This window comes from Camellia sinensis, chromosome 3 (assembly GCF_055761805.1).
Source record: "Camellia sinensis isolate YWXY chromosome 3, ASM5576180v1, whole genome shotgun sequence".
Lineage (NCBI taxonomy): Eukaryota > Viridiplantae > Streptophyta > Magnoliopsida > Ericales > Theaceae > Camellia > Camellia sinensis.
Genome location: NC_138963.1, coordinates 31,215,022 through 31,359,200, shown reverse-complemented (window position 1 = coordinate 31,359,200; position 144,179 = coordinate 31,215,022). Strand labels below are relative to the sequence as shown.

The 144,179-nt window shown below is 38.2% G+C and overlaps 6 protein-coding genes and 1 pseudogene across 12 annotated transcripts; 4 read left to right on the top strand and 3 right to left on the bottom strand.

The window, feature by feature from the left end:
- Positions 1 to 36,411: 36,411 nt before the first annotated feature.
- Positions 36,412 to 50,086, top strand: LOC114295446 (phosphatidylinositol 4-phosphate 5-kinase 9). 3 transcript variants are annotated; one of them, XM_082919449.1, is made up of 10 exons: positions 36,449 to 36,641; positions 37,755 to 37,936; positions 38,944 to 40,325; positions 42,950 to 43,117; positions 43,324 to 43,489; positions 46,269 to 46,379; positions 46,618 to 46,805; positions 47,595 to 47,752; positions 47,971 to 48,139; positions 49,446 to 50,086. In XM_082919449.1, exons 3-10 carry the CDS (start codon positions 39,085 to 39,087, stop codon positions 49,720 to 49,722), a joined length of 2,478 nt encoding a protein of 825 aa, XP_082775575.1. In that variant the 5' UTR covers positions 36,449 to 36,641; positions 37,755 to 37,936; positions 38,944 to 39,084; the 3' UTR covers positions 49,723 to 50,086. The 3 variants fall into 3 exon arrangements, with proteins under 3 accessions (XP_082775574.1, XP_082775575.1, XP_082775576.1); XM_082919448.1 differs by lacking the exon at positions 37,755 to 37,936 and having other exon boundaries at positions 36,412 to 36,641; XM_082919450.1 differs by lacking the exon at positions 37,755 to 37,936 and having other exon boundaries at positions 38,877 to 40,325.
- Positions 50,087 to 53,608: 3,522 nt separating this feature from the next.
- Positions 53,609 to 59,118, top strand: LOC114295448 (ras-related protein RABC2a-like; annotated as a pseudogene). The gene is made up of 6 exons (XR_014363715.1): positions 53,609 to 53,866; positions 55,108 to 55,176; positions 56,006 to 56,071; positions 56,283 to 56,404; positions 57,715 to 57,843; positions 58,601 to 59,118. The product of XR_014363715.1 is annotated as a ras-related protein RABC2a-like (transcript).
- Positions 59,119 to 59,230: 112 nt separating this feature from the next.
- On the top strand, positions 59,231 to 62,337 carry LOC114295445 (phosphatidylinositol 4-phosphate 5-kinase 9). Of its 2 annotated transcripts, none has more exons than XM_082919452.1 (4): positions 59,231 to 59,417; positions 61,058 to 61,211; positions 61,428 to 61,596; positions 61,842 to 62,337. In XM_082919452.1, exons 2-4 carry the CDS (start codon positions 61,157 to 61,159, stop codon positions 62,116 to 62,118), a joined length of 501 nt encoding a protein of 166 aa, XP_082775578.1. In that variant the 5' UTR covers positions 59,231 to 59,417; positions 61,058 to 61,156; the 3' UTR covers positions 62,119 to 62,337. The 2 variants fall into 2 exon arrangements, with proteins under 2 accessions (XP_082775578.1, XP_082775577.1); XM_082919451.1 differs by having other exon boundaries at positions 61,054 to 61,211.
- Positions 62,338 to 72,480: 10,143 nt separating this feature from the next.
- On the bottom strand, positions 72,481 to 73,840 carry LOC145821407 (uncharacterized). The gene is made up of 3 exons (XM_082917916.1): positions 73,708 to 73,840; positions 73,316 to 73,467; positions 72,481 to 73,155 (listed from the first exon to the last, which is right to left on the bottom strand). Exons 1-3 carry the CDS (start codon positions 73,838 to 73,840, stop codon positions 72,481 to 72,483), a joined length of 960 nt encoding a protein of 319 aa, XP_082774042.1.
- A 3,553-nt stretch (positions 73,841 to 77,393) lies between these two features.
- Positions 77,394 to 83,895, top strand: LOC114295439 (ras-related protein RABC2a). Of its 3 annotated transcripts, XM_082919444.1 has the most exons (6): positions 77,394 to 77,726; positions 78,824 to 78,892; positions 80,815 to 80,880; positions 81,092 to 81,213; positions 82,529 to 82,657; positions 83,416 to 83,895. In XM_082919444.1, the coding sequence occupies exons 1-6, from the start codon at positions 77,588 to 77,590 to the stop codon at positions 83,599 to 83,601; spliced, it is 711 nt and encodes a 236-aa protein (XP_082775570.1). In that variant the 5' UTR covers positions 77,394 to 77,587; the 3' UTR covers positions 83,602 to 83,895. The 3 variants fall into 3 exon arrangements, with proteins under 3 accessions (XP_082775570.1, XP_082775572.1, XP_082775571.1); XM_082919446.1 differs by lacking the exon at positions 82,529 to 82,657; XM_082919445.1 differs by lacking the exon at positions 78,824 to 78,892 and having other exon boundaries at positions 77,422 to 77,726.
- Positions 83,896 to 84,470: 575 nt separating this feature from the next.
- LOC114295440 (ras-related protein RABE1c) lies at positions 84,471 to 94,300 on the bottom strand. Its single transcript, XM_082919447.1, has 8 exons — positions 92,176 to 94,300; positions 90,310 to 90,382; positions 90,120 to 90,220; positions 89,245 to 89,310; positions 89,020 to 89,117; positions 88,870 to 88,932; positions 88,496 to 88,588; positions 84,471 to 84,817 (listed from the first exon to the last, which is right to left on the bottom strand). Exons 1-8 carry the CDS (start codon positions 92,246 to 92,248, stop codon positions 84,734 to 84,736), a joined length of 651 nt encoding a protein of 216 aa, XP_082775573.1. The 5' UTR covers positions 92,249 to 94,300; the 3' UTR covers positions 84,471 to 84,733.
- A 1,406-nt stretch (positions 94,301 to 95,706) lies between these two features.
- On the bottom strand, positions 95,707 to 101,753 carry LOC114295443 (Ankyrin repeat family protein). Its single transcript, XM_028239673.2, has 6 exons — positions 101,322 to 101,753; positions 97,216 to 97,307; positions 96,562 to 96,640; positions 96,391 to 96,485; positions 96,051 to 96,146; positions 95,707 to 95,973 (listed from the first exon to the last, which is right to left on the bottom strand). Exons 1-6 carry the CDS (start codon positions 101,542 to 101,544, stop codon positions 95,887 to 95,889), a joined length of 672 nt encoding a protein of 223 aa, XP_028095474.2. The 5' UTR covers positions 101,545 to 101,753; the 3' UTR covers positions 95,707 to 95,886.
- Positions 101,754 to 144,179: the final 42,426 nt, after the last annotated feature.

Below are 144,179 nucleotides of genomic sequence, written 5' to 3'. Positions count from 1 at the left end.
CCAGTCGACGAAGAGCGTGGTCCTCAGCAAGAACATAATGAAGCCACGAGCGTACTGCTCCTCCTCCTCTTCCTCCCGGGTAGTAAGCGCCTGGATCCGGAAGTGATCCTCAAACCATGAGTACCGCACAAACCCTGCTCGAGCGAGAGGTGTCTGAGTGCTGAGCAAGTATAGCTGAGCGGCATCCCACTCGTCCATGTCTGAATCAAAAGGGATCAGATCACCCCCCACTCCGATGCCTATGAGCTTGGAGAAGTCGAAGGGAGTCATCGTCATCTCCCCGGTGGCAGAAAGGTGGAAAGAGTCGGTGGTATCCCACCACCTCTCCACCAGAGCAGCAAGAAGGGGCCTGCTCGCAGTGAGGCGCGAGAGTCCCATGCAGAAGGTCCCAAAGCCGGCTCGGTCAACAATGCGATGAACCGCGTTAGGTAGCTCCATGTACCAACCTCGGGGGGCAGCGTTCCCATACCCCCGAAAGGCATGGGAATCTCCCTGTGGTCAAAACAAACAGTTGCGAAGCAGTGTTACAAATACAGTGTTGAGTGCGTTCAGAATTGATGAAAATGCAGCGTGTGTACACGTGTTCAGATTCAAACAGATATCGGGTGTGGGTGTGCTCGCAGTGAACTACAGCATGTGATGTATCAGTGTGTTTGAGTTGTTCAGTGGAAAATACAGCGTGTGTACACGTGTTCAGATTCAAACAGATATCGGGTGCGGGTGTGCTCGCAGTGAAATACATCATGCAATGTACTAGTGTGTCTGAGTTAAGCCGTTAAATAACAGAATCGACTATCGCAGTTATGTGTTCCACATTGCAGAAAATGAAACAAAGAAGAGTGTACCTCAGAAGCGCCGAAGGACAGATGAGACTCTGGCTCGCGCAACAAAAGCTCCAGTGGCGCACCTCGTGCATAGCTCCGGAAGTGGCGGATGCCGTCGGGAGGCAACACATGCATCGCCGGCCTGTAAGCCACCAGATCGAATAGCCGAATATGAAGAGGTAAGAGCTCGACCTCGGGATCCACGTCCATCTCCGAGGGAGCCCCACCCTGTGGTATGTCGTCCGCCATCTCAGAAAGAGTGAAAAAATGGCCGAGAATGTGGAAAATAGGCGAGAATGCCAAAAGTCAACCCAAAAGTCAATCCCGAAAGGGTGAAAAATGGGAGGAAAGGTCGGGGTGTGGAAAAGGCACGAAGATCAAGGTATGACTCGGGGAAAATAAACCCCAAATGGTGGAAACCAAGAAAAATGCACCGAAACTGAGATTTGTTCGGTTCAAAATGTGCGAAACGGTGAAGATTTCGCGAATCGAACGACGAAAAACTGTCGAAAACACGAGAAAAACGAGGATCGAACGTTGGAAAATCACCTGGAGAAAGAGGGGAGGGTTTTTCGAGCTTGGAGGAAGTGAAAATATAGGGTTTGAGGCCCTATATTTAAACACCCGTGGCTAAATGTCAAAACTGTCCCGACTCTGCCATTTTTGGCCGGTCGGCCAAATTGTTAGCCGATTGGCTAAATAGTTGGCCGATAAACTCATTTTGTGACCGATGGATGGCCGGTGGCCTCACCTTGTGGTCGGTGAACCTCCCACACCCTTGGTTGGGTCATTTATGTGGTTTGGAAGCTCCATTACTCAAAACAGTGCAAGGAAATGGACTTTTGAAGTTTAACCGGCTTCGTGTTGACCTCGAACCATGCTTCCTGTATGCGATGCTCAGTACGCGCAAGGTGTATCCTTTTCGTATCCTTTGGTATCTTGCGAGATTCAATAACTGCTTTTTCTTTAAAAAATAAAATAAAATGCGTTGCATTACAATGTTTTGCCTTGTTTATGATAAACATACATAGGTTGCATCGTTATGCTCGTCTACACGCATTGTAACACGCACAACTTGCATTCTTATGCAGTGTACATTTGCATTCTCATAAATTTCAAAAAAGACGTGCGTTGTCACGCATTTGAGTTCATTTGCATTGTCATGCATTTCAAAAAAGGAAACGTGGGTTGTCATGCATTTGAGTTCATTTGCATTATCATGCATTTTAAAAAGGAAACGTGCGTTGTCACGCATTTGAGTTCATTTGCATTGTCATGCATTTCAAAAAAGGAAACGTGCGTTGTCATGCATTTGAGTTCATTTTCATTATCATGCATTTAAAAAAGGAAACATGCGTTGTCACGCATTTGAGTTCATTTGCATTGTCATGCATTTCAAAAAGGAAACGTGCGTTGTCACACATTTGAGTTCATTTGCATTGTCATGCATTTCAAGAAACGAGCGTTGTCGCGCATTCGAGTTCATTTGCATTGTCATGCATGCCAATGGTATGCATTGTCATGCATTTTAATAAATCATGCATTGTCATGCATTTCAATTACACGCATTGTCATGCATCTTTCATCTACATTTCAGTTCATGCATTCTCGTGCATTCTAGTTCATGCATTGTCATGCGTGTCTCGTTTGCATTGTCGTGCATCCCAATAGTATACATTGTCATGCATTTCAATAAATCATGCATTGTCATGCATTTCAATTACACGCATTGTCATGCATCTTTCATCTACATTTCAGTTCATGCATTGTCATGCATTTCAGTTCATGCATTATCATGCGTGTCTCATTTGCATTGTCATGCATTCCAATAGTTTGCATTATCATGCATTTCAGTTCATGCATTATCATGCGTGTCTCATTCGCATTGTTATGCGTTTCAATAATTCGTATTGTCATGCATTTTGAATAACTCGCATTGTCATGCATCTTCCATTTGCATTATCATGCACGTCAATCTCTCACATTGTCGTATATTTCATGTGCATTGTCTCGCACCACTAACTTTTCTCCACTCGCGTGCCGCGTGTGGACGTATCTAACTTTTCTCCACTCGCGTGCCGCGTGTGGACGTATCTAACTTTTCTCCACTCGCGTGCCGCGTGTGGACGTAACTAACCCTTACTAACCCCTTTCTCCCTTCTCGCATTGTTACACACATTCCATGCGTTTTCGCGTATGCTTTACTTACATGTGTTTATGCATCCTTCTCGCATTGTTACACACATTGCATGCGTTTTCGCGTGTGCTTTACTTATATGTGTTTATGCACCTTTCTCGCATTGTTACACACATTGCATGCGTTTTCGTGTATGCTTTACTTACATGTGTTTATGCACCCTTCTCGCATTGTTACACACATTGCATGCGTTTTTACGTATGCTTTACTTACATGTGTTTATGCACCCCTTCACCCTTCTCGCATTGTTACACACATTGCATGCGTTTTCGCGTGTGCTTTACTTACATGTGTTTATGCACCCTTCTCGCATTGTTACACACATTGCATGCGTTTTTGCGTGTGCTTTACTTACATGTATTTATGCACCCTTCTCGCATTGTTACACACATTGCATGCGTTTTCGCGTATGCTTTACTTACATGTGTTTATGCACCCTTCTCGCATTGTTACACACATTGCGTACGTTTTCGCGTATGCTTTACTTACATGTGTTTATGCCTCTCTTGTTACACACATTGTATGCGTTGTCGCGTATGTTTTACTTACTTGTGCTTATACACTACTCGATTTGCATTGTTATGCACCACTCCTCTCGCATTGTCGCGCATGCCCTCCTTGCATTGTTATGCTTGTTTCAAATCGCATTGTTATGCACACACTCGGGTTGCGTTGTTATGCACCCCTTCCACCCGCATTGTCATGCACCCCGTCACTTGCGTTGTCACGCACTTGTCACTTGCGTTGCTATGCATGTTTCTAACAATGTTATACCTATTAAGTTTGTTTCTTTTGCAGGCACGATATTATATGTACGGTTCATTTGAAGCTGGCGCGACCAGACGAACCGGACAGGTATCGTATTCTCTGCATGAGACGTAGCGAGAATTACATAATTCTCTTACATCCTTTTCTGCGTTGTAATGTAGTTTGGTTTTTTGGCTTGCTTAAAACTGTTGCATGTTATGCTTCGTTACAGCTTTCTTTGCATGATCATAAGTTATGCTCGGCTTTGTGCATTGTTCTTGTATCTTGCCCCTGCCTTCGAGCACATATCTTGCTATCTTGCATGCTTGTCTAAGTCTTCGGCCTTGTTAAAAATGGGTCGTCTCATTGTTATGACTTTCGAGTTCTGTCAAAGAGGGACAACTGTAGACACCCCATTTTTTACTGTCCTCAAGACTTGGACGTCATCGTTTGAACACTCGATGATCATCCATGCTCGTGTTCGTTTTGAGTTCTCGGAGGTCTCGGCTACGCGCCTTGTCTCAAGATCTCTTAACTTATCTGTTTTGTGCTTGGTCATGGACCAAACACTTGTGTTTTTGCTTCTAAGGGAAGAGGCTGGCTTGTTTTCCATCCCTCCAACCCACCGGCCATGGCATGAGGCCATCGGCCCCTTTTTCTTGCCACCGGCCAAGAGTGTTGGCCGGTCGGCACTATATTTGGTCGACCGGCCATTATGTTGGTCGATCGGCCATTTTGGCTGGCCGAACCCTGTTCATCTGCTTTATGCAGATATTTTGTGCCAGCTTTATTCCCCCCCTCCATACATGTGTATAGAGGAATTTGCTCCTTGCTTGGCTTCTCTTGGAAGCCTTAGAATTTGAGCCTCTATAAAGAGGGAGCCCTTCCTCTCTCCTCCAAGGTTCAAAAAATTGGTTCTTGAGAGGATAGATATAGTGTTGTATCTATTTTACTTAGTTTGGTCTTGTTTGTGACCTAAAGTGGGTTTTGTCTTACTTTTGCACTTGAACACCTAGCATTACACCATCCTTGGGTTGTTAAAGCCTTAGAAGGTTGTTGTTAGGGTTCTTGGACTGGTTTTGACCAAAGAAAGGTGCTGGAGCTTTGTTCCTAAAGAAGGTCTACAAGGGTGAGCATCTTTACTTTAATTACCCCTTTCTTGCTTAGGCTTTTAGCCATTCTTGCTTATTGTTTTAAGCTTCGACTATAACTGATAAAAGTTCTGATTTTGTGTGCTTTAGAACTTTGTTTAAGGTCACTTTAAGGTTTGGGGTTGTCTCCCCCCTCCATGGCCTTGTTAGGCCTTGTTTCAGGCCGTACCTTTTGGCCATTGTTTTGGTCTTCGCATGACCTCTCTACCACTGAAATCCAGAGGATTTTCAGTGGTGGAGAGGTGGTTTTGAGGTCCTAAAAAGGAGAGGGTCATCCCCTCTCCTTATTGTCTTTAATGCTTGCATAAATGGCTTATGTGGTAGCATGTGTGTTTAGTTTGTTTTAGCTCCATGTCAGTATGTATTAGGCTTTGTTTTGCCATGATTCACCTCTGTTTTGAGTTGGTTTAGACATGCCATGTATGCTTCATACACTTGTCTTGTAATCTCATGATTTGGCCTTAACATGCATCTTGTTGTAACATGTATTTTTAGCATGATTTTGGCTCAACTCCATGAAGCTTTTAGTCTTGTTGTAGCATGCTTAAGCTCTGTTTTTCATTGTTTTGGTTATGCTTACATTGTTTTGTATAACCACCATGCAATCTAGCTTGTTAGCTTTGAGTGTCCAAGTTGCTAGCATGCTCTATTTGGATCATTTCAGTGGTTTGGCATCACTTAGAATGTTATTTCAGTCCATATTTCATGCTTGAATACTTGCACTTATCACTCCTTTAATGTCTTAAAGAGTTTGTGTTTTACGCCTCATGATGGTGTCATTGCGTATGCTTCCATGCTTAGGCCATTTGGACGCCATCTAAGTATGTTTTTGGCCTTGTCTTGACCTACATTGGGACTATTTTGAGTCCCTTTGACCCTTTGAGACTTGGTTGGTATGGCCATGGTTTGAGCCCTTTGGTTAGCCTTAGGCGTTGGACCTTCTTACATGCTTTACTTGCTTTATTTGGTTGATTTGGCATCATTCCTCACATATTTTCAGAGCTTAATGCATTGTCATATTCTCATATTTATCACATCTTGCTCATGCTTGAGGATTGTGCATGGTTGCCTAAGTGTTGGACCACTCACATGTGCATGATTGCCTTACATTTTCATGCCTCCAATTCTTGACTTTGGCCACTGATTTGGGCTTATTTGAGAGCTGCCCATTTTGGTTTAAGACCATTCCCGCATGTTTGCCTTGCATGTTGTTGCATACTTGGCCTATTAACATGTTGTTGCATGTTTAAGTGGTATTGCATTTGGTATGCATCTCTCGTTAAGTTGCCTAACATGTTGTTACATGCTTGTCTATCCTCACATGTTGTCACATGTTCGCCTTGCATGCTTGAACGTCCATGTTGCATCTTGCATGTTTGTCTAGGTTGCATTACATTTGGCATGCTTGTTACCTTAACATGATCATGTTGCATTAGTTTTGCTTGCATATTTGCATCCCTTGCCTCTTGATCAACCATGATGGAGGTTAAGGCCCCCTTTTGTGTTTGTGTGCATTTCATTTTATATCAAATTGCACACTCGACACCTTTGGCCATTATGTATTGAAATGCGTGATCGATGGCCGAGGGTTGAGAACCATGCTCCTTTAAGTCTCAAGCATGCTGAGGAGGGTGGTGGTGCACACATTGCTTTGAAAATGCATTGCCATGCTCTGTCTGTCCTCTGCTGCAGCAAAACAGGATTTTGCAGGAAGAGATGGCTGGCCGGCCATGTATCGTTGGCCGATATCCCCACAAATGGTCGATGACCAGTTCCCCGTGGCCGATGGCCTCACCTCTTGGTCGGTGACCTCCCACAACCCTCAGGGAGTAATTCAGAAGCAATTTTGAGACTTGTGCAATGTTTAGAGGTGCAGAGCAGTGTAAACAGAGGCAGCATGAGTATGGCGATGGATTTCCGAGCGGAGCCGAGCGTGCACACATTCGTCCCTCTTCCCGAGGCCTCTTTACTACTTTCTTAGCTTAATTAATTTGTTTATTAGTTAAGTGTTGTGTAATAATTAGTTAGCTCGCTAGTTAGTTAATTATTTGATTTGTATTATTCTTTCGGTTCCTCCCTCGAGAGGGCGCAATTGTGTAATAAGCGTCCGTGTGTGTGATGCATGTCTTCCAACCTCCACTTCTTTCTCCCTTTTACTTAACCGCTTACGATGGTTAGTTCTAGGGCACGTTTCAATTAGCATCCTTATGCTATGCATGTTTGCATCATTCATCTGCATTGCATGTACTGGGCTCGGCGCATCATACTAACTGCATTGTATTTAAGTTCCAAGTTGAATACATGTGTCGAATTGTTGCATCTCATATGCCATTTTAGATTAGCCGAGCCTATTCTAGTTGCATTTTGCATGCGATGCATTAGCCATCTTAAACATGGACTTGGATCATACATTTGATTACTAACATGTTCTTTGTTTTGGCTCGGAGTACACTGTGAGTGTTTATGCTTTAGCATCTTGCATGTATGTGAGTGTTAACATGAAAGTATGCTTACCATGAGGCTAATTGCTTATGTGATATAACTGCATGAATGCCTGTGGGTGAAGGTTGGATTGCTTGAATTGGAATAATTCATCGAAATTCGTGATTTAGCCTATTTACGAGTAGCAAACTTCAAACCGTTTTTCAAACAACAAATAAGCGATGTTTTGTTTCAAATTAGGCGACCTAGTCTATACTTGTGTGTTGTGCGCATCACATAGTAAGATTAGCTAATTAACTGGAATAAGAACACATATGTTTTCAAAACTCGATATCATGCTTAGTACAGGCCGATCTTCGGATCAGGCGAGCGGGGGTGCTCATAGTTGACCTTCCCCAATCATACCCAAGTTCCCGAGTCGAGGCAACTTTGGTGGTGACGGACACGTGGCCTTAGGCAACGAGTCAGGGTTTCCTAAATTTCGCCAAAATAAATATTTAGGTGGCGACTCTGTATCTGGCAAAGCAGTCCATGTTTGGCACTTCTTTCTTAAAAATTAGTTTTCTAAAACGATTTGCCGGATTTGGACTCTTTGGTGATTTATCAGTCTCGTATAGCACTTTACAGGATTAGATTCAGAACCGTGACACACGAGTTCGAACTGTGGTAGCATAAACCCCGAGGGTGCGTCCACACCCAGCTTTCAACAAACTCATACCAAATAATAAATGGCGCTGCCGAGCTAAACCGCCGGCTTGGCCTCAACCTCGGTTTGGCCGAGCTATTTCACCAGTGCTCTCTAGGCCAAAATGAGGACGGCTGGGTTTACTATTTATGAATAAGGCACCGCCGTGAAAAGATAATAAAGAAAACCCCAGACAAAGATGTAAACGACGATGATTTTTTCTGGGTTTCTGGGAATTTTGAAGACCATGAGGCCCAGATCCCAGGCGACCGAATAAACTAGAACAAAGGAGTCGCCGGTATAATTACCTCAGTTTAATTTCACGTTTTTCTTTACTTCGTTGCTTATTTTCAACCGTACTAACTGTTGTCTTTTTCCTTTATGCAGACTTGAATTTTCTAAAGTAGCTGTCTAGTTACCCCAACCTTGACGCCCTCCGTACCATGCTAAGATACCCCAATCAGAGTTGGGCCGAGCTACTCAACTTTGAGCCGACCTACCGATACAGCAACCGCAGGAAGACCAGGGTGACCGATTTCTTGTTGGAGCCCTCACCTGAGCCTGATCCCTCCCTTCCATAAATCAACCTCATTCCATTAACAGCGGAGCAAGAGATGGCAAAAAAGAGAGTTGTAAAAGCCCTCATCACCGAGACAAACCAGCCCGAGGTACCACAAGCCGGTCAGACTCAGGAAACCGTGGTAGCCCTACCATCCCATCAGCCTTCATCATCCCGCCCAAGCAAGCATGCTTAGACTTCCACAACCGAGCCACGCCTTGTCGACGAAGATGAAACCATCCTTCTCCAATCCACACCACCAAGCCCACAACTGGAGCGTTTTGACCGAGCTAGCCCCTCCAAGTGGGTACCTAAGTTCACATACAAGAACCGCGTAATCACTGACTCTGACTCAGTGGTCGCGGAAAAAACCATTTGCTGGCTTTAATCTGGCCAAGAGCGTCTGCCTTCCAGCCGATATGGATCACCACGATCATCTTACCGAGCTGAAGGTCATTCGCTCGGCTACAAAATCAATGGTGTTGGTAAGTTCTTCTTTTCCTTCTCCAAATTTCAATATTTTTTCGCTCGGTTCACCTTAAAATTGTTTCTCTGCTTTTGCAGGCCATACAGAAGAACCACATCGCCCACAAACGCGTATTGGAACTTCGAAAGACCACAAGGTAGGCCATGGCAGAGGCTAATGCTAAAACGACCGAGCTAAAAGAATCCCAGCAGAAGATGGCCGAGCTATAGGCCGAAGTAGCTCGACTCACCGGCCTGGTCGATTCAGCCGAAGCAGATAAGCAAAAGGCTGCGGCTGTGCTGAAATAAAAATACCTGCGCGAGCTAGCCAAGCTCGAGGGAAAGAAGAACGTCGAGATAAAGGAATTAGAGAATATGGCAGAAGACCCGGAAGACCGCAGCTATAAGGAGGGCGAGACCACTTATATCAAACAATACGAAGCTGCCAAAGATATATTCTTCAAGTGTGGGTGGAAGGCGGCTATGGCGTAGCTCGGTCATAGCCAAGAGACCGAGATCTTCCTCAACCCTCCTCCTCATTTCATACCTAGCTACATGGTGGAGTATGCTACTGCCATTCAGCAACAATTTCTTAAAGAAGAGGACGAAAAGGAGGCAACAGAGCCCAACAATGCCCTGGTCATCGCCAATGATCCTATTCTTCAGCCAGCTCAGGTGGAGCCAGCGGTGGAAGACTTGGTTGATTTTGTGACCGAGCTACCTGCTGAAACTGGGCTTTGAGTTGAACTGGATGCGGATCTTGACGACCTTTTTGCTTGATCTTTTACTTTCTTTTTTCTTTTGCAAAGAATGTGTAACCGGGCCAAGGCCCCATCTTTTGTATGTTTGATTTGCATTTTGAATGAAATCTCCTCTTGTTTCAACTGTTAGTTCGTTTAATTTCCATGCCATGCTAGTATTTACTTTCCAATTGTAATCTAAGTGTAGTATAACATTTTCTGGCCGAGATACCTATCTCGGTTCTTAACCTTGTAATCTGCTTTGGTCATTCCAGCCAACCACTCTTCAGCCTAGATCCTTATCTCGGCTGAAGAGTACTAAGAGTTGGTTTTTCCAACCAACCACTCTTCAGCCTAGATCCTTATCTTGGCTAAAGAGTGCTAAGAGTTTGGTTATTCTAGCTAACCACTCTTTAGCCTAGATCCATATCTCGGCTGAAGAGTACTAAGTGTTGGTTTATTCCAGCCAACTTCCTGCAGCCTAGGTCCTTATCTTGGCTTAGGAGAGGTAAGTGTTGGTTTTTCCAGCCAACTTTCTGCAGCCTAGATCCTTATCTTGGCTTAGGAGAGGTAAGTGTTGGTTTTTCCAGCCAACTTGAAGTGTTTGGTTATTCCAGCCAAACGTCCTGCAGCCTAGATCCTTATCTTGGCTTAGGAGAGGTGTTGGTTTTTCCAGCCAACCTCTTCAGCCTAGATCCTAATCTTAGCTGAAAAGAGCTCAAAGTCGGTTATTCCTGCCAACTTAGAGCGAAGTGTTTGGTTTTTCCAGCCAAACGTCCTGTAGCCTGGATCCTTATCTTCGGCTTAGGAGATATGTTGGTTTTTCCAGCCAACCTCTTCAGCCCAGATCCTTATCTTAGCTGAAGAGAGCTCAAAGTTGGTTATTCCGACCAACTCTGAGCAAAGTGTTTGGTTATTCCTGCCAAATGTCCTGCAGCCTAGATCCTTATCCTCGGCTTAGGAGAAGTATTGGTTTCTCCAGCCAACCTCTTCAGCCCAGATCATAATCCTAGCTGAAAAGAGCTCAAAGTTGGTTATTCCGGCTAACTCTGATTTCATTGCCCCTAGTTCCCTAAAACTATTTTTACAAAGGAAAACAATGTATGCTGAAAAAGAAACTACTTATTTTATTGAAAAAAATAAAAACTACAAGTAAGTTTAAGGAAAAGCTAAAAATAAAATAGTTTGAGATTGACAGTGTTCCATGGCCTGGGAATGGCTTTGCTGTCTTCATCTTCCAAGTGGTATGCCCATTTTCCTGCTAATCCAACCACTTTGTAAGGTCCTTCCCAATTGGGCCCTAACTTGCCATCTCCGGGTACCAGGGTGTTTCCCATTACTTTGCACAGCACCCAATCTCTGATCTTGAATTGCCTTGGATGTACTGTCTTGTTATATTTTCTGGATAACTCTTGCTGGTATGAAGCAATGTGAACCAGTGCTCTTTCTCTTCTTTCTTCTGCAAGGTCGAGTTTTAATGCTATGGCTTCTCCATTTAACTCTGGGTCAAAATTTTCGCTTCTGATAGTGGGGAGGCCAATTTCCAATGGGATTACTGCTTCCATGCCATAGGCTAAAGAGAATAACGTTTCTCCAGTTGATCGCCGAGGTGTGGTGCGGTAAGCCCATAAAACATTAGGAAGCTCCTCAGCTCACTTTCCTTTCCTTTTCTCAAACCTTTTCTTCAATCCATCCAAGACGACTTTGTTTAATGCTTCCACCTGGCCATTTGCTTGGGGGTATGCTGGTGTAGAGCTGTAGAATTCTATGTTGTACTCCTCACAAAAGCCTCTGAAGATTTTGCCATCGAACTGAGTGTCGTTGTCAGATATTAGAGCCTTAGGTAAGCCGAATCGAGTGATGATATTCTGCCATACGAACTTCTTCACATTTTTCTCCTTTATTGATGTGAGTGCTTCTGCCTCCACCCACTTTGTGAAGTAGTCTGTTGCTGCAAGAAATGACTTTTTGTTGCCGGGTGCCGTTGGAAGTGGCCCTACTATGTCTAAGCCCCACATTGCGAAGGGCCATGGGCTAGTTAAAGGTATAAGCTCTCTGGCTGGCTGATGTATTTGGTGTACGAACTTCTGACATTTCTCGCACTTCTTGACATACTTCTCTAAATCTGCTTGCATGTAAGGCCACCAATATCCCTACGAAATTGCTCTGTAAGCCAATGATCTCCCCCCTTGGTGGCTTCCGCATACGCCTTCGTGTATCTCGAACAAGAATGCCTCAACCTTGCTGGGATGGATGCATTTCAAGTAGGGTCCTGTGAAGGATTTCTTGTACAAGGCCATTGATGGAGAGAGCCAAAATCGCTGTGACTTTGCTCTTATTTTGTTGGCCTCTTTCTTCTCTTTGGATAAAATGTCATCCTTTAAGAACACTATAATGGGATCCATCCAAGAAGGGCCTAGTTTGGCACAACATACTTCGGCTTCTTCGGGTTCTTCAATGCTTGGTCTTGGTAAGAAGTCGATTAATAACAGATGTGAGATGGATGTGTTTGCCATTGAAGCAAAGCCTGCTAATTCGTCTTCTCTGTTGTTTTCTTCTCTGCGAATCTGCTCTATCCGCACTACTTCGAACTTCATGATCTCTTTTCTGACTAACTCTTGGTATTTAACCATCCTTTCATTCGTAGTCGCCTGAAATTTGGTTTACCACCAGCTGTGAGTCACTGTAAACCATTAGCTCAGTGGCCTTCATGTAGAGTGCTGATTTCAGGCCCGCTAAAAGTGTTTCATACTCCGTCTCGTTGTTTGATGTTGGGAAGCCAAGGTTGACTGCCTGTTCCACTACTAGGCCATCTGGTGAGATGAAGACTATGCCGAGTTCTGCACCGTGCCTGTTAGATGCTCCATCCACAAAGAGCTTCCACATCTCTCCAATGAATAGCTTCCAGCAAGTTGAGGGGTCGGATGATGTCTTTGGGTCGTGAGTGTTGCTGATGTTTTCGTCCAAGTTCACGCCTTCTGTTTTCCCCTTACTCTCTGACTGTACCAGGTTCTTGTTTGTTGATGAGTCTTTGGGGCCGGGTGTAGCATAGTCTGTCTCTTCATGCTTGTCTTCAGGCCTGTGTGATTCATAATGTGGCTGAGTATCTGGTATTAGGGGTTGCGCATTTACTACGACACTTTCCATCCCCATTTCGGTTGTTCCAATCAAATCAACTAGGCAGATGTGATGGCTTCCTAGAGTGAACTCAGCAACAAAGTCTGTCAAAGCTTGGGCTTTTATTGCGGTTCTGGGTTGAAACTTGATATCGTATTGCCCCAATTCCACCGCCCACTTCAAGATTCGCCCAAAAAAGTTCGCCCTCTCAAACAAAACTTTTAATAGAAAAACTTTGAGGACGATTATGGCGTGGGCATGAAAGTAGTGCGATAATTTCCTTGATGCCATCATCAAGGCTAAGGCTAGTTTTTCCAATGGTAAGTATCTGGTTTCCGAGCCCAGCAATGTCTTGTTGACACAAAAGATGGGTAGGTGTTGGATTCCTTCCGCTCGGACCAACACTGCACTAACTGCATGCTGTGAAACTGCCAGGTACAAAAAGAGCTCTTCTCCAAGTATTGGGGTTACTAGCAACGGTGGAGAAGACATGTATTCTTTCAAGCTCTCTAGGACGTGGTCGCATTCTTCGTCCCACTCAAACTTGGCTTTTAATGCTTGGAAAAATGGTCGACATCTGTCTGACGACCGACTTATAAACCAGTTGAGTGCAGCTGTTATGCCAGTGAGATGCTGCACTTCCTTGACTGTGTTGGGCCTCTCAAGATCCTGGATTGCTTTAATTTGAGAGGGGTCTGCCTTTATACCTCGGTTAGTCACTAGGAAGCCTAGGAATTTGCCTGATCCTACGCCGAACGCACACTTAGATGCATTAAGGCGTAACTTGTTCTTCTTCGGGATTTGGAACATCTCATCTAGGTCCCTGAGATGGTCCTTCTCATCCTTGCTCTTGACCACCATGTCGTCGATGTAAGCCTCCATTATTCTGCCCAACAATGGTTCAAACATCTTGGTGACCATCCGTTGGAATGTTGCCCCTGTGTTTTTTAGGCCAAAGGGCATGACCTTGTAACAGTACAATCCTCTAGGCGTTGTAAAGGATGTGACCTCCTGGTCAAGCTCATACATAGCGATATGATGGTAACCTCTATACGCATCAAGAAAGCTAAGTCGATTATGGCCTGCCGTTAGGTCTACCAGTTGGTCTATCCGCGGTAGGGGAAAGCTATCCTTTGGGCATGCCTTGTTAACTGTTTGTAGTCCACGCAGACACACCATTTTCCATTCTTCCTTGGCACCACCACTGTATTGGATATCCACTTGGGATAGTGCACTTCTCTGATAACTCCTGCCTCTAGTAAGTTTCCAACTTCCTCTGCCACTATCTCGACATGGTGGAGTGCCGATCTGCGAGTGCGTTGTATGACTGGTTTGGCAGTTGGGTGGATGTTCAGTTGGTGACAGATGAAGTTTGGGTCAATGCCTGGCATATCATACGGCGTCTAGGCGAACACTTCGATGTTAGAGGTCAAGAATTCCATGACCTCTAATCTCTCAGTGCTGGACATAGATGAGCCGAGCAAAAAGAACTTTTTCGGGTTCTTTTCATCTATCCTTACCTGTACCAAGTCTTCCACTGCCTTCTATTCAGCGGCTTTGCCAACGTCCGCGAATAACTCATTGCTCTCAGGTTCTTCCACCATTTGTACATACCCCTTGGCAGCGCGGCTGCCATTTACTATAACAAAACATTGTTTGGACATAATTTGGTCCCCAAAGACCTCTTCAATTACTCCGGCTTCGTTGGGGAACCGCATTACCTGATGGTAGGTTGACGCTACCGATCGCATGGCGTGTAACCAAGTCCTTCCTAAGATTATGTTGTAAGTGGAAGGGACTTTCAATACCCAGAATTCCACCTGTTTCGTCATGCTTCCTGCTCTGACTTGGAGGATTATCTTGCCAACTGGCCACTCTGGCATTGAGTTGAATCCGATCAGGGGGGATACGGCGGGTGCCAAGTCTTTATCCTCCAGTTTTAGCTGTTTGAAGGTTTCATAATACATTATCTCACATGAGCTCCCTTGGTCAATCAAAATCCGTTTGACGTCGAAATCCTTGACGCGGAGAGTGACAACTAGTGCATCTTTGTAAAGGCAATATATCCTTGCCAAGTCTTTGTCTGAAAAAGATATGATGTCTGTGGCCTCTGTTCTCCCCTTTTTTATGGCAGGTTGTGCACTTAATACCTCCCTTAAGTGCTCGGCCTTTTTGATCATGCCCCTGAGCTCACATACCCGCTCAGGTTCGAATACCCCATGTATTACGTTAATTACGCCGTGAGGTGGGCGTCGATCGGCATTCCGTTTGGGTGGTTGTAGTTCTAGGGGGCTGGTTGTGTCCCTTCTTCTATGTACTAGTCCAGATGCCCAGCCGCCACTAACTCCTCCAAGTGTTGCCTCAATGGTGTGCAATTTTCAATGTGGTGCCCCTTTTCATCATGGAAGGTGCATCGGGACCTCTCGTCATAGTCTTTTTGTGCCTCTCCCAATTTTGTTGGCCATTTGACAAAAGGTTTGTCGCGTATTTTGCTGAGAATTCGGTAGATCGGTTTTTTGAACACCGTGGTGATGGCAGTGCGAACTCTTAACCACCTTTTGTCTGAGTCCTCTTTGTTGGCCCGCCTGCCTTGCCCATTCCTGCTGGGGCGTTTTATCGTATTGACTTTTGCCGCAGTCTTTTTATCTGGTATCGCTGTTGTGCCAGATTTTGTTTTAGCACGGGCGCCATCCTCCTCCACCCAAATATGCTGGTGCACTCGCTCCATCAAGGCCTCCATCGTGAGGGGTGGCGCCATAGTTATTGAATCCCTCAACTTTTTTCCGACTGGTAGCCCCCTTTTGTACTGTGCGATGGCAAGATTGGTGGGGCAATCTCCTATCTAGTTGAAGGTCTCCCAGTAACGACTGTTGTAGGATCTCAGCGTCTCCTTATCGCCCATGTCAATGGAGAGTAGCCGATCGATCTCCACTGGTGTTTTGGTGTTCATTCTGAACCTAGTCACGAACGCCTCCGCCAATTGTACCCAGAAGGCGATGCTACCTTCTGGTAGCCTTTCGAACCAGGTTAAACCTAGGTCGCTGTACGGGGAGCAAATATTCTAGCAAGCCCGTACTCCTTTCTTCCAAGCTCCTGTCTGTCCGATCGACCTGCGAGCACAACAGCGGTGAGCTACCCGGTGGTATGTGGCCGGAAAACCCCTCCGACCATCAAGTTAGCACACACCTTGGAATAGGGAGAGGAGAGAGTTGAGTGCAAGTATTTCTCTTACCAAATGTTCATCCCTTGTATGGGAGGAGCAGACCCGCTTATATACCTTCTGCGTCCCAGATCTACTCTCCTTAGTCTCTCGACACCTGGTGCTGCTATCCCATCTGTCAGCACAAATCTCGCTGAACACCACCTAACCCAACTGCCAGCCCACTCTACTGGGAGCTCGGCAACCGGGCTGCAGCTTCTCGGCTGCCAACAGCCATACTGCACTTCAAGACCAAGTGCTTCCAATAATCGAGCTTCGTTTCAGCCGTGCTCGACCGCATTCCGGCGACGCCGAGCACGGGATTGGTCATTCCGGTCAACCAAAGGCCTTCCTACCGAGCTTCAGGCATGAATCTTCATGCCGAGCTATGGGTGCGCGCCTTCCGACCGAGCAACGCACGAACCGTGAAGCCCTTCTAGGCCGCGGATGTCTCAGTCGAGCTCTCACTTGACCGACCTTCATCCCAAAGAGCCCAAGTAGCTCAGCTCCGCAGGCCCTTTGCCATTACTGAGCAAAACCACGGCACAATCTTGAAGCCAAATACCTCGGCCTAATCTTGTTTGGCCGAAACTAGATCATAAATCTCCCTCTCAATTGCCCCTTAATTCCGTCCGCGCTAGCGTGACTGGGATTACATTACAAGGCCAGGCTAGGCTTTTTGCTCGGTGATCCACTTTCTTCAGCAAGGAACTCCAAGGAAGGTGAGTAAGGTCCGCTCGGCGACTTCCCTCTTGGCGAGCAAGATCAGCTCGGCCAAGGAACTCCAAAGAAGGGGAGCAAGGTCCGCTCCGCGACTTCCTTCTTGGCGGACAAGATCAGCTCGGCCAAGGAACTCCAAAGAGGGGGAGCAAGGTCCGCTCCGCGACTTCCTTCTTGGCGGACAAGATCAGCTCGGCCAAGGAACTCCAAAGAGGGGGAGCAAGGTCCGCTCCGCAACTTCTTTCTTGGCGGACAAGATCAGCTCAGCCAAGGAACTCCAAAGAAGGCGAGCAAGGTCCGCTCCGCCACTTCTTTCTTGGCGAACAAGATCAGCTCGGCCAAGGAACTCCAAAGAAGGCGAGCAAGGTCCGTTCCGCGACTTCCTTCTTGGCGGACAAGATCAGCTCGGCCAAGGAACTCCAAAGAAGGCGAGGAAGGTCCGCTCCGCGACTTCCTTCTTGGCGGACAAGATCAGCTCGGCCAAGGAACACCAAAGAGGGGGAGCAAGGTCCGCTCCGCGATTTCCTTCTTGGCGGACAAGATCAGCTTGGCCAAGGAACTCCAAAGAAGGCGAGCAAGGTCCGCTCCGCGACTTCTTTCTTGGCGGACAAGATCAGCTCGGCCAAGGAACTCCAAAGAAGGTGAGCAAGGTCCACTCCGCCACTTCTTTCTTGGCAGACAAGATCAGCTCGGCCAAGGAACTCCAAAGACAGCGAGCAAGGTCCGCTCCGCGACTTCCTTCTTGGCGGACAAGATCAGCTCGGCCAAGGAACTCCAAAGAAGGCGAGCAAGGTCCGCTCGGTGACTTCCTTTTTGGCGGACAAGATCAGCTCGGCCAAGGAGCTCCAAAGAAGGCGAGCAAGGTCCGCTCCGCCACTTCTTTCTTGGCGGACAAGATTAGCTCGGCCAAGGAACTCCAAAGAAGGCGAGCAAGGTCCACTCCGTGACTTCCTTCTTGGCGGACAAGATCAGCTCGGCCAAGGAACTCCAAAGAGGGGGAGCAAGGTCCGCTCCGCGACTTCCTTCTTGGCGGACAAGATCAGCTCGGCCAAGGAACTCCAAAGAAGGCGAGCAAGGTCCGCTGCGCCACTTCTTTCTTGGCGGACAAGATTAGCTCGGCCAAGGAACTCTAAAGAAGGCGAGCAAGGTCGGCTCCGCCACTTCTTTCTTGGCGGACAAGATCAGCTCGGCCAAGAAACTCCAAAGAGGGGGAGCAAGGTCCGCTCAGCGACTTCCTTCTGGGCGGACAAGATCAGCTCGGCCAAGGAACTCCAAAGAAGGTGAGCAAGGTCCGCTCCGCGACTTCCTTCTTGGCGGACAAGATCAGCTCGGCCAAGGAAATCCAAAGAGGGGGAGCAAGGTCCGCTCCGCGACTTCCTTCTTGGCGGACAAGATCAGCTCGGCCAAGGAACTCCAAAGACAGCGGGCAAGGTCCGCTCCGCGACTTCCTTCTTGGCGGACAAGATCAGCTCGGCCAAGGAACTCCAAAGAAGGCGAGCAAGGTCCGCTCCGCCACTTCCTTCTTGGCGAACAAGATCAGCTCGGCCAAGGAACTCCAAAGAAGACGAGCAAGGTCCGCTCCGCCATTTCTTTCTTGGCGGACAAGATCAGCTCGGCCAAGGAACTCCAAAGAAGGCGAGCAAGGTCCGCTCCGCCACTTCTTTCTTGGCGGACAAGATCAGCTCGACCAAGGAACTCCAAAGAAGGCGAGCAAGGTCCACTCCGCGACTTCCTTCTTGGTGGACAAGATCAGCTCAGCTAAGGAACTCCAAAGAGGGGGAGCAAGGTCCGCTCCGCGACTTCCTTCTTGGCGGACAAGATCAGCTCGGCCAAGGAACTCCAAAGAAGGCGAGCAAGGTCCGCTACGCGACTTCTTTCTTGGCGGACAAGATCAGCTCGGCCGAGGAACTCCAAAGAAGGCGAGCAAGGTCCGCTCCGCGACTTCTTTCTTGGCGGACAAGATCAGCTCGGCCAAGGAACTCCAAAGAAGGCGAGCAAGGTCCACCCCGCCACTTTTTTCTTGGCGGACAAGATCAGCTCGGCCAAGGAACTCCAAAGAAAGCGAGCAAGGTCCGCTCCGCGACTTCCTTCTTGGCGGACAAGATCAGCTCGGCTAAGGAACTCCAAAGAGGGGGAGCAAGGTCCGCTCCGCGACTTCCTTCTTGGCGGACAAGATCAGCTCGGCCGAGGAACTCCAAAGAAGGCAAGCAAGGTCCGCTCCGCGACTTCTTTCTTGGCGGACAAGATCAGCTCGGCCGAGGAACTCCAAAGAAGGCGAGCAAGGTCCGCTCCACGACTTCTTTCTTGACGGACAAGATCAGCTCGGCCAAGGAACTCCAAAGAAGGCGAGCAAGGTCCGCTCCGCGACTTCCTTCTTGGCGGACAAGATCAGCTCGGCCAAGGAACTCCAAAGAGGGGGAGCAAGGTCCGCTCCGTGACTTCTTTCTTGGCGGACAAGAACAGTTCGACTGGACCCTCGGAGTTGAGCAAATCATCAACTCGCCAGCCGGAGTAAAACATCTCGGCTGGAACCTCGCAGTTGAGCAAATCATCAACTCTTCAGCCGGAGTAAAACATCTCGGCTGGAACCTCGCTGTTGAACAAATCATCAACTCTTCAGCCGGAGTAAATCATCTCGGCTGGAACCCCGCAGTTGAGCAAATCATCAACCCGTCAGCCGGAGTAAATCATCTCGGCTGGAACCTCGCAGTTGAGCAAATCATCAACTCTTCAGCCGGAGTAAAACATCTCGGCTGGAACCTCGCAGTTGAGCAAATCATCAACCCATCAGCCGGAGTAAATCATCTCGGCTGGAACCTCGGAGTTGAACAAATCATCAACTCGCCAGCCAGAGTAAATCATCTCGGCTGGAACCTCGGAGTTGAACAAATCATCAACTCGCCAGCTGGCGTAAATCATCTCGGCTGGAACCTCGCAGTTGAACAAATCATCAACTCTTCAGCCGAAGTAAATCATCTCGGCTGGAACCTCGCAGTTGAGCAAATCATCAACCCGTCAGCCGGAGTAAATCATCTCGGCTGGAACCTCGCAGTTGAGCAAATCATCAACTCTTCAGCCGGAGTAAAACATCTCAGCTGGAACCTCGCAGTTGAGCAAATCATCAACTCTTCAGCCGGAGTAAAACATCTCGGTTGGAACAGAAGAGTAGGCCCCTCATCCACTATTATTTCGGACACAACAAAGCTCTTCAGCAAAAGTAATTCACTTCTATTACATTGACAAAAAGAGTTTGCATTCAGAAGTGTAGGGGAAACAAGTCCCTCAAAAAATTACATAAGGCCGCATTCCATGGCCGGGGTATGCCTTTGCCATCCAAATCTTCTAAGTGGTATGCCTCCTTGCCCGGTTATCTTGTAAGGCTCTTCCTAGTTTGCCCCTAACTTGCCTTCACCCGACACTAGTGCGTTGCCCATGACCTTCCTTAAAACCCAGTCGCCCACTTGCCCGTTGCCATCGAGGTTGTCTCCGCGGTGGACGTCGCTGCATCATCCTCTACTCGGATGTGCTCATTGATGCGCTGCATTAGGTGCCACATGGATGTCTGCTGGCTCATTGTAAGCGAATCCCTCAGCCTATGTCCGAGCCGGAGACCACGCTTATATTGCGTGATTGCAAGGTTGACCGGGCAATCCAAGATCTCGTTGAAGGTTTCCCAATACCTCGAGTTGTATGCCTTCAGTGTGTCGCTCGGTTCCATCTTGACACTAAGTAAATGATCGACTTCCTTTGGTGTTTTTGTGTTGGTTTTGAAGCGCGTCACAAAGGCTTCGGCCAACTGATGCCACCGGTGTATGCTCCCTTCCGGCAACCTCTCGAACCACTTCAAGCCCAGCTCGCCTAAACTTGACGGGAAGATCAGGCACATAAGTCCGTCATTTCGCCTATGTCCGACCATAACCTGTCGGAAGTGGCTCACATGCATGTAAGGATCGGTTTTCCCATCGTAAAGCGCGAACTTTAGCTGGTGGAAGCCTGCCGGAAGCGGTGTAGTTTCTATTTCCAGGGAGAAAGGGGTGGCACTCAACCTGGCCAAATCTGAATCCACTAGGAGTGGCGCTGTTTGGCGGGGTGGAGGCATTCTGACCTCCTCGCTGGCGTGAACACCGTAGGATAGCCGTTGGAACGCCGGTATCCTCTGAGCTTCGCACCGACGAGCCCGCTCCTTTAAGACCACCCGCGAATCATCTAAATGAGCAGAGTAAGAGTACCTCGACGTCGTCACCGGACGTGAGGGCCGGTAGGTGCTGTCTTGCGCGCTAGACTTCTCTGCATGCACGTCGGAATCACCAACCTGGTAACTTCTGGTAATAAAAATGGATGGAGTGCGTCGCTGACTCTGACCGCCTGAATGGCGGGATGGGGTGCGCTCACTGTGGTCACCCACTCCAACTACACCCTTCCCTTTGACATGCCGCCTGAGCTCCTCCATCTCCACCGCCATTCGCCGGATGACAGCGTCTTGGTCCCTCAACTTGTGTTCCAGACGTCGGGCATGTGATTCTCTCCGCCGCCGATGACCGTCCGGACTTCGTGAATGACCATAACTTCTTCCGCGCTTATCCAGCCCGTCTCCTGACTGTCCTCCGGTGGGTGTCTCCAAATCTGTCATTGGATGGATGGCGGGAGGTCCTTCTCTCCTTCGAGTGAACTCCGGGGTGGCTTCGTCTATGGCAGACAACGAAAACTCATCGTTGTTCGCCACGGACGGCGATTAGACGAGCCTGGAAGACAAGGTTTTGTCTGTCAAGATTCCCACAGACGGCGCCAATTGTACGGGGAGCAAATATTCCAGCAAGCCCGTACTCCTTTCTTCCAAGCTCCTGTCTATCCGATCGACCTGCGAGCACAACAGCGGTGAGCTACCCGGCGGTGTGTGGCCGAAAAACCCCTCCGACGATCAAGTTAGCACACACCTTGGAATAGGGAGAGGAGAGAGTTGAGTGCAAGTATTTCTCTTACCAAATGTTCATCCCTTGTATGGGAGGCGCAGACCCGCTTATATACCTTCTCCGTCCCAGATCTACTCTCCTTAGTCTCTCGACACCTGGTGCTGCTATCCCATCTGTCAGCACAAATCTCTCTGAACACCACCTAACCCAACTGCCAGCCCACTCTACTGGGAGCTCGGCAGCCGGGCTGCAGCTTCTCGGCTGCCAACAGCCATACTGCACTTCAAGACCAAGTGCTTCCAATAACCGAGCTTCGTTTCAGCCGTGCTCGACCGCATTCCGGCGACGCCGAGCACGGGATTGGTCATTCCGGTCAACCAAAGGCCTTCCTATCGAGCTTCAGGCACGAATCTTCATGCCGAGCTATGGGTGCGCGCCTTCCGACCGAGCAACGCACGAACCGTGAAGCCCTTCTAGGCCGCGGATGTCTCAATCGAGCTCTCACTTGACCGGCCTTCATACCAAAGAGCCCAAGTAGCTCGGCTCCGCAGGCCCTTTGCCATTACTGAGCAAAACCACGGCACAATCTTGAAGCCAAATACCTCGGCCTAATCTTGTTTGGCCGAAACTAGATCATAAATCTCCCTCTCAGTCGCCAAGGTTGGATGGGAATAGGATGCACATCAAAGCCTCGTTCTGCCGATATACTGCCATAACCTGGCGAAAGTGGCATAGGTGCATGTAGGGGTCCGTCTTTCCCTCGTAAGTCGTAAACTTGGGCTGGAGGAAGCCTGAAGGTAATGGTGCATTCTCAATTACCGGAACGAACGACGAGCTATGTAACCTTGCTAATGCTTTGTCCGTTGGTTCATAAGCAAGGCGCGGTATTGGCATTCCTACCTCAACGCTCTCGTGCATCCGAGGAGCCAACCGCTAAAGGGTTGAAACTCTGCACGGGTCACGTGCCCTGACATCCTCCTTCCATCGTGCCCTTTCTTCAAGCACAGTTCACAAATCAAACGATCTGGGCAACTCCGTCTGCCTGGATGACGTCGGGTGCGTACACGAGGGCCTATAGGTGCTTCCTTCAGTATATGACCTCTCAGTTCTCGTTCTCTCAGACCTGGAGTAACGAGTCTTGGACGTCTTTGTTTGAGTGTCGTCTGTTCTAAGGCTCCTACTCTCTGCTTGTGATGGCGTGGTGTGTCTACCACGACCTTCCGAGTGGCGAGGAGGCGTACTGCCTTTAAGCCTCTCTCCTGTCGCCACCCATTTTCCTTTTATCTGGCGCTTCATCAACTCCATGTCCGCCGTCATCCTTCGTATCAACTCATCATGTTCCTTCACGCGATCCTCCAGAACCTGAGAGTCAATCCTCCGTCTCTACCTTTCGGGGCTTTGAGAGTGACGAGGGCTGTTACCCCGCCTTTCCCTTGCATCCCTCCGGGGGTTCTGTCGCTGGGATTCTAAATCCGCCATTGGAGGGACAAAAGGAAAACCTTCGCGCCTCCCACCCCCCTCAGGGGTTTGCCCATTAATGGCTGATTGCGGCAAATCTTCATTGTGCGCCATTGATCTCAACTAGAGAGGAAAGCTTAATCAAGAGGTTTTGTTCTTTGTGGAATTCCCACAGACGGCGCCAATTGTACGAGCACGAAATAATTCTTCTCGTATGATCCTGTTGATCAAGCTTGCGCTCCTCCAAACGTCGTCGCTTTGCCACCTGAAAACACAAACGTGAGCTAACCGGCGGGTGTGTGCCGGAAACCTCTCCGATGCCTAAGTCAGCACAATAGACAATAGACACAAAAGCTCTGTGAATTCAGGAATCAAAGTTGTGTTACCTCTCCATAGGTGATGTTATGAGCTTTTATAGGTTTCGCGTGACACAATCCTAGTAGGACTCTTATTCCTCCTTGTAGAGTCTTCCTAGGAATCACATTCTTAAAAGATAATGCTTATCTTTTATCATCCCTCTCACTGCTCAAACCAAATGAAATGGTTTTACCTCGATAGTATGACAAAATGACCGAGCTAACATGGCCATGCTAAACTGACAACAACGACCGAGATCTAACTAACTCGGTTCTTCCCTTCATAACTTGTACCTCGAATTCACCTGTTGAGACCGAGCTAACCATAGCAAGCTTAGGCCGAACTAATCTAGAGCTAGGCCCTGAGGAAAGCTCAATATATCTCGGCTCAGAATGGTATGACCGAGCTAACTGTTACTACTCTGAACGTGATGACCGAGCTAACTTCAAGGCTCTCTTTAGACCGAGCTAACTACAAGGCTCTTTTACTAAGTCCTTTCTTACTGCGGCCCACAGAACGGCCCCTTACACAGCTCGGCCCAATTTACTTATAAATTACCCTCTCAGTAATGGTACATGCGATATGATAAACAAGATGTGATAAATAAAAATGATTATTATAATATTATTGTTTTTGTAATATGTCATAACAAAAGCGTTAAAATTGATTGCAAAAAGGTTTTACATTCACTTTAAGTTGCCAAAACAGTTGCGTTTTTAATTATATATTTTTTCCGATCGTAGATTTGAACAGAGGATTGTGTTTAGAAATAAATTTATGCTCTGTTGGGCCGACGACCCACTTAATGTCATTTGATCATGTCTAGATTTCTATATAATGAGATGGCCACATTAGCTAACGACTATTATCAATGATTTTTGGAACAGATGATCCAGTCTCCTGTTTCAAAAACTTTATATACACGGAACAATGTGAGACTCACACCCTTATCTTTATTGTGTAATATTTGTGTTTAACTAGCAAGACTATTCTTCTTAATATACAGATTTCAACTTTACACGTTTCTTTAAAAGAGTGAGCATAAGGTAAAAAAATATTAGTTGTTTGTAAACCATAAATGATTCTAGTTGGCAAAGGCTAATGCCTACTTAAATTTAAAAATGTTTATATGAAAGAATAGTTTTGTGTTCACTCAATAATTATTTTATTACACAAAGATAGGTGTAAAGTATTGACTTGTTTTTCTGTTTTTGGACTAAGCTTGCTGGTTTCAACTTCAATATTTGAGGCCACAGCAAAATTTAATGTAGAATATTGGGATCCGTTAAAACTCAAGATTTTCTATTGTGCATAAACTATTAGTAGTGTAACATCATCACTCTTAATTTAATGATATGCTAAACTACTCTCAAAGTGTCGTGAGAACTAACCAATTGGACCAATGTATACTAACTTAACAAAGAAAATGACCTTCTTAGTAGTGAAGACTTGAGAATAAATTTTAAAGTCTTGAGTTTGAGACATCTCAAAAGATCACTGGAGGTTTTATCCTATCGTTAATTTCACGACTCCAAAATTAATTGAGATGCATGGAAGTTATCCCATACACCCCAGTTATCAAAACATTAAAAAATAGAATCATAGCTTATTGTACAAATACAAACCATGCTTTAAAAAGGTAATTAAAAGTTATAATCAACTAGTACAAGTACTTAATGCAAAAAAGTTTAGTAGTACACATAAAGTCATAATTTTTACTTCTTTTGTTTCTTATTAGGTTTACATCATGAACTCCAATCCCATTTTAAGTAGTTGTAGTGTATAAATTTAGATATTATTTCATGTGTTATTTTTTATTTGATCAACAAAAAAGAAACTTTATTGATGAAAAACCATACAAGAGATGAGATTATATAAAAAAAAAGGGGGGGAGGGGAGGAGGGGGAGAGCAACATGCATCATAGCGACCTAACCCAATCCCAACTAAGTTGGCATCGAGAAGATAGCCCAATCATCTACAAGCTCACCCTCAGGAGTTTGGTGAGGAACCAAACTCGACTAAGAAAAATGCAAAAAACAAAAAACCAAGCAAAACACAGACAAGAGACATAGCATAACAGCTAACAGCAGCATCAACTGATAGAATCACCCAACAGACCCCTAGCAGCCCATATACAACCATAGACCACAGCATATCAATTCATCAAACCCAGAAACTTGCAGCCACCATCAGAACTTAACAAAACAGCAGTAGTCCAACAACAGTCCAGCATTACCAACAAAACAAACAGATTATTTCATGTGTTATAAATACATTGTTTAATATTATATTACAAAAAAATTAATGGGATTAGTTTATTTGATCAAAACTTCTATGTTATACTAAGGCCTCATTTGGAAACAGACTTTTTTAGTAACTTTTTTATTTTTTGATTAAAATATGATGTAAAAAAACTAATATGTTTGGGATAACTTTTTGGCTTTTTATGAAAAGATGTGCAAAAAGTAGAGAGAAAAGAAAATCTTTGATTTTTTTATATAGGTTGTTGGCTTTTTGACTTTTTGACTAAAAAAGTCACTTGCCAAACGAGGCCTAAGGAGTCAATAGTTCTCTCCTTTTGTCTGCAAAATGTCTCATTTTGTCTACAAATCTTGTTCGTTATGTTTTTGTTGGGGTATCTTTATTCCACTTTGATAGTTTGTTTATATTAATTTTATATATTATTGTTAGGTTTTTATTCTTGGTAACCCCGTTTGACAAAACTCCTTTAAGTTGTATTTGTTTTCGCATTTTTTATTACAATGAGGCTATGAGTGATTAGATGCAAATCCAATCCGAATTGTGCCTTGCAAAGAAGTTTGTGATGTTAATACTTTCAAGATTGCCACTTCGCTGATTATGACGGGGATCGAGCTGCCCGGTCAGCTCGCGGGGGTCTAGGGGGCAGCGCCCCTTGGCGGGTCCGGGGCAGCGCAACGGCGGAGTCGAGGGGCAGCGTCCCCCAAAGCAAATGCAAAATTGCATTCGAAATTGGCTGTCCGCCCTTGCTCGCTCAAGCGAAGGAGTACTCGCTCGAACGAAGGTTGCATCTGGCAAAAAACCTGAAAGAGATGAATGTACGCTTGAGCGAAGGTTTCGTGGCTCGAGCGAATCCACTTATGGAAAACACGCGTTTTTGGTTCCTCGCTCGAGCGAGAGAGTCTTTGCTCGAGAGAGCTTTGCAGTTCCAGATTTCTATAAGTACGGATTTCTGTCAGATTTTAGGATTACTTCTTCAGATCTTAGGATTACTGCTCCAGATCTACTTTTTGGATATTAAGGTGTATATTTGGGGATATTTTGCTAGTTTTCTTTGATGTTTAATTGAGTATTCAACTCATGGGTTAAGAAGAATACATCAAAGGTTTGTTTGTTCATTCTATACAAAAGAGAGAGCTGTTCTTCGGTGGATTCTGAAGAATTCGAGCCTGAAGCTTTGGTGGATTCTGGAGCGGTTCATCGTCAAGACAATTCCGAGATGAAGACCGGGTTGGAAGAGGCACATAGGGGTTGGTTCAATTCGGGCGTGGATTCGCTAGGTAATTGAGAGTATACCTGTGTAATTTCTTTATATCTTCTTAGTAGATTGTTTTGTAGCTGTTGCCCGTGTTTTTTTTTATCACAATTGGAGGTGTCCAATTGTGGTTTTTCCACGTAAAATCGTTATGTCGATTTGTCTTGATTGTTTGATTAAGATTGTTATATACTGCTTAAAATTGATACATAATCATAAATCAACATTTAAGGAATTTCTAGATTTTTCAATTATGATTATAATTTAGTACAAATACAATCATCAAACCAAAAAGATAAGTGACTTTAGAGCAACATCAATTGCATGCTAACTTTTATGTGAAAATTAAAATTTAGTAATAACTCTTTTAAATTAGCTTTTGATAATATGTTGAATTTCATATCGATTTAACTTATTATTAAAAAAATGAATAAATAAAATTTGCATAATCAGATTAGCATTATAAAATAACTAGTAGTAAGCTGTGTTATGTACGGAACTTTATAAATTAAAAAAAAAATCATTATAAATATATTGAAGTAATTTAATATTTTTATCTTGTGATATACATGAAATTTATAAGTTAATTTTTATGTTTACAACTTTTTAAATTATTAATTTAAAAAAATTAAAAATATATATATAAATCTATTTAGTGCAATTTTGATAACTTTGCAATAAAAAAAGTTTAAACCTAATTAAATGAGGTTACATATACCTTTTCTTGTTATGAAAATATATAAATTTAAAAGTTATAATTAAGACAAAGATACAATTTTATTATTAAATGTGAAGTGAAGTGATATTTAACAATAATTGATATGATGTTTCAGTTATTAATCCAATAATAAGTTACATTTCTTTTAGTTTTAATTTCATAACTAGAAATACAATATGAATAAAATATGCACATGAATTTTTAGTCTTTAAGAATAAGAAGGTTTTAGAATATTTATAACTTTTCATCATTTTCTTTTAATTTTTTTTTTTATCTAATTGGATTTTAAATTTGAATAAAAAAGATTTGATTTGATATGAATTACTTTAACTTTTTCATTAAATTTTTATCAATTTTTAAAAGAACTTTCATTCTTATTCCAATTTTTTTTCTCATCAATTTTGATGGAAAAAACAATAATTTCCAATGCTTCATCTTTTTAAATTTTTATCAAATTATAATTTGATAAAAAAATATTAAGGGTTGAAGATTCTCTTAATTGGAATTATAATGAAATAACATCTTGAAAGAGTGAAAGTTTGAGTATGTGGTTGGTTGAAATGTATAATTTGATTAATTCTCTACTCATATTTGTATAAAAATTGACACTTATAACTACATCCTTATAAATCGGATTATGGAAAGTTTTTTGAGGTGTAAAACATTTTTCATTTGTAAATATCATGCTTATTAAAAAAATATATATATATATATATATAAAAGAAAATGAAAAAATATGTGTAGCTTTTGGATATGTATTCATCAATTTTGTTTTGTAGACATAAGCAACTAATGTTTTAATTTAAAAAATTAAAAAGTATTAAAAAAAAAAGATTGGGTTTTTTGGGATAAAAGAAGCCATCTAATTTCTCTATATACTATTTTAATGACATGAAAAAATAGAAATTATATTTAGAGATTATCCCTATATATTATGCTATTATATACAAATATAGTGGTAACAAATTAATTAATATATATGAAAGTTATATTAAGCTTTCATGTTCAATTAATTGAATTATGGTTAGCAAACTAACAAATAGCAGTAATGGTATAATATGATAGAAAGAGGAAAAATAAAAAATACAATGATATTTAAAAGTTTTAAATTTATCCAGTTATACAAAAATCTAATGTTATAATACAATCTTGAATTCCCAATAAATTTCACATTTTCTACAAAATAAAATGATAATAAAAAATAAAAAATTCGATACCTATTTTTTTTACTTCAATTTTGTGGTTTTCATTGGAAAAAAAAAATCCGATCAAAATCCTTGACATAAAATGGGCATAGATACTTCGATTGTAACCATCATCACCAATAATTTTTCTCCACCATGTAAACCTATAAACAAACACATAAATCTCACTAAAACCGAAACCAAAACCAAACCAACAACAGAAAAAGAGAATCACACAAGAAAAAAATAAAATTAAAAAACAAATGAATTTATGGAGTGGTAGGATATTACCTCCAACAACTTAGACCTCGTCCCACCTAATCCGTCAGCTCCTTCGCTAGTGCCCGCGAAGTCTAGGAGTTGGGATTACTAATCAGATTATTCTTTAAATAAGATTTGAAAATTGATTAATTTGTCTCACTAAGTGATTTAAAATTTTGATAGATATATATTAAAAAAATAGATAATTATATTATTAAATCATAATTCAAATTTAGATATTGTCATATCTTTTTGAGATCCATATCTAAATTATTATCTTCTTTATTTTTGTGTGGTTCTTATTTGTTTTTTTTTTTTTCAATTTATTTAAGATGTAGTTATGGGTTTGTATTTTTTTTAATTTTAATTTATCTATGGTTTCTATTTATTTTTAATTATTATTATTTAAGTAAGTTATGATGTGAGTTAGATATGTGATAGACATGTGAGTTTTATTGATTTAAAGTATGATGGTATGAGATATTTTCAAATTAGATTTGTTTAGATAGATTTTAAATATTTTTAAAACTTAAAACTGAATATCGAGAGCCAAAAGAAATATGTTAATTGAATAAATAATAATCATATTTATTATTATCTGTTTGTATATCTAATTTTAGTTTTTTTTTTTTTTTTGTTATGTTATAATATAATATATAAGATATAGATAGATTTCACAACTCTCATAAAAAATATTATCTGATTTTTTGAGGGAGAGAGAAGGAAGGCAAGTTTTAATATTTTCTTTTAAAAATCGATGAGAGAGATTATGATGGAGGGATTATGAAATATTTTTGTTATCGTTCCATTTGAAATCCATAAATTAAGGGATAATTATTATTTCTAAAATAATTAAATAGGTATAGGAGAAGTTGAAAATGGTATGTATGAGAGAAGTCAAAAATGTTTGGGAAAAGTTAATAAATGCTGAGGTTTTTTTTTTTTTTAAATCAAAAAATTTAAAAATTGAGATTGAGATATTAGGGCTCTCACAAGGCTTGTGGGTTAGAAATCTCATTTTCCTTATATGATACCAGTGATAACTCATGCTATACAAGGCATGTAAAAAACTTAATAATATATTTTTATATAAAATAATATAAATAGCTAAATTTTTGTATGCAAATTATGAAAACAAAGAAGATTGAAATTTACAATTTAAGTCCCACAATTTTATCACAATTTATTTATTATTTTTTAATTTGTCACAAATTTAATTATGTAACTTTCAACCCTCCTTGCTAGAATGGCAAACTTAGGTGAGTTCAACCCAAGCAACTTAAGTCGAGTTTGAAATTTTTTAAAGATTGAACAACAAAGTTTTTAATTAAGTGAGGACCTATGCATAAATTCAAAAATTCAAATTAAATTTGAGTGGACTTGGGCAGAAACACCAAATAACCTAAGCAACCAAAACAAAATTATATATATAAATATATAAATTATTTGCTAATTTATTTTTTAAAAATAATAAATAAAATTAATTAAAATTTTAATATTAATGAACAAAAGAAAAAGCAATATACTTAAGATTTTCAATAGAATTTTTCTTGAAAATATTTAAAAATTACACCTTTTAGAAAGGGGTAGTTAAATAAAAAGTTGTTTGGGAAGTGTCATATTAGCTCACTTTTTTATCTTAGTATTTTTTTTGGGTCACATCACATCTCTAATTTCTACACATATTTTTGTAAAAAGTAAAAAAGTATACTTAATTATTTTTTAAGTCGCATCACATCTCTACTTTTCTGTAGATATTTTTGTAAAAAGTAAAAAAAAAAATATGTACTTATTTAGCACTTTCTAAACTACTACTAATGTCACAATCCAAATCCGCCCCTGTAGGTTTAGCGTCGTAACCGGCCAATAATCTTTGAATTACCCAAGGCCTCTAAACGAAACAACATATGATTAGGGGCTGCAGAAGCAGATATATAAAATTATGCATAATCCATCAAGCTGTACAGACATACATGAGACATATAATCTTAATTTTATAAACATACATATGTCATCATGATGGTATAGTATTTACACGTCATCTCACGTACATATAAACAGAAACTTTCTTCGTAAACCAAAATAAATAAAATGTTAAACATTCACAAAACATGGCCACAAGACTTGACTTAATCCGAAACGTCCTCGGGAGGCACAAAAGGTGGCTGACAAACACAAAATTCTTCAAGTAACATCTTAAGCCTGGTCACGAGCCTGCTCACCTACATACATAATGAATAAATAATGAGTAAGAGCCTAGTGAATAATAACAGAGTAAAGGATTAAATGAATGATGTCCTAAAACCAGTTCAGAAGTTAGAGTTCACATCAAGATAGATTCATATTCGTATTCTTATTCAGAGCATATACAGAATTCAAAGTTTATGCTTAATTGTCCTTGGTACATCCGTTAGCGCTAACAGATCACATATAGAGTATCAAAGATCATACTTGTCAGTTCTATAGAGGAACCTCTGGCCAGGTATGGATAACTTGTCAGTTCCATAAAGGAACCTCCAGTTGGGTGCAGATAACTTGTCAGTTCCATAAAGGAACCTCCGGACTGGGAACAGATAACTTGTCAGTTCCATAAAGAAATCTCTAGCCTGGTGCAAATAACTTATAAATTCCATAAAGGGAACCTCCGATCCGGGTATAGATAGCATACTTGAACCACAAAATTAATGCCACAAATATTTGTCAAAATTGGACAATCATTCATTATACAGAACATAACGTTACATAATACAGATCTTATTCCATATATAGAAAATACATAAAGTTGAACATAGCTTTACAAAGTTATTACTCACAAATAACAAATGGCTCCAAGTAAACGAATAGAGTAGGCAATTTAGATATCTTGTGGCGCGTGACCTTTACAGATACAGAACGAATACGTACAGAATTACACACTCGGAAATATTAACTTGCTTCTTTATTATCTTAGTGTGTTTCTACTTTTTATCCTCATTATTGTGTCTTAATCTTGGCTTAGGAATACTTATGATGCAATAAAGATACAAAAATGCATTTGAAAACACTTGGTAAAAAATGCAGGAAATAGGGGTCTCGCTCGAGCGCAACTTTCTTCGCTTGAGGAGACATGAAAAATGTGAGTGGTCTCGAGCGCAAATTCCTTCACTTGAGCGGTCTGTAAACTTTGCAAAAGTACTAGTTGCTCGATTTTTTCGACGCTCGCTCGAGCGTGAGAGTCAGGTCCTCACTCGAGTGCAACTCTTGTCGCTCGAGTGGTTTGCAAAACATATAAACTTCTGGGAGCATGCATTTCACACTCGAGCAAACTTCAAGTCGCTCGAGCGGAAGTGCAAGATCATAGAGTGGTCGCTCGAGCAGAGAATTCGTCGTTCGGGCAGAGAAGCAGAATCTGGAATTTCCAACTTGCTCTGCCCAATGCAAAACTCAATTTCAAAGCTGTAAATCATGGTCTTTTGGGCCAAAAACTTAAGGAAACTTATATAAACTTGGAAAACATAGTGAATTAAAGATCATTCCTTGAAACCAAGGCCCAAAAGTATGTGAATTGCTCAAAACCAACTTAAAAGTTTTCAAAATATGACATGCTTGCAAAGTTATGCTCTTCAACCATCCATACCATGTTCAATTTAAGTGTTTAGTACAAAACCAAGTTGAATGATGAAATCATAGCTAAGGTAAGGTCATGCATGCGAAGGTTCTTGCTTAAACAACTTCAAAACTTCATGATATGCACATGCATGCAATGATATGATCTATATTCTTCATTCTAGCTCAATTTCTCATGTAATTCACTCAATTCTCTTGAATCCATGGTATAAGCATCAAAATTATACAATCCAAAGGTTGAATTCCTACCTCAAGCTTGAATTCTCAAGTATAGAAGTGAAATCCTTGAAGTTCCTTCCAATTCCTCCAAGCCTCTAGCAATCACTCTACAATTGAGCTCAAGTTTCCTCCTCTCTCACTCTCACACGTTTTTGTCTTCAAAGATGAGGGATTGAGAGTGCAAAAATGTACAAATGGTGTAGAGAGTGGCCTTATATAGGTCCATTACATTGACTTAATTAATCTTGGCTTAAACTAAGCAAATGAGCATTAATTAATCTAATTATTCATTCTGAATCGAATTTCAATTAAACTTACCATAATATTCTAAAAATTCTAACTAACACATAATTCAAGTCAGTTTCGCGATTGGATGCTGATAAGGCTTTCAATTCATAGTACAAAATAAAAACAGAAACAAATATTCCTACGATAGATAGATAGAAATACAAATAATGCAACACTTATGTAATGAAGCTAGAATTCCATCTTAATTACTTATTAGTATCCTTAATCATGGTTTAACGGTTAAGCATGGATCGGGGTTGTTACAACTAAGTTGATATTAAAAAAATTTACTTTTTATAATGGCATAAATAATTTAAATATGATTTTTTATAAATTGTTTTTAATTTAAAAATTACAATAAAATATTAAATAGAATAAAAATAAATTTCTTACAAAATAAAAGTATTTGAATAAAAAAAGGTAAGAAGAAAATTTAATATGATATTTTCATTTAATTTGAAAATAATTTTAGATGAATAATAAATTATCACCTATAACTCTCTATTTTTTTTAAATAAAAAAAGTTTAACGAACTATCACTTTTAATAAAAAAATAAATAAAATTAACGTTTCTTTCTAATTCATTTTAGCAAAAGTAACTTTTTAACAATTTGAGTCAAATATATCTTTATTCTTTATTTTAATTTTTTTAATGGACAATTGAGATATAAAAAAAAAATAATCCAACAAAATCCACCATATTTGATAAGTACTAAAAAAAAGTTATGTTTTGTTCTTTTGTTAAAAAAAAATTTATAATAAAAAATTTTATTGTTCAAGTCCTTATAGTTTGGAAGGATATAATTTTTTTTATAAAATTTAAAACAAAAAAAATAACAAAAAAATAATAGCGATAAATAATTTGAACATATGCATTTAAAACAAATTATATTTAGACCAATAATATTATGGCACATTATTATGACACATGTGAATATTGATCTCATGTTAATTGTAATAATATAATTTGAAGAATAATTTAAATTTGAAATTTTATTTTAGAATTTAATAAAGGATGCAAAATTTAAGGGATGAATATTAATTTTGTTCTAATTATAGTAACATAATTTAAGTAAGAATCCAAATTTTATTTCAAGAATATAAAATTAATTTATAAACCAATCATATTGTAACAAGTATTAATAAAAAAATTAAACAAAATAAAAAAATTTGAGAAAAAAAATTACAACTTTTAACTTTAATGAAATGACAATATTTTGCAATTATAATAATATATAGATATATAGATAAATCATTGAATAGATCATTATTTAAAACTTATATATTATGAGATAAATCATTAAAATTATAAATTTAAATTAATGAAATGCTCTCAATATTTAGCGCCTCTTAAATTTGAATTTTGAAATGGGTTAGTATATTTTCTATTTTTTATTTTATATATTTGACATATTTTTCATTTAAAAGTCATAAATCAAGAGATATTAAATTATTATTATTATTATTATTTTTGCTTGAATGAGAGTTATAGAGGATTTTTTTAATTATTTAAAATCAAAAAATTAGAAATTTTAGTAGGTGTTTGGATAAATCTAAAGAAGACAAAAAATCAAAGAGTTATTAAAAAAGTCAAAATTATCACTATTTATCAAAAAAAAAAAAAAAGAAAAGTAAAGTGCACAAGCCAAGTGCAACAATGAACTTGTACTATACACAAGCCAAGTACCCTCATTGTGCAGTGCACTATGTATGAGGCTTCTCTCCAGTCTTTCATTGGATTAGAGGATACTGTTGGGCTTGTGAGGGTTCATCACGGGTTTCGTTTAGGTAATTCGAACTGTTCAATGCGTAGAAATCGTCGAGTACTATATGTCGGTAAAAAATCACGTTGATTGGATATGGATAGCTTGTGATCAAATCAGATTTTTTTTAGCTGTTTGTTTTTTACCGTCCATTTTTTTTTATACAAAACTGATTGATCATATAACTATCGACGACCAATCAACGTAATTTTTTACAGGCATATAGTACTCAACAAGTTTTACACATTGGTCGGTTCTAATTATTTAAACGAGACCCGTGGTAAGTCCCTAAAGTTTGATGAAGACTAGAGGGAAACCTCATCCTCTATATATATAATTTGAAGCATGCCTGCCCCCACCACACAACTGAAAGCCATCTGTAATATTCCTTCAATAGTCATTGTCACTACGCATAGGGCATAGGGGTAATACGATAATTTTGTTATTTTGTATAATATTTTAATACATATTTTTTCGTAAAAAGTTAAAAAGTTATCATAAACAATCATCTTTTTTTCCTCTATTTTTTTATCCAAAAAGTGTACTTATATAATTCATTCTAAACAATCCCTTAGTTTGAGATATTGGGACATGTATAAGACTTGTGGTTAGAAATCCTATTTTACTTATATAATATATGTATATAGATTTAATAAGAATTTATATTTATTTTAGATATTTTTTTAATATAAATTTTTTTTATAGATTTTTTATAAAAATAATTTATCAATCCCATCACTAACTATAGTGTATTGAAGAAGTTGAAAAAGGCATAACAGTAAGAATAAGATAAATTAAAAAGATTTGTGGGTTAAGAAAAGTCAATAAATACTGAGATTTTTTTCTTAAATCAAAAAAATTAAAAAATTAAAATTGAGATATTAACTCCTACAAGATTTGTGGATTAAAAATTTCTTTTTTTTTATATAATATATAATATAGATAATATTTTAACCACTCCAAGAAAAGCCAAGCCGACCCGGTTGTATCATGGGTTGTCGTACATGAGACAGAAAGGACCCAAAAGCGACGTTTTCATCCTCTCCTTATCAAATAAAATAATTCATAAGAAGTTATAAAATTACCATAACAGGTAAGCCTAATATAAATATTTTCAACAGTCAGATTTGGTCGGTCCCTCTGAAACCACAGTCTATTCGTATGACCTTTCATGGGTATACCTGTCTTTTCACACACATCACTAAAAAAAAATCTTCGTACATAACCTTTATATGTTTTAGTATAAATTTTTAATAAAATAAACATAAATCATTAATAACTATATATTTAAATAATTTATTTTTATACAACAATATATGGCTTGTACTGATATTTTTTTTTTTTAATAAGCGTGTACATTTATCTATATATTCTTACGTTATTTTCTGGCTAAGGCTGTGATTGCCTTTCCTGCTTGGGATTCGATCCATTTGCAGTTGAAAAATGAATCGATCGAAAATGTAAACGAAATTTCCAACATAGTTGAGATCACTCTCTGTTTCTCTGTTCATTTCAGGTTCTCTCTCTCTCTCTCTCTCTCTCTCTCTCTCTCTCTCTCTCTCTATATATATATATATATATATATATTTGTGTATAATTTGAGCTTGTGTTGTTGATCTTTGAGCAAAGAAATTTGAGAATTTAGTTGTGGAGTTGTATCGATTGAGGTCATTGTGTGTTCAGTAGTTGAATTATTTTCTCATGATTCTGTTGTTGTGTTTATTGTTGAAGTCTGTGATTAGTGTTTTTTTTTTTTTTTTTTGGGCGGGGGGTGGGGGCTAAATTAAATGGTGGTTATGTAGTTTGAGCAATCCAATTTGAACAAATGAAACACTACAATTTGAGATGAATTGCAATGCATGTGCACACATAAACCCCCACTACAAAATTGCAATCCCTTTCCCATGCCAACCTATCTCCTTCAACTAATCAAAAGCAGATTTTTTAGTTGGTTTTTTTTTTTTTTTTTTTTTTTTGTATGTAGGATTTTTTTTAAAATATTTAATTTAGTGACTTTTAATTTGTAAGTTGAAAATTTTAAAATAAATGAAAATTAGAGAAGACCAAAAAAAAAAAAAAAAAAAAAAAAAGAAGAAGAAAATTTAATTGAAAAAAAAAAAAGATTTTTAGGCAGTTTTTTCTTTTTTTGGTAGGACTTTCAAAAATTCTCATTCATTTTCTACAAAAAAAAAAAAAAACTAAATAAAAGATTTAATTGAAATCACTGCTCTTTTTTGTGGATGGCATTAAAGTGCTTCTCATTTTTGGTACATTGGGGCTTTGCACCAGACAGCCACTTCGATGAGATTTCAGATTCCTGATGAGGCTTGTGGTTTGAAGTCAGCATTATCCGCACCCCCCCCCCCCCCCCCCCCCCCCCCCCCTCTTTTGTGGTTCTTAAAAATATAATCTCATCTATAACCTGAGGGAAATATTTCAATTTTAACAAAATTTCAGGATAAAAAAGGGGGGAAATATCTCAAATATATATATATATATATATTTACTTGGCCTTTGTCAAATCTTGTGTCCTTTGTATATAAAAACTACAACTTTCACATTCAAAGAATTGTTTTTGAGAAAATAGAGCTTAAACAGTCTCTATTTATTTTTTTTGTTTTTTTATCAGCAAGCTTAAACAATCTGTGTGCAAGCTTTAAGTTGCACAGGTTCAAACTTTTACCAAGGCTGTAAGAATGGGCTGGAAACTGGAGAACCCTACATATAATTGATTTTAGAAGGTTGGGGCTGGTCATTGGCTATAGGATTCACACATGGCTTTTGATTAGGAGCATGGATTATGTGATGAAGGTTATTATTTTCCACCCTGAGCATTGGGAACTTTGGATATGTTAATTTGAATTAATTTTATTTATTTATTTATTTTTTTTCACATGAAGTTTTTTGAAGATTTAGGCAAGACCTTCTTGGCAAGGCTCCATGGAATGTATGTAAGCTGAACTTTTGGGTAGTGGGTAACACAAGGAATTGGGATTGATGTAGTTTCCTTTGCCACAGGTGCCTCAGGTTTGAGGTTTAAAATTATATGATGTGACTGCTATATCCCCTGATGCCATGCTAGGGCTACTAGTGAGATTTAGTGCACCTGTCTTTCAAATGATTGGCTCGAAGCCTAATTTGTCATAATGCCTTTTCATATACTTCACTTACATTTTATCATATCCCTTACCCAGTTCTGAAACATGGTCATGCCACACCTTTTGTACACACCAAAATACTAGCAATTGGTTTTTCATGGAAATTTTTTACATGAAGTTCTATGGCCTAAAGTTATGTCGACTTAGATGATTCTTTTTTTAAACCTTTTGTGTATTTTATTTATTTATTTATTTGGTTACACCTTCACTTGTAACAGCTGAAGATGTTAAAGTATCTCTGCGCCTCTGCATATTGTTCTTGCACCATACTTGGCTTTCCCTTTCAACTAGTCATCATTATTACTCACTGTCCTGGCCTTTCTTTAGTTTATGTCAAGGTGTCAATTTCATTGGAATAATTGTTTAACAAAAAATTATAATCACATCCGTACAATGTAGGTAGAAATTAGAATATGTGGAATGCGAGGAATATGAGAATTGGAGTTTGCACAGGCTTTTGTTGTCTGAAATTTCATCTTCATCTTATAATTATTTGGAATTTATAATTTTCTTTCATTGTATTAAGAAAAGGGACGAGTTTCACATAATTGAACATAATAATTGATCCGTCTCTATCTCTCTCCCCCCAATAGGTCAAAGAACAAGGAGTTTCTGGGGTATTATAAGGGTTTTGATTCTCTTTCTTTCTCTGGCAAACAGGTCAAAGAACAAGGAGCTTCTAGGTATTAGAGCCACTCCATTTTAAATATTTCTATGTCATGATGTGTTGTCCCATAGCTCATGAGAACAGTTGGGAGAGTTGCTTTCTTGTAAAAAACTGAGACCTTTCAGGCATTATGCATGTCTGGCCCTGGGGCCATTGTTGGTGGCGTGGGAGCACTTTCTTTGTCAGACAGGACAAAATCTCTTGATGCCTATTCCTTTAATGAAAAAGACCACCCAAGCGTATCAACAAATAGGGAAGTTGCTTCTACTTCTGGGGCAGTGGGCTTTAGAGCTGGAGAGCTCGTACTGTCCAATGGGGAATCTTATTCTGGGTCCCTTCTTGACAACATGCCTGAGGGTACAGGGAAGTACGTTTGGTCAGGTAGTTGCAAATATGAGGGCGAATGGAGACGGGGGATGAGACATGGATTTGGAGAACTTCAATGGCCTTCTGGAGCAGTTTATAAAGGCGAATTTTCAGGCGGTTATATGAACGGGATAGGGACATATATTGGGCCTGATAACATGAAATATGAGGGACGGTGGAGGTTGAATCTTAAACATGGGTTGGGATATCAAGTTTATCCTAATGGAGATGTATTTGAAGGAGCTTGGATTCAGGGAACCCCGGAAGGGCCTGGTAAGTATACGTGGGCTAGTGGAAATGTTTATCTGGGTAATATGAAAGGAGGAAAAATGTCAGGCAAAGGAACTTTGACTTGGACAAATTCGGACTCGTATGAAGGAAGCTGGTTGAATGGCATGATGCATGGATTTGGAGTCTATAAATGGAGCGATGGAAGTTGCTATATTGGAACGTGGACATGGGGTTTGAAAGATGGAAAAGGATCATTTTATCCAAAAGGCAGCAAGCTTCCAGCTGGACAAGAGTTGCATCTTAATGTTTTGAGAAAACGAGGGCTGCTGCCAGATTTAAGAAAGCAGAATCAAGTTTCACACCTTCGTCATGCTTCTTCAGTTGATATGGGAAGTACCAAGGTTGCTGAGAACCAGAGACCTCGACGTAATTCGTCTATGGAGCACTCTCGCACCACCAGTGTTTCTTTAGAAAGACGCTGGAGTATGGGCGTATCTATTGAAAAAGGTATTGGACATGATTCATCAATGGGTTTGTTTGAGACAGTTTCAGAAGGCAGGGAAAATGACTCCACTGAATTTGCTCCGATCCTCGAACGAGTATATATGCAAGGTGCTTTAATTAGTGAGCTTGTTTTAAATAATAGTTTTTCGCCATCATCTAAGAGAGCAAAAAAGCAGCAAAAGAAACTTGCTAAGGAGATAAAGAGGCCAGGTGAAACAATTATTAAAGGTCACAGGAGTTATGATTTAATGCTCAGTTTGCAGCTTGGAATCAGGTATTCTTACTTCCTTGACTATTATGTTTCTCAGATAAAACTATATTTGCCCTCAAATGTACATCTTGTTTTTTGTTTTTGCAAAATTTTCATCATGTGCGTGTGTTGTTGTGTAGTATTTTGATATGTTTGTACGTCAGCATCAGCATCGCCATCCTGTTGGCATCACTACTGAATTGTTGTGTGCAATTATTTCTCTTTGTTCTTTGAGTAGTTATATATAGGCTTGAGTCTGGGCAATCTATTTGAAGGTTCTCTTCACATATAATTCCTCTGGATGTGCTTGTGATTTTTTTTGCTTAAAGTTTTTGTAAGGGCTTTGCTTCACAGGCCAAGGATGAAACAGGATACATTTTCTGACTGAAGCATGAGGTGCCTAAGATATAGTCACGTAGGAGTCAGAATCAACTTGTGGGATCATAAAAAGCAAGGGACAGAAGTTTGTAGGCAAGGTTTTGAAAAGCGGTTGCGGTGGCCGTAACGGTGGCGGTGACGCTGTTGCGGTTGCGGGGTGTAAAAGCCGTAGGGTAATGGTTGCGGTAACCGGAATCGTGAATTTTTTTATTTTTCGCACAATTTGAAAAAAATTTACCGATACGCATATTTTTTTTCCATGATCATATTTATTGGGTTAAAAATAAATATTGATCAATTTTTGTAAATTTTTAAGTATGATCCAATATATTTCATATTTTTAAATCATTATAAACTGATTTTTTTACATTTTGTTTTAATAATTAATAACTTTATATTATACAAAAAATCAATTACTAACTATTATATATAAGATAAACAATGACAAAAGTAAGAGAATAAATAAGAGCCTAAATATATATATACATATTTTAACCAAACTAAATAGATAATGACCAAACTATTATTATTATTATTATTTTCAAACAATATATAGATAGACACACACAAACAAAATGGTTTAGTGATAGTAGCTGAATAGAATAGCATAGGTCTTACAGTTTCAACAAATCAATAACATGTTCTTCATCTTCCTTCTTCTCTCTCTCTATCTCTTGCTCCTCCATTCTCTCTCTTTATCTTCCCTCTTCTCTCTATCCCTCTTCCCTTATTTTCAGCTTTTTTTTGTGTATTTTTTCGAAAGAAACAGTTTGAAACCGTTACGTAACGGTGCGTAACAGGCCGTTACGACACCGTTACGACCGCTATGGCAGCCGCTACGGTCGACACACCTGTGAATCTCAATCACACTGCAAAAGTGGCCGTAACGGGTGGCGGTAAACGCCAAAACCATTACGTAACAGTGTTACGTAACGGTTGCGGCCGCTTTTTAAAACCTTGTTTGTAGGTTTACACTTCTCTAATTGGGCTGATCTTCGTGGACCTCTGATGGATCAATTCTTGCAATTTTGTGGATGTTCTACGAGTCATGCTTCAACGAAAATGAAAAAAAAAAAATAGAATAGGTTTCTTGTCTTCAGAATAAAATTGTCTTCGCAAAGTGAAGCTTGTCTTCCAATCAGGTCAAAATCAAATTGCAATCATAATGTGAGGATTAGTCCACCCATGTGATAAAGGTGATCCCATTGATTATTAGGTTGGTTTATACATGTATTTGGGTTAGGATAGTAGAATCTAAAATCTACTGGGAAGCCTAATATATATAGGATTTGGTTACGTAATTCTATAGAACTAGGATTCTCATGGATAGACTATTATAAATAGTCATGTGGACTATAGAGTTTCTTTCAGAGAGATTGAGAGGAGGAAAAATAGAGATGTACAGGGTGAGAGAAAAAATACCGTGTGGGGACCGAGGTGAGTAAGGGCTCAACTATCCTTGAGCATGGGTTCGGGTAGTGGTGTAGATTTTGAGTATTTTGACCATCTCACATGTATTCCCTATTTTATTTATAGTGGATGCTCTCTTTCCCGTGGATGTAGGCAATTTGGGCCGAACCACGTAAATATGTGTGATTTTTTTTCTTTTTGGTGTGTGTGTGGGTTTGCTTCCATTCGCATTGGGGGATATGGAATAAATCCCAACACATAATTCTGTAGTTAAGGTCATTGTAGGTCCCCTTGACTACTCCTGGACTGTAGGGAAATGTTATCTATACAGCGATCAGTTATTTAATCTTCTGAAATCAAATCAGGTGTACAAGAAAAAAAATGTGAAGGAAAGACAAATAAGGTGTAAAAAGTTGTAGAAGCATAACACAGTGAGTTTCTACCTTTTCTGTTATCTGCATCACTAAATTGTTTAAGTTTACCACCCATGGAGGAAACCATGAAGGATTTATGTGATGATTTTATTATGACACCATGAGAATGAACCTTATGTGATGATTTTATTATGACAGCATGAGAATGAACCAAGTGTCTGTTTTACTGTTTTTGTCCAATACCTAAGAATTGTAACAGGTTTCTCCTTGTGCTGACACAAACTATCATTTCTACTTTGTGCTTATAGAATTTTGCATATTTTGTTAGTTTCTTCAATTTGGAGTCATGATTTTCTTTCGCTCATACTATGAAGATTGCTTGGCATATCATGTTGCAGCAGGAATCTAATTTTTATTTTTATTTTTTTGGGATTTAAACTCATATTCTATTGTATAGATACTGAACATGGATTAGATTATGATCAGATATACTGTGGGGAAAATTACACCCATACAAAGGCGAGAAGTAAGGGCTTTAGATTTTGGCCCACGAGCAAGCTTTTGGATGAATTTCCCTAAAGAAGGGTCCCAGTTGACGCCGCCTCATCATTCAGAGGATTTTAGGTGGAAAGATTATTGTCCAATGGTTTTCAGGTTGGTGGCTGACTTCCATTAAGAATAGATGAAAGTGTGAGCATGGTATTGTTTGATTAAATTACTTGTCATACTTCTTAAGTTGTACACTTATCTCTTAGCTGCATAGTATGGTTCTATACCTGAGATCTATAGCACTTGGCAACAGTAAGTTTGAGTTACATTTATATCAAATCTTGGAAGGCTCATTTTGTTCCTGTTTGTAGGAATTTGAGGGAGTTGTTTAAGATTGATGCTGCTGATTACATGATGTCCATTTGTGGCAATGATGCTCTAAGGGAACTTTCATCTCCGGGAAAAAGTGGTAGTGTTTTTTTCCTGTCCCAGGATGATCGTTTCATGATTAAGACACTCAGAAAATCTGAAGTAAAGGTGCGCCATCTCAATTTGCACCTTGCATATAGGCATGTCTTGGATTTTATATGTTCTTTCATCTTGTTTTTCTCGAGTTATGATTGTAGTGTTTCAGTAATTCTTGTACATTGACAGATCCTTCTTTATATGTTATGCTTATGCAATAGAGTACTCATTGTTGATTTATAAAGGATTTGACTAGGGTCCCTCAATATGAGAGATGATAGAGAAAGGACAAGGAATCTTGAAAGAACAAGGGGACTAATGGAGAAGAGTATGAGTTAGAGCAGAAAAGACGAGTGCTGGATGAAATAAGGTGGAGAGAGAGAGAGAGCAAAGCTCTTCAATAGTTTAATTAAGCTCAAATTTGTCAGAACCCTTAAGAGTTCTAGTTTGAGCCTTTATGTAGGCTTAATTCCCAAAACTAAACATGTCAAAGAGACCTTAAATCTACCTGGTATTGATAAATGAACGATCAAAATCACAATAAATCACCATTATTACCTTCCAAAACTTCACTCCAACTACTGTGGTAATTTAAATAGGAGTTTCCCCACCAAGGTTAAAAAGATAAAAATCTGAAATATATTCCTTACACCCCAAAAAAATACCCAATACCAAATTTCTATACCTAAGAGATTTTAAAATATTATATTTAAATAGAGTTAGTATTTTGTACTTTAGATAATTTAAAACTGCTGTGCAATTCTTGTTGACTTAGGGTACTTGCCTTTAGTGTTCAGAGTAGAAAGACTTTTTCCCTAGAGAGAAGTGTGATGTTAGTCATGGTTCGCTTATGGGGTCATTTCATGATATCTTTTAACAACCGCATTTGGACTATAAGATCTATATCCCTTTTAGGAGTAAAACTTCAGTGTAAAAGCGATACCATGTCATCACCTACATGAGGTGTCATCACCTTTAGTGTTCAGAGTAGAAAGACTTTTTCCCTAGAGAGAAGTATGATGTTAGTCATGGTTCGCTTCTGGGGTCATTTCATGATATCTTTTAACAACCGCATTTGGACTATAAGTTCTATATCCCTTTTAGGGGTAAAACTTCAGTGTTAAAGCGATACTGTGTCATCACCTACATGAGGTGTCATCACCTACATGAGGTATTATCATCCAATAAAAATACACCACGAGATAGTTGAAAGGTGACACCACGTGTCGTTGATGACTATGCTATGCATACATGGTACTTTTTATTGAAAGGTGATGTATCACGTGTCATCGATGACTTGGTATCGCCGTTGTATTGAATTTTCTCTCCCCATATAGAGATTGGCTAAGAAATAAGAACCACGATGCAAATTGAAGTTAAACTTGAGGAGTTTGATTGTCTTACATTGGTGACACATATTTCTTCTGTGTAAGAATGAACCAATTTCAATCTATAAATTTTGTTTTCAAAGGATTGTTGATAGCATGATTAAATAGGATTATTGATGTGCAGATGCCAAAGAGGAAAGGAGAAATGCAAATCAAGATCTTGTATCAAAGAACTGGTCTAGGTTGTTTTTGCATCTATAGGATATTATTGTGGTTTATAGCTTTTGGCAAAAATTGAAGATGAAAAATCACAGTTCTTTATAAAGAATTAAGTATTCAAATCTTGTTTTTGATTTACTCATGGGTTGTAAGGATGCTAATTGTATGTTTATGAGGGGGCTGATAAAAAAATATAGGGTAAATTACATTTACACCCGCTGAGGTTTGGGTTTAATACATATCATCCCCTGACATTTGGAAAATTACATTGACCCCCTGCCATAGTAATTATTTAGACAGAATTAACGTTGATATAAAAAAGATATTGAATTCATGCACTTTCTCTTTTTTTGTTTTGCTTTACTTCTTGTTTTTTTTTTTCTTTTTTTCTTCCTTTGCTTTACTTTTCTTTTTCAATGTAATTTCTTCTGTTTTTCTACCAAGAGTTATTGCCTTTTATATAAGTTAGGGGTTTGTGAAATGAGACTATTAACCACAGGAGAGGAATGTAATTTCTATAATGTCAGGGGGTGGGATATAGTCGGATCAAACCTCAGGGGATGTCAGTGTAATTTACCCAAAAATATATATAATAATTATGTTTATGTGGGGATCCTCAGTAAGTCTGAATTTTAAACTAAGGTGTGCATATTAGTTCCTGGCTGCTTTTAATTTCCATGTTGTTCTAGTGGAATTTAATTTTGTAGCATTTGAGGTATGACCTGTAATTGATCTATAGATTCTTTCTGTTCATCTATGACATTTATGGTTTATTAATATCAATAAGATCTTATTACTATACTAACCTTAATTGTCCCATATTCATGCTTTAGAATTTTTTGTTGTTGAGGTAAAGATCCACCTAATGCTTCAGATAAACCAAGACAGCTCCTTGAAACTTGAACATAGCAGGAGCTTGAGGAAGTAATGAACTACCAAGGACTTCTTGTGGCTGTGTTTGCAAACGATGAACTTGCAAAGATGATTAAGATGGACAAGCAGTTCCAGATGCTGCATTAACTGAACTCCTTTCTCAACAAAAGCCAACCAAAAGAAAAACAAAAACAAAAGAAGAAAAAAAAGAGGACTAACTTGCCTTATATTGATTTTTAGAACTCCACTTATTGCTTTTTGTTAATCCTATGACTTGTATTATGCTTGGCATGCATTTTAGTCATAAGATACATTATATTTGTCAATCGAGTTCTGCAGAGTTGGAACATTCCTCTAATTACTGAAGTATTTTTTGTTTCCGTTCCATGAATTGTGGTTGAAGTTCTAGTGATCAAAGTTCTTATGTGCAGGTTCTTCTGCGGATGCTTCCAAACTATCACCATCATGTTCGGACATATGATAACACACTCATAACTAAATTTTTTGGTCTCCACAGGATCAAACCCTCTAGTGGCCAAAAGGTAATTAAAACAGCATCTTATAACCCTATTGCCAGAAAACTTATTTCATGTGCAATGATGACATAACTGGTTATTAGTTAATGCTACCTCAGTAAATCACACTGGAATTAGGCACATAATTTTATGTTCCCCTTATTTTCCAACAGTACTGTTTTTTTTACGAAATGAACTTTCAAGAAAGTAAAATGCTTTATGTACATAAGAATATGATTCTTGTAAACTAATTCTTGTGCTGCAGTTTCGCTTTGTAGTAATGGGGAATATGTTCTGCACAGAATTAAGGATCCATCGCAGATTTGATTTGAAGGGTTCCTCCCTAGGTCGTTCAACTGACAAGGTTGAAATTGATGAGAATACAACACTAAAAGATCTGGATCTGGACTATTGCTTTCATTTGGAACCTTCATGGCAGGTGGCTTTACTAAAGTAAGTGTAGCTTAAAATTGTTATGTCCTTGCTACATATTAAAAGGTTTTACTAAAGTTCACAGAGTTCTTCATTTGGTTACTGTAGATTTGGGACCAACAATCTTTTGAGGTTGAATTGTCATTTCTATTTGCACTACCTCTTCGATAATTCAAGCTGGTGTTTCAGATATTGATCTTGTATCAATTTTACAAACAACTACTGTTTTCAACTGGCTTCTTATCATGAAATCATAAACAGAAAACAACTACTATTGTTTTCAACTAGCTTGTTATTATGAAATTGTAGACAAAAAGTATTATTCTCGAGCTGCCAGTAGTCCATGAAATTTTTTCTATATCATTTGCTGCCCTATTCGTGAACTGTTTTAAGTTCCATTTGTTACCTGTATACTTGGGCATACAGGAAACTTGGGAAAATGACAAGTTCTATTACATGTGCGATAAAAGAATGAAGCTGTATATTGAAATCCTTAATGATTTTATTTCTACCTAAAATAAGTTGACAGAAGACAAGTACACTCATGTTAATGTCATCGGAAGAAATAAACAAAAGAAATGCATTCAATGATTATGAAAATAAAATGGAATAATTTTTTTCAATGTTTTTCCGTAAAAATTCCAAAGCTTAATTTGACATGTGTGTTAAAAATTATATTTCAAATATGGTTTCAAATATATATTTTTATTCAATTTTAAATTCAACATATTTTTCATTCTTATTGTGTTAATACTTATGGTTCTCTTTTCATGCATATTTTGACTACTTATCTAATCTCTCATTATGTAGGCAGATTGAAATTGATAGTAAATTTTTGGAAGCAGAGCACATCATGGATTACAGCCTTCTGATGGGCGTCCATTATCGAGCCCCTCCACACCTGCTATCTCGTATGCCTTTCAATCGAAGTATAACAGCAGATGGATTGGGAATTGTTGCAGAAGAAGGTGAGCTTCATGTCGAACAACTGATTTTCTTCAGTAATTGAATATGTTGCTGTTTGGACCTACTTAATGTTAGCCGAGAATAAACAAAAAGCAAAAAAAACTTCCTGAATGTCAAAATGTATCAAGCGTTGAATTGCAAAAAAAATAATTTCTGATACTGAAATTGTATAAGAATGCAAATGTAACTTTGTCATCTATTGTTTGGATGATTCAATCAGAACCTATAGAGGACAAGATCTCCAGCAACCCACAAGGCCTTGTTTTGGTCCCTCGTGGAGCTGATGATAATAGTGTTGTCCTGGGTCCTCATATCAGAGGTAGCCGATTGAAAGCTGCATCTGCTACTGGTGATGAGGAAGTGGATCTTCTTCTTCCGGGAACAGCAAGGTATGATCATTAAACTAGAAGAGAATTCTTGTTAATTTCTGCAAAAGCTCCGGCAGAAAGCATGAATGAGCGATTCACTTTTCACAACTTAACTGATGTAGGTAAAACACCAAAATGACTAAGCCTACATGTTTGAACAATTGTTATGATTGTTCTGTGGTAAGACACATAGTAAAGGATCATTTCATTGGGGGGGGGGAGGGGGACATACTATGAAGCACAGGTACGGGTACGAGTACGGTACGGGTACGAGTGCGGGTACGTCGATACGTCAAAATTTAAAAAAGTATGATACGGGTACGGCTGCGGTACGCCAATAAATATATATATTTTTATTATATATGATAAAAATTATAATTTATAAAATTTATTATATATATTATATATGATCAATTATATTATATATTATACATGATTAATTACATTATATATAAAAATTTATTATATTATTATATATTATATGTATCACTAATTATATTATATATCTTATATTATATATTATATCTTATATTATATATCTTATATTATTTATATTATAATATATATTATATTATATGTTATATCTTATATTATATATATTATATTATATATCTTATATTATTTATATTATAGTATATGTATCATATGTCTTATACTATGTCTGAGAGGAGGCGAGAGAGCAGAGGCGAAGAGGAGCAGAAATCATCGAGAGGCGAAGAGGAGCAGAGGCGATCGAGAGACGAAGAGAGAGAACAAGAGAACAGAGGCGATCGAGAGACGGAGAGAGAGAGAAAGGAGAGAGACGAAGACGATCGATCAACAGTGAGCAGAAGATCGGTCAAAGAGAGAGACGATTGATCGATCGATCGATCGAAGAGAAAACCCTAGAATCCTTCACTGCCCTAGCACACAAAGGCGACGCCTCTCTACACTATCAGGTTCGATCTCTTCCATCTCCTCTGTCTCTCTCTCGATTCCCTCTATAGATGTGTTTATGGTATGTTTATGGTATGTATACATGTATACATGTAGTTTTTGAGTATTTTTTGCCCCCTCCGCACCCATGGCGTACCCCCTCCGCACCCATGCCGTACCCAAATGTACCAGACGTACCAGACCCCTTTTGGCCGTACCCGGTACGCGTGCAGCCGTACCGGTACGCGTACCCGTACCAGGTACGTACCCGGTACTTGTACGGCAACATTTTAGGAGTACCGGTGCTTCATAGGGGACATATTATTAACATTTGGGAAAATTTTGCCATATTGTTCAAGAACACATAGAAATTGATTTTGGTTTTGGTTTTTCCTCATATCTGGTTAAGCAGACTCCAAATCCAGCTTGGAGTGAACATGCCAGCAAGAGCAGAGCGTATTCCAGGGAAAGAGGATAAAGAGATGTTTCACGAAGTATATGATGTCGTATTGTACCTTGGTATCATCGACATATTGCAGGACTACAACATGAGTAAGAAGATTGAGCATGCATACAAGTCTATTCAATTCGATTCTGTGTCAATATCTGCAGTGGATCCTACATTCTACTCTCAGCGCTTTTTAGAATTTATTCAGAAGGTGTTCCCGCCAAATGTTGTAGCGAGTTAAAAAGACCACCCCGGATTATAACTTATTTCTGCCACTGGTGAGGGTTGCCGTTGACCCTTTCTGCTTGACAAGATGGTTCCGACATTTTAAAAAACCACAATGGAATTCTGTTACCAGGGTTACTTAAAAGGGGAAGAAGGTCTCCGCTGCTGTATGCTTTACAAATATGAAAGCTAGTGTTCTCTTGTTGAGAGTGCATAAAAAATGTCTAGGCTTTCAAATTTTTTTTTCTCCTGTGATTGTGTGCAGTTTGTTACAACATATATAATGATACACTAAAAATTCTTATGCTGGCCCGGGCATTTTATCAGTATCATATTGCTTTTTAAGTGCTACATAACATACTTCTGGATTTTTTGGTCAAGTTATCTCTGTTGAATTGACATTGTCTGGAGCAGGATGGAACACTGAACACAAGGCACTGCCCTGCTTCCATTTAAAACTAATGAAGACCAGTACATCCCAGTACCACCACTTGGCTATGAAGGCTGAAGGTTCTATTCTCAACATTGATTCGAGTTTACTGATTCTGCCAACTTCAGTGAAAAAAATTTAATTGATTTGTTTCTTGTTTATTGCTTTGTGCAACCTTCTTCTGCCCAAAATTGAAGGTATCATTTTGGATACTTGCCAAAGTGTGAAGTGTGTGGCGTGCTACTTAATACTCTTCATTAGCCCGCCAAACTACCACAAGTGTTTGCATAGGCAGCCAGTAAACGCAATAAGTAATAGTTGATGGGCCACAAAGTTGAAGACAAGCTAAGATAGAGCAAACTAGCTAAAGCAATGTAAAGCAACAAACATGACCATAAGGATTGCAGACCCTAAAAAAAACCATGAAAAATCTTAGAGTCGGACTTTTATAACAAAATAAATATTGGATTTTTTATTTTATTAATTTAAACTCTAATCTTTTAATTTTTTTTCAATTTAAATTATTTGTCTATTTTTGTTAAGTAAAATTGACAGAAAAATAGTATTTTAGTCATTAAACTTAACGAAAAATGATATTTTAAACATTTTATGTAAATTTGTATTTATTTTAATGGCTAAAATACTATTTTTCTGTCAGTTTTAATTAATGAAAATAAACAAATGGTTTAAATTGAAAATAAATCAAAAGATTAAAATTTAAATTGACAAAATTAAAAATTCAATGTTTATTTTTTTTATAAAGATCAAACCTTGAGATTTATTCTGTAATTTGCACTATATTTTTTTATGTCACTGGTTGACGGGTAATTCCATTTTCATACACTAATTCCTTTCAATGTATACATTTAATGAATACCTTCTCAGTACATACATTAAAAAAATAAATAATATTACTATACATCTTTTTATTTCAGGAAAACTTACAAATACGCCCCTGAGATTTGCTTAAAGTACAGATTGCCCCTTGTGGTTTGGAAAATTACAAACATCCTCTTGTTAAATTTTTTTATTTAACAAAATTAACTAAAAAATAAAATTCATAATTGTTCTCCTATGCAATAATAAAATTATCTAAATTGTTAATTAAAACATATTTCTAATATCATTAAAAACTGTTAATTGATTTGATAATTTATTAATAAAATGGGCGATTTGTTATGAAATTAAAGATCTTAGGAGGTTGAATGTAATTTTCAGAACTACAGAGCGCGATTTGTATTTTAATCAAATATCAGCCGGCGTATTTGTAATTTATCCTTTATTTTAATAATATTTTCATTTTAACCCACTCCACCTTCACAACTGTTGTCGCCACTCTTAACCCTCCATCGCCATTACCGCTACCACTCTTAACCCACTTACAACCACCACTTCCAGCCCATCTCTTTCTATCCTAGACCTCTATAGTCATTCTCAAAAGTGGATAGTTTGTGACAGAGGTTAGTGGAAATATATGATTCATGGCAAAAGGTGGTCGCAAGCGGAGGGGAAAAAAAAAAAAGCAAAGCAAGGGTAGGAGATAATAGAAGAGTAGTGGTGCTGACAATATGGAGGATGGTTGTGACGTTTTAGAATTAAGGTTTGGATGAAAAAAGATAAGATTATTATAGTATTTTTATTTTAAAACAAAATTATATTGAAGAAAAATTACATTAAGGTTATGTTTCGTTGGAGAATTTGATGAGAGAAATGAAAAAAATATATATATACAATTCTACTTTTTATTTGGTTATAATGGAAAACAAAAGAGAAGAAAAAGTGAGAAAAAAATATAATCACACTTTATGTCTTTTAAATTCATTTTCCAACTCAATCACATATAATTTGAAATTTGAATCCTATCAATTTTTTCACATTTTCATTCTATTTTTTTTTTCCGTCAATTTTTTCAACTAAACATAATTTTAAGTGTGTGTAAACTGAATGGGAATTAGTACATAAAAATAAAGGCAGCGTTTGATAAAGTTTTAGAATTATAATTTGAAAATAAAATTATATTTTGAATTTGTGAGTTTTGAAATTATGATTTGAGTATGAAAAATTTGTTTGGTTATGAGTTTAAAAAAAAATTTTGAATTGAGTTTGAAATTTTTGATATGACATATGATATTTGATTCAAAAATTTATAACTCATAACTAATCACACAATCTAAAATTATATTCAAAGCTCAAAAAATTTAAAAAAATTCTGAAAATATTTTTTATTTAAAATATAAAAATAACAAGGATAAAAAAACGAATATTATACCAATCAACCGACCAGATGTCTAAAAAGATGACTGAGTAAACGTGCTTACAAAAATAAGTGTGGGATCAATTTTTAAAAACAGAGATGCTAGGGACCCCCGGCTGGGGGCACCCCCAGCACCCAGCTCATTTTCATTGGCCAGTTTTTTTTTTTTTTTTTTTCTTTCCTTCCAATCACCCAGTGCCACGTGGGGGGGTTGTTTTGTTGGGGGTATGCTGCATTTTTCTTTTAAAAATTATAACCAAATACTACACTCAAAGCAAGAAATGAAATTAAAATTGGAAACCTCTATCAAACAGAGTCAAAATCTCTCCTGGTTGGCATGGAATCGAATAAACTTTCTCCTTACCAAAAAGAAGCTTTTAAGCAAGAAAGAAAGCTGCGTTTTCTCACACCACACCACCACCGCCTCTGGTGGGTGTGGAAATATTTTAAAATCCTCGAAAACAGAATCGCATATGGAATGGATAAGCAAAAGTGAAAAAGGAAAATTATTGGATGTGTATAGGGTGTGATGTGTATAGGTTGTGCCTGGTGTGATCCAAGTGATTTGAGAGTAAAATTATAAATTAAATAATGAATTAACGGATTGAAAAATATTCTAATAAATTATTAAATCTTTACATAATATATAACACTAATTTGTATAATATTTTATATATATATATAGCATAAACTAATTTTACATGATATTTTTTTTATATATATATAACTACTAATTTGTAATAAATTTCACATATTAAATTTCTTTCACACTCATTTCTATTTTAATATTTCAATATAAGTTAAAATATATATATATATATATATATCAATTATAGTGAAACAAAATTGTTTCGAAAATGAATTATAAATTTTAAAATTTGAACTACAATTAGTGGATAAAATGGTGTGAATTGATGCGAATCGATACAGTTTTAGCGAAGCAGGCAATTTTTTTACACAATCCTAAATGTATATATGTAATTTTACGCAAAATTACGTAAATTTCATGTACTTACATAACTAATTTTATAAAAATGTTTAAGTTATATACAAATTCGCATAATCACATAAACTTTTATAAAATTATGCAAATTTATATTCAATTTATATATAGACTATGTACATTACACACCGAAACATTTCCAGCAAAAGAATAGCATTTTAATTTTCCTCTGTTTTGTCTGTAGAGATGCCATTCGCTTCCCTCTTTATGCCTTTTTGTTCTTCGCTCTCTCTTCTTAAAAACTCAATTGTCATGAAGAAAGAGAGAGAGAGAGAGAAAGAGCAAAGCACAAAACTGAGAGACATTGATCATCATCATCATCATCATCATCATCATCAATGGATTCATCGTCAGAGCAGAACATTGCTTACGATTTGGCATTGAAGATATTGATAATAGGAGACTTTGGAGTCGGCCCAGTCTCGTCCTTAGCTTCACCTCCAAATACACTGAATATTCCGCCCCTACCATCGGTACACACTCGCTTAATCTTCTCAATATCGTTTGTTTGTTAATGTTGTTAATTTCTTATTTTCTGTTATCCAAAAATAAATAAATGAAAACAAAATTATTTATTTATTTATTTTTAACAAATGAAAACAAAATTAGAAAAAAAAAAAGAAGTTTTGCAAGTTCTCAGAGATACTGGTTGATGGTGGGGGGTGGATGGATGAACAGATGTGGTGACCCACAGTGGGGTTAGCCAGAATTGATGGTCGAAGTCTCGTCGATAGTCATATCAGATCATTGAAAAGTCATTGAAAGGTCACTGGCGGTTGGCAGTGGTTAGCAGTGCTGGTGCCGAGGAAAGGATGGAAAAATGCTTGAGACCCTTCTTTGAAAATTTTTATAATTTTCGTTGGATCGATATATTTGTGAGACTCACTCATATATTGTATGTGTAAGACTTACACCATCAATAGTAGAGATCCAAAAAAAAATTGTGAGGATCTCTAAAAAAAAAAAAAATAAAAAAAAAAAGTCTCAATCATTGTTGGGAGAAGATGAGATCCCTTCATATTTGCATCTTTTTATATTCATTTACATTTTTTTGGTGAGTTAAAATTCGGATTTACATGATCCAAACGGTCTATTTTCTAAGTTTGTAATAAAAGTCATATATAAATATAAGAACAAATTATATTTTATTTTATAAAAAGGATAATAAATAAGATTGTAAACTAAAATCATTCGTTTTGTAACAAAACCTAATTTTTTTTTATGTTTATAATTGTCAGATAAATCTAATTTTTTATATGTATAACCTTTACTATGAAACCTATAAAATAGATGATTTGAATCATCAAAAATAATAAATGAATATGGAGAGGTGAAATATTGAAGGAAACTTATCTCGCATAGGAGGAGCAGAGTACAAACTTAGTTTAAAAACAAAAACAATATACCAAATGAGTTTTTATATCCAACTTCGAAAAAAACAAAACATCAATGCATTAACAAAGGACCCAGTTGTCAACAAGTAACTTGATATACAAATATTATTAATCTAGCCGTAATTCTTTTCTCTAACACAGTCTGAATTATGGTTCTTTTCTACGAGTGAAATTATAATGTTTGGAACATATTATTAAAATTGATTTAATAAATCAAGAGTTATACATGAGGGGCTAAGATTTTTTTTTCTTTTAAATTTATTTTATATCTAATTATGTTTTTTTTTTTCTTTTTCGCATCTTATCTCAACTGTGACCAGGTGTGGATTTTAAAATCAAATATCTAACAGTTTGGGGCAAAAAATTTAAGCTAACCATTTGGGACACTGGTAATAAGTTGCCATAAATATCTATTTATATTTTTTTTTCATCTTAGTTTCCAAATGAGAATTCAATTTCTTGTTTTAATAGGGCTTTCATGGTTACAGTCATTACATGATCATCATTCAGTTGTCTTTGTGTTGTTGGTTATATATTATTCACACCATTTGATTAAACAAAGATCTCTCTTTTGTGCTATGTTGTTTGAAATGTTTGATGTTTTTTTTTCTTTTTTATTTTTTTTTTCCCTTTTTGTCCTTTTTGAATAAGAATGAAGGCTAGAAAAGGGAAACATTCATCGGATCGGACTGAAGTGGAATGGAAATGAATGACTGAACAAACTATTTTCCCATCGCATACAAGGCTAGAACCATATTCGAAAAAAAATGTGACAATATTATTACCCATTGTCAAACAATCATTAATAAATTGAGCACTTATACCCCAGATGGGTTAAACTCAAATTCGCGTGATGGTGAGGTATATCCAAAAAATTGCAATTTATAGCTTCTTTCATATAATCAAATGCTATGTTCATTCTGTTGGTTCTCATCCCCCTCCTCTTAAGAGACAAAAGTAGTTTAGATTTGGAAATCCAAAACTCTTTATCAGAATCGCCAAAAGGAGAGGGGGAAAGAAACACATTGATGATGATGATGATGATGAGAGAGAGAGAGAGCATACATGAGTGTTCATACAATATTTAAGGTTGTGCACCACAACGTTCATTGACACATTGAAAATGTGAATTTATTTATTTATTTATTTTTATTTATTTATTTTTTTTTCTATAGACAAATTGTGATCGGTTTCTAAACTCGGTGTTATATGTTGCAGCTGGACAAGAGAGGTACAGGACATTGATAAGCTCTTACTATAGATCAGCCCAAGGGATTCTTCTTGGTAAAGCCGTCAACCATATAATATTGTAGAGATGCAAGGCAAAGTTTATTTTCTAGAATTAGTTTTTTATTTTCTTGAATTAGTTGACAACAACTCATCCTCTTGTAAAGATTTAGCTTCTGTAATTTATTTTAAAATTTTTTTGACTGCTTTTATCCTCCCACGATTTTCGTTAATTGAATTAACACAATTCTCCTTCCTTGATCCACAGTTTATGATGTAATACGGAGGGAAACCTTTACAAACTTGTCGGATGTATGGACTAAAGAAGTAGATCTTTACTCCACCAATAAGAATTGCATTAAGATGCCTGTTGGAAATAAAGTTGACAAAGTAAGGTTTTGTTTTGTTGTTGATAAGTTACATCTGATGTTTATATGCTTATGTCCTTAGTAAGGAAGATTGTAATCATTAAAATGGAAAGGAAAAGTGGACCCAATGTACATGACAACTACTAAAAGTATTCTCAGGTCTCGTTTGAGAACAAACTATTTTAATAACTTTTTGATTTTTTACGAAAAGATATGCAAAAAAGTAGAGAGTGATGTGATAACTTGTTGATGGAAACTTAGAGGATCTAATTGTTGTTGGTGGAGCCTAAAACAAGACTAAATCTCCTCTTAGTTTAAGTTTTGGTTTCCTTATTAATTTAGGATTGGGTTTAAGGCTAGTTCTACAAATATACCCATGTAGCTCTATGTTTTTTAATTCTTTCATTAGTTTTGTGATCTTAGAGAGATACATAGTAGCGAGAGTGAGATAGATCATTGTAGAGAGAGAGTTTATGAGATTGAGTGTGAGAGACTCTTATAACTCCTTTCATATTAATCTTGGTAAATCCGTAGTAACTCTGTGTACGTAGCCTGTGATTTGGGTGAACCATGTAAAATCTCGTGTTGCTTTTGTAGTTCTTTTACTTCTCTGTTCTAGATTCGTTATGTGTAATTGTTTGCTTGGGTCCTAGTGTTTAATATTGATCATATACCATAACAAATGGTATCAAAGCATTGGTTCCTAGAGCAAGAAAAAATCATGGTGACTCTTAATTGAGTAAAGAAAATTCCTAGTGCATGTGGCAAGGTTGGACTGCAGCAAGGTGGCTCTCAATGGAGTATGGTGGCTCACGATGGAGTGTGCAAGTGGTCTAGGTTGTATTCGATGTTGGAGAGTTATAGATCAAGATTTTGGAGTGCGTAATTATCTATGATGAACTTGCGGATGATAGATCAAGACTTGAGGGGACTCAATATTTGGTTCACACATGAAGAGGAGATTATTGGAGCATGTGTGAAGATAGAGTCTCACATCAGACAAAGAGTAAAAAGATATGAGTTTTAATATACATTAAATGGGCTTTTCACTTGCAGGCTTATACTTTTACGTGAGTATGAGTTCCAAATAATATATGTTGAGCCTTGATGTGGCGTCTCTGGACTCTAGAGTTTCTCCATATTGGATTGGGCCAATATTGGTGTGCGCTTGAGGGCTCCCTGGTGGGCTCACTAATTCCCTAACACTAATTATGATTACTCGTCTCTAGCATAACCTATTTTATAGTCTTTAATAATTTCTCCCTCAATCATATTAATTTCACTTTCTATTCACATTTTATGAATTTAAATTCATTCGATGCATGATTACAGGAATCAGAAAGGGTTGTAAGTAGAGAAGAAGGAATTGAACTTGCAAAACAGCTTGGATGTTTATTTTATGAATGCAGTGCTAAAACTAAAAAAAATGTGGATCAATGCTTTCAAGAGCTTGCTTTAAAGGTAAGGAAGGGTTTTAATAAATAAATTTACCTTTTACATTTGCCTTTCTTGTGAAACTAGATGAATAAAGTAAATTTATCTTCCCTTTTCTCGTACTATATCGTACTATGGTGTGTGTTTTGTTGTTATATTGTGGCAGACATATTCATGTACTGTCCATGTTGTAGTTACATTGCCAAGTATGGAGTTGTTCTAACCAATGGAAGAGTTTATATTGCCAATGTCGCCATGTATGCAGGGGATGATAGACTAGGCATTTGTATGTCCAAAGTCTCGAGTTTGAGTTATGCTAAGGTCCTTAAGGTTTGCTTGGTAGTTACCTTCAGGGTCTTAAGATTAGTTGAGATGCGCGCAAGTTGGCTTGGCATCCATTTATCAAAAAACCAATGCAGAGTTTGGAAATTCTAACTATTGGAAGAGCTTATATTCCAATATGTTAGGTATATACTAGTCATTTGCATGAATAACAATGCAGAATTAGGAAAATGGGAATGGTATTAGTCCAATAATTATTCTACACACTGGGATTGAATTTGAACAATCCCTCTTCATTGATTATGAGTAAGTGTCAAGTATAGCATGGATTCTTACACTAACACATATATGGGAAGTTCAAAATCACCCTAACTACTTATCAACCTCGTATAAAACATGAACAACAGTATGCTACTGTTAAATAGATGATATTTATGTTGACTGATATCGTAAAAGTACATTTTCTGTCCCACATTTTACCCTCATTTTGGTTTTTTTACAGATCATGAAAGGCCCTGGTCTCGAGAAAGAAGAATCTCCCGGAGTGAAACTTGAGAAAGAAGAATCTCCCGGAGTGAAACTTGATGGCAGTGGCGGTGGGGGTAGCAGTGGCGGTGGTGGTGGCAATGGTGGTGGTGGTGGCGGCGGGGGTAGCAGTGGCGGTGGCAGTGGCGGTGGCGGTAGCGGTAGCGGTGGCGGTGGCGGTGGCGGTGGCGGTGGCGGTGGCGGTTGTTGTTCATAAAATGACACAACAGAGGTTGTGAGACATAATATGTATATCATACAGAGGCCCTCACCAAGCAGCATTGCTAATGGCAGACAGAGCTTGTCACTAAACCTTTCATGATCAAATTATGTATAGTTGTCCCAGTAGCTGTTCTGGGAGTATTGGCACTCAAATAAAATCTATTAGCTTGTGTAAAGTTTGCTTCTTCTTCTTCTTTTTTTTTTTTTTAATCCTCACAAGCTTTATGGAAACAAACTTTCACGTATTTTATCTAAATTAATGCGAGTTTTTCACTTTGTGGTTTGAGTAGTATTTTATTTTTCAATACAGCTTTTTATTCTTCTTTGGTAATTTTTACTCTTCAATGCAGCAGTAAATTAATTTTATTAATTTGCTAATTGCAAGATTGACAAGAAGCAAAAAAATTGGTGGATCATCTACCTGCTTCGCTTGGAAGTCCAGTATTCAAATTTCAATCCAACCATTGTGTGTTGGTGACCTGAATGGTTGGCACCAATGCAGATAAACAGCCAATCTTCATTTCATCTCCCGGATCAATGGTGAAAGCATTTGAACCAAAACCCTACCCAAGGTGTCCCTTTTTCATAGATGGTTTCTACTTTTGCTTTTGTTTTCTAAAATATTATTGTAATACCCTGGCTCACTTTTGAAGAAAACCATGATAAGATCAAGTTTACAGGCTGGCTAAAAAAAGGGTCCTAGATCACATATTCATATACTTTAAATTCAAAAGAGGCAATTGCTTTTGTCTCTCTATAGTCAACAATGATTTGTACAAGAATTATGCACCTCCCAAATCTACATAATTATCTTGAAAAGCAAAGAATATTGTTATCTACTACCACTAAACCAAATCAAGATCAATTCTAACAGAATATGGAAAATGAGATTATATATAGATAGATAGATCTTAAGGGTGAAAGTATCCAGAAGGTAACAATACAAGCAAAAGCCCATTCCCGGTCGTGATTTGTGCAGGCTGCTTCCCAACAGACTGAGGACAAAGTAAGCACCAGGGATTTTAAAAGAAGAATTGTTTGGTGGCTAAGAAGCATGGACACGGACACGTGACACGACACGGACACGCCGACACGCTAATTTTCAAAAAATGCAGGACACGACATGCGGGGGACACGCATGAAATATATAATTTTATATATTTATTATATGTTATATATATGAATATATCATTCAAAGATAATAAAAATATTAAATATGACAATAATTCTTATGAATTTATATGATTTTTGTTTTATTATTGTATCTTAAGTTGTTTTGTTCAAACTTATAATTGGTTTCACATGTGTCTAATTGATAGACACGTGTGTTTAAGAGATACACATGTATTCTCCAAGTGTCCAAAGAGTGTCCGGGTCTTTAAAAAATAGGACACGTTTTAAAGAGTGTCGGACACGTGTCGGGAAAGTGTCCAAAGAGTGTCGGTGTCCGACACGGATACGACACGGATACGTTACCTTCTTAGAAGTGTCCGTGCTTCTTAGTTTGGTGGGCATTCAATTGAAGCCTTACCTGCATCGGGTTTACTGAGTTTGATGCTTGGAGGCTGCATATAAAAAACAGACAAAGCAACAAACATGGTCTTTTGAGTATGGATCATTACAAGAAAAGTAAAAAATCATATACATCTATAAACAGTGGCGGAGAATTTTTGCAGAGGGGGGTGGGGTAAAGCCAAGGCAAGGGATTGATTCTGACTGATTTAGTTTAATTTAGTCAAGATATATTCAAACAAAAATACTTTTCATAGCATTGACTCAAAAAACTAAAAAATGAAAACACATCATTTCAGTCAATCTGAAGTGATTTATAGATTTTATTGCAAAATAAACATTGAAGGGGTAAGCTACGGGATTTTATTTGTTGAAAACCTTAATGATTTTATTTGTACCTAAAATAAGTTGACAGAAGACAAGTACACTCATGTTAATATCATCAGAAGAAATGAACAAAAGAAATGCATTCAATGATTATGAAAATAAAATGGAATAATTTTTTTCAATGTTGTTTCTTAAAAACTCCAAAGCTTAATTTAACGTGTGTGTTAAAAATTATATTTCAAAAATGGTTTCAAATATATATTTTTATTCAATTTTAAATTCAATATGTATTGCATTCTTATTGTGTTAATACTTATGGTTCTCTTTTCATGCATATTTTGACTACTTATCTAATCTCTCATTATGTAGGCAGATTGAAATTGATAGTAAATTTTTGGAAGCAGAGCACATCATGGATTACAGCCTTCTGATAGGCGTCCATTATTGAGCCCCTCAACACCTGCGATCTCGTATGCCTTTCAATCGAAGTGTAACAGCAGATGGATTGGGAATTGTTGCAGAAGAAGGTAAGCTTCATGTCGAACAACTGATTTTCTTCAGTAATTGAATATGTTGATGTTTGGAATTCCTTAATGTTAGCCGAAAAGAAACAAAAACAAAAAAAACTTCCTGAATGTTAAAATGTATCAAGCATTGAATTGAAAAAAAATAATTTCTGATACTGAAATTGTATAAGAATGCAAATGTAACTTTGTCATCTATTGTTGGGATGATTCAATCAGAACCGATAGAGGACGAGATCTCCAACTACCCGCAAGGCCTTGTTTTGGTCCCTCATGGAGCTGATGATAATAGTTTTATCGTGGGTCCTCATATCAGAGGTAGCCGATTGAGAGCTGCATCTGCTACTGGTGATGAGGAAGTGGATCTTCTTCTTCCGGGAACAGCAAGGTATGATCATTAAACTAGAAGAGAATTCTTGTTAATTTGTGCCAAAGCTTCGGCAGAAAGCATGAATGATCGATTCACTTTTCACAATTAACTGATGTAGGTAAAGCACCAAAATGACTAAACCTACATGTTTGAACAATTGTTATGATTGTTCTGTGGTAAGACACAAAAATTTTTGCCATATTTTTCTAGAACACATAGAAATTGATTTTGGTTTTGGTTTTTCCTCATATCTGGTTAAGCAGACTCCAAATCCAGCTTGGAGTGAACATGCCAGCAACAGCAGAGCGTATTCCAGGGAAAGAGGATAAAGAGATGTTTCATGAAGTATATGATGTCGTATTGTACCTTGGTATCATCGACATATTGCAGGACTACAACATGAGTAAGAAGATTGAGCATGCATACAAGTCTATTCAATTCAATTCTGTGTCAATATCTGCAGTGGATCCTACATTCTACTCTCAGCGCTTTTTAGAATTTATTCAGAAGGTGTTCCCGCCAAATGTTGTAGCGAGTTAAAAAGACCACCCCGGATTATAACTTATTTCTGCCACTGGTGAGGGTTGCCGTTGACCCTTTCTGCTTGACAAGATGGTTCCGACATTTCAAAAACCACAATGGAATTCTGTTACCAGGGTTACTTAAAAGGGGAAGAAGGTCTCCGCTGCTGTATGCTTTACAAATATGAAAGCTAGTGTTCTCTTGTTGAGAGTGCATAAAAAATGTCTAGGCTTTCAATTTTTTTTTTCTCCTGTGATTGTGTGCAGCTTGTTATAACAGATATAATGATACACTAAAAATTCTTATGCTGGCCCGGGCATTTTATCAGTATCATATTGCTTTTTAAGTGCTACGTAACATACTTCTGGATTTTTTGGTCAAGTTATCTCTGTTGATGGAACACTGAACACAAGGCACTGCCTTGCTTCCATTTAAAACTAATGAAGAACTGTACATCCCAGTACCACCACTTGGCTATGAAGGCTGAAGGTTCTATTCTCAATGTTAATATTATATAATAACCTATCCTATTATAATATGTTATTCATATGTTAGTATATAATATTATATAATAGGTTATTATAATATGTTAGCATTATAATAGATTAGTGATTGCTTGCTTTCATCATTAGTGTTTCCTTTATGTAAGCCTTTCGGCTACTTTCGGTAAGCTGTTCCTCAATGGCTCCTCCAAATTATGTAACCTCTCCTCTATATAAAGGAGTTAACAACACAGATACAAATATATAATAAAAGAGATACACAATTTCTCTCTACAATTTATTCTCTTTTTATCAATTTATCTTCTATCAATTTATCTTACACTCAACATTGATTCGAGTTTACTGATTCTGCCAACTTCAGTGAAAAAAATTTAATTGATTTGTTTCTTGTTTATTGCTTTGTGCAACCTTCTTCTGCCCAAAATTGAAGGTCTCGTTTTGGATACTTGCCAAAGTGTAAAGTGTGTGGGTGCTATTTAATACTCTTCATTAGCCCGCCAAGCTACCACAAGTGTTTGCATAGGCAGCCAGTAAACGCAATAAGTTATAGTTGCTGGGCCGCAAAGTTGAAGACAAAGCTAAAATACGGCAAACTAGCTAAAGCAATGTAAAGCAACAAACATGACCATAAGGATTGCAGACCCCCCCTCCCAAAAAAAAAAAAAAAAACCATTAAAAATCTTAGAGTTGGACCGTTATAACAAAATAAATATTTAATTTTTAATTTTATTAATTTAAACTCTAATCTTTTAATTTTTTTTTAATTTAAATTATTTGTCTACTTTTGTTAAGTAAAATTGACAAAAAAAAATAATATTTTAGTTATTAAACTTAACAAAAAATGATATTTTAAACTTTTATGTGAACTTACATTTATTTTAATGGCTAAAATACTACTTTTTTGTCAGTTTTAATTAATGAAAATAAACAAATGGTTTAAATTGAAAACAAATTAAAAGATTAAAATTTAAATTAACAAGATTAAAAATTCAATGTTTATTTTTTTATAAAGATCAAACCCTGAGATTTATCTGTAATTTGCCCTATATTTTTTTTATGTCACTAGTTGACGGGTAATTCTATTTTCATACACTAATTCCTTTTACTGTACACATTGAATGAATACCTTCTCAGTACATACATTAAAAAAATAAAAAATATTAGTATACATCTTTTTATTTTAGGAAAAATTACAAATACACCCCCTGAGGTTTGTTTAAAGTACAGATTGCCCCTTGTGGTTTGAAAAATTACAAGCATCCTCTTGTTAAATTTTTTTTATTTAAAAGAATTAACTAAAAAAATAAAATTCATAATTGTTCTCCTATACAATAATAAAATTACCTAAATTGTTAATTAAAACATATTTCTAATATCATTAAAAACTGTTAATTGATTTGATGATTTATTAATAAAATGGGCAATTTGTTATGAAATTAGAGATCTCGGGGGGTTGAATGTAATTTTCAGAACTACAGGGCGCGATTTGTATTTTAATCAAATATCAGCGGGTGTATTTGCAATTTATCCTTTATTTTAATAATATTTTCATTTTCAATTTCAAAATCTTAGTTTTTCTTGTATCAACCCACTCCACCTTCACCACTGTTGCCGCAACTCTTAACCCTCCATCGCCATTACCGCTACCACTCTCAACCCACTTACCACCACCACTTCCAGCCATCTCTTTCTATCCTAGACCTCTACAGTCAATCTAAAAAGTGGATAGTTTGTGACAGAGGCTAGTGGAAGTATATGATTCATGGCAAAAGGTGGTCGCAAGCGGAGGGAAAAAAAAACAAAGCAATGGTAGGGGCTAATAGAAGAGTAGTGGGGCTGACAATATGGAGGATGGTTGTGACGTTTTAGAATTAAGGTTTGCATGAAAAAAGATAAGATTATTATAGTATTTTTATTTTAAAACAAAATTATATTGAAAACAAATTACATTAAGGTTATGTTTTGTTGGAGAATTTGATGAGAGAAATGAAAAAAAATAAAAATAAAATACAATTCTACTTTTTATTTGGTTATAATGGAAAACACAAGAGAAGAAAAAGTGAGCAAAAAATATAATCCCACTTTTTGTCTTTTAAATTCATTTTCCAACTCAATCACATATAATTTGAAATTTGAATCCTATCAATTTTTTCACATTTTCATTCAATTTTTTTTTTCTGTCTATTTTTCAACTAAACATAATTTTAAGTGTGTGTAAACTGAATGGGTGTATTTGATTGGACGGACTGGATAAGGAGGAATTAGAATCCATCGGACTTGAGTCCTGGGACTGCGAATCCCCCGGACTATTTGATTGGATTGGATATGTATCCTGGGTTTGTTTTGTCATGTGATTAGATGTTTAGAAAGGACTATTTTTAGTGAATCCAACTTTAGTTGGACGGACTAGATAGGATAAATGAACAAAAGACTATTTTACCATTTTTCAATTATTTACTAAGTAATAGCAATATTAAACATATCTTTAATATTTTAATTATTTTTAGCTAGATTAAATAAAAATTTATTTTATTTTATTTTTTACACAATTAAATAAATTTATTTTTTTTTAAATTAAGTAAATAAAATATCAAAAATATATGTTATTTTTTTAATTAAAATTTTAAATAAATTTGTTTTTAAAAAAAAATAATAATTAAACAATGAAATTAAATAAAACTTCTATTAACATTTAAATAATGAAATTAAATAAAATATAAACAAATTTTAAAATAAAACATCAATAAAATATCTATAGAAAATTATTTTAAAAAATTAAATAAATAACACATCAATAAAAATTTAAATAAAATTATTTTATTTTTAAACTGATACATTTAAATTTTATTGAATTTTACTAAATATAATACATAATTAAATAGTAAAGGGTCAAAATGGTCATTTTACCACCTAATCGCAACAGTAAATAGTACCCCAAAACTGTCCCACACCCCCCCCCCCCCGGGATAGTATAATTCCCCATATGGGGAATAAGGAGTCCGGCCGCACTCCATGTCTGGCAGACTAAAAAAAAAAGAGATTTTTGGTGTAAAGCCCCTCCCATTGTGCCTATTTTGTGTGAAACCCACAGAATAAAACAATGAGCCCAAAAGCCCCTCAATTAAAAAAATATTATGAATTGATTGAAATGTCCTTCCGTATAAGTAGGGAGATATGAAACAATCGCATCGTTTTTCTTCCCTTGCTCTGTTTCATCGTTTGACAACCCTCCTCTGAGTATCCTCATTCGAAAACCCTAGCCTCATTCGAAAACCCTTCTCTGAGTCTCATTACTCTAGCTCTCTAGAGCTACTTTGTCTTTCTACCCCTGGAACATTACAGGTTCGTCGCTTGGGCTTGAATCAAACTCCGCATTACACTTTAGTCTCTCTCTTGGACACACATTTTGCAGGTAATTTTTTCCCTTTTCGATGTTATAAAGTCTGTCTGGGTACTAGTGTATGAGATTACGTTTTCATTTTGTTTTCATTTTGCGAGTTTTTTTAAGGATTTTTTTTTTCTTTTTTTTTTTTCATTGTCGCATTAGGGTGAGTAGAGTTTGGGATTTTGGGTTACACTAAGGATCATCTGTTCTAAAATTTTTATCACTATCTTAAAATACTTTAAATTACTAAATCATGTGAGAATGTTAAGGTTTAAAAATTTTGAAAACTAATTTAGGTATTTTCAGAATGGTGTATGCAGTTTTGCAGGAATTTCGTTGCTTTGATTTCTATAGTGTTTTGGTCCTGCAATTTCAATGATTTCGATTCACTTGTTTCATGAATTTTTCAGAGTAAAATTTTACTTCCAACCAGAGTAAAATTTTACTTTAAATCTAGCCCTTGCTCATTACATAAATATGAATGTGATTGTAGTTTCGTCATTTCTCTAATTTCGGTTTGAATGTAAATTGTACATGTTAATTTCAAAACTGTGTTGCGTATAGTCAAAATTGAGATAAGGTTTTGTTGATTCTTGGTTCTATAAATTTTATATGTGTTTTTGGTTTATTTCCTAGGGCATATTGTTCAGAGTAAAATTTTACTTCTAATCAGAGTAAAATTTTACTTTCAATAAAAGTAAAGTTTTACCAAACAAAGTAAAACTTTACTGTCTCATTGAATGTGTTTTAGTCTTGCAATTTCAATGCTTTCAATTGCTTCATGAATTTTTCAGAGTAAAATTTTACTTCCAACCAAAGTAAAATTTTACTTAAACTCTAGTCTTTGCTCATTACATAAATGTGCATATCAATTTGTATGTGTTTTGGTCCATATAAATGTGCATATCTATTTATGTATGTAAATGTGATTGTAGTTTCGTCATTTCTCTGATTTCGGTTTGAAGTAAAACTTTACTGTCTCATTGAATGTGTTTTGGTCCTGCAATTTCAATGCTTTTAATTGCTTCATGATTTTTTCAGAGTAAAATTTTACTTTAACTCTAGGCTTTGCTCATTACATAAATGTACATATCAATTTGTATATATATATATATATATATATATATATGTATGTACCTATTTATGTATGTGAATGTGATTGTAGTTTCGTCATTTCTTTGATTTCGGTTTGAATGTGAATTGTACATGTTAATTTCAAAACTATGTTGCGTATAGTCAAAATTGAGACAAGGTTTTGTTGATTCTTGGTTCTATGAATTTTGCATGTGTTTTTGGTTTATTTCCTAGGGTATATTGTTCAGAGTAAAATTTTACTTCTAATCAGAGTAAAATTTTACTTTCAATAAAAGTAAAGTTTTACTGCCAAACAAAGTAAAACTTTACTGTCTCATTACAATGCTTGTGCATTTTCTTTAGTGCTTATTTGTTTTGTCACTTTGTTGTTTAAACTAAAATGTTACACTACTGATATAGGGAAACTTTTTACTGTTTTAAAATGGTTGTTACAAGAAGCAAATGTGGTGATGATGGTGATTTTGAAGTTCTACCAACTGTTATACAAAAGAAGAAAGTCCCTAAAAAAAAAGGCAAAAGTAGTAAAGAAGTTCAGTCCAATGCTAGTGATGATGAAAGTTGTATGCCTTCAACAACAAAACCTTCGAAATTGAATGTTGTACATGGAGTGCGAGAGAGGGAGAACTATGTGAAACAATATAGGTCAAATACTGTTTCACTGATAAACATAATGCGAGGCACGAGGTTCACTGAAAGACATATTAGTATCCTCGAGAGAACACCTTTTGGGATGTTGTTTAAATCTTTTTGGAAGAAAGAAGATGTGGTGTTAAAGAAGTTCAAGAAAGTTGATGATAATGTCATGGATATGATCAAATGTTATGACTTTCATGCAAAGGGATTTAAGCTTGGGGGGAAAACGTGTGACATACGGGATAGTAACGTTACTTTTATTTTTGGGATAAAATCGGGAACGAAAAAAGTAGACGTCTCATATGGGAAGCAACAAGAATCAACTTTTGTGCAGAGAAGGTTTCATAATATGTCAAGAATATCCGTAAAGAGTTTGCGAGAGGCATTAAGAGATGCATTGGAAAGCACAACGACAGTTGATGTTGAGGCCCGAATAATGTGTTTGTTTGTTGTGGCAACTTTGCTATTACCAACAATTGGTCTAACAGTTGGATGGGCTTTTGTCGCCCTTGTAGAAGATTTGGAAATGATGAATTCATATGCATGGTCGATTGTAGTTGCATCCACATTGACTACTTCAATCCATTTTTCGTTAGGAAGTCCTGAAAATGTAACTAGATGTGTACTTCTTCTTTCGGTAAGTAAATTGAACTACTTGAAATATTATGCAATATATCTTTAGAGAATTAACTAATTTCGATTTTTTATTTTACAGTACTGGTTATGCGAGCATACTACCCTCATTCAACCTCAAGGAAAAAATTTATGTCCAAGGCTCCTTCGATGGGACTTATCAACGTTGAGGAAAAAGCTAATGAAGAGGTCATTGCAAATACTAAAGCCTGAAGAGGTATCATTTTCCAAACTCAGCCTTACTGGTTCATTTTGCTTAAAGTATACTTACATAATAAAACTTACACTTGAATAGAGTAAAAATTTACTTAAAATTTGAGTAAAAGTTTACTTACAATCAGAATAGACTTTTACTTTGAAACAGAGTAAAATTTTACTTACTCTTGAATAGAGTAAACTTTTACTTACAATCAGAGTAAAATGTTACTTACTCTTGAACAGAGTAAAAGCTTACTTACAATCAGAGTAAAATGTTACTTACTCTTGAACAGAGTAAAAGTTTACTTACAATCAGAGTAAACTTTTATTGTAAAAGTTTACTTACAACCAGAGTAAACTATTACTTATAATAACAGTAAAATTTTACTTACTCTTGAACAGAGTAAAAGTTTACTTTAAATCAGAGTAAAAGTTTACTTACAATCAGAGTAAAATTTTACTTACTCTTGAACAGAGTAAAAGTTTACTTAAAATTAGAGTAAAATTTTATTTACAATCAAAGTAAACTTTTACTTTGAAACAAAGAAAAAATTGTACTCTGGTGGTTAAAGTTTTCTTCATTGCTGACTTCTTTTCTTTTTCTATTTTTCAAATGCAAGTAAATCACGATAAACTGAAACCCATTTCCAGAAAAGAAATAGATCTTATTCGCAATGATAAGGAAGAAGATGCACTGGATATGGAGGAAAATTTGGAGACTAAAGAAGATGAAGATCATGTAGCTGAAGCTTTAGGAGATGATCAACCTTTGAAGGACTTCATTGATCTTGGGAAATTAGAACGAGTTCAAAAGGAAAACAAGGGGCTGAAAAGTGAAAATATGGCATTGGTTGAAGAACTGAAGAAAATGAGGGAAACAATGCAAAAAATACAAGAGGATCAAGAGGCAAAAACAAAAGAAATGATGAAAAGATGAGCAACACAGAGAAAGAAATGGAGAAATTGAGAAAGGAGTTTGAAGTACTTGAATATGAAAATAAATAGTTGGTTGAACAGATTGAAGAAAATGCAGTTCATGCGGTTACCCAAGCTTTTGCTTCTAAACAAATGCCACATGCTAAAGGAGTAGAACAAGAGCAAAACTTTGGGATTCAAACTACATTGAAAGAAACACCTATAGTCGTAGAGCCATTGCAAACATCCATGGTCAAGAAAATCAAAATCAAGGCAAGGGAGAAAAAATAGATGTTTGATTTTGAATGTGAGCCAAGAGAGGCAAAGAAAAAAAAGACCACAAAACAAGCAATTGAAATGATATCAAATGAAGTGATTTGTGTTGACAACTTGTCTCTAAGCCAACCAAAGCCAGTTGAAAGGGTTTTGTTTCCAGATAAGGTTGCAATATGCAAATTGCTTGATGAGAATGATAAGTGTCTACTGAACAGGATTTACAATTTGGAAACCACAGAGTAAGATCATTTTAATTTTATCAAACAACAGATTTTTACTGTTATCAAACTGTAACGTGTTAATCAACATTTTTTTTACCTTATGACTAGTGTAATCATATGGTCCGCCACAGGAAATGGAGTATATGTTACATTGCATGATGTGGATACAATTCTGAGAGATGGTGATATTGCAAATAATGTAACTGGCCATACAATTTTCAATGACTAGTGTTCACTTCAATAACTAAAAATAGTTCATTTTACTAACATATATTTAATTGATTTTTATTTTTGTAGGTCATTGACATCTTTGTAGAAATGCTTGAGATTGAGCAACAAGCAAAGAAGCCGGAAAAGAATAAGTCATTCTTTTTCTCAAGCCTTTGTTGGGTAAGCCATCAATTTGTGTTTAGTTTGAATTGATAAAATTTTACTGTGGTTTAGTGTAACATTGTACTATATTTTAGAGTTAATTTTTACTATTTGGTTTGCCAAAGATTAACAAATCATACAATGTATCACCAACACAACTTAACACATGACACTCTTATCTGATTAAATGCAGTCATTAGTGAAATGGGGTTATGGAGATTTGAGAAATCATTTAATTGACCAAGTTCTTGAGCAAGATTTGAGTGGATATAGATACCTTCACTTTTGCATGAACTCTAATGGGAATAAGAAGGAAGAAAAACCCTACCACTGGACACTTCTTGTATTTGACACTGAACTTGATGAGTGGAGACATTACAATTCTTTAAGGCCAAGAGACAACAGAGAAGATCCTTACCTTAAGGATGCAAAAAAGATTGTAAGTGCTTTGCATCATATTAACAGTAATTTTTTACTGTTTTTATTCTTGAATTTAATCGAGACCAAACAATTATGCAATGATGTTAGATAACATATGTGGATAGCAAGTTGGCTAACAAAACGAAGAGAGGTAGAAGAAAGTTTGCAAACTTGGTTTCGGTGAAAGATAGTCCACAACAACGCCCAACATCGTAAGTATTTCACACTACTATTACATGCTTGAATTGGTAGTTTTCAAATTTGACTAAATGTAACAAGATATTGATTTTTATTAACAGTGTTGCTTGTGGAATTATTGTATATTATATCATGCGTCAAATCATAAGAGATGAGCCTATTGCAAATTCTATGGAAGATGATGAAATTAACAATTTCCTAGCGTCAATAGTGCATCAATTTTTGAATGATTATCTAAAAGCATGGACTGAGGAACACTTCAACCTTAAAAAAAAAAAAAATGGGCAAGAGCTAAGACCTCAAGGATGATAATGTGGACAAGTTCTGGGGAACTACTGTGAATGATGTATGTAATTTCAGTTTTTGTAAATGAAAGAACGGTGAAAAAGAAATTGTAAGTGAAAGAATACTAAAAGAGTATTAGATAGTACATGCTATGTCTATTGTTCTAAGTAAATTTTACCGTGGTTTGGTGATTAACACATTATTATAGAAGGATATTGTTTTGACTAGAAACGAACGTTGTTATGGATAGAATACAATGATACATGTTATACTTGTGTATTTCTGATGATATATGTAGTTGTGTTATTAGATTATTTTTGCACAAAGATTGCATGATGATCATCAGGAGAGTTTGTGTGTTGTGGTAAATTTTGGTGCAGGTTGGAAATGTTTTTCTAAGGGGGTTAACATATTTTCTGAAATAAAGTAAAATTTTACTCTGAAATGAAGTAAAATTTTATTCTGCATAAAAGTAAAATTTTACTTTATTCTGAAATATGAGTAAATTGTTGCACTCTGAATCTAAAAGTAAAATTTTACTCTGCATAAAAGTAAAATTTTTAAAAGTAAAATTTTACTTTGAAATAAGAGTAAAATGTTACCAGAAGAATCTAAAAGTAAAATTTTACTCTGCATAAAAGTAAAATTTTATTCTGAAATAAGAATAAAATGTTACACTTTGAATCTACTGAAAAACGAGTAAAATGTTAGACTCTGTACAAAAGTAAAATTTTACACTCTGAATCTAAAAGTAAAATTTTACTCTGTATGAAAGTAAAATTTTACTCAAAGTAAAATTTTACGTTGAAAGGCAAGTAAAATTTGGACTCTGAATCTAAAAGTAAAATGTTACTCTGCACTAAAGTAAAATTTTACCCTCTATAAAAGTAAAATTTTACTCTGAAATAAGGTAAAATTTTAATATAAAAGTAACATTTTACTCTAAACATAGTAAAATTTTACTGTGAAACCACAAACTCATCACACCCATAGACAACCATTCAACCACAAAGCAAATCAGAAACTAGAACAAACAACCATGCAAGAACATAGTAAAAATGTCTTTTATTGCAATGTCTTTTATTGCAAATCTAGTCTAAAAGACTATACTATTATTGCTATGGACTATTTATTGCAGAAGAACTGCATTATTTTCATACTTTTATTACAAAATCAATAATGTCTTTCACGGCAATGTCTCATTGCAAGTCTTCCTATTATAACCGTACTTCTCGCATCTACCACACTATACTCGTCTTATCTTCTCACCCCTAGATGGGATCCTATTCTTCCTTGGCCTACCAGGTGGCTTCTTACAAATTAGAGGAAGGACAACAAGATCATCCATAGCTACAAGAGTTTTATCAACAGTGGGTATTGGATAAACGGACTCAGCATAGCAATCTTTGAACTTGCTAGTGTAATAAAATGGTTCCACATGTGCATACAAATCACCTTCGCTCTTTCGGATAGCGGTCGCCGCATGAGCACAAAGAAATCCATTCAATTGCCATTGGTAACATGAACAAGTTCTATTCAAGATGTCAACGCTAACCGATGGCCGGGATTGAACCTCAAAAACATGATCACTTGAACGACTAACCAACCAAGTTCTTTCACTTTTAAGAGCATTTACTAATGTTGAATCCATCTCCGGACAAAGAAAAATATTCCATTTCTTAGCTTTTTCTCTCATTCTCGACATCAAATCCATGATCTTCAACCTAATTGAATCAATCATCTTCGTAGTGGGCAAATGACGAGCTTGACGGATCCATGAATTGAAAGACTCTGCCACATTCGAGTGTATTTCACTGTATTTTTGTCCTTTAAAATATGCATTAGTCCACTTGTCATAGGGCAAATTGGATAGAAACCTACAAACGATCCATTTTCCCTCATCTTGTAATTCTTTTAAGCACTGATTAAAACATCCCACTGTCGGAGCATAAGTACATGAAGAAAATAAAAAAAACTATCCTACTCCTGAAAGTATTGCTGAAACTTGGACTGGAGAACCTATCCCTCAAATTGGCCTTCAAGTGTTGGAGACAAAAATAGTGGTAAGCAGTAGGTAAAACCCTGGGTAAAGCCTCAAAAAGTCCTGCGTTCCAATCAGATATGAAGGTAATTGGTCTTTCATCCAACAATATATTCGACAAATGCATTAAAAACCATTCCCAACTGTCTGTAGTCTCCATATCGACAATTGCCATTGTAAGAGGGAAAAAACCTGAAAAATAACATTTTATAATTAGTAAGTACATTAAACGAAAAGGACAAATATAGTAGATTTTTACTCTGAATAACAGTAACATATTACTTTGAAAATAAGTAACATGTTACTCTGAGAATAAGTAACTTGTTACTTTTGAATAAACTATAGTAATATCTACCTTGATCCCCATCCTTCGATGTAGCTGTTTACAAGGTGCCCTTATATTTCCCCTTCAGAAAAGTTCCATCGATAAACAATAGAGGACGGCAATGCCTAAACCCTTGAATGGAAGCATTAAATGCAACAAAAAATCTTTGAACCGTCCACTTTGATGGTTATAGTCAAGACGCAAATAGCTACCAGGATTTGTGCTCATCACAATATCCATTTACCATCGAATCTCATCATAAGACATAGAGAAATCTCCAAAAGTAGTAATCCTAGCTTTCTCAACTCCTAACCAAGCGTGATTGTACGTAATGGTGAGCCCGTATTGATTTGTAAATTGACGCACAACATCAATTGGACGAGTTTGGGGATTCCCACGAACTTCATTAACAATCAAACTTGCAACCAAATTTGAACTCATCCTTGAGTTTTTAGAAGTACGAACAGCAGCTCCACAAGTATGCTCATCATGTAGAGTCCTAATGTAGAAAAAATTATTAGCACTTTCTAAAGATGCATGTACTCGCCATAAACAAGCTTTGGACTCCTGCATTGAACACACAGCAGCGACCCAAACTCAAATCGTATCTCAATGGCATATTTACATAATGCAGTCCGGAAATCCTTTGCACATCCTATAAATCTTTGACCTACATGAGTAATTCCATTCACCCATCCACAAGACAACAAAGTCCTTTCTTCATGTTAACAAAACATAGGGAGTAAATCCATTTCATCATCAGTAATGTTGGATCCAGTAGCGTCCCTTGATTCTCCAACTCCATGTTTTTCATTTGAAATGCCCATTTTAGTAATAGTCACATCAACCCGGTCAACACCAAGGGGATAAACAAGCGACAACATATTCTGAAAATCAGAATCATCATCAATCATGCATTGCAAATGTCTAGGCAAACAGTACGATAACAGTATGCAACCACTATTGTCAAACTTCTTCAATTTACAACTTAAGAAATCATTTAAATCCTTCAACGTACAGTTCGACACAACCTTGAACACAATGATACGATTACCATACTTGCATAACAACATAAGAGGTGGAACCATTTTACAAATCTGCAATCAATTAACAGTAAAAGTTTACTGTCAATCAAAGTAAAATTTTACTGTCACTGCAAGTCCAAAAGTCAATTTGTGTTTAGTTTGAATTGATAAAATTTTACTGTGATTTAGTATAACATTGTACTAAATTTTAGAGTTAATTTTTGCTATTTGGTTTGCCAAAGATTGACAACTCATGCAGTGTGTCACCAACACAACTTGAGATAGGAATCTAAAAGTAAAATTTTACTCTGCATAAAAGTAAAATTTTACTCTGAAATAAGAGTACAATGTTACAAAAAGAATCTAAAAGTAAAAATTTACTGTGAAATAAGAATAAAATGTTACACTTTGAATCAAAGAGTAAAATGTTACACCTTGATTTTAAAAGTAAAATTTTACTCTCTACAAAAGTAAAATTTTACTTTGAAAAACGAATAAAATGTTACACTCTAAATCTAAAAGTAAAATTTTACTCTATAGAAAAGTAAAATTTTACTCTGAAAAATGAGTAAAATGTTAGATTTTGAATCTAAAAGTAAAATGTTACTCTGCACAAAAGTAAAAAATTTTACTCCGAAATAAGGTAAAATTTTAATCTAAAAGTAACATTTTACTCTGAAATAAAGTAAAATTTTACTGTGAAACCACAGGCTTAACACACCCATAGATGACCATTCAACAACATAGTAAATTTGCACTTTATAGAAATGGTATTATTTGCAGACAATGAAGCCACCTCTTGACAGTAAAATTTTACTGTCATTCTAACACCAGAGTAAAATTTTACTCTCATTCTCTGAAACAAAAAACAGAGCAATAGAACCAGAGTAAAATTTTACTCTAGTTCTGTCAAACGAAATCAAATCAAACACAACAAAAATAAATCAAAAAAAAAAATTAATCAACTAATCAACATACCTAATTGAGAAGAAAAACTTCTAAAACTCGATCAACAGTCACAAATCTCAATGAAACTCTTGTTTAATTGAGAGTGTTGATCGTCGGCGGGGAGATCGTCTATTGTTGAGCAAGTGAGAGATCTTCGGCTGCGAGATTTTCATATTTGGAGATCGTCTTCATCGATTTCGTTCCTACGAGATTTCGTTCCTGATTTCGTTCAGCTCAGATTTCAAATATTTCAAATGTATTATACGTATATATAGAGGGACAATATTGTGATAAAAAAAATAGAAAATATAAAATGTCCTTATTAAGGTAGGCATTTCCTAATCAGGGGCTTTTTGAAAGAAAATTGATTGGGTTATCCTTTACCCTAATAAAAAGGCCCAAAATGACGGTTTCACCAAAAATCCAAAAAAAAAAAAAAAAAAAACAAACAATGGACTACTCACTCCTTCGGATAAGCAATCCGAATAGTGAATAGTTCCCTCCCTAATCCCCCCAATCAAACACACCCGGGAATTAGTGCATAAAAATAAAGGTAGCATTTGGTAAAGTTTTAGAATTATAATTTGAGAATAGAGTTATATTTTGAATTTGTGAGTTTTGGAATTATGATTTGAGTGTGAAAAATTTGTTTGGTTATGAGTTTAAAAAAGAGTTTTAAATTGAGTTTGAAATTTTTGATACGACATATGATATTTGATTCAAAAATTTACAACTCATAACTAAACACACAATTTAAAATTATATTCAAAGCTCAAATTTTTTTTTAAAAATTATGAAAATATTTTTATTTAAAATATAAAAATTATAGGTTTAAAAAAACAAATATTATTCCGGTCAACAGACCGGACGTCTAGAAAGATGACCGAATAGAAGTGTTTACAAAAGTGAGTGAGATCAATTTTTAAAAATTATAACCAAATACTACACTCAAACCAAGAAATGAAATTAAAATTGAAAACCTCTATCAAACAGAGTCAAAATCTCTCAGGGTTGGCATGGAATCGAATAAACTTTCTCCTCACCAAAAAGACGCTTTTAAGCAAGAAAGAAAGCTGCGTTCTCTCACAACACACCACCACCGCCTCTGGTGGGCTTGGAAATATTTTAAAATCCTCGAAAACAGAATCGCATATGGAATGGATAAGCAAAAGTGAAGAAGGAAAATTATTGGATGTGTATAGGGTGTGCGTAATGGTTTAAGAGTCAAATTATAAATTGAATGAGGAATTAAAGAATTGAAAAATATTTTAATAAATTATCAAATTTTTACATAATATATAACACTAATTTGCATAATATTATATATATATATAATATAAATTAATTTTACATGATATTTATATATATATATAGAACTACTAATTTGTAATAAATTTCACATATTAAATCTCTTTCACGCTCATTTCTACTTTAATATTTCAATATAAGTTAAAATATATATATATATATATATATATATCAATTATAGTGGAACAAAACGATTTCAAAGACGAATTATAAATTTTAAAATTTGAACTATAATTAGTGAATAGAACGGTATAAATTGATGCGAATTAGTGCAATTTCAGTGAAATAGTCAATTTTTTTACACAGTAATAAATGTATATATGTGACTTTACACAAAATTACGTAAATTTTACGAACTTACATAACTAATTTTATAAAAATGTATAAGTTGAATATAAATTCGCATAATCACATAATTTTTTATGAAATTATGTAAATTTGTATTCAATTTACATAATTTTATGTAGAATTTTATACCATGTACATTACACACCGGAACATTTCCAGCAAAAGAATAGCATTTTAATTGTCCTCTGTTTTGTCTGTAGAGATGCCATTCGCTTCCCTCTTTATGCCTTTTTGTTCTTCGCTCTCTCTCCTTAAATACTCAATTGTCATGAAGAAAGAGAGTGAGAGAGAAAGAGCAAAGCACAGAACTGAGAGACATTGATCATCAGCATCATCATCATCATCATCATCATCATCAATGGATTCATCGTCAGAGCAGAACATCGCTTACGATTTGGCATTGAAGATATTGATAATAGGAGACTCTGGAGTCGGCAAAACCAGTCTCGTCCTTAGCTTCACCTCCAAGTACACTGAATATTCCGCCCCTACCATCGGTACACACTCACTTAATCTTCTCAATATCGTTTGTTTGTTAATGTTGTTAATTTCTTATTTTCTGTTATCCAAAAATAAATAAATAAATTTTGTAATAATAAAAATAAAAAACTTGTATGATATGCAGTTTATTTATTTATTTATTTATTTTTAACAAATGAAAATAAAATTAGAAAAAAAAAAAAAAAGTTTTGCAAGTTCTCGGAGGTACTGGTCGATAGTGGAGGGTGGATAGATGAACAGATGTGGTCACCGGCGGTTGCCAATGGTTGGCAGTGCTGGCGCGTAGGGGGGGATTAGATCCTTTACATATTTGCATCTTTTTATATTCATTTACACTTTTTTTTTGTGAGTTCAAATTCGGATTAGTTGATTCAAATCGTCTATTTTGAAAGATGGTTATAATTAATTTTTTAGTTAAAAGTTATTTATAAACTGCTTATAAGCAATATTTTTTTTGAGAGAGCTTTTCAAAAGGAGAGTTTGTAATAAAAATTATATATAAATATAAGAATAAATTACATTTTATTTTTTAAAAAGAATAGTAAATAAGATTATAAATTAAAATCACTCATTTTATAAAATAAAACGTGATTTGTTTTTATGTTTATAATTGTCTGAGAAATCTAATTTTTTTTGTATATATAACTTTTACTATGAAGCCTATAAAATAGATGATTTGAATCATCAAAAATAATATAGATAAATATGGAGAGGTGAAATATTGAAGGAAACTTATCTCGTATAGGAGGAGGAGAGTACAAACTTATTTTAAAAACAAAAACAATATACCAAATGAGTTTTTATATCCAACTTCGAAAAAAACAAAAAATCAATGCAGTAACAAAGGACCCAGTTGTCAACAAGTAACTTGATATACAAATATTATTAATCTAGTCGTAATTCTTTTCTCTAACACAATCTGAATTATGGTTCTTTTCTATGAGTGAAATTATAATGTTTGGAACATATTATTAAAATTGATTTAATAAATCAAGAGTTATACATGAGGGGCTAAGATTTTTTTTTTTAATTTTATTTTATATCTAATTATTTATTATTTTTTTTTTTCGCATCTTATCTCAACTGTGACCAGGTGTGGATTTTAAAATCAAATATCTAACTGTTGGGGGCAAAAAATTGAAGCTAACCATTTGGGACACAGGTAATAAGTTGCCACAAATATCTATTTTTTTTTTCATCTTATATTCCAAATGAGAATTCAATTTCTTGTTTTAATAGGGCTTTCATGATTACAGTCATTACATGATCATCATTCAGTTATCTTTGTGTTGTTGGTTATATGTTATTCACACCATTTGATTAAACAAAGATCTCGCTTTTGTGCTATGTTGTTTGAAATGTTTGATGTTTTTTTTCTTTTTCCTTTTCTTTTTTTCCTTTTTTCCCTTTTTGTTTAAGAATGAAGGCTAGAAAGGGAAACATTCATTGGATCGGACTGAAGTGGAATGGAAATGAATGATTGAACAAACTATTTTCCCATCGCATACAAGGCTAGAACCATTTTCAAAAAAAAATGTGACAATATTATTACCCATTTTTCTTTAAATAAACTTGAATCCCTCATTTTCCCCACCTAGGAGTGTTATTTGTTGCTGCGGGGGTCGTCCAGGTTTGTCTCCAGGGGCCGTTGGGTTTGCGATTCAACCTTGCTGTGGGGGTCGTTCAGGACTTTCATTCGAGCGCTTTCTGGCGAGTAGGAGCTTGAGGGGTGCTTTCTGGTTAAGATTGGTGGAGAAGTGGGTGTCGCAGGAGCCGTAGGCGATCCAGTTTTTGTCCGGGTGTCACTCGAGCGCTCCTTCTCGTTAGAGAGTTTGAGGGGTGAACTTCCATTTGTATGGAGGTGTCTTTGGAGTAGAAGATCTGTAGCATGGTTTTTTGCAGCAGCTTGGTTTATTTTTCAGGTGTTGGCTATGGAGTTGGGCAGCAGCATAGACGTGGGCTGCAGCAGAGGCTTGGCGTGGCTATTGGGTGTGAGCAGTTCGGGTGTGAGCAAGAAGAAGACTTGGTGGGCACTGATCAGTGGGTGATGTTTTGTTTTTCAGCAGGGGTGTTGCCGCAGGTGGTGGCTTTGGAGTTTCCGGCAGGGGAGTTGCCACAGGTTGTGGTTATGGAGTATTCTCGGCCGGTGTGGTTTTGTTTGTTTAGCAGTTCGGGTGTGGGCTTTGGGAGGTGGGAGCTGCAGCAGCTAGGGGTGGCGTGGGCAGCAGCTAAGGAGTGGTTGTAGCAGTAGAGGCTGCAGCAGAGGCGTGAGGGGTGGGCCTTGGCAGAGGAGTTGTCTGATCAGTAGAGGAGTGGGCCTTGGCAGAGGAGTTGTTTGATTAGATGTTGTTTTGGTTTGGTTCGGGCTGCTTTGGTTGTCTAGGTTTAGTGGTTTTTTTTTTTTTTTTTGGTTTAGGTGTTTTGGTGGGTTGATTGTGTGTGGGTTCATGTTTTTTAATTTTTCTAGTTAAGTTCTTTTTAACTTTTTTATTTAAAAAATTGAGAGGCTTAGGGATTGGTTGTATGGGTGCGTATAGTAGTAGTAGGGGTATTTTTATACTTCCGAAACTCTTTCGATGCATGCCATCTTTCTGTACTTTTAATTTCATACTGTTAAATGAAATTTTTATTTGTTGATCAAAAAAAATATTATTACCCATTGTCAAACAATCATTAATAAATTAAGCACTTACACCCCAGTTGGGTTAAACTCAAATTCATGTGATGGTGAGGTATATCCAAAAAAGTGCAATTTATAGCTTCTTTCATTGAATCAAATGCTATGTTCATTCTGTTGGTTCTCACCCCCCTCTTAAGAGACAAAAGTAGTTTAGATTTGGAAATCCAAAACTCTTTATCAGAATCGCCAAAAGGAGATGGGGAAAGAAACACATTGATGACGATGACGATGACGATGACGATGACGAGAGAGAGAGAGAGAGAGAGCATACATGTGTGGAGTGTTCATACAATATTTAAGGTTGTGCACCGCAACATTCATTGACACATTGAAAATGTGAATTTTTTTTTTTTTTCTGTAGACAAATTGTGATCGGTTTCTAAACTCGGTGTTATATGTTGCAGCTGGACAAGAGAGGTTCAGGACATTGATAAGCTCTTACTATAGATCAGCCCAAGGGATTCTTCTTGGTAAAGCCGTCAACCATATAATATTGTAGGGATGCAAGGCAAAGTTTATTTTCTAGAATTAGTTTTTTATTTTCTTGAATTAGTTGACAACAACTCATCCTCTTGTAAAGATTTAGCTTATGTAATTTATTTTAAATTTTTTTTGACTGCTTTTATCATCCCACTATTTTCGTTAATTGAATTAACGCAATTCTCCTCCCTTGATCCACAGTTTATGATGTAACACGGAGGGAAACCTTTACAAACTTGTCGGATGTGTGGACTAAAGAAGTAGATCTTTACTCCACCAATAAGAATTGCATTAAGATGCTTGTTGGAAATAAAGTTGACAAAGTAAGGTTTTGTTTTGCTGTTGATAAGTTACTTCTGATGTTTATATGCTTATGTCCTTAGCAAGGAAGATTGTAATCATTAAAATGGAAAGGAAAAGTGGACCCAATGTACACGACAACCACTAAAAGTATTCTCAGGTCTCGTTTGAGAATAAACTATTTTAGTAACTTTTTAATTTTTTACGAAAAGTTGTGTAAAAAAGTAGAGTAATGTGATAACTTGATGGAAACTTAGAGGATCTAATTGTTGTTGGTGGAGCCTAAAACAAGACTAAATCTCCTCTTAGTTTAAGTTTTGATTTCCTTATTAATTTAGGATTGGGTTTAAGGCTAGTTCTATAAATATACCCATGTAGCTCTATGTTTTTTAATTCTTTCATTAGTTTTGTGATCTTAGAGAGATACATAGTAGCGAGAGTGAGATAGATCATTGTAGAGAGAGAGTTTGTGAGATTGAGTGTGAGAGACTCTTAAAAATCCTTTCATATTGATCTTGGTAAATCCGTAGTGACTCTGTAGACGTAGCCTGTGATTTGGGTGACCATGTAAAATCTCGTGTTGCTTTTGTAGTTCTTTTTCTTCTCTGCTCTAGATTCGTCATGTGTTGTTTGCTTAGGTCCTAGTGTTTAATATTGATCATATACCATAACAAATGGTATTAGAGCATTGGTTCCTAGAGCAAGAAAAAATCATGGTTATTCTTAATTGAGTAAAGAAAATTCTTAGTGCATGTGGCAAGGTTGGACTGCGGCAAGGTGGCTCTCAATGGAATATGGTGGCTCACGATGGAGCGTGTGCAAGTGGTCTAGGTTGGATTCAATGTTGGAGAGTTATAGATTAAGATTAAGGAGTGCGTAATTATCTATGATAAACTTGCGGATGATAGATCAAGACTTGAGGGGAAGTATGGAGAGACTCAATATTTGGTTCACACATGAGGAGGAGATTATTGGAGCATGTGTGAAGATAGAGTCTCACATCAGATAAAGAGTAAAAAGATATGAGTTTTAATATACATTAAATGGACTTTTCACTTGTAGGCTTATACTTTTACGTGAGTATGAGTTCCAAATAATATATGTTGAGCCTTGATGTGACGTCTCTGGACTCTTGAGTTTCTCCATATTGGATTGGGCCAATATTGTTGTGCGCTTGAGGGCTCCCTGGTGGGCTCACTAATTCCCTAACACTAATTATGATTACTCGTCTCTAGCATAACCTATTTTATAGTCTTTAATAATTTCTCCCTCAATCATATTAATTTCACTTTCTATTCACATTTTATGAATTTAAATTCATTCGATGCATGATTACAGGAATCAGAAAGGGTTGTAAGTAGAGAAGAAGGAATTGAACTTGCAAAACAGCTTGGATGTTTATTTTATGAATGCAGTGCTAAAACTAAAAAAAATGTGGATCAATGCTTTCAAGAGCTTGCTTTAAAGGTAAGGAAGGGTTTTAATAAATAAATTTACCTTTTACATTTGCCTTTCTTGTGAAACTAGATGAATAAAGTAAATTTATCTTCCCTTTTCTCGTACTATATCGTACTATGGTGTGTGTTTTGTTGTTATATTGTGGCAGACATATTCATGTACTGTCCATGTTGTAGTTACATTGCCAAGTATGGAGTTGTTCTAACCAATGGAAGAGTTTATATTGCCAATGTCACCATGTATGTGGGGGATGATAGACTAGACATTTGTATGTCCAAAGTCTCGAGTTTGAGTTATGCTAAGGTCCTTAAGGTTTGCTTGGTAGTTACCTTCAGGGTCTTAAAATTAGTTGAGATGCGCACAAGTTGGCTTGGCCACCCATTTATCAAAAAACCAATGCAGAGTTTGGAAATTCTAACTATTGGAAGAGCTTATATTCCAATATGTTAGGTATATACTAGTCATTTGCATGAATAACAATGCAGAATTAGGAAAATGGGAATGGTATTAGTCCAATTATTATTCTACACACTGGGATTGAATTTGAACAATCCCTCTTCATTGATTATGAGTAAGTGTCAAGTATAGCATGGATTCTTACACTAACACATATATGGGAAGTTCAAAATCACCCTAACTACTTATCAACCTCGTATAAAACATGAAAAACAGTATGCTACTGTTAAATAGATGCTATTTATGTTGACTGATATCGTAAAAGTACATTTTCTGTCCCACATTCTACCCTCATTTTGGTTTTTCTACAGATCATGAAAGGCCCTGGTCTCGAGAAAGAAGAATCTCCCGGAGTGAAACTTGATGGCAGTGGCGGTAGCAGTGGCAGTGGCGGTGGCGGTGGCGGTGGCGGAGGGGGTAGCAGTGGCGGTGGCAGTGGCAGTGGCGGTGGCGGTAGCAGTAGCAGTGGCGGTGGCGGTGGCGGTTGTTGTTCATAAAATGACACAACAGAGGTTGTGAGACATAATATGTATATCATACAGAGGCCCTCACCAAGCAGCATTGCTAATGGCAGACAGAGCTTGTCACTAAACCTTTCATGATCAAATTATGTATAGTTGTCCCAGTAGCTGTTCTGGGAGTATTGGCACTCAAATAAAATCTATTAGCTTGTGTAAAGTTTGCTTCTTCTTCTTCTTTTTTTTTTTTTTAATCCTCACAAGCTTTATGGAAACAAACTTGCATGTATTTTATCTAAATTAATGCGAGTTTTTCACTTTGTGCTTTGAGTAGTTTATTATTTTTCAATACAGCTTTTTATTCTTCTTTGGTAAGTTTTACTCTTCAATGCAGCAGTAAATTATCTTTATTAATTTGCTAATTGCAAGATTGACAAGAAGCAAAAAAATTGGTGGATCATCTATCTGCTTCGCTTGAAGTCCAGTATTCAAATTTCAATCCAAGCATTGTGTGTTGGTGACATGGATGGTTGGCACCAATGCAGATAAATAGCCAATCTTCATTTCATCTCCTGGATCAATGGTGAAAGCATTTGAACCAAAACCCCACCTAAGGTGTCCCTTTTTCATAGATGGTTTCAACTTTTGCTTTTGTTTTCTAAAATATTATTGTAATATCCTGGTTCACTTTTGAAGAAAACCATGATAAGATCAAGTTTCTAAAAGGGACCTAGATCACATATTCATATACTTTAAATTCAAAAGAGGCAATTGTTTTGTCTCTATATAGTCAACAATGATTTGTACAAGAATTATGCACCTCCCAAATCTTCATAATTATCTTGAAAAGCAAAGAATATTGTTATCTACTACCACTAAACCAAATCAAGATCAATTCTAACAGAATATGGTAAATGAGATTATATATAGATAGATAGATCTTAAGGGTGAGAGTATCCAGAAGGTAACAATACAAGCAAAAACTCATTCCCAGTTGTGATTTGTGCAGGCTGCTTCCCAGCAGACTGAGGACAAAGTAAGCACCGGGGATTTTAAAAGAAGAATTGTTTGGTGGGCATTCAATTTGCCATGGCTAACTGGAAAACAACTTTCAATTTGCACATGCACAAGAGAATAACAGCTACGCACCTTCATGATCTGCTAAAAGCTCTCAAGCACCGCAGCATGCTGATTTCTCTGGAGCAGCAGTTGAACCCTTACCTGCGTCGGGTTTACTGAGTTTGATGCTTGGAGGCTGCGTATAAAAAACAGACAAAGCAACAAACATGATCGTAAAACTTTATGTATTATTGATTGTTGTGTTAATACATTGATATTTTGTATTACAAATCAGAGTGGCATTATATAGGAGAGGGTTTGGGTAGTAGGTGAGGAGTAGTGGAGTGTAGTAGGTGAGTGTGAGTAGTGGAGTGTAGTAGTGGAGTGTAGTAGGTGAGTGTGAGTAGTGGAGTGTAGTAGGTGAGTGTGAATGGTAAATTCTAACAGCCCCCCGCAAACTCAAGGAGGATAGAAACTAACCAACTTGAGTTTGAAAAGAGGAACAAAACAAAAAATAAAAATAAAGATAGGAGACACTGTATGGTCGTGTCAGACCGTTGGTGTAGAAGACAGTTTATGGGGTCATGTCGGACCGTTGTAGAAGACAGTTTATGGGGTCATGTCGGACCGTTGTAGAAGACAGTGTACAGAGTCTTGTCGGACCCATAAAAGAGCTAACCGGAATCAATGTCGGATCAGTTTACAGAGTCTTGTCGGACCCATAAATGAGCTAACCGGAATCAATGTCGGGACAGTTTACAGAGTCTTGTCGGACCCTTGAAAAAGCTAACCGGTATCAAATGTCGGGACAGTTTATAGAGTCTTGTCGGACCCTTGTAGAAACCGCATCCTCAAAAGGTGCGCCCAATTTTTCAAAAGGCGTGCCATCAAAAGGCGTGCCCAATCCATAAAAAGGCGTGCCATCAAAAGGCGTGCCCAATTCATCAAAAGGTGTGCCGGACATGATGGCGAGGCACGTGGGCGCCTTGGCTTGCGTGCCCGTTTGTCGGCTGGTGTCGCGCGATGCGCGTGTCTGCCTTGGCTATATAACCAAGACGAAGGCAGAGGCTGAGGCAGAGAAAAATCTGAGAGAAACCTCTGAAAAATCCTTCGTGTTGCTGAGAAAGATAGTTCCGGTTGCTGAGAGAGAGTCTGTAATACTCTGTTGCCCAGAAAATAGTCTGTAACACTTTGTTGCCCAGAAAATGGCCTCGTCCTCGTCTTCCCGTGGACTGCTCACCCTCTTTCCCGACCTCAACGAGTCAACAAGAGAGAGAACTGGTGCGGTGGCACTGGAATCTCAACCAAGCGCCCCGGAGTTTGCTCCGTTGAACTTTCCGATGCGGTCTGTGGAGCAAAGAATGGCAGTGCTGTCGGATGTGGAGGCCAATCAGTATACTTTGAAGGCATGTGTGGAAAGTATGACGGCGGTCACAAATTTGTCGAACCGGCTGCAGAGTAGAACAAATGAGGTGCAGCATTTAAACTCCCAGCTGGCTCTGCTCCAACGCATGTATAAGGATGCGCGAGCAGAGATAAGCGTGCTAAGGGCAGAAAACAAGGAGCTGAAGCGGAAGGCCACCGTGATGTTCCGATTTGGAGGGCCGACATATGCTGTAGTGGAGGAGCAGGTAGGAGGCAACTTGCTGGGTGGCCTAGGAAGCACGGAGGCAGCACCGTCAAGGACCGCCCAGGACGGAGGCAAGAAGAAAAGACCGGCGGAATAGGCGAAGAAGTGAGGTCGGTTGGTGGCCGGCTGCAGAAAAGAAAACAAAGCTGTTGTGGTTGTGATGTTTTCTGTTTTTTTTTTTTTTTTTTTTTTTTTTTTTTTGTGTAAAATGTGGATCGAGGTTGATCCCTGAGATGAATAAAAGATGGTTTGATGTGCAAAGTTATATGGTATGAATGGAATTTGAAAAAGATTAAAAAAATGTGAAAGAAAAATAAAGAAAGAAATAATAAGAATAAATTTGAAATCAAAATGAAAGATGGGGGAAGGAAACCGCGGTGGTTGTGAATGGATTGTTTTTTTTTTTTTTTTTTTTTTTTTTTTTTTTTTTTTTTTTTTTAAAGAAAAAAGAAAGATAAAATAAAAGAAAGAAAGTGGAGTAAAAAAGGACATGGGTTTGTGCAAAAGTGGACAATAAAGAAAAGAAAAGAAAAGAAAGGGGATCATGTGATGGAAGAAAAAGGAGATGTCCTGTGTATTCTGAATTGTTGCCTCAGACCCACATGGATTTTCGTGTCCTCTGGATGTAACTTTAAGATCACTGTAGCTTTGTTTTTTTCAGCTCAATATTGGAATTTGAGCTCTTCAGGCTGAACATAGATAAACTGGGCAGACCCAGTCATGGCGATGATAAGATATTGAACAGTGAGAAGGACGAAGATACTCTAGGCCAATTCTGTGATCAACGATTCAGCCACCAAGATCAGGGTTCACTGTTTCGAAGCAAATACTCTCTGAGTCTAGAGAGAGATAGTATGGATCTTCGTCGTTGAGCACACACTGGTTCGACGACAGGCAGGGTGTTTACGGTGGCAGATGCGGTTCCATTCTTGAGGTGGTTGGATTCAGAGGGTTTCAGTTGCTGCAACGTGAACTCCATTGATGCTCTACACTGTCTTGTCTTCTCATCTACCTCTCTCCGTATAGATATATACAGACATGCAGTGAATGTTTCTGGAGGCTAGATCATCGTCATATGCAATCGCCAATTGCTGGAATAACTACGCAAAATGGTGCGACAGAAGGTGCATAAGGGGGGCTACTCACTGTGGGCTGATGAAGAGGATAATACCAGTCAGAAATTTTATTATGGAGCAACGGGTACACGAAGAGGGAGAAAACAGAGATCAGGTGCTGATGGTTAAAGTATTCCTACAGCAGTGCAAGGAAGGCTCCGAATCGGGCTGCGATATGAAGGCAAGCTCGCCTGAGACTCGTGAGCAATATGGATTGGCCTTGTTGCCCAATTTCAGTCGCACCGCTCCAGCAGGTACCGTGGTGTCGTTGGAGTGGTTTTGTGGGTGTTCGAGTGGGAGAAATGTTGCCGCCGTTGATGGCGAAGAACTCGAAGCTATGTGTAGAAATTCCAGCGGGCAGCGAAGGCAAAGTTGTCGGCCGGCTGCCCGCCGGTGAGAAAAAAAAAATTCAGGCCTAAATCTTATAGCTCTGATACCATGTAAAACTTTATGTATTATTGATTGTTGTGTTAATACATTGATATTTTGTATTACAAATCAGAGTGGCATTATATAGGAGAGGGTTTGGGTAGTAGGTGAGGAGTAGTGGAGTGTAGTAGGTGAGTGTGAGTAGTGGAGTGTAGTAGTGGAGTGTAGTAGGTGAGTGTGAGTAGTGGAGTGTAGTAGGTGAGTGTGAATGGTAAATTCTAACATGATCTTATGAGTAAGGATCATTAAAAGAAAATTAAAAAATCATATACATCTATAAACAGTGGAGGAGAATTTTTGCAGAGAGGAGTGGGGTAAAACTAAGGCAAGGGTTGATTCTGACAGATTCGGTTTAATTTAGTCAAGATATATTCAAACAAAAATATTTTTCACAGCATTGACTCAAAAAACTAAAAAATAAAAACTCATCATTTCAGTCAATCTAAGGTGATTTATAGATTTTATAGCAAAATAAACATTGAAGGGGTAAACTACGGGATTTTATTGAAAAAAAGAAAAAAAACAGATGGGCTACCAAAAAAAAAAAATAGGGGCATATATATAATATTTAGGAGGCCCATGTTGAAAGACATTTCAAAAATCGTATGATTAACATAATTTTCGAGTCATTGAAGGGACATATGTTAGATCCACCACTGTCTATAAACCCTCAAGAAAATTCACTAACTTGTACTTGTACCTCTGCTCTGGAGTCACTCTCTGCAAGTCTTTGTTTTATGTCTCGAGCAATAGAAAAGAAGACCTGCTCCACATTGAGATTTGTTTTTGCACTCTGTTTGGAAGAGATTCAGTAGTATCAGCTCACAGCATCATCTCCGGGGTGAAATGTAAAAGAGATACGATCTAGGGAATCTAGGGGCACTGGATATTTCCCAGGCCAATGTACACATGTATAGCATATTAGCATGCCCATAGTAATAAATTCCATCAAACGGGAAGGCAACCAAAAACACACTGAGGTAGTTCCACTGTGCCCGTGTGATCTAATAAAATTGTGCAAGCTAGCCAGATCTCATGTGCATTCTTGAATCACATATTCTACTACTAACTTACAGTCTCAAAAAATTTGATGCCATATTCGTCAGCAAGAGCCTGGCCCCATGATGTTGGAACAGCCTGCCAATGGAACCGAATTTCAATTGAGCCTCATATCTGAAAAGTAAACTGATTTGAGAAATTACTCTGGGGAAGTTTATACATTACCCTTTTGCTCTCATCCATGTCAGCTTTGTTACCCACTAGTATCTTGTTGACATTATCAGAAGCATGTTGCTCTATGTTCTTGATCCAGTTCTTTATGTCTACATAAATACGAGAGCACACATCATTAGGATTGCAACATGTTTAAATTTTCTCATTGATACAAATCAAGCAACAGACGACCCTAATGAGGAAACAAACAACCAAGAGGAAAATAAGAGAAGTTACTGTTGAATGATGACTCATCAGTAACGTCATAGACCAGCAATATACCCATGGCTCCCCTGTAATAAGCTAAACAACAAATAAAGAGAAGATGAGAAAGTAGAATGGAATAAAGAAATTAAAATATATAAAGAGACAATCTGAACTTGATTAAATCACTGAATATAGTAAGTAATATAAACTATTCATCCAGAAGAAGACTGTCCAGTGTTTTAAAAGACTCTAGGCGCACCGAGACGATAGGGTCTCCTATACACTAAAGCGTGATGCACGAGGCAAGACGTGAATAGTAGAAGAAAAGCAAAATTATAAAATAGGCAAACTTTTCAACATAACAAATATATATAGAATTCCAAAAATAACAAAACAAGCTTTACCATTTCAAATGATTGATAAACATAACATTTAATCTTCTAAAAATTAGAATTATAATATCCAACAAAAGATATAAAGTATCACATTAACATCCACCAAAAACCTCAAGTTTTAAGATCATCCACATAAAGTTCAAAATAACTAAGTTTTTAGTTTGCAGTTCAAACAAGAAATAAAAAGCATTTAATCAACAATTGGAGTAAAAAAATAGGTAAAACCCATGAAGCCCACGCCTTGAAAAAAAGCCCTCGCCTCAGCGCCTAAGCAGCGCCTTGCGTATTGCGCCTCGCCTCGACCAGTTCGCAGCGCAAAGCCGTGCCTCGTTGCGCCTTTTAGGCGTGCACCTTTTAAAACACTGAGACGGTCCATCTTGATTAATACAACAAAGTTGCAAACAGACCACAGACCACCAAACAGGCTACAACTCCTGCTCATGGTGCATATTCCAGGCCTCCGTGACAAATTCAGGTTTATGATTTCCTTCCGAACCCAGAATGAGGTACCTGTTGTGATTGTACGAAAACGTTCTTGGCCAGCAGTATCCCATATTTGCAGCTTGATGCGTTTTCCATCAAGCTCAATTGTTCTAAGCTTAAAATCGATCCTGGCAAAACGTTGATACTCAGGAAGCGGCAGAAAATTATAATTTATAAGATTATGAAAAACTATAACCAAATGGTTTCAAATACATACCCAATTGTGGTAATAAAACTTGTTGTAAATGAATCATCCGAGAAGCGCAATAGCAGGCAACTCTTTCCAACTCCTGCATTTTTAGATGATAGTAGTTATGAGTGTTAAAAGGCTTGGAGGGCTGTAAAATGGATCTTTGTCACAGGTATGTGGTAAGTGTAAATAATCTGATGTGGGTTCAAAGGAAAACTTTAGTGTTAAAACATTCGACTATTTAATAATATGGAAAAATAATTGCCAAAATAAATTTGGGAGTGTGATTGTGTGTGTGTGAGAGAGAGAGTGTGAGAGACAGAAGATTTTACAAATATTTGAACTGGGATAGCTTAGAGTGTAGAAATAAAAAATTTGATAGAGACCTAACATTGCTTGCCAGATCCTCATCCCATTATTTCTTAAAACATAACAGCATTTACTAGTTAAAACAGTTAAATAAGCAATAAATGATGTTCTTTTCACCATAATGAATATAAACTGACATTCAAATCGACAACAAAATGGATGAAAGAATGAACACAAAGATAAGATGTAAAGATACAAGAATGATTTAAATGAGTTGCAACAAGCCTGTAAATCAACAAGCTGTGATATTAAGTCTGTCCATTGAAACCTTAAAACCCTAAGACCTTACTTTTAAGCCCTAGCGTCTCAAAAAACCCAGCAAGTTATCACAATAGAATCTAAACCAAAATTTGGCATCAAACCTCCAAAATACTAATCTGTGTTCCATCATTAACCCTTATCCTAGCTTTCCAAACACAAATCGAAAAAAATGAAGCCTAGTCCACCATATTTGCTCGTAGGGCAGCCTTCATTGTTCTTTCTCCCAAATATTGCTCTAATCATGATGAACATTATTAGCCATCTGTTGTCATTCAATAAAGACATAGTGGTGTTTGGATTTTGGTGGCATTGCTAAAACCACTTCTATGAATTTATTTTCATAGATGGACTCATATTCTCTTAAACAGCCACATAGGGATGACTGTCTAATACTTTCTAACTAGCTCCAACTAGCTATCTTTTTTCTTCTCTCTTTTTCCCGCACATGAGGAGATGTTGGACCACCTTTGAGTAAACAACTCATCAACAACATAGACTTTTAATTCTAATGAAAATCGCTAATTCTTATGTCCCTTTCTCTATTCTGCATAGTATAGCGCCATAGAGACAACATCAACAACACGATGATGAAAATGCAGCCTGAAGAGTAAACTACAAAAAATTCATCAATTCATCTCCTTGACACCACTTTCCCGAAAAGGTGCTTCCAACAACTCCAGGATCAAAAATTGATTCACATTTTTTGTTTGTACCTAGGAAAGAATGCCACCATGAAGAATCCGAATGCCGCAAAAGCCATATGAATATTACCATTGGGAAAAGTTGGTAACCCAGATTTACTCACCCAGAATTTTCTGAGTGGAGGATTGTGCAGTGGAGATTAATTTGTGTAGTGTGTGGGGTCACGTAAGGTGTGGTGGAGATTAATTTCTGGGTTGATACCATTGTCTTAAAAGATGACGCATTTCCATTGTAGTATTAGGCTAAAGTCATGTTTATTCTTAAGATGCACTAAACAAGCTCTACTAAAACATACTTCTCTTAGCTAACTCTACCATCATGATCCTAAGTGACATTTTAAACAATCAAATCAAATCACAAACTCAAAGTAATCAGTTCAAAAGGTCAAATTAATGCATAAAAAAAAAAGCCTTTTGAGTAAACCAAATTAACTGACAATCAAATCTTCATGAATGAATTTGATAGCAAAACCTAAATTAAAATACATATAAACTACATGAAAGAATATGCAATATATATATATATATATATAGAGAGAGAGAGAGAGAGAAGATAACTTGCCGCTGTCGCCGATGAGAAGGAGCTTGATGAGGTAATCGTAATCGGCTCGAGCTCTTGCTGGCGCAGCTGCCATTTTCAAGCCGTTTGAGATCTGCAAATGAAGCCTCCTCTCTCTCTCTCTCTCTCTCTCTCTCGACTGGGAAAGCTTGTTAAAACTACTTTGAAAATTTTGATCACAGTTTTGAAGCTGAGACTGATCACGAGCGGTCGTTTAGATTACCTCAAAAATTTTCTAAAAAGATGGACAAAACAGTTTGCATTATCTACTGCATTTTCATAATTCATGGTCTTTTAGGAAGATGTTAAGAGTTTGTTTTCTTTATTTTTTTAATTTTCTTTTTTAAAAATTTTAAAAAATATAAAAAATGACGTTAGCGATTAAAAGTTGAAAAGTAACTTTTAATAGCTTTTTAAAAGAGACCTAAGGCCTTGTTTGAAAATAAATTTTTTTAGTAGTTTTTTTGATTTTTAAGCTAAAATATAATGTAAAAAAAATAAAGTTTGGAATAATTTTTTAATTTTTTACGAAAACATATGTAAAAAGTAGAAAGAAATAAAAAAATTTAACTTTTTGAGATGAATTATTAATTTTTTAACTAAAAAATCACTTGTGAAACGAGGCCTAAATATAAAGACAAAAGACAGAGGGACTCACATCAATAAATGCATAAAACACTCATTGATTTGTGTTTAGTTGATTTTGAAAAAAAAAAAAAAAAAAACATTTAGAAAGAAATTTGTTTATATAACCTTTTTTTTTTTTTACATAAATATCCGGGGCGACTTTCTTCCACACTACTAATTGAATGTATGACCAAAATTTCCTTTTGTTTGGAATGTTTTAAATAAGTATATTTTTTAATTTTTTTATAAAATATAGATTCAGTTTAACTTTAAAGTGATATAATAGAAAGATTATACGACTTAAATAAGATGATATGATTTAAATAGAATAGTGACTTTTTAACTTTTTTAAGGGATACCAAATCTAGCCTTAGTGTGTTTGGTTTTAGTTTTGTGAATTTAGTTTCCTGAAAATTAATTTTTTTATTTTTTATATTTTTAATGAATATTTTTAAAATGTCAAGTAATTTTTTTTTTTAGATGCACCTAATTTAGATGTATCTAAATAGTAAAATATTTGTGAAAAAATATTTTAAAAAATTAATAAATACACAAAAATATGAAAAATATACTGAATTTTTGTAATTTTTTTTATTTTATATTTTTGGTATTTAGTGAATTGTTTAAAGATTTTTTTTCACAAATCTTATACTTTTTAAGTTTATTTATATTAAGTGTATCTAAAAATTAAAAAAAATTATTTAAATTATTAAAAAAATTCATTGAAAACAAAAAAAAAATACGAAAAATAAAAATATATAATTTTCTGAAAAATATTTTTTGTGAACTAAAACCTTTATTTTTAAGGTTTGGCTTCTCTTACGTTGCTTGTGTTAATTTAAGATTTGCTTAGTGAAATATTCATATAAAAAATAAGATGAACAGACATCGATAATCATATGTTTGAATCAAGTTTGTATTGCAAAAAATAGATGGCTATTCTTAAAATATTATTTGTCATTTATTTATTTTAAAACAAATATGTTTTAAACATATAGTTACTAATATTCAATCATTTTATTTTTTGCATGAATATTATACTTAACGAGTCTTACAAAGTGAACATTTGGATCACCAAAATTGATTCCAAAATAAGTCTACCAAACCCAAATATCCTCTCAAATTGGTATGACAACTTAAAAGAAACGGTATTGTTAAAGATATCAAATTTTCTATTAAATAAATAACTAAATGTCTCACATAGGTGTGGAGTCTATATTTTTGTGAACCCTACATCCACGAAAGATATTGAGTCATTTATTTGGTAAAAAATTTAAGACCTATAACATTTTCTAAAAGAAACCAAACTCTTATTTTTATTCTAATGCTTTCTAAATTATAACCTTATATTGTACTTTTCCAAAGTTGTGCATAGTAATAATTTTTTTAAGGTAAACTACTTATAGATCCTAATAGTTGAACTTAATTCTTATCAAGTCCTATTGAAAATAAGTCTTGGTAAAATTATTGCTAAAAATAATTTTTTTTGTGACAATTTTTTTATATATGTCGCTAAAAATTGATAATTGGTATTTTTTTGTTATGATTTTTATAAATTATCGCTAAAACTTACAATTAATGACTTTTTTTATGACAAATTTTTTCTATAAGACTTATTAGATGATAAGTTCACTTATTAAGACATATACATAAGTACCCCTTTGTTTTATACACATTGTTTATAAATAATTACTTGTGTTCATAAAATTTTAACCATAGCTATATCTACTAAATTTGGGTTCGTCCAAATTGCTCCTAATTTGTGTATAGCTAATTGTTTAGTTGGTGCCACTGTTCCATGATTATTACTGCTGTTTATCATTTCATTTCTTTTTCTAAAATTTTATACTACATAATAAGGCGGGCATATTAGACCTCTTTGTTAAAAAATAATTTTGGTTTAGTTTTTTAAAATTCATTTTTTTAAAAATAATTTTTTTTTATTTTTCGTATTTTTTTTATTTTTATTTTTTTTAATATTTAAATAAACCTAACATAAATACATTTACAAAATATAACATTTATTAAAAAAAAAATCTTAAAAATATTTACTAAATACTAAAAAATACAAATAAAAAGAAATTACAAGAATTTAATACATTTTTCATATTTTTATGTATTTATTAATTTTTTAAAATATTTTTTTATAATTTTTTTTATTTTTTAGATACTTCTAATAAGTAAAGTGCATATAAAAAAAATAAAAAAATAACTTAAAATTTTAAAAATATTTACTAAAAACAAAAAAATATAAAACAATAAAAATTTAATTTTCAAAAAATTAAATTCCAAAAATTAAACCAAACACTGAATAATTTGTTCTTTTTTGTTTGCCTGATAATAATTTGCTCTATTTCACTTTCTGCGCCAAATGGTAGATTTAGGGATTGTTTGGAATGACCTAAATAAGTGCACTTTTTGTCTTTTTACGAAAAGATGTGCAAAAAAGTAAAGAGATAATGTGATAAAAAAAAGATAAAAAGATAAAAAGATAGATTATTTGAGGTATGCCAAACTTGGCCTTAATCTTGGCATGATTGACAATTTTACCATAATACCCTCCCAATTTTAGGTAGTGCCACTAGACAAAATGTAAGCAGCAATACAATCAACAATTGATGGTGGGACTAGGGACCAATCTTATTTACAAGGACAAGAGAAAAAACCTCAAACCCAATTACCGCGTTCCCTACCTCCCTATGTACAATCTCCGGATTTCACAGCGTTTCCTACCTCCCATTGTACAATCTCCGGATTGCTCAAGTTCACGGGTATCAACCCTGCGACTTTCAACTGAGATACATGGGTTCTGGCCACTGGGTTAACCACGATGGTTGGTTCTCATGTCCTTCACTTAATGGCTATGAGCCTCAAACAATTTAACAGCAGCGAGGACACTGATAAAAGTAATGCAGAACAGGGGTTCAAGTGAAGCAAAACCCCAACTTCCTCCAAGTTCTCAAACTGTTTGATAACAAAAACTGATCAACATCTATAAAACAAATGTCTACCCATTACATAAGAAAGGTGAACAGAAACAATGGCCGCAACCAAATCAAAATTCAATATATCTTCAATAATTATAAGTTAAGACTGTTGGCATGGCATATCAATGGCGGCTGCTCCTAGGATTCTCCTAGCTTCCGTGTCTGGATCAGCTAGCTCACTTGGGGTCTGCCAAAATTGTAAATTAGGGAGCAGAATAGAAATCAAAAAAATTAGAGAAGCAGAATATTCTTTCAAATGCTCACCTTTCCATATATATTTGTCTTTGTAGGAGAAGCACCAGCAGCCAGCAACAATCTTATAACATCCACATGTTCGCCTCTAGCCGCATGATGCAGAGGCTGTGTAAGTGAAAGAAGTAAAAGAAAAGAGAGTCAAGACGATGATCAAGAGCAACTAATAAAAGTTTTGCCAGAAAGCAACATAGGTAACATTGTTTTCCAAAATAAACAGCCTAACCACCATGTGATCTCTGAGTTCCACAATTGGACACTCATGGATTTAATCAAGGTTTTAAGCCATTAGTCCAATATAAACGCTTCAACAGAATTGGAGAAAAATATTCACAATCACAAAACCACTCACTGTATCCCCTTCCACGTCAACTGATTCTAGAATTCTTTTCACACACTCCGGATCGCTGGTGCTGTGGATCAGAAGTTCAACTATCTCTGTAAATCCTGCAGGTGGTCATTGGCACAAAATTGACAAATATACAGAAGAGCATGATAGTGGAAGGTAAGGGCTAGAGCTTACCTCCTGCACATGCATCATGGAGAGGAATCCCACCGTCTTCATCCTTAGCCTCCAAGCTAGCTCCTCTTTCCAACAATAACTATATATGAAGGGGGATTATCAGATTGTTGTTCCATAATTATTAATAGGCCAATTTTCACTTTACCTCACTGAGGTTTACTCTATGTGCAATTTACCCCATAACATTTGGAAATAAGCACATAAACCCTCATGGTTTGTGGGCATTACCGTTTGTACTGTTAACGACTCAAGTAAAAAGACTAAAATGAATCCGTATATAAGTAACCTCAATGTGTAAACTATGTGCTTTTTTGTCAGTATACTGGGACTCAATGCACTTTACCCCCTTGTTCTTTATTCCACGTGTGATTTACCTCCTGACATTTGGATATGAACACAACCCCTTATCTCTGACGGTGTACTTTGGTCCATAAACCAAAACGGATTATGTGCTTATTTCCAAATGACAGGGGGGCAAACCGCACATTGAATAAATAAACCATAGGGGGTAAAGTGAAATTAGCCCTTATCAATATTGATAACAACAACAATGTTAGCAGTAGTTAATTAAAAATGAGGCACCAAAGGGGTGCAACCTGCAAACAATGTTAGTTGTAGTTAATTACAAGAATAGAGCAACAAGAGGAAACTGACCTGGACACAAGGCAGATAGCCATAGAGACAGGTAAGATGAAGGGCAGTGTCCCCATCTTCCACTGGTTCATCGATGCTGCCACCCAAATTATCTGTAGTTGTCCACAAAAGAGGGGAAGAATCACACCATCAAATAAAATGTTAATATAATGCCATCAAATTTGAGTACAACAAATCACCAAAATAATAAAAGCACATATCCAATTATATGATAGAATCATATCGTCTTTGCAACACCTGGTCAAGTCCACAAGTAGAATTAACAAAATAAAACGGAAGTCAGCAATTAATGGACATGAATGCCAGAATTGGACCTTTATCCAAAGTACCAAAAATGCAACTCTAAAAAACCTAGTCACAGGTTAGTGCCCCCTTATATAACCTTATAAACCAACAAATTCGAGAGTTTGATATAGGGTTCCAACAAATGTCATTAAGGGTCCATTTGGATATATGTGGATTTCAAATCAAGGGATTCGAGGTTAAATGAATAGAAAAACAATGGAAGAAGACACGTTGACATGGAAGATATATATTTTGGTAGGATCCTTTGTAGAAGAGTATTCTTAGCATGATTTCAAATAACTACTTTTATGTGGTTATTTCAAACTCATTATGATAAAGCTATTTAACTCAATTTTGAAATTCATAAGTAAATTATCATATCTAAGTTTGAGTTATTGTCCTTAATTATTAAGGTCAAATCCCTTGATTTGAAATCCATATCCATCCAAACGGACCCTAATTGTTCTTATGCATATTTGATATGATTGCAAGTGGATAATGTTCATTAGAATGTTGGAGAACTTTATGTGCATGTTGGGCTAAAATTTAAATTGTTTCACTAGTCTTACCATTCACTGTATCACCCACAAAACCATTCAATTTAAATTTAAATTGTATCACCCACAAAACCACTCACTGTATCACTAGTCCCAAAAAGTGTACATGTTTAAAATTTAAATCATGTTGGGTCTCACCAAAGATCCCTAGATATAAGTGTACATGTACAGAATTTAAATACTAGTTATTTTTCAACTTAACAAAAGTGTACATCCCATGATATTCTCATCAAAAACCTTATAAGATATAAGAAAAGCAATGAGTACATCATCTCTTTCATTTACAAAAGGAAGGCAAATAATTTTCAGGTTGAACAAGGTAAGATGCTCATTATGATTTGAGGATGACTCTCTCCCCATCTTCACAAATGAAGTCCATCAATAGCACCATAAGCCCTTCCTATGAGTTCTCTCGCCTTTCCACTAGGAAGCCATGGTATTCATATGCAACGAGGGCTTTGTAACTCTCTGCTCTTACAAGGTCCTTATTTTGCAAAAAATTCTTCTCCATCTCTCAACTCAACAAAACAAAACCCCCAAATCCATACTTTTGTAATTACACATTGCAAATAGATCGATGGCATAATGACTCAGTACCATACATGAATTGTCCCAATATTTGTGCTACCACCACCAAAAACGACTCGCTTCAACTGCTATGTGTTCTCATAAATTATGGTTGTTGCAATAGACTACCATCCTAATTGAAGGCTACAACTAAGAACACAATTTATTTATCAAAAAAATCCTTTTTATTCATAGTATCCTCACATCACAATTAGGCCTTATTTGGGAAAAGGGTTGGGCTAAAATAACTCACTAAAAGATAAAATAGGCTAAAATAGTCAACAAAACAAAATATCTCATCCAGTGTTATTAAAGGCGCGCCTAGGCATGCACCTAGGCCCAAGTCTCATCCAGGCCCAAGGTTTGCGCCTTGTTGTGTTCCAGGCCAAGCGACTTCAATAAGGCACGCCTAGGCATGTGCCTAGGCCCAAGTCTTGTCCAAGCCCAAGGTTTGAGCCTTGTAGTGTTCCAGGCCAAACGACTATGATAAGGCACCTGATTGACTCAAGGCTTGCATCTTGAGGGCTTTTTTTATTGTTACTTTAATTAGTTTTGTTTGAAATCTAACTATTGATTTAATATGATGTAGCTATAGAAGATACTTACTCTTATTACAGATGTCAATACATTAGGCATTCAACCCCAAATCAATGATATAAGAAAAAATAGCCCTAATTTCTAATCTCCCAAAAACACTAAAATGTTTAACATTTCATTTTGTTTATGTCTAACCCTAAATTATTTATTTATATTAAATTATATTTTTTTCCGTACAACATGCGCCTTACTTTGGTGAAGCCTACGCCTCACCTTGCGCCTTGAGCCTAGACCCCAGAAGACCTTGGCGCCTTGGTGCGCCTATTGCCGTTAATAACACTGGTCTCATCCAATCTATAATCATTTTAATTTTTCTCTCACAACCATCAAATCAACTAAAAACAAAAAAGACAAAGTAGGTGTTTGGTATACACTAAAAAAGTGCACTTTTTTTTACATACATATACTTATTTAGGTCATATCAATCAACATCTATCAACATTTCCTCTCTACTTTATAGCCACTTTCTCTACTTTTCTACACCTTTTATGACCAAACCAAACTAAGCCTTAAGTCCCACTTTCTCTACTTTTCTACACCTTATATATATATATATATATAAAGTCAAAAAGTACGCTTATCTCTGTTATCAGAATCTTACGATTCGCGATTCGATTCACGATTCGATACACAATTTTTGCAAAATCGATACGAATCTATGAGTGAATCTATTTTGGAAGTGAATCTCTAGTGAATCGCACGATTCACAATCGATTCACGATTCGATTCACTTTTTACGATTCATGCAATTTTTGAAATTATTATGTTCGACATATTTTCGACTCATTTTTTCCATCTTTTTAGTGAAAATAACATAATACACCTTCTAATAGCATTTAATACCAAAATAACCAACATATATATATGATTTGTTGTTATTTTAGTGATCATGGAGTTTTTTATAGGATCCAATCAGATTCAGTCAGACCTAACATATTTTTAACATTTCTTCTTTTTTTTTTCCCTTCAAAAAATTGTAATATATCTTCTAAAGATGTTTAAGATTAAAGTTACACTATGAATTATCTATTACTATTTCATTAAATTGAATATTACATGTGTGAGGTCAGTTATACCTTTTAAAATGTTTTAGGCTTTAAAATAAAATATCCTAAATAATTCTTTCTTATTATTTGCGTACTCTTACTTAGAAAAGTATATGTGCTTATTGTCCAAATATCAATATCGTTGTTAATTATTGTTACTTTAGAAATTAATAGTTTGTCTATTTGGTTATTATCTTTATTAAGAATGGTTGATAAAAAATATCTATAAAAAAAAAAAAAAGGAAGGTAAGATGGTGATTTTACATAGGAATCTTTGTTAACTTCTTACCTATTAAATTACGTGATTATCCTTCAAAATAACATTTTTGTTGATTTAAGTCTAAATATTTTATATTCATAAGATATATTTAACATTTAAATGTGTAGATATATGTTTTTAAGTAATTTTAAAAAAGTGACCGAATCTTTACGATTCACGATTCGATTCGATTCGCGATTCGGTACGAGGCCATTTCGATTCACGATACGAATCCCGATTTGACAACTATGACGCTTATTTAAAACATCCAAAACCACCCTACCTTCCCAAAACACAACTATTTTAGTTAAAGTAAAATAATCAAAACAATGGCTCAAAACTGCCAAAACGATATCGTTTTGGCATGTTTTGCACCTAAAACGACGTCGTTTTGACAGTTTTGAGCCATTGTGCCCACAAAAATTGTGGCCGTCTAGCATTGTTGATAGTCAAAAAGCTAACTAAAATAGCCAAATTCCAATCAAGGTCAATGCATTTAACTACAGCAAATACACAGCATAAAAAAACCATTAATCAAATCATAGATTCCAAGAATTCTAAAGTGCCAAAAACTAAACGGGTCATTTTTACTACTAATAATAGAACTATCATTCATAATCAAATCAGCTAGATCTTCCCTTAAAATCAATAACTTTAAACCAATATTGTTAAACCCTAGTTTTTTATTTTGAAATTTTTAAACAGGTGACAAGAATAACATCAAAATTGACATCAGTAGAGAGAGAGAGAAAGATAAAACCAATTACACACGATAATATACGTGTGCGTGTATACCTAGGGCCCGGCGGAGGGCGGCGAGGTCGCCGAGCTCGGCGGCGGCGGCGAGGTCACGGAGGTGGGGAGGGGTGTCGGACTCGGGTAGAAGAACCAAACCGTCGTCTTCTTCGAAGAGAGCTTCGTCTTCTTCGTCTTCTTCCCTCAGTCCATTGCGCCTCGGTACTGCCATTTTCTCTCTCCCCGATCTCTCTCTATCTGCAGAGAGTGGAGGCTGGAGCATTTTATACCTGCAAATTGGGTTGAATAAATTATACTGCCTCCCCGGTATAATTAAAAAATTACGGGCTTGTTTGGTTTGTTTTGGGGAGAATTGTTTTTGAAAAAAATTTTGAAGAGAGAGTTTAAAAAATTTTTTGGTTTGTTTGGTTGTATATTTTGGGAGAGTTATTTTTTTGAAAGTTTGGAATGATTTGATATTTTGAGAGAATTTGAGTAAATGTATGTGAGAGAAAGAGTGATTGAGAATGAAAGAGGAGAGAGAAAAAATGATTGATTGATGTGTAAGAGGGAGAAAGTGATTTTGAAATTTTTTTGAGAAAAACTCAAACCAAATAATTTTTTAGAAATTTTTTCTAAAACTCATCTCTCAAATGCAAACCAAACATACATTTTCCAACCATGGATATGGCAATAGTGTAAATCAAGAGCATCTCTAACGTTGAATTAAAAATTTTATTAAATTTGAATAAAAATTTGATAAAATTTTGATTTGATACCACTTATTCTAATCTTAAATTATAATTTTTATCAGATTTTTCTATATTCTCCATTATCCAATAGGATGTCATGACAAATGTCTTGGAGATTGTCCGGACATGAATCAAAAAAAATTGTCAAAGTTGTTATTGGGAGAACATCCGGGAGGATGTACAGCCCAACACTGGATGTCCACCCAACAATAACAATTTAAATTTTATGAAAAATGAGTGGTTCTTTTCATTAGATGAAACTTTTAATTTTTTCCTCATTTAATATAGGTTTGATGCCAACATTGGAGCAGAAAAATGAATCTATTTCATCAAATTTAAACTTAGGCCTGGTATGGCAAGGGCTATTTTAGCTTATTTTAGGCTAAAATTCACAAAAAGACAAAATAGGTTAAAATAGTTAATAAGACAAAATGTCATATCAAACCCATAATCATTTCACTGTTTCTCTCACAAACATCACATCCAATTAAAAAAAATCTAACAATCTTCCCAAACACAAAAATTTTAACCTACTAAAATAGGCAAAAATTAAAATAGGATACTAAAATAGCTAACTTTCTAAACTAGGCCTTAATAAAAAATATGGGTAATGATTAGAGACGCTCTTAGAATTTACCAATTAATTAGCACGACCTATTTAATTAGCAGCTTTACACAAGTAAACTCTATGTTTAAATATTTTTTAAAACATTTTTTTTTTTTTTTTGTTGGTAGAGAACAAGTAATGGCGATGGGGAGTTGGTGAAGGAAATGGTAGCCAATAGAGCTGTAGAGTGGTACTGGTAGTAATGAAATGAAAGAAGAGGAGAAGGAGGGGGAGATGATAATGGTAATATAGTGGTGTTAGTATGATTTTAGTTTAAAAAATATTATTTACCTTTTAAAAGTGAAAGATGTATAACATCCAAATAAAATTTTTGTATTTTATTTATTGACTATAAAGAATGTCTTTGTCATACCAAATAACAAAAAATATTTTTCTATTTTTTTCTTCTAAAAGAAACAGAATGTAAGAGTAAGCTCCATTGATTGGGGAGCTTGAAGTTAGTGTCGGAAATTTTGGTTTTTTATAGGTTTATTTTGGGTTAATTTTAAGTTCAAAATTGAGTGGGGTCCATATGTCTTTTGAGGTGGGTCCGAAGAGGTGACGTGTTCCTTGTCGCATAGCAAGTCACACGGTGAAGACAATTCACTAAAACCATTTATGAGTGAATGAGAACTTGACGTCGTTTTCGAGTTCGTGGAATGAACATTTAAAGAAGTAAAATATAGATTTCCTTATAAGGTTTGTCCCACATTAAAAACTTAAAAGAACTTATGTGTGTGTATAAATTCTAGGTAGCAACACTTGGGTTGGACCCCAAGGGGCACCCCAAGTTCGTAGGAGGGAGGAGTTACGGACGAATGGAACCTTGGCTCAAACCACTACGCACGCTCTACCATCGTCGACTGATCGGCCTAGCGCTGGTGTAGGTCGGGTCGGTTCTAATATTAATTTTTTGGACAAAATTTATTTGAATTTCAAAATATTTTTTAATTCAAATTTTTTCCAAAAATTTGTACCTCTTCCAAATTCCACAACAGATTCAAATGTTTAATAGATTCAAACTGTTTTACAGGTTTAAAACTACCCGGACAGATCCAAATTGCCCAGCAGTTATCTGTCCAAAATTGCTAGCAGATCTGTTGCAGTTTGAAGCAATTATCTGTTCGAAATTTGAATTATATCTGTTCAAGAGTTTTGCACCTGTTCAAGTTCAAATACATACCTGTTCGGTCAACCTTGTATGCCTATAAATACTAGCCATTTCAGCAGTCTTTTGCATCTGAAAACAATATGAAAAATTCATTTTGCAGTCTATTTTGCTCTTTCTTTGAATAATTCTTCATATTATATTTTAGGAAATACTTTGAGAGTATAGAATACAGGTTTTATTCGTCGTACAAATTATTTGGAGTGCTAGTACAATTTGTGAAGATCATTGTATCTTGGGAGATAGATTCCATTTGTCCGTAAGTACCGTAGCGGAGCAAATCTGTCTTAAGGATAGAGTGTCACACATTCGACTTGATTTTTTAATTATTTATTCGGTTCGGTGAATAAATTTCTTTAAATAATTTATTTTATTTGTTTGATACAGTTTCAAATTATTTTTTTTACAAAGAAGATTGTTTCAACAATCTTAAGACAAATTCGAATTATTCTGTTTATGCAGAATTTTTCGTTTGTTTCCTTTTCTCTTTCTTTTTCTTACAGAAATTATTTTCTGTGGTTTTATAAAATAATATTATGGTTGGAAAAACAAATAGTAGTAATATGCTGTTTGACAGATAGTAATAATATACTGTCTATTTTCTTTGACAACTAGTAGCAATATACTGGTGTCATTAACAATTCAGAATATTTATTTGTGAAATTTGTCAGAAATTAATTTTGATTTTCAGAAATAATTTCTGAGAGTTCATTAATTAAAATTTTGTTTCAGTATTTTAATTATTGAAGTGTTATAGAAATTTAATTTTCTATGTTGAATTAATTTGTTTAAATAAAATTTTATTTTATTTTCAAATTAATTGAAAAAAAAAAGTTATATTTCTTGTTTCTTTTATTTTTACAAAATTTAATTTTGTGGTTTTGGTTTAAATTTTTTTTGTAGTATTAAATTCTAATTCTAATTTTGTTTTATAATTTAGAATTCATGGCTACTGAAACTGGTCAAACTAATGTTCAAACCAATACTGGTATGGTGGCTGCAATTGTGCTAATCCCTCCTTATGTTGGGACTGTGCCAGTGAATCATGGTAAAAAACCAAAAAAAGTTCTTAGGAATTGATTTTTGCAAAGGCAAAGGAAGATCAAGCAAGAAGGTTGCTCAAGCCAATATGACCAAAGTGGATAAAATTTTCAATGCTATAGATGTTATAAATCTTTCTGCAGTTGTTTCCAAGGCAAACTTTGTTGGAAATCCTAAAGAATGGTGGGTGGACACTAGTGTTATTCGTCATATCTGTGCCGATAAAAAGATGTTCGCATCTTATTCTATAGTAAACAATGGTGAACAACTTTTTATGGGTAACTCCTCAACTTCCAAAGTTGAAGGACAAGGAAAGATTATTCTAAAGATGACATCTGGAAAGGAACTCGCTCTCAACAATGTGCTGCATGTACCAGACATTCGCAAGAATCTTGTTTCCGGATCTTTGTTGAGTAAAAATAGGTTTAGGCTAGTTTTTGAAAGTGACAAGTTTGTACTTACCAAAAACAGGATGTATGTAGGAAAATGTTGCATGTCTGATGGCCTTTTCAAAATGAATTTATTGACTGTTGTACCTTCTGTTATTAATAAAATACATATTCTTCTTAATTGCTTGAGTCTTCAAAATTGTGGCATGGTAGACTTGGACATGTTAATTATGGATCTTTGCGTAGATTAATTAATATGGAATGTTTACCTAAATTTGACATTGATTCAAATCATAAATATGAATTTGCATTAAGGCAAAATTATCCAAAACTCCTTTTCATTCAATTGAAAGAAGCACAGAACCACTTGAATTAATTTATAGTGACATTTGTAATTTTAAATCAATTCAAACTAGAGGTAAGAAAAAATATTTTATCACTTTTATAGATGACTATACTAGATACAGTTATATTTATTTAATCCGAACCAATGATGAAACTTTGGAAACTTTCATTCAATATAAGAATGAAGTTGAAAACCAACTTGGTAAGAAAATTAAGAAACTTAGAAGTGATAGAGGTGGTGAATATGAATCACCTTTTGGTGAATATTGTAAAGAATATGGAATAATTCATCAAACCACCGCTCCTTACTTATCTCAACAAAATAGAATTGCTGAAAGGAAAAATAGGACTTTAAAAGAATTGATGAATATCATGTTAATAAGTTCTGGATTACCTCAGAACTTGTGGGGGGAAGTAATACTTTCTACTAATTATATTTTAAACAAAGTACCCCGAAAAAAAGTGAATCAAACACCTTATGAATTGTGACATAGGAGAGTATCATCCTACAAATACTTAAAAGTGTGAGGGTGTTTGGCTAAAGTAGCTATTTCTAGTCCTAAAAAGACTAAGATAGGTCCTAAAACCCTTGATTGCATTTTCATTTGTTATGCCAAGAATAGTAGTGCATATCGATTTTTGATTTATAAATCAGAACATACCGAAATGCATGTAAATACTATTATTGAATCTCGGAATGTATCATTCTTTGAACATGTATTTCCAAATAAGACTGGACAGGAGACTAGTAATAATAAAAGATCTTATGATGCTATTACTAGTCATGATCAAGAACAAGAGCAAGAGATAGATCAAAATGAGGAAGAGGAACCTAAGCATAGTAAACGTGTTAGAACCTCAAAATCTTTTAGTCTAGATTTCCTAACATTTTTGTTAAAAAATAAGCCTTTAACTTTTAAAGAAGCTATGTCCAGTCCTGAGGCTCCATTATGGAAAGAAGCTGTCAATAGTGAAGTTGAATCCATTCTGCAAAATCACACTTGGGAATTGGTGGATTTGCCACCAGGTTGTAAACCTCATACAAGTGGATTTTCAAAAGAAAAATGAAAGCGGATGGGTCAATTGACAAATACAAAGTAAGACTTGTGGTCAAAAGTTTTAGACAAAAAGAAGGTCTTGATTACTTTGACACATACTCACCGGTTACTAGAATAACATCTATTAGAATGCTAATTGTCATTGCATCTTTGTACAATCTAGAAATTCATCAAATTGATGTGAAAATTGCTTTCTTAAATGGTGAGTTAGATGAAGAAATTTACATGGAACAACCAGAAGGATTTTCTGTTCCAGGAAAAGAAAAGAAAGTGTGTAAATTGGTTAAATCATTATATGGTTTAAAACAAGCGCTAGAGTAATGACATGAGAAATTTGACAAAGCAATGATGTCAAATGGATTCAAAATTAATGAATGTGACAAATGTATTTATGTTAAAAACACTAGCAGCGGTTATGTTATAGTATGTCTTTATGTGGATAATATACTCATCATAGGTAGTAAAAATGACATAATTAAAACTATCAAGAAAATGTTGAATAAACATTTTGACAAGAAGAACATGAGAATTGCTGATGTAATTCTTGGTATGAAAATTACCAAAACATCAAAAGGATATGCTTTGTCATAATCACATTACATTGAGAAAATACTTGACAAGTTTAGCAAAGATGATGATCATCTTGCTAGAACACCTGTAGATGTTAATTTGTTTTTTGTTAAGAATGTACATGAAAATATTTCTCAATTAGAGTATGTCCAAATTATTGGAAGCTTAATGTACTTGATGAACTGCACTCGCCCGGATATAGCTTATGCAGTAAGTAAATTAAGTAGATATACGAGTAATCCAGGAGTAGAACACTAGAAAACAATTATAAGGGTTCTAAGATACCTCAGATTTACTCGTAACATTGGGTTAAATTATACTAGATATCCAGCAGTACTTGAAGGATACTGTGATGCAAACTGGATATCGAATACTAGAGACTCAAAATCCACCAGTGGATATGTCTTTATACTTGGTGGTGCGGCTGTCTCTTGGAAATCTTCCAAACAGACTTGCATTGCTAGGTCTATTATGGAATCAGAATTCATAACTTTAGATAAAGCTCGAGAAGAAGCAGAATGGCTTCGCCACTTCCTTGAAGATATTCCAATGTGGCCAAAACCGGTGCCTGCTATTTGCATGCTTTGTGATTGTCAATCAGCAATTGGTAAAGCACAGAGTCATATGTATAATGGTAAGTCACGACACATTCGTCGTCGACATAACACCATAAGACAACTACTCTCTAATGGAATTATTTCCATTGAATATGTGAAATCTAAAGACAATATAATGGATCCACTAACCAAAGGGTTAGCAAGAGAGTTAGTTGAAAATTCATCGAAAGGAATGAGACTTACGCCTATTAAATAAGAGTTACCACAACGGCAACCTAACCTAGTTGACTGGAGATCCCAAGATCTAGGTTTAAGGGGACAACCGAGTTGTGTATGACTCATAAGGATCACTGGGGAGTCAAACTCCTACCTATTTCTTTGATGAAATAGTGATGTCTGCAGCATTTTAGGTTAAGCAAAACTTTTAATGATTCTTATATCTAGGAATACCTAGTGGAGTATGGTAGGATACTCTTCATAAGAATCACCTATGCGAGTATGAACTGGGCCAGTTCTATGAGATTTGTGAAGGGCTACAATTTTCAAGAGCACTCATGAAAGATCAGGATGTTCAGGGCCAAAATGAACTCAATAGTGAGAAGTAAACTGTGTCTGGTGATATACTGTGTGAGTTTTATTATCTTGGTTTATACAGACGGCTGAACAGTTTAAGACATCATGCTCACTAGTTAATTAGTAAATCCGATAGTGTCTCACAAGGGAAGGTTTAAAGCCAAAAGTTATCTATCCCTTGTATAGTATTTCTAATTTCTGTACTCTTTGTAATTAGATCATGTTGTTGCATTTTCTCTCCATCAAATTCCATTCATGTGGGGGATTGTTGGAAAATTTAGTTTTTTATAGGCTTATTTTGGGCCAACTTTAAGCCCAAAATTGAGTGGGGTCCACACGTCTTTTGAGGTGGATCTGAAGAGGTGACGTGTTCCTTGTCTCATGGCAAGTCATACGGTGAAGACGGTTTGTCAAAACCATTTATAAGTAAATGGAAACTTGACGTCGTTTTCAGATTCATGAAATGGACATTTAAAGAAGTAAAATGTGGGTTTCCTTGTAAGGTTTGTCCCATATTGGAAACTTAAGAGAACTTATGTATCTATGTAAGTTCTAGGGGGCAACACTTGGATTGGGCCCCAAGAGGCACCCTAAGTTTGTAGAAGGGAGGAGTTATGGATGAATAAAACTTTGGTTCAAACCACCACACATGTGTGCGCGCCGCTACCGCTGCTTATCAGACCGGCTGTGCCGTGTGCGGGTGTGGGTTATGGGTCGGGTCGGTTCTAACATTAATTTTTTGGACAAAATTTATTTGAATTTCAAAATGTTTTTTAATTCAAATTTGAATTCAAATTTTTTTCAAAAATTTGTGCCTCTTCAAAATACCACAACAGATTCAAATTTTTAACAAATTCAAACTGTTTTACAGGTTTAAAACTACCTAGACAGATCCAAATTACCCAGCAGTTATCTGTCCAAAATTGCCATCTGTTGCAGTTGGATGCAATTATCTGTTCGAAATTTGAATTATATCTGTTCAAGAGTTTTGCACCTGTTCAAGTTCAAATACATACCTGTTCAGACAGCCTTGTATGCCTATAAATACCAGCCATTTCAGCAGTCTTTTGCATTCGAAAACAATCTGAAAAATTCATTTTTGCAGTCTATTTTGCTTTTTCTTTGCATAATTTTTCTTCATATTATGTTTTAGGGAATACTTTAAGAGTATAGAACACAAGTTTTATTTGCCGTACAAATTGTTTGGAGTGCTACTACAATTTGTGAAGATCATTGTATCTTGGGAGATAGATGCCATTTGTCCGTAAGCACCGTAGCGAGGCGAATCTGTCTTAAGGATAGAGTGTCAGACACTCGACTTGATCTTTTAATTATTTATTCGGTTTGGTAAATAAATTTATGTAAGTAATTTATTTTATTTGTTTGATACAGTTTCAAATTATTATTTTTACATAGAAGATTATTCCAACAGTTGGCTCATCAAGTTCAAGCTTCGAATCTAATAGTAGACAAATTTTTAAGCCAAATTTACGTAATGCCTCAATTTAATAATTATTGATCTACATTTTCTTCTTGTTGATGTTTTAAATAATAACATAAGAAGGAGAATCAATCGATAACTGATTTACAAAATTATTCCAATATTACCCAATAATTTTTACCATAAACAACTCCACCCCCAATAAATGAAGAAAGATACGTGTTGTTGATGTTTTAAATAATAACATAAGAAAGAGAATTAGTTGATAAATGATGTACAAAATTATTTCATTATTACCTAATAATTTTTACCATAAACAACTCCAACCCCCAATAAATGAAGAAAGATATACTTGGTGTGCCAAAAAAACGGCTTAAAAAATAAGCGTCTTCACTCTTAGGGCATGTTTGTTTCAACAAATATGATCTTGATATTTGATTAAGAAAATTTAAGTGCGATCTAATAGTTCACCTAGACATAATATTGTTGATTTTTTGGCTTTTGAAGGTTATTTTTGTAATTGCGAGCGTGCCAGCAAGGATCAATGAGTTCTTACAGAGAATTAATTGCCAACCAATTATCAGACGATTGTGTTTTAGTTCTTTCAGCCTCAATGAAGAGGACTTTTACTGGTGGCTTGATTTAGGAAAATTAAACAAGATAACAATAAAACGAAGAACAATTGAAGCATCTCATTAAAATGAAAAACTTACAATAATCCAAACTCAGCCTCGTAGAGGTTTACAGCGACAATCTACTACCTGAAACTACTTCTATGAATGAAATGCAGTGTAGGAATTTAAAGTACAGGAATGTAAAGAACTGGAAATATAAGACTGGAAATGTAAAACTGGAAAGGAAAATAAGTAGAATAAGACTGGTTTTTTGGATCTGAGTCTGGGGTTTTTTCTGGGGCCTTCTCTGCTATTTATACTGCTCAAGGATGACCATCGAACTGCATTTCTAACCGTCGAACTGCTCCTCCATGATCGCTGATCATGTTGCCTCAAGATTAGCTCCATTATGTCATTACTTGCAATTAGGCTTCCCTCCTAAATTTGAATTTAAAATGTAAGTAACTGTTGAAACCACATCACCTTGCATCTCTTTGTTGATCCACTGCTACTCAGTTCTCGTAATAATCAATACTAATTGCCACGTATACGATCAGGATCAAAGACTTGAATAGTCTTCCTATATTATCCTTATTTTGCCACGTGTCAAATTGTAATTGGCTTGTACAAAATATGTAGCTAACATTACCCCCCGCACTAATATACCCAATACTTGGTGATATTAGTGAATCAAGGTATTTTTCTCACGTCTTAGAACGTGCATGGGTTTTGTATTCTCCCAGAAATGCAATTGTCATTTATCATCTGCATTAAACTCTCTTTCAATCTTTTGAACACCCCCATTACCTTAGTATTCGATCAGGCTGATACATTTTTTTATGGTCGAATCAATTTTTCCTTCCATTGATCGAGCTCACGAAGAGTCACATGATGATGCTGTTCTTCCTCGAAAGAACCTCCATGCATTAATTAGCCACTTACCCACCTTTCTATATTCAGGTCATGGACGCCTTTGCAAATTATCAACCCTTGGACTTCGAACATTTTGCCCTTAATCCTTCGATTCAAAAACTTACAAATATGGACATGGGAAGTATTTCTTCTGACTCACCCATGGACTACGAACAAACTGCTCTCAATCCTTTGATTCAGAAAGTCACAAATATGGACATGGGAAGTTCTTCTTCACAACCCTCTGCATGGGATACGGCTGCAACTTCTTCCTCTTCTGGGGCTTTTGACTGGACAAGCTGGTCAAAACCTGAGGCCTGTGATTTGAGGGAACGAATTAACCATCACTTTGTCGAGTTTACGAACCCTTTAGAGTTCCCTTCTTATGCGCGAAGCTCGGTGGTCTATCCCTACATGCCCATTGATCATCGACGCAGTTTGGAGGAGAATCTGCTTGTGGCATGGTATACATCCTCCATGCCTACAAAGATAGTGCACACCGCCCGATGCCTAGAAGAGGCACGAGGGTACAATCCATCATTCTTAGCCTAGAAGGCAAATATTTATTTTTCTGACTGGCTCGATTATATTAATGCCCTTGTTTCTTCTGCCCTTGCTCCATCTCCTGGAATAGAAGCATCCACACCTTCCCCTCCGCCAAATCCTCGCTGGATAGAGAGACTGAGGCTTGCCATTTCCGCAGATAAGATCTTTCCACCTTACAAGCCTCCACCTTTCCCTAATCCAGCTGAGCGGAAGCAAGCTCAACTTTTGCTCGCGGCTTTCTCTCACTTGCCCTTCAATGTTCTTGAAGACAACGTCCCTCTTAAGAACCTTCGATGGGCTTGTGATATTCTGACTCGGGGTCATGTCCTCAATCCCCTCGCCCAAGCAGAGCTTCATATATTTTTGGACCAACTTCCATTGCTTCTCCACTGGCATCGGACCTCCATGGCCACCACACAATCTTTAGACCAACTCTCATCCCTTCGATTTCATGCCCAGCACGAAGCAGAGAACTTCATTGAAGAATTCGATGATTTCAAGAATAAAGATTCTGTGTACTGGGATGACTTGGATATAGACGAATTAGAATAAGGATTGAGAGAAACAACATTCGAAATAAAGGCTGAAGAGCTCTTTTATGAAGTAAGAGCACATCAACTCATGCAGTCAATGTTAGAAGAAATAGAGGATATAATAAAGAAAGAACAGAAATTCATTGATCATAGTTGGACTAAATTTCATGATCTTGTTATTTATTTAATTCCCTATTTTTATGAGCTTAAGTTTGTACCTGAGAGGGGGATTTATGATCTGGAATTGGGCCGAGGTAACGGCTGAGCAGGTTGAGAGCCCAATGGTGCATGGGGCCGAAATGATCGACTATCCGCCCGGAGATGGGCTGCCAGAACTTGGGCCGGGCAGAAATTGGGCCAAATGTGTGCCGCCCCAGACCGTAAAGAAGCTGCTCGGCAAGGCAGTGCTCGGTTGGACCGAGCTGCTTAATTAGGGGATGGTGGAAGCCAAACAAGCTGAGTGACCGGCGCCCGGAAAGGCGCGGTCAGCCGAGGTAACCGTTTGATCGGCAGGAAGGCCGACCACAAGGGGTGCCCCGGGCTCAGCTTTGCCGAGATACCGCCTAGCCCGGTCCTCCCTGGGCTTAGCCAGTGAAGTGCTTGGGTATGAAGCGCAGCACGGCCGTGGATAGAGAAACTCGGCTGCCGAGCTCCGACTGAGAGGGCAAGCAGTTGGGATTAGGTGATGTTCAGCAAGGTTTATGCTGACAGATGGGATAGCAGAGCCACGTGTCGGGAGATGACTGGGAGTGGATATGAGGCGCAGAGGGTATATAAGCATGTCTGCGCCCCCCATGCGTGACGGATGAACACTTTGTAAGGAAATCCTTACACTAAAACACTTCTCTCTCTCTATCCTAAGGTGTGTGCTAACTTGATCGTCGGAGGGTTTTTCCGGCCACACACCGCCGGGTAGCTCACCGTTATTTGCTCGCAGGTGATCGGACATAAACGGAGCTCGGAAGAAAGGAGTACGGGCTTGCCGGAATATTTGTTTCCCGTACAGTACCCAAATAGGGCCATTCGATGTAATTGCTTTTGCTATAATACCACCAGGACTTTTTCTTTGTTTGGTATGGTTTGATCTTGTCCCCGTTTGTCTTTAAAGCAAATTCAGGGCTTCGAACTGAACAATCTTATCCTTCGAATTTGGACTTGATCGTTTTAAATAAAACACTAAAAGAACCAACAATGAACCTTTCCAATTTATGGAATATAGTTAACAATTTTTTCTGATTTTCATTTATAATTAGTGCTTCGAATTTAGCAATCTTACCTCTTAAAGTTTGTTTTAATCATAACCAACATGTGGTCATGGTTAGTATGATCAACCATTTTAAATTGACCATTTTTTGCTTCGAAGAACAGTCCATGCTGTTTTTAGTCTAGAAAGAGAATCTTTCTTAAATATATATAAACCAATTAATGGTTTTGATTTTTTCGAACAGCAATTCCATCCTTAAGGGATCTCAAGTTTTGCTTTGAAGGACATTACTTTCATTGAGAAACCTAAAACAGGTCTTTAATCCCTTCGAAGTAAACGAATACTTCAGCATTCTTATGTCCATAGGTATGAAATATACTTCGAAGCTGGCTTCTTAGTTTCGAAGCCGTTTATTATTTGACTTTTGATGCCAAAATCTAGTTTCGAAGCCAAATATTATACTTCGAAGCTGGCTTAAATGTCTGGGATGTATTTTTCCCTCCAAAAGTATCAATATTGAAGGAAACTCTTCATATTTGTACTTTTAGTATTTAACGAATCACGCGATATATCTTTCAGACATAAAGGTTTTTTTTTAAAACCCTTTTTATTTCGTGCTCTGAAATCACTCGCTCGCTCAAAACATAAACCCTTTTCCTCTTTTAACTCCCTCTTCCGTGCCTCTTCCTTGCTGCTTGCTACCAATGGACTCTCCTTATTTGAAAGTGTTTGTTGGTGATCGTATAAGTCCAACCATGGCTTTGAAAAGATGTATTGATGAAGAGATCGTCAAGTTAACATCTGATGAGTCAAGCGCCATAGATGCCCGCCTCTTTGTTCCTCGTCACAGCACCAAACAAGAATACGTTTTGGGTCCCATCTTTCGAAAGGCTCCTGCTCAACTTCCAGCTTTATACCCTCGTCTGGAAGACCATTTTATTCTCTATGAAGGAGGGCTCGACTGGGAAAATTGGAGGGTGACCCGACCTTATTGCTGCTGGCCGACATTGAGAGCTGAATGGGAAGAATGGTATGACAGAGTTGTACCTGCGCGAGAAGACGACCTGCAAGAGCTCTGTATTCTCGATGCCCTCCGTCTTTCCAGGTTTATTATTCCTGAAGACCCTTTCTTGATTCCCGCTGCTCTTTGTTTTTGGAACATGGCTTTCAATTTTTTCCAATTTCGGTGTGGTATGATGGCTCCCACTGTTCTTGATATTTGCCATCTTTTAGGGCTTTCACCCCTTGGCTCTCCTTTTACTCCCGGCTATCCAGACCTTCCTGTTAAGTTCTCCCTTCCACCCTTAAACTCCTCTTACAGTGATTTTGTAAAGGCCAAAAATAAAAGGGTAGGTCCTGTGAGAGATAGAGAACTTTTTTCCTTCATTTTGTACTGGTTGTGCAAATTTCTCTTTTGTACATCATCTCAGAGAATTATACCTGAATTCGCTCCACTTGCGAAGGCACTTGTTTTAAAAAAACGCATAGCCCTGGCTCCTTATCTCTTAGGCCATGTTTATAGACTATGTTCCCAATTTTGCGAGAAACCTCTTGATGTGAACCAAGGGGGTCCCCTTTGGGTGCTCCAACTCTGGCTCTTTGCTTACTTCACTAATTTACATCTCAAATGCTTAAGATTCCTTGTTCAGGACCCTAGTACTTATGGGGAAAAATATGCCAGAGTTGTTCTTTATCATGCTTCCTTTGCCTACTATTTCACCTTTTTCCACCAACTTCCTATTTCTCCACCTGCTACCTTTTTCTGCCCCTTTGATGCCAACAAAGGACCTGCATGGCTACGAACATTCTTAGCTGATAAAGAGTGCTCTACCCCACCCCACAGAGGCATGCGGGCTTCTATTTTGCTGTCGAGGGAGCTGTTCATTGGCACTTTAAACCCTCGAGCATATAAGTGTATAGCTGAGGTGTACTGTCTTTCTCAATTTGCCAGGCAATTTGGGTTAACTCAGGGAATTCCTATTTCACTCTGCAGTCTCTCGAATGTTCATCTTACAGCCAGAGACCTGAGAATACCCAAATCAAAACTGGAAGAAGCAACATTCAAACTGTTGAAAGAAATGAGCGAGTTCAAATTTGTCCATTTCCTTTCTTCTGGCGTGACTCTGAAAAGATTTCAAAATTGGTGGACAACCAATATGGAAGTGCGCCTATCCGTGCACCCTCATGACTTACTGATAGGGTTAGGAGTGGCTTCAAAGGCCAAATCAACAACAGTTGAGAACATCCCCTCTCTTTCTACGGCTGCCAAAACTGCTCCTGCAGCCTCATCCTCTCCTGCTAGAGTTACCAAAGTTGCTTCAAAGAGGGGTAAATATTTTCAGGTTCCCCCTTAGACTCTTTTGTTTGTTTCCTTTACATTCATACCTCTTGGTGCAGGGTCTCCATAAGAAGAATCTCCTAAGAGGGCTGAAATCATAGTTACTCTCAAGGACAAACAAAAGCAGAAAAAAAAAAGGAAGTTGATACTCACTCCTGAGGAATCCGAGTCCCAGATTGAAGAAGAAGGGATTGAGAAAGAACAGGAAGTACCATTACAGAGGAAAAAGAGGGAACAGATGACTGTTTCTTTTTCGATTGAAGATCTCACTCATTAGACAGCTGTCAGAGTAGTAGAAGAGGAACTTACTTCTCAGGGATAATCGAAGAGAGAGAAATTGAGAAGGAACAAGCAAGACCAATACAGATAAAAAAGATAAGGAAGATGACTGTCTCTGTTTCTGATTTGGTCGAAGACCCTATTCATGATGTAGCTGCCAAGGCAGTAGAACAGGAACATTATAAGGCCTTAGTTGTCTTTAAAAGAGCTGAAAAGAGACGGCAGCAACAATTCTTAAAAGATGAAACAGCTGCTGTTGATGCAATCCAAAGGAAAACTGCAAGAAGACAACATATTGTTGAGCACTATTCCCTTCGAAGCCCTCCTATTGCTGCTATCACTTCTAAAACAAGTAATTTCTTTCATGCTTCTACTGTTTCTCCCTTATCAAATTTTGGTATTGAAACTTGACATTACTTTGCATCTCTTCTTTTGCAGCAACAACTACTGAGCACATTTTTCCAATAAGGACTCCCTGAGTTTCAGTTGAAGTTGGTCGGATGCAAAATGTGAGGACTATTAAGATAATACTCCCACTTCCTAGGCCTACATTCAATGCATCCTCCTTTAGCCCAAGTATTCCTGCATCCCTTTCCTTTGGATTAAATCCGTATCTTCCTTACTTATCTTTGGATTTACCTCAATTCAGTTCTCTTTCAAGCCTTGCTCTTCCCCTTCCTCCTAAGGAAATTTCAATTGCTGCTCCATCTCTGATGGTAGCTGATTTCCCTACAGAAAGTGCTGGTAGCTCTCTAACCCATGGTTTATTACCTTTACCTACTTCCAGCCCTTCTTCCCTTGACATATTGGTGGCTAGGACCATAGAGACTACTGAAGATGTTCCACCCATTTCTCCTATCCCTATGCAGTCCTTTGTGCCTTCCACCACTGCTCTTTCTGCACCTCTTATGTCCTCGGATGAAGTAGATATCTTTGAAGCAAGACTAGCCAGTCTCTTCGACATGCCCTCTACCTCTCCAACAACTAATGATGAGGTTGAGCCATTAGTTCTGGCTGATTCCTTGTTAGCAATTCTTGAAAGCTCCTCTTCCTCCAGTAGTAAGCCTTCTGCTCCCCTGATGGACTTAGACAGCTGTCTGGAGTTATTGACATCCTTTCAAGGATTCCTTTCGAGGCTTTACGAAGGCCTATAATAAGAAATGGCTTCCTTCAGTGCTGCAAAGTTGTTGAGCAATCCAGTATAACTGTCTCAAGTCATCTATCTCAGGCAGCAGCTACTATTGACTTTTACATCAACATTTGTCATGCTGCCAAGGCTACAGAGGAGAAATTAGTGAGCGACCAGAGCTTTGTTTCCACAGTACATGCTAAGGTCTCCGGGCTAAAGGAACAACATTCCTCTGTCTCTCATTTTTGAACCCAACTACTGGAGAGGAAAGCTCAACTTGAGGAGGAACTATCTGTAGTGAACCAGGCCTTAATCCGGACTGACACTAAACTGCAGATCACTAACCAAGGACTGGCTGATCGAAAGCACGAAATGACCATAGCCATTCAGTTGTTTTCTTCATTTAATAATAGGAAGTCTGTTGTAAAAGAACAATTAAGGCATTGTAATGATTTCTGGGTCAATTTATGGCAAAATGTATTTAACTCTTTATGAAAAAACAAATTCTGATTTACCATTTGAGTACTTTTGTGTTCTTTTGCTTGACATTTATTATGTTCCCTGTGTTTCCCAAATAGTTGAAAAATAAGGCTTCAAATATCTGCCATTAATCTTTTTGGGATGCATGTATCCATTCAAATTTCTCAAATGGTATGCTCCAAAAGGCAGGACTCTATGAATTTGATATGGTCCTTCCCAGTTAGGTGACCATTTACCAAACTTATGGCTTTTAATTCCTATTGGGAGTATTGTCTTCTATACCAAATCACCTTCATCGAAGCCAATGTGTTTGACTTTCTTATTGTAATTTTTGGCTGCTTTCTTCTTTTGAAAGAGAATGCTATTCAATGCCAGAATTCTGGCTTCATCTATGCCTTCTAATTCCAAGCACATACTCTGATGGTATTGCTCAGGATTTAGCCGGTCTTGGCATCTTACCCTCAAAGACTTAACATTAATTTCCACATGCAACACTACATCATGCCCATACACCAAGGTGTAGACACCCCATTTTTGACCGACCTTAAAACTCAGACGTCATCGATTGAGCGCTCGGTGATGACACATGCTGTGCTCGTTCTGAGGTTACAGAGTCTCGGCTAAGAGCCTTGCCTCCGGACCTCTGGACTCTTTTGCGCTTTGCCTCGATTTGCGAACCAGGTTTTGTTTTCTCTTCCTGAAGGGAGGGACAAGTCTCATAGACCATCTCTCAGTGGCCATAGGCTACTTTTCGTGGTCATACACCACTGTTCCTGTTTGGAGACTAGTTTCCGATTTTCGGAGCCATCGGCCGTGTGTCTCGGTTCGGGACTGCTTAACTTTCTCCGTTTTTCATGATTTTTGGAGAGCTTGAACATTTTGAACCTTCGTTTTAGCTTCTTGAGGAAGCTTGAACCTTTTGAACCTTTATTTTAGCTTCTTGAGGAAGCTTGAACCTTTTGAACCCTTATTTTAGCTTCTTGAGGAAGTCTGAACCTTTTGAACCTTTGTTTTAGCTTCTTGAGGAAGCTTGAACCTTTTGAACTCTTGTTTTAGCTTCTTGAGGAAGTTTGAACCTCTTGAACCTTTGCTCTAGCTTCTCTAAGAAGCTTGAACCTTTTGCTCTAGCTTCTCCAAGAAGCTTGAACCTTTGCTCTAGTTTCTCTATAAGAGAGGGCCTCCCTCTCCTTTGGAGGGGTTGAAAAAAAATTTGTCTAAGGAAAAGCATATATATCTCTCTATATCTCTACATTCTAGGCTTAGAAAATGTGTTTGTTCTTGGCCTTTAACACCACACCTCATAGCCACACACCTCCACCATTGATCTAAGGTTCTTGGAGGGTCTTGAGAGGTCTCAAAGAGCTGGTTTTTGGTCCAAGAAGCTGCTGGTTTTACTGAAGCTACAAGGGTAACACACTATTCCCTCTTTTAGCTTTATTTTGCTCCATCTTTTAGCCATACTTGCAAATATATTTGAGCTTTGGTGTAAACTGAAAAAAGTCTTTTTTTGAGGTCCTTTTCATATTTGTTTAAGGTCACTTTGTTGTTGGGGGTTATCTACCCCCTTTTCATGCTTCATTTTGCCTTGTTTTGAGCCATGCATGAAGGCCTTTGTATTGATCTTTGTTTGGACTTTTGACCACTGAAATCCACCGGATTTTCAGTGGTTAATATGCTATTTTGAGAGCCAAAATCAGAGAGGGGTGACCCACTCTCTCCTTGTCTTGTTTTCTAGCATATTTGGCCTAACAAAGGAGCCTATACTTGCATGCCTCCAAGCCTTGTTTTAGGCCTTTTTTGGTGTTTTTTAAGACCTACATAAGCTCTATCTAGAGCTGATTTTGTCATATTGGATGTCCACCTTGCATGTGTAGAACAATCCTCTTTATAGCTTATCAAAGGAGCATGTCATTCTTGCATGCATTGACCATGTTTCAGTGGATTTTTGAGCTTTATTTGGCATGTCATACCTTTGTCTTATGCTGGTTTAGTGGCCTCTTGAATGCTTCACATGCTTGTAGTGTAAATCCTCTTCACTAGCTTGTAATGCATGTTGTTTTGGCCTTTGATTCTAGCATATTTTGGCCATGTTCTAAATTGATTTTGTGCATGTTTTGGACTGCCTTAGCTATTTTTTTAGGCCTCATGGTCGAATGATGTTTGCTATGCATGGTTGTAGTACAATACCCTTGCCTAGCTTTGAGTTTTGAAGCCTATTGCATGCTTATATTGAGATGTTTGCATGTTTTGGGGTCATTGTGCATGGTATTTCAGAGCATGTAAGGTTGCCATGTTCCCATGTTTTCCACTCCTTATATGCATTTGAGGGTTGTACTTGTATGCCTCATTTATGGACCATTGCATGAGCTTCATTTTCGTGCCTTTTGAGCCATCATTTTAGTCCATTTTCCTACTGTTTTGGGCCTGCATAGGGACTTTTTGGGGCTGGTTTGGTCATTTGTGCATCGCTTTGCATACCTCTAGTGTAATGCACTTCACTAATTTCGGTACTTGAGTCATTCAACATGCATCGGGTGAGTTATTTGCATGATTCGAGACCGCCTTGTATGCCATTTCAGAGCTGGAACTTGTGTCATTGTATGCCATATTTCATGCTTGCCATGCTTTGGTAGAGTTGCACTTTGTGCCTTAGGTTTGGTCCCTTGCATTTGTGCATGTTTGCACGTATTTTTGTTGTCTCATTTTTGTCCTACTGGCCACTGATTTGGATGTGGTTGAGGTCCATCCATCTTGGTTTAAGTTCATCTTGCATTGCATATGCCATATAGTCCATGTTGTTGCATGATTGACCATTGCATTGTGTATGCCTTGATCATCTCATTGATAGTCTTCATATGTGTATTGCGTATGCCATGTAGCGTCATGTGCATTGAGTATGCCATTCTTAGTTCATAGCATTGCGTATGCTAGTCGTACCCTTGCATGTCATCCCTTGCATGTTTGCATCATTTAGTCGCATTGCATTTAGGTTGCATGCTAGAGTTGCATTGGTGCGTGCATTGTGTGTCGCATCGTGTTTGGAATAGGAGTTAGTCCAAACACGGGAAACGAGGGACGTTTCGTACTCAAAGTGATGAAACGTGCTTCAATTCTCAGTCGCCGACACTCTTGACTACCCATGTTGGAGTTTAGGCCTTATTGTGTTCATATGTGTATTCATTTCATATCGAGTCGTGCAATTCGATTTCTCGGCCATCATGCATCGAGATGCATGATTGGTGGCACGAGGATCGAGGACTACCCTCCCTAGAGCTTATGCAATGATGGGGAGAGTGGTCGTGCACACATATGTTGAAAATACTTTGCCATGCCCCTTTCTTGCTCTCTGTTGCAGCAAACTAGAAACCAGCAGCAAAAACTAGTCGGCAGTATCCCTACAGGTTCCCATGGTGGAGTTTCAGCCTTCTGGAGCTTTGTACAGTATTCTGGGACCAGTTGCAAACAAAGGCAAATCGGGGCATCGCGATGGATTTCCCGACGAGGCGACTCGAGCTTGCATGCATCCTTTATCATTCAAAGCAGAGCTAAGGCAGTCTATCATATTTAGTTTGCATGCTAGTTCATTTGCTTATTTAGTTAATTTGTTAATTAGCTAATGTTGTGTAATAATTAGTTTGATTAGCTTAGATTAGCTAGTTGGTTGTGTATTATTCATTCAGACCCTCTGAGGAGGGCAATGTTGTAATAAGTGTGCGTGTGTATGATGTATGTCTTCCAGCTCCACGTCTTTCTTCTTTTTACTTACTTACTTTCGATGGTTAGTTTTAGGGCACGTTTTAATTAGCATCCTTATGCTCGCATGTTTGCATCCATTCATCTGTCTTACATGTACTGGACTCGGCGCATCATGCTAACTGTATTGTATTTCAATTCCAAGTTGAATACATGTTATCTATTGCATTTCATATGCCATGTTTAGAATAGCCGAGCCTATCTTAGTTGCATTTTGCATGTGTTGCATTAGCCATCTTAACATGAACTAGGATCATGCATTGATTACTAACTAGTTTCTGTTTTGGCTTGGAGTACTCGGTGAGTGTTTATGCTTTAGCATCCTTGCATGCGTGTGAGTGACTGCCATGATAACATGCTTACTATGAGGCTATTTGCTTATGTGATATAACTGCCTGGATGCCTGTGGGTGGAGGTTGGGTTATTTGAATTGGAACAATGCATTGAATGAGAGTTTTAAGCCTGTACGGGGAGCAAATATTCAGGCGAGCCCGTATTCCTTTCTTCCAAGCTCTGTTTCTGTCCGATCACCTGAAAGCACAATATGGGTGAGCTACCCGGCGGTGTGTGGCCGGAAAACCCCTCCGACGGTCAAGTTAGAACACATACCAGGGGATAGATAGAGAGAAGGGAGAGTGTTGAGTGTTTAGTGTATGTCTCACCAAATGTTCATCTGTCCGCGTATGGGGGGCACAGACGTGCTTATATACCTTCTGCGCCCCAAATCTACTCCTAGTGTCCTCTCAACACGTGGCACTACTATCCCATCTGTCAGCATAAACCTTGCTGAGCACCACCTAACCCAACTGCCTGCCCATTCTCCTAGGAGCTCGACAGCCGGGCAGTACCATCTCGGCCATCGTCTGCCATGCTGCGCTTCATGCCCAAGTACTCCAACAGCTAAGCTTAGATGAGGATCGGACTCGGCGGCATCTCGGCAAAGCCGAGCTCGGGACAACTCACGCTTGTCTGCGGTCGACCTACCTGCCGAGCAAAAAGGTACCTCGGTCCAATCTTGCCTTTCCTGGCGTTGGACCTTTCACCTGACCGGCTTCGTAACCACGGATCCTTGCAGCTCGGTCAATCCACGCGCTGCCTTAACCAAGCAGCTTCCTTCAAGGCTGGGCCACACAATTTGGCCCAACACCTGTTCGGCCCAAATTTGTCTGGCACAACTCTGTCCGGCCCAAATCTGTCCGGCCCAATTCCACGGCCCAATCAAGATCATAAATCTCCCTCTCAATTGCCCCTTAATTCCGTCCGCTCAAGCGTGACTAGGATTACCTATCTGACTGGGGTAACTCTTCCTTGCTTCTTAGTCTGCAAGACGGTGACCGCACTAAGAAGGCGAGCAAGGTTCGCTCCACGACTTCTTTCTTGGTGAGCAAGATCAGCTCGGCCAAGGAACTCCAAAGAAGGCGAGCAAGGTCCGCTCCGCGACTTCCTTCTTGGCGAGCAACATCAGCTCGGCAAGGAACTCCAAGGAAGGCGAGCAAGGTCCGCTCCGTGACTTCCTTCTTCGCGAGCAACATCAGCTCGGCAAGGAACTCCAAGGAAGGTGAGCAAGGTCCACTCCGCGACTTCCTTCTCGGCGAGCAACATCTGCTCGGCAAGGAACTTCCAAGGTCGGAGAGCAAGGTCCGCTCCGCGACTTCCTTCTTGGCAAGCAACATCAGCTCGGCAAGGAACTCCAAGGAAGGCGAGCAAGGTCCGCTCCGCGACTTCCTTCTCGGCGAGCAACATCAGCTCGGCAAGGAACTTCCAAGGTCGGCGGGCAAGGTCCGCTCCGCGACTTGCTTCTTGGCGAGCAACATCAGCTCAGCAAGAAACTCCAAGGAAAGCGAGCAAGGTCCGCTCCGCGACTTCCTTCTCGGCGAGCAACATCAGCTCGGCAAGGAACTCTAAAGAAGGCAAGCAAGGTCCGCTCCGCAACTTCCTTCTTGGCGAGCAACATCAACTCCGCGACTTCCTTCTCGGCGAGCAACATCAGCTCGGCAAGGAACTCCAAGGAAGGCGAGCAAGGTCCGCTCCGCGACTTCCTTCTCAGTGAGCAACATCAGCTCGGCAAGGAACTCTAAAGAAGGCGAGCAAGGTCTGCTCCGCGACTTCCTTCTTGGCGAGCAACATCAGCTCGGCAAGGAACTCTAAGGAAGGCGAGCAAGGTCCGCTCCACGACTTCCTTCTCGGCGAGCAACATCAGCTCGGCAAGGAACTCTAAAGAAGACGAGCAAGGTCCGCTCCGTGACTTCCTTCTTGGCGAGCAACATCAGCTCCGCGACTTCTTTTTTGGCGAGCAACATCAGCTCGGCATGGAACTCCAAGGAAGGCGAGCAAGGTCCGCTCCGCGACTTCCTTCTCGGCGAGCAACATCAGTTCGGCAAGGAAATCTAAAGAAGGCGAGCAAGGTCCGTTCCGCGACTTCCTTCTTGGCGAGCAACATCAGCTCGGCAAGGAACTCCATGGAAGGCGAGCAAGGTCCACTCCGCGACTTCCTTCTCGGCGAGAAACATCAACTCGGCAAGGAACTCTAAAGAAGGCGAGCAAGGTCCGCTCCACGACTTCCTTCTTGGCGAGCAACATCAGCTCCGCGACTTCCTTCTTGGCGAGCAACATCAGCTCGGCAAGGAACTCCAAGGAAGGCGAGTAAGGTCCGCTCCGCGACTTCCTTCTTGACAACCAACATCAGCTCGGCAAGGAACTCTAAAAAAGGCGAGCAAGGTCCACTCCGCGACTTCCTTCTTGGCGAGCAACATCAGTACCGTGACTTCCTTCTCGGCTAGCAACATCAGCTCGGCAAGGAACTCCAAGAAAGGCGAGCAAGGTCCGCTCTGCGACTTTCTTCTTGGTGAGCAACATTAGCTCGGCCAATGAATTCCAAAGAAGGCGAGCAAGGTCCGCTCCGCCACTTCTTTCTTGGCAGACAAGAACAGCTCGGCCAAGGAACTCTAAAGAATGCGAGCAATGTCCGCTCCGCGACTTCCTTCTTGGCGAGCAACATCAGCTCGGCAAGGAACTCCAAGGAAGGCGAGCAAGGTCCGCTCCGCGACTTCCTTCTCGGCGAGCAACATCAGCTCGGCAAGGAACTCTAAAGAAGGCGAGCAAGGTCTGCTCCGCGACTTCCTTCTCGGCGAGCAACATCAGCTCGGCAAGGAACTCCAAGGAAGCCGAGCAAGGTCCACTCCGCGACTTCCTTCTTGGCGAGCAACATCAGCTCGGCAAGGAACTCCAAGGAAGGCGAGCAAGGTCCACTCCGCGACTTCCTTCCCGGCAAGCAACATCAGCTCGGCAAGGAACTCCAAGGAAGGCGAACAAGGTCCGCTCCGCGACTTCCTTCTCGGCGAGCAACATTAGCTCGGCAAGGAACTCTAAAGAAGGCGAGCAATGTCCGCTGCGTGACTTCCTTCTCGGCGAGCAACATCAGCTCGGCAAGGAACTCCAAGGAAGGCGAGCAAGGTCCGCTCCGCGACTTCCTTCTCGGCGAGCAACATCAGCTCGACAAGAAACTCTAAAGAAGGCGAGCAAGGTCTGCTCCGCGACTTCCTTCATGGCGAGCAACATCAGCTCGGCAAGGAACTCTAAAGAAGGCGAACAAGGTCCGCTCCGCGACTTCCTTCTCGGCGAGCAACATCAGCTCGGCAAAAAACTCCAAGGAAGGCGAGCAAGGTCCGCTCCGCGACTTCCTTCTTGGCGAGCAGCATCAGCTCGGCCAAGGAACTCCAAAGAAGGCGAGCAAGATCCGCTCCGCCACTTCTTTCTTGGCAGACAAGAACAGCTCGGCCAAGGAACTCCAAAAAAGGCGAGCAAGGTCCGCTCCGCCACTTTTTTCTTGGTGGACAAGAACAGCTCGGCCAAGGAACTCCAAAGAAGGCAAGCAACATCCGCTCCGCGACTTCCTTCTTGGCGAGCAACATTAGCTCGACCAAGGAACTCCAAAGAAGGCGAGCAAGGTCCGCTCCGCCACTTCTTTCTTGGCAGACAAGAACAGCTCGGCCAAGGAACTCCAAAGAAGGCGAGCAAGGTCCGCTCCGCCACTTCTTTCTTGGCGGACAAGAACAGCTCGGCCAAGGAACTCCAAAGAAGGCGAGCAACATCCGCTCCGCGACTTCCTTCTTGGCGAGCAACATTAGCTCGGCTGAAACTTCGGAGTTAAACAAATCATCAACTCTTCAGCCGGAGTAAAACATCTCGGCTGGAACCTCGCAGTTGAGCAAATCATCAACTCTTCAGCCGGAGTAAAACATCTCGGCTGGAACCTCACAGTTGAGCAAATCATCAACTCTTCAGCCGGAGTAAAACATCTCGGCTAGAACCTCGCAGTTGAGCAAATCATCAACTTTTCAGCCGGAGTAAAACATCTCAGCTGGAACCTCGCAGTTGAGCAAATCATCAACTCTTCAGCCGGAGTAAAACATCTCGGCTGGAACCTCGCAGTTGAGCAAATCATCAACTCTTCAGCCGGAGTAAAACATCTCGGCTGGAACCTTGCAGTTGAGCAAATCATCAACTCTTCAGCCGGAGTAAAACATTTCGGCTGGAACCTCGCAGTTGAGCAAATCATCAATTCTTCAGCCGGAGTAAAACATCTCGGCTGGAACCTCGCAGTTGAGCAAATCATCAACTGTTCAGCCGGAGTAAAACATCTCGGCTGGAACCTCGGAGTTGAGCAAATCATCAACTCTTCAGCCGGAGTAAAACATCTCGGCAGGAACCTCGGAGTTGAGCAAATCATCAACTCTTCAGCCGGAGTAAAACATCTCGGCTGGAACCTCGCAGTTGAGCAAATCATCAACTCTTCAGCCGCAGTAAAACATCTCGGCTGGAACCTCGCAGTTGAGCAAATCATCAACTCTTCAGCCGGAGTAAAACATCTCGGCTGGAACCTCGCAGTTAAGCAAATCATCAACTCTTCAGCCGGAGTAAAATATCTCGGCTGGAACCTCGCAGTTGAGCAAATCATCAACTCTTCAGCCAGAGTAAAACATCTCGGCTGGAACCTCGCAGTTGAGCAAATCATCAACTCTTCAGCCGGAGTAAAACATCTCGGCTGGAACCTCGCAGTTGAGCAAATCATCAACACTTTAGCCGGAGTAAAACATCTCGGCTGAAACCTCGCAGTTGAGCAAATCATCAACTCTTCAGCCGGAGTAAAACATCTCGGCTGAAACCTCGCAGTTGAGCAAATCATCAACTCTTCAGCCGAGCAAAACATCTCGGCTGGAACCTCGCAGTTGAGCAAATCATCAACTCTTCAGCCGGAGTAAAACATCTCGGCTGGAACCTCGCAGTTGAGCAAATCATCAACTCTTCAGCCGGAGTAAAACATCTGGGCTGGAACCTCGCAGTTGAGCAAATCATCAACTCTTCAGCCGGAGTAAAACATCTCGGCTGGAACCTCGGAGTTGAGCAAATCATCAACTCCTCAGCCGGAGTAAAACATCTCGGCTGGAACCTCGCAGTTGAGCAAATCATCAACTCTTCAGTCGGAGTAAAACATCTCGGCTGAAACCTCGCAGTTGAGCAAATCATCAACTCACCAGTCGGAGTAAATCATCTCGGCTGGAACCTCGGAGTTGAGCAAATCATCAACTCTTCAGCCGGAGTAAAACATCTCGGCTGAAACCTCGCAATTGTGCAAATCATCAACTCTTCAGCCGGAGTAAAACATCTCGGCTGGAACCTCGCAATTGAGTAAATCATCAACTCTTCAGCCGGAGTAAAACATCTCGGCTGGAACCTCGCAGTTGAGCAAATCATCAACTCTTCAGCCGAAGTAAAACATCTCGGCTGGAACCTCGTAGTTGAGCAAATCATCAACTTTTCAGCCGGAGTAAAACATCTCGGCTGGAACCTTGCAGTTGAGCAAATCATCAACTCTTCAGCCGAAGTAAAACATCTCGGCTGAAACCTCGCAGTTGAGCAAATCATCAACTCTTCAGCCGGAGTAAAACATCTCGGCTGGAATCTCGCAGTTGAGCAAATCATCAACTCTTCAGCCGGAGTAAAACATCTCCGCTGGAACCTCGCAGTTGAGCAAATCATCAACTGTTCAGCCGGAGTAATACATCTCGGCTGGAACCTCGTAGTTGAGCAAATCATCAACTCTTCAGCCGGAGTAAAACATCTCGGCTGGAACCTCGCAGTTGAGCAAATCATCAACTCTTCAGCCGGAGTAAAACATCTCGGCTGGAACCTCGCAGTTGAGCAAATCATCAACTCTTCAGCCGGAGTAAAACATCTCGGCTGAAACCTCGTAGTTGAGCAAATCATCAACTCTTCAGCCGGAGGAAAACATCTCGGCTGGAACCTCGCAGTTGAGCAAATCATCAACTCTTCAGCCGAGCGAAACATCTCGGCTGGAACCTCGCAGTTGAGCAAATCATCAACTCTTCAGCCGAAGTAAAACATCTCGGCTAGAACCTCGCAGTTGAGCAAATCATCAACTCTTCAGCCGGAGTAAAACATCCCGGCTGAAACCTCGCAGTTGAGCAAATCATCAACTCTTCAGCCGGAGTAAAACATCTCGGCTGGAACCTCGCAATTGAGCAAATCATCAACTCTTCAGCCGGAGTAAAACTTCTCGGCTGGAACCTCGCAGTTGAGCAAATCATCAACTCTTCAGCCGGAGTAAAACATCTCGGCTGAAACCTCGCAATTGAGCAAATCATCAACTCACCAGCCGGAGTAAATCATCTCGGCTGGAACCTCGGAGTTGAACAAATCATCAACTCACCAGCCGGAGTAAATCATCTCGGCTGGAATAGAAGAGTAGGCCCCTCATCCACTATTATTTCGGACACAACAAAGCTCTTCAGTAAAAGTAATTCACTTCTATTACATTGACAAAAAAAGTATTTGCATTCAGAAGTGTAGGGGAAACAAGTCCCTAAAAAAATTACATAAGGCCGCATTCCATGGCCGGGTGTAACAAGCCCGCGGGGGACCTCGCTACAGCTCGGACTCGACTTTTCGTAGTCGCGGTTCTAAGTCTGAACCAAAGAGTCCAAATCCGGCAAATCGTTTTGAGAAAACAGATTTTTGAAAAAAGTGCCAAACATGGACTGCTTTTCCAGATACAGAGTCGCCACCTAAATATTTTATTTTGGGAAATTTAGGAAACCCTGACTCGGTGCCAAAAGGCCACGTGTCCGTCATCACCAAAGTTGCCTCGGCTCGGGAACTTGGGTACGATTGGGGAAGGTCACTTCGTGAGCACCCCCGCTCGCCCGGTCATAGACCGGCCTCTACTAACCATGATATCAATTTTTGAAAACATTGTGAGTTCTTATTCTGGTTATTAGCTTAGGTTACTATGTGATGCTCACAGCATACAAGTATAGACTGGATCGCCTGAATTGGAACAAAACATTTCATGCTTGTTTTTGAAAATGGTTTGCTACTCGCAGGTAGGCTTGAAACATTTTGATGATTCATTCCAATTCAGATAACCCAACCTTCACCCACAGGCATTCAGGCAGATATATCAGATAAGCACATAGCCTCATGGTAAGCATGCTATCATGGCATTCACTCACACGCATGCAAGGATGCTAAAGCATAAAGCTTACCGAGTACTCCAAGCCAAAAACAGAAACTACATTAGAAATCATGCATGATCCTAAGTATACAAAAATGCTTAATGCAACACATGCAAAATGCAACTATAGTAGGCTCGGCTATTCTAAGATGGCATATGAAATGCTACAACTAACATGTATTCAACTTGGAATTGAAAATACAATGCAGTTAGTATGATGCGCCGAGCCCGGTGCATGCAAAACAGATGAATGATGCAAACATGCTGTCATACTGTATGCTAATTTAAACATGCCCTAATCTAACCATCAAAAGTAGATAAATAAAAGGGAGAAAGACGTGGGGTTGGAAGACATACAACACACTCACGCACACTTATTACAGTTGTGCCCTCACTCGGAGGGTCCGAATAAATATACAGTCCAAATATTACAGTCCCCAAATAAAATAATATTACAGTCCGAAATATTACAAAATTCTAATTAATTAAAGAATTAACTAAGAAAACAAGTAAAATTGGCATGCAAGCCAGGGACTGCCTTGCTTCTAGTGGATGATGCATGTCTGAATTGTCTTGCGCGGAAATCCACCGGAATGCCCCAATTAGCCTCTGTTTACACCTGTTCTTGAAATGCGTGCCAAGCCTCGAAAGGTTGCTGATTCTTCATTTTGCTGCAACAGAGAGCAGGAAAGGGGCATAGCAATGTATTTTCACAAATATATGCATGTCTCGATCCTCGTGCCACCAATCACGCATACCGAGGCATGATGGCAGAGGAGTCGAAATGCACAACTCAATATAGGATGAATGCACATGAAACTACAGCTAAAACCTAACTCCATCATGGATAATCCGGAGTGTCGGCGACTGGGGAATTGAGACACATTCCGTCACTTGGAGTACGAAATGTACCTCGTTTCCCGTGCCCGGGCTAACTCTTATTCCGGACACGATGCAATATGCATGATATGCATGAAATGCAACTAAGATACAATCCTAACATACTCAAAGCTATGAAAATGAGATGTCTCGAAATGCGTGCACACGGGCACGCAAACCGAGAAAATGGCAGAATGCTATGAAAATGAAATGCCTCAGAATGCGTGAACACGGGCACGCAAACCGAGAAAATGATATGTGTCTCGAAATGTGTGCACGCGGGCACGCAAACCGAGGCGATGATATGTGTCTCGAAATGCGTGCACGCGGGCACGCAAACTGAGGCGATGATATGTGTCTCGAAATGCGTGTACGCGGGCACACAAACCGAGGCGATGATATGTGTCTCGAAATGTGTGTACGCGGGCACGCAAACCGAGGCGATGATATGTGTCTCGAAATGCGTGTACGCGGGCATGCAAACCGAGGTGATGATATGTGTCTCGAAATGCGTGCACGCGGGCACGCAAACCGAGGCGATGATATGTGTCTCGAAATGCGTGCACGCGGGCACGCAAACCGAGGCGATGATAAAATGATGCGAATGACATGGAAAATGTAACATGGACTTATACTAACATGAGAGAGCCTCAGCCACACTCACATAAGATGCCGATGGCAGAAAATGAAGTGTCTCGAAATGCGTGCACACGGGCACGCAAACCGAGACGATGCTAAAATGATATGAAAATGACATGGAAATGACAAATGGGCTTATACCAACATGAGAGAGCCTCAGCCACACTCACATCGGATGCCGGTGGCAGAAAATGAAGTGCCTCAAAATGCGTGCACACGGGCACGCAAACCGAGGCGACGCTAAAATGATGCGAATGACAGGGAAAATGTAACATGGACTTATACTAACATGAGAGAGCCTCAGCCACACTCACATAAGATGCCGATGGCAGAAAATGAAGTGCCTCGAAATGCGTGCACACGGGCACGCAAACCGAGGCGATGCTAAAATGATATGAAAATGACATGGAAATGACAAATTGGCTTATACCAACATGAGAGAGCCTCAGCCACACTCACATCGGATGCCGGTGGCAGAAAATGAAGTGCCTCGAAATGCGTGCACATGGGCACGCAAACCGAGGCGATGCTAAAATGTGATGAAATGTGGCAAAAATGATATGCAAACATACTAATGGAATTTCAGCACTAAAATATGGGGGAAAACAGTCCCGAAATGAAACGAAATGACATGAAATGCAAGGAAACGTCCCGAAATGCAACATTAGGCACCCGAAATGGCCTATAGCTATGCCAAACATGCACAATATGGACATGTAATGCAAATACAGAAGCTAGACAGTCCCAAAAGATGCACTTTCACAGTTATAAACATGGCCAAACAGCAAGTATAGGTAGGGGAAAAATAGTATGCAAGAATACGGTATTTTCAAGAGGTAATGAAGCAAGTGATATAAACAAAACCCAAACTGGAAAATTTCCTTCTACAACACTGAATATGGACCAAAAATATGAACATTTACAGTATATGGCAGCCTCAAAATCAGTATACAAGTATGCTAAAAATATGATGCAAAACAAGGCTCAAAAGGTGCCATAACATGAAGTATGCAAAATAATCACCAAACAGCCAAAGACCCTTGATAAACTATGTAGAATGGACCAAAATAAGAACTTTTCCAGAACTGTAAAATGGCCAAAAACCTAAGCATGGTAGGCTAACAAAACATGCAAGAAAACGAACCGAAAGTGAGATATAACATGAAGTGGCTTATGGAGGTCCCAAAACATGAAAGACCCTAAACAAAACATGAAGAATGGACCAAAACAAGGACCTTTTCAGAACTGTAAAATGGCCAAAAACCTAAGCATGGTAGGCTGCCATTGCATGTAAGAAAGGGGAAGAAAAGAGGGGTATAACTACAAGTGACACATGGAGTCACCAAACAATGTTGAGCCATTCTCCAATATTGAAGAGGGGCTCAAAATAAGCCTTATATCAGTTTATAACATGCTCAAAAACAGATTTCTCATGGGCCAAAGATAGCATGCAAAATCATGACATACAAGATGATCAATGAAGCAAGTACATTATGGAGGGCTCAAACAGGGTTGAGCCCTTAATGAGAAGTGAAGATGAGCTCAAAATATGGCCCTTTTCAGTTAGGGCCGGAGCTTGAAACCAAAAAGAAGAGGGGCTTAGAAATAGATCAAGAAAAAGGGTCAAAAGGGTAAAAGTACTACTTACCCTTGAAGACTCAAGCTTTTGTTGCTTCTTGGATGGATTTGCAGCTTCTTTTGCCTTCTAGAAACCTTCCTTGCTGCTGGAAGTGAGGTGGTGGTGGTAGAGCTTGGTGGTGTAGAAGGAATGAAGGTTAGGGACTTAGGATTTTTTTGAAGAATTGAGAGGGAGGAAGATGGAGTTGGCTATGGAGCTTTGAAGAGTAAATTTTCTAACCCTTACAAAGAAGGCCACCAGCTGGTTATAAGGGTTCAAAATGGGGTGTAAAGGTGGGGGAGAAGGAGGGCAAAACTCCCCCACAAAATATCCCCCGGATACAGAAAATATCTGGGGGATATTGCCCCACAGCTGTAAAGGGCACAGTGCAAGGAAGCAGGCCGGCCTCACACTTTTGCTGGAGGTGGCCGGCCGGCCACACCCCCTAGCCGGCCGGCTAGGGGTCAAAAGGGTCAATGTGATTTTCTGGCCGGCCAGCTACTGGGGAGGTACCCCTATGTGTGTACAACACAACCATGTGGTTGAAATTCCCAGAAAGTGGGCCCTAGGGGTTCAACAATGGCTCGGAAAGAGGGGGTCAAAAGGGTCAAGTTGACTTAATGGCCGGCCATGAACTTTTAGGGGCCTCTCAGATGTGTAGATCACAGATATGTGGTTCAAAGTTCAAGAAAAAGGGTCCAAGGGGTTCAACATTAGCCCGGAAGAAAGGGGTCAAAAGGGTCAGGTGACCTTAATGGCCGGCCACCAACTTTTAGGGGCCTCTCAGATGTGTAGATCACAGATATGTGGTTGAAAGTTGGCAACACTAGCTCCAAGGTATTCAACATTAGCCCGGAAGTGCGAAAAACGGGCGCCGGGAGGCTCCGGAAGAGAGATAACTGGTTGTTGCAACAATTGCTGGCCTCCCACCCTTCAGTGACCTTCCTAGTGATAAAACAGAGGTACCTGCCAAAAATGAACGAAAACCGTTGCAAAACGAATGTTCCGGGGCCAAAACACGTAGTTCGGGGTCCCGAAAATGGGCTGTTAAGCACCGAAAATGGTATTCGACCTCGAAGTGGGTTTCTCAGCCCCCAGTGTCCCTCAAAAGGGATGAAATAAGAGGTATGCCAAAAATCAGAGCAATAGGAGATGGTTAAGCGGTCCCGAACCGAGGCACACGGCCTGACGGCTCCGAAAACCGGGAACCGGACTCCAAAATGGGCAAAATGGCCTACGGCCACCAAATGTAGCCTACGGACATTTGAGAGACGGTCTACGGGACCTCTCCCTTCCCTCGGGAAAAGAAACAGAGAAAACCGAGTCTGGCTCGCAAACCGAGACAAGGCACAGAAAAGGGTTCGGAAGTCTGGAGGCGGGGCTCGCAGCCGCGACTTTGAAACTTCTGAACGAGCACATTATGCAACATCACCAAGCGCTCAATTGGTGACGTCTGAGTCTTAAGGTCGGTCAAAAATGGGGTGTCTACACCGGGGTACACCTTTGCCATCCAAATCCTCTAAGTGGTATGCCCCCTTGCCCAGTTATCTTGTAAGGCTCTTCATAGTTTGCCCCTAGCTTGCCTTCACCCGGCACTAGTGCGTTGCCCATGACCTTCCTTAAAACCCAGTCGCCCACTTGGCCGTTGTCATCGAGGTTGTCTCCGCGGTGGACGTCGTTGCATCATCCTCTACTCGGATGTGCTCATTGATGCGCTGCATTAGGTGCCACATGGATGTCTGTTGGCTCATTGTAAGCGAATCCCTCAGCCTATGTCCGAGCGGGAGACCGCGCTTATATTGGGTGATTGCCAGGTTGACCGGGCAATCTAGGATCTCATTGAAGGTATCCCAGTACCTGGAGTTGTACACCTTGAGAGTGTCGCTCAGTTCCATCCTGACACTGAGAAGGTGGTCAACTTCCTTTGGCGTTTTGGTGTTGGTTTTGAAACGCGTCACAAAGGCTTCCGCCAACCGCTGCCCCCTTTCTATGCTCCCCTCCGGCAACCTCTCAAACCATTTCAAGCCCAACTCGCCCAAACTTGACGGGAAGATGAGGCACATAAGAGCGTCATTTCGCCTACGTCCGGCCATGACCTGTCGGAAGTGGCTTACATGCATATACGGATCGGTCTTTCCGTCATAAAGCGTGAACTTTGGCTAGTGGAAGCCCGCGGGAAGCGGTGTTGTTTCTATCTCCAAGGAGAAAGGGGTGGCGCTCAGCCTCGTCAAGTCTGTATCTACAAGGAGTGGCGCCACTAGGCGGGGTGGGGGCATTCCGACCTCCTCGCTGGCATGAACCCTGTAGGATAGCCGCTGGAACGCCGGCACCCTTTGAGCCTCCCGCCGGCGAGCCCGTTCCTTCAAGACTGCCCGCAAGTCCTATGAACGAGCGGAATAGGAATATCTCGACGTTGTCACCGGATGTGAGGGCTGGTAAGTGCTATCTTGCACGCTGGACTTCTTTGAACGGCGGGATGGGGTGCACTCTCTGTGGTCTACCACTCCATCTACACCCTTCCCCTTGACATGCCACTTCAACTCCTCCATCTCTGCCGCCATTCGTCAGATGACAGCATCTTGGTCCCTCAACTTGTGTTCCAGACGTCGGGCATGTGATTCTCTCTGCCGCCGATGACCGTCTGGACTTCGTGAATGACCATAACTTCTTCCGCGCTTATCCCGCGCGTCTCTTGACTGTCCTCCAGTGAACGTATCCAAGTTCGCCATTGGAAGGATGACAGGATGTCCTTCTCTCCGTTGGGTGAACTCCGGGGTAGCTCCATCGATGGCGAACAACGGAATCTCGTCGTTGTTCGCCATGGACGGCGATCAGATGAGCCTAGAAGACAAGGTTTTATCTATCAAGCTTCCCACAGACGGCGCCAATTGTACGGGGAGCAAATATTTAGGCGAGCCCGTATTCCTTTCTTCCAAGCTCCGTTTCTGTCCGATCACCTGAAAGCACAATGTGGGTGAGCTACCCGGCGGTGTGTGGCCGGAAAACCCCTCCGACGGTCAAGTTAGAACACACACTAGGGGATAGATAGAGAGAAGGGAGAGTGTTGAGTGTTTAGTGTATGTCTCACCAAATGTTCATCTGTCCGCGTATGAGGGGCGCAGACGTGCTTATATACCTTCTGCGCCCCAAATCTACTCCCAGTGTCCTCTCAACACGTGGCACTACTATCCCATCTGTCAGCATAAACCTTACTGAGCACCACCTAACCCAACTGCCTGCCCATTCTCCTAGGAGCTCAGCAGCCGGGCAGTACCATCTCGGCCATCGTCTGCCATGCTACGCTTCATGCCCAAGTACTCCAACAGCTAAGCTTAGATGAGGACCGGACTCGGCGGCATCTCGGCAAAGCCGAGCTCGGGACAACTCACGCTTGTCTGCAGTCGACCTACCTGCCGAGCAAAAAGGTACCTCGGTCCAACCTTGACTTTCCTGGCGCTGGACCTTTCACCTGACCGGCTTCGTAACCACGGATCCTTGCAGCTCGGTCAATCCACGCGCTGCCTTAACCGAGCAGCTTCCTTCAAGGCTGGGCCACACAACTTGGCCCAACACCTGTTCAGCCCAAATCTGTCTGGCACAACTCTGTCCGGCCCAAATCTGTCCGGCCCAATTCCACGGCTCAATCCAGATCATAAATCTCCCTCTCAAAGCCCATTTGAGAGTGGCAAAATCATGTTTTCTAAGCCCACCCGAGGGTGGCAAAATCCACATCTTAGCCTATTTGCGAGTAACACCTTCAAACCGTTTTTCAAAACGAACATGAGATGTTTTGTTCAAATTCAAGCGACCCAGTCTATACTTGTATGATATGCGTATCACATAGTAATTCTAGGCTAATAACCAGAATAAGAGCACATATGTTTTCAAAACTCGATATCATGCTTAGTAGTGATCGATCTTTGATCGGGCGAACGGGGGTGTTCATAGCTGACCTTCCCCAATCGTACCCAAGTTCCCGAGTTGAGGCAACTTTGGTGATGATGGACACATGGCCTTAGGCAATGAGTCAGGGTTTCCTAAATTCCCCCAAAATAAATATTTAGGTGGCGACTCGATATCTAGCAAAGCAGTCCATGTTTGGCACTTCTTTCTAAAAATCAATTTTTCAAAAACGATTTGCCAGATTTGGACTCTTTGATGATTTATCGGTCTTGCATTGCACTCTGCGAGATTAGATACAGGACCGTGACATTGAGTCCTGAACTGTAGTAAGCCCAAATGAACAAAACGAGATTTCCTCTCGGGACGTTCGGGGACGTCTACACAAGGCATAAGGAGTAACTCCTGTGCTTGACCTTGGGGAAGTTCTATAAGCCCACAATACATCCAACAATAAGTTATGCCAATCCCTAGGATTGTCTTCCACAACTTTTTGTATTCCTTTTTTCAAGGACTCGTTGGATGATTCAGCTTGACTATTGGCTTGTGCATAATAAGGGGTGGAATTCATAAGGCTAATTCCAAACTCTGCCACAAAAGACTTTACCATTTTCTTATCAAACACAGCCCCATTATCAACAGTTATAGTCTGTGGGATACCAAATATGTGGATTAAATCTTTAATGAATCTAATAATCTCAGTTTGGTCTACAACCTTGTATGGCTTAGTTTCGACCCATTTAGTAAAGTAGTCTGTGGCCACTAAAATAAAACAATGATGCTTCGAAGAGGGTGGATGTATTTTCCCCATCATATCCATGGCCTATCCTCTGAATGGCCAAGGCTTTACTACTGCATGCAGGTCAGTTATGGGCACATGCCTTATTGTGCCATGCTTTTGGCATGCCTAGCAACACTTTGCATATTCTATGCAGTCTTTAAAGATAGTTGGCCAATAGTAGGAATGCCTTCGAAGCAACTATCTCATTTTCACACCAGGCTGATGAGCACCACAGATGCCTTCATAAACCTCAGCCATAGCTGTTAATGCTTCTTTTGGCCTAAACATTCCAGCACTAAACCATCTCCCCCCCTTTTGTAGAGAGTATTACTATATATGATGTATTGCATAGATTGCAATTTAATTTTTCTGCTGGCCTTCGAGGATGGGCCAGCCAAGTACTGCATTATTGGATGCCTCCAATCTTGTTCCTGTAAGTCATTATGATTGACTTCCAAGACCATATTCCTTTTATTTAAGGGTGGTATAGATTTCTGGTATGTTGTTTGGCTTATGTCCCTTTGAGTATTATTCATCCTCTTCAAATTTGAAGCTTTCTGAGCCACATCATTAGCTCTATTATTCAAGAATCTTGGGACATGAGTTACATTTGCTATTTGAAATTGAAAAAGTAGATGTAATGCAACAATATAGTATGACAATATGCTTATACTTTGACATTTGAAAATTCATTTTACTTGGTTAACTACCAATTGAGAATCTCTAAATATGTCAACTGCATGAACTTGTAGTCCAATAAGAATTTCCAATCCCACTATTAAGGCTTCATATTCAGCTTGATTATTACAGCAAGTAATTTCATCCACTCTGAAACCACATGTGGTTTCTATTCCATGTGGTGACTTAATCACTATACCAATTCCAGTTAGGCCATTGGCTTTCGATCCATCGAACCACATTTGTCATGGCTCAACACTAGTCATACCAAGTTTCATTATCTTTTGGCTTTCTGTTTGAGATGGATGGTCTGCCAAAAAATTGGCTAAAACTTGTCATTTTACTGCCTTTTGGGGAACATATTCTAAATGAAATTCTGATAAGGCTAAAATCCATTTGCCAATTCTTTTCCTCAACATAGGTCTAGATAACATATACTTGTAGACGTGCCCTTGGGCCTCACTACAGTTCGGACTCAATTGTCACGGTCTTGTATGTAATCTTGCGGAGTGCAATGCAAGACCGATGAATCATCAAAGAGTCCAAATCTGGTAGATCGTTTTTTAAAACAGATTTTTTGAAAGAAGTGCCAAACATGGACTGCTTTGCCAGATACAGAGTCGCTACCTAAATATTTTATTTTGGGGAATTTAGGAAACCCTGACTCGTTGCCTAAGGCCACGTGTTCGTCATCACCAAAGTTGCCTCGGCTCGGGAACTTAGGGGAATGTCACTTCGTGAGCACCCCCGCTCGCCCGATCAAAGATCGGCCTCTACTAACCATGATATCTAGTTTTGAAAACATTATGCATTCTTATTCCGGTTATTAGCCTAGATTTACTATGTGATGCGCACAGCGTACAAATATAGACCAGATCGCCTGAATTGGAACAACACATCTCATGTTTGTTTTGAAAACGATTTGCTACTCGCAAGTAGGCTAAAATGTGGATTTGCCACCCTCGGGTGGGCTTAGAAAAAATGATTTTGCCACTGTCAAGTGGGCTTAAAACTCGCATTTAATGAATTGTTCCAATCCAAATAACCCAACCTTCACCCACAGGCATTCAGGCAGTTATATCACATAAGCAATTAGCCTCATGGTAAGCATGCTATCATGGCAGTCACTGACACACATGCAAGGATGCTAAAGCATAAACACTTATCGAGTACTCCAAGCCAAAACAGAAGCTATGTTAGAAATCCATGCATGATCCTAACTATACAGAAACGCTTAATGCAACACATGCAAAATGCAACTATAGTAGGCTCAGCTATTCTAAGGATGGCATGTGAAATACTACAACTAACATGTATTCAACTCAGAATTGAAATACAAATGCAGTTAGTATGATGCGCCGAGCCCGGTGCATGCAAGACAGATGAATGGATGCAAACATGCGAGCATAAATATGCTAATTGAAACATGTCCTAATCTAACCATCATAAGCTGATAAATAAAAAGGAGAAAGACGTGGGGTTGGAAGACACACATCACACGCACGCACACTTATTACAATTGTGCCCTAGCTCGGAGGGTCCGAATAAATAATATACAGTCCGAAAGTAATACAGTCCGAATGAATAACGAATTACAATTAATTATTACACAACCACTAACTAATTAACAAATTAACTAAGTAAGCAAATAAATTAAATGAATGTGACTGCCTCGGCTCTATTTTGGATGATAATGGATGCATGCATGCTCGATGCGCTTTGTCGGTAAATTCCATCGCGATGCCTCGTCTCGCTTTTGTTTGCAGCTGACTTCAGAAACTTACACAAAGCTCCAGAAGGCTGAAACTCCACCTTGGGAAAGCCACCGACCAGGTATTGGCTTGGAAAACCGTTGCCGACCACCCCTTATGGTGGAAACCAAAAAAGGTGGTCGGCCTACCAGGAAACCTGGTCGGCCGACCACTTTCTGCCCCTGGACTCTGGTTTTTTTGCAACAAAGGCAAGAATGAGAAAAAGCAAGGTATTTTCAACATATATGTGCGTGACCACTCCTCCCCGTCCTTGCACAAGCTCTAGGGAGTGTGGCCCTCGGTCCTCGGGCCATCAACCGCGCATCTCAATGCATGATGGCCGAGGAATCGAATTGCACGTTTTAATGTGACATGAATGCACAAATACACACTTAAGGCCTAAACTCCATCATGGGAAATCCGGAATGTTGGCCACCAAGAATCGAGGCACGTTTCGTAAACGTTCCTCGTTTCCCGTGCTTGGACTAAACCCTACTCCAAGCACAATGCAACAAGTAATGCATGGTACGTGCAAATGCGACTAGCATGCAATCTTAAGTGTAATGCAACAAAGTGATGCAAGCATGCAAGGGATAAAATGCAAACATACACCTAGCATATACAATGCTAACAATACATGGCATGCGCAATGCTCGTGAACTAAGGAATACACAATGCGACTATCAACCTCGCATACACAATGCGAGGAATGACATATCATGGCATGCACAATGCTCCTAACAACTTAGCATACGCAATGCAAAGGCTAAACATGCAACAACATGAACTACATGGCATGCTTGATGCAAGATGGGCTTATACCAATGTGAGTGGACCTCAGCCACACTCACATCAATGGCCATGTGATGAAAATGAGAGAATCGAAATGCATGCACACATGCACAAATGCCAAGGACCGAACCTAAGGCATGAAATACCACTCTACCAAAGCATGGCAAGGGATGGAAGATGGCATACAAACATGCAATTTACAGCTCTGAAATATGGTGAATAATAGGCTCAAAACATGAACACACCTCAGTATATGCATGCAATGAAACTCAAAACTCGAAGCTAGACAAATGCATTGAATTACAAGTATGCAAAACAGGCATTATTCGACCATAAGGCCCAAAAATAGAGCTAGGGTAGTCCAAAATAAGCACAACGTTAGTTCAAAACATGGCCAAAAAGTGCCAACATGAAGGACCAAAACAACACGCAACCTAGGCTAGTAAGCATGGTTTACATGGCATGTACATGAAGCATAAGAGAGGTCCTCGAACCAACCAAAAATAGGAACACGATATGTCAAATAAGCCCCAAATAACCACTGAAATGCATCCAACGCATGCAAAAATGATGAGCTCCTTTGAAGGGCCATGTAAGGGATTACTCAACACATACAACAAGGACACTTAACATGGCAAAACCAACTCTAGAAATCAATTATGACAAGCCTAAAACTCACCAAATTGGCCCTGAAATGGGTCAATGAAGCATACAATGAATGGCCCCTTCAAAAGGCCTTGAATGGAATTGTTCTACACATGCATTATGGACACAAAATATGGTCAAAGAGGCCCCGGACAGAGCTAGGGCAGACCTGGAAACTCACCGAATTGGTCCCAAAAAGTGACTTTACAACATGCAAGTGAGGGGCCCTTTGGAAGGCCAAAAGGGCCAACAAACAAAACAAGGAGAGAGGGGGTCACACCCCTCTGATTCTAGCTCTCAAAAACACATCCAAGCCACTGAAAATCCACTAGATTTCAGTGGCTAAGAGGCCAAACCAAGGCCAATGCAAATACTCACATGCATAGCTCAAAACATGAAGAAATAAAGCATGAAAGGGGGGAGATGACCCCAAACAGAGAAGTGACCTTAATTAAACATGTTTATAAGCTCAAAAGGAAACTTTTTCTAGTTTATGACAAATCTTGAAAATGCTCACAAGTAGGACTAAGATATGATGCAAAATAGGCCTACAAAGAGGGATAAAGCATACAAGGATGTAGGAGACCTCAAACAGAAAAGTGTCCTTAATCAATATTCAAGAGGAGCTCAAAATATTACACTTTTTAATTTATGACAAAGTCCATAAATACTTGAAAGTAAGGCTAATCAATGGAGAGAAAAAATGCAAGTTTAAGGGAAATAGGTGCTTACCCTTGGAGAGCAGCAAAGATGGAGCTTCTGGACCAAGTTAGTGAACCTTCAACCCTTGCAAATCAGTCCCAAAGTGCTGGAATGGATGGAGGAGGTGTGGTGCTAAGGGTTGTAGTGCAAATGGTCCAAGAAAACTAGGGTTTGGAGGCTCAAGTGTAAAGATATATAGAGAGAGAGAGTTGTAAGCCTTCAAAGTTGTTCAACCCTTTGCAATGGAAGCTCAGCCCCTCCTTTATAGAGGAGAGGCTCTAAAGCTTCTTAAGGAAGCTATAAACCAAGCTCAAAGATCCTCCATACACGTGTATGGAGGATCACTTTTGAGGCTTCCAGTTGGCACAGCTGGCTTACACTCAAAGAGACCAAAAAGCAGGAAGCAGGCCGACCAGTTAAGGTGGTCAGCCGGCCATTCCCCCTGGTCGGCCGACCAGGGGTCAAAAGGTTCAAGGAGAAATGCTGGCCGGCCACCCCAGAAAGGTGGCCTCCTAGATGAGTGCAACACAGCTGTATGGTGGAAAACCAGAAAATGTGACCAAGGAGAGACGAAAACCAGTTTTTTAGCAAGGTTCAAAAGGGTCAAGAAGAATTACTGGTCAGCCTACCCATATTGGTGGCCTTCCAGATGAGCACAACACAATGGTGGTATGAAAAGCTAGAAATTATGGCTCAAAAGTGAGAAAAACCAACTTTTTGTCAGAAAAACCGGCTTTAGGAGAGAGAAAAAGAGAAAACTGATTTTTCAGGGGAAAAGGTGGCCTCCCACCTTCCTACCACCTCCCTAGAAATGAAAATAGGGTCCCTACCAAAAATGGACCAAAACGGATGCAAAACGAAGGTTCGGGGGCCAAAACGCGTAGTCCGGGGCCCCGAAAACAGGCTGTTAGGCACCGGAAGTGGCGTATGACCACGAAGGTGGTCTCCTGGGCCACAGTGTCCCTTTAAAGGGAGGAAATAAGGTGTGTACCAAAAACCAGAGAAAACGGAGGTAGTTAAGCGGTCCCGAACCGAGGCACACGGCCGACGGCTCCGAAAACTGAAAACTGGGCTCCAAACGGGAAAAATGGCCTACGACCACGAAACGTAGCCTACGGCCACTGAGAGATGGTCTACGAGACCTCTCTCCCCCTTCGGGATGAGGAAACAGAGAAAACAGGACCTAGTTCACAAACCGAGACAAAGCACAAAAGAGCCCCGAAGTTTGGAGGCAAAACTCGCAGCCGAGACTCCGCAACCTCAGAATGAGCACAACATGTGTCGTCACCGAGCGCTCAGTTGGTGACATCTAAGTCTTAAGGTCAGTCAAAAATAGGGTGTCTACAATACTTAACCAAATCTGTGGTTGCAATTACCAAGACAGTTGTAGGCAAAAGATAGTATCTTAATTTCGTTGCAGCAAAATACAATGCAAGGCACAGTTTTTCTACAGCTGAGTATTTACATTCACAAGAATTTAAAAACCTACTAAGGTAATAAACAGCTTGCTCCTTGCCTTCTTCATTGTCTTGGGCTAAGAAAGCTCCCAATGAATCTTCTGCTGCAGCTATGTACATCTTCAAGGGCTTATCACCCTTTGGTGGCATCAGCATTGGAGGGTTAGCCAAGTAGGCTTTGATACCTTCGAAAGCAATTTGATGCTTTGTTGTCCACGCAAATTCCTCTTCATCTTTTAGCCTTAATAAGGAAGAAAATACTTTAGTTTTCCCTGCAGTGTTAGAAATGAATCTTCGAAGAAAATTAACCTGTCCAAGGAACTTTTGTAATTCTTTCTTACTTGATGGAGGTCTGACTTCAATGATGGCTTTGGCTTTATTCTGGTCAATCTGTATTCCTCTCTTGTGTACTACATATCCCAAGAAGTTTTCAGATGATACGCCAAAAGCACACTTAAGAGGATTGAGTTTCAACTTGAACTTTCTCATTCTTTCAAAGGCTGCTTCTAAGTGAAATAGATGCTCCTCCATGGATTGGGATTTAACTACAATGTCATCAATATAACACTCTAAATACCCTCCAATGAGGTCATGAAAGATAGTGTTCATAGCTTTCTGATATGTAGCCCCAACATTCTTCAGGCCAAATGGCATTTTAACCCATTCGAAGGTGCCAATATTCCCAGGACATCTGAATGCTGTCTTGTGAATATCCTTCTCTGTAATGCAGATTTGGTTATAACCAGAGTGCCCATCTATCATTGATAAAATTTGATGCCCTGCTGAACCGTCTACCAACAAATCTACTATAGGCATAGGATACTCATCTTTTGGAGTTGCCAGATTCAAGTTTCTGAAATCAATGCATACCCTCAATTTACCATTCTTCTTAACTACAAGCACAATATTAGATAGCCATTCAACATACCTGGCTGTCCTAATAAAGCCTGCCTTGAGTAGTCTAAGAATTTCCTCCTTGACTTTGTGAATCACTTCTGAACTCATTCTTCTTAGTTTTTGCTTGTATGGTTTGAAATTAGGCTTCATAGGGAGCCTATGTTCCACTAATGACCTATCCAATTCTGGTAGTTTATTATAAGACCATGCAAAACAATCTTTATATCTCTTCAAAATAACCAACAACTAGTTCCTGTCAAGAGCATTCGACCAAGCACTTATATAAATGGGTTGTTGTACCGAACCTTCCCTTAGATTTATTTCTTCCAAGGGGTCTTGTATCTGAGAACTTACTA

What these genes read in the sequence shown, in the direction of transcription:
- LOC114295446 (XM_082919448.1), top strand. Translation starts at nt 39,085, where the DNA reads ATGTCTGGCCCTGGGGCCATTGTTGGTGGCGTGGGAGCACTTTCTTTG. An exon ending in AGTTTGCAGCTTGGAATCAG is followed by an intron (nt 40,326 to 42,949) that starts GTATTCTTACTT and finishes GATTATGATCAG; the next exon opens with ATATACTGTGGGGAAAATTA. An exon ending in CTTCTTCCGGGAACAGCAAG is followed by an intron (nt 48,140 to 49,445) that starts GTATGATCATTA and finishes CTGGTTAAGCAG; the next exon opens with ACTCCAAATCCAGCTTGGAG.
- LOC114295445 (XM_082919452.1), top strand. Translation starts at nt 61,157, where the DNA reads ATGCCTTTCAATCGAAGTGTAACAGCAGATGGATTGGGAATTGTTGCA. An exon ending in GGGAATTGTTGCAGAAGAAG is followed by an intron (nt 61,212 to 61,427) that starts GTAAGCTTCATG and finishes TGATTCAATCAG; the next exon opens with AACCGATAGAGGACGAGATC. An exon ending in CTTCTTCCGGGAACAGCAAG is followed by an intron (nt 61,597 to 61,841) that starts GTATGATCATTA and finishes CTGGTTAAGCAG; the next exon opens with ACTCCAAATCCAGCTTGGAG.
- LOC145821407 (XM_082917916.1), bottom strand. Translation starts at nt 73,840, where the DNA reads ATGGATATTGTGATGAGCACAAATCCTGGTAGCTATTTGCGTCTTGAC. An exon ending in AGGCATTGCCGTCCTCTATT is followed by an intron (nt 73,468 to 73,707) that starts GTTTATCGATGG and finishes GTTATTTTTCAG; the next exon opens with GTTTTTTCCCTCTTACAATG. An exon ending in TTTTTGAGGCTTTACCCAGG is followed by an intron (nt 73,156 to 73,315) that starts GTTTTACCTACT and finishes TGTTTTAATCAG; the next exon opens with TGCTTAAAAGAATTACAAGA.
- LOC114295439 (XM_082919444.1), top strand. Translation starts at nt 77,588, where the DNA reads ATGGATTCATCGTCAGAGCAGAACATCGCTTACGATTTGGCATTGAAG. An exon ending in GCTAACCATTTGGGACACAG is followed by an intron (nt 78,893 to 80,814) that starts GTAATAAGTTGC and finishes TATATGTTGCAG; the next exon opens with CTGGACAAGAGAGGTTCAGG. An exon ending in AGCCCAAGGGATTCTTCTTG is followed by an intron (nt 80,881 to 81,091) that starts GTAAAGCCGTCA and finishes CTTGATCCACAG; the next exon opens with TTTATGATGTAACACGGAGG.
- LOC114295440 (XM_082919447.1), bottom strand. Translation starts at nt 92,248, where the DNA reads ATGGCAGCTGCGCCAGCAAGAGCTCGAGCCGATTACGATTACCTCATC. An exon ending in CCTTCTCATCGGCGACAGCG is followed by an intron (nt 90,383 to 92,175) that starts GCAAGTTATCTT and finishes CTAAAAATGCAG; the next exon opens with GAGTTGGAAAGAGTTGCCTG. An exon ending in AGTTTTATTACCACAATTGG is followed by an intron (nt 90,221 to 90,309) that starts GTATGTATTTGA and finishes ACGTTTTGCCAG; the next exon opens with GATCGATTTTAAGCTTAGAA.
- LOC114295443 (XM_028239673.2), bottom strand. Translation starts at nt 101,544, where the DNA reads ATGCTCCAGCCTCCACTCTCTGCAGATAGAGAGAGATCGGGGAGAGAG. An exon ending in GCTATCTGCCTTGTGTCCAG is followed by an intron (nt 96,641 to 97,215) that starts GTCAGTTTCCTC and finishes CTTCATATATAG; the next exon opens with TTATTGTTGGAAAGAGGAGC. An exon ending in AGACAAATATATATGGAAAG is followed by an intron (nt 95,974 to 96,050) that starts GTGAGCATTTGA and finishes CAATTTTGGCAG; the next exon opens with ACCCCAAGTGAGCTAGCTGA.